Below are 144,179 nucleotides of genomic sequence, written 5' to 3' on the forward strand. Positions count from 1 at the left end.
GCGGTCTAAAGTCCCGCGAAGATTAGGCAAATTAGCCCACTGACGTATGAAAAAGCAACATTGTCGTCCGTCCATCTGTCCTATGATTTCTTCTGTAACCCCATACTACCACCGAAGTAGCCTACATTATTTTCTAATAACCGGGACAGCCCGGAGGGGTTTATTCCACTTATATACAACGGGTTACCAACAACGACTATATGTGGTTACTTTTGTATTTATTGATTTTTATCGATTTAATCACCTGGAATTGAAATATTCTTCTGCAGCCGTTTGGGCATATTTTACCGTTGTCAAGCAAAAATGTCGTTGGTAAAAATGCAAAATGACAAGAAGAGAACGAAAACTCAGACTTGCGTGAACATTTAAATTAGTAGTAGTACAGCCACCGTTTACTTTCCTTCGAAGTTACTGCTAGCCGAGCAGCGAAGTGTGCCCTCCAGATGCGAACCATGCACCATAAATTAGTCCATAGTCTTCATAGGGACGATTACTAGAATTAACCTGTTATTTTACCCTGACGAAAAGTGCGGAAGGTGATTTCCAGTTTGCTTTTACTGTATCACCAATGTTAATTACGCAGAACTACCGCATACCTCACATAACTGTATCAAACGTTTTGAGTCAATCACAACGGGCTAACAAAGAAAATCCGGAAGAAAATATTCAGCAACCGAATTAATCCGTTTGAATGTTTTGGTAGCCTACGTAATATGCTGTCCCAGCACGAATGCTTAGCATTTTATAAAATGAATACTAAAGCAAGAAAAGAACAGAAGAGCACACGTTATAATTCCAAGACGTTGGCGGGCTATAACCAAAACTAGGCTACTGCGCCGCATAACATACAAGTTTGATTTGAAGTTATTATGAAAATAAATTGGTTTGCGGCTGCATATTTTCAAACATGGCGGTTGAAAATAAATACAAATAAATGCTGCGAGTACTCGACCAATCAGAAATGTTCAGCGCTGCAAGCTCCACCCAAAAGGTTCCTGTACTTTCGGAAAGTACTACCCCCAGAGCAGGAACTTTTTGGGGGGTAAAATAAAGCCCCAGGAACTAAATTTAGACCCTAGTTCCTGCGGTGGAAACGCACTGAGTTCCTCAAAAGGTTCCTAGTTCCGGGGTAAAGTTCCTGCGGTGGAAACGCGGCTTAACTAAGCGCCGCTTGTGATTTTTTCCCAGGAATGTCGCCACAGACACCCAGTTTTTTAATCATAAATTATTATTATTATAATAATATAAATTAATATAATAATAGGCTCAATCACCATTGTGTTACCTAATTCGGCGATAGATAGTGACTTAACAGACATTTATTTTAATGAAAATATTCAAGATTATTACTTCAAGGTTGTAAGCCGGGGATGTACCAGTACCAGAGTGTACCGGAGTGTCCAGCGAAAATATTGCCTATCAGTCAGAATTCTGAGAGTTTGAACTTGCACCAACTGCCATAAATGAGCATGTAAAATCAACCAGTAAGAGCCGTTTTTATGTCACTGTTCCCGAATTCCATAAATGTAAACAATGGAATGTTCAGTGAAATCGGACTGTTTTCGGTGCCATCAGGGTCCGGCTGTTTTCATTGGTGGAATGTTTGGAAAATGTGCGTTTAAAAGCTACAAAAACGGACCATTTAGCCGTTCACCACATTAAATTTCCAATTATTGTCTACAATACGTTACTTTAAGATTAAACTGATATTTTAATCACAATATTCATGTTGATTTCCGGAAAAAAAAATTTTTCGGTTGCCCTCCCTAATGTTTCACATTTAAAATGTACATACGAGTAGACTCCAGCCATTTTTTGCATGATAACATTTTAGTACTTTTGTGTCTTTGCATATAGCCTAGTTGAGAATTATCCATTAATACTAGTTTTTACACCAAGTGAGTGTGGCAGTGAAAAGGAGACAGTTATCGGATACTCTAGGCTAATCTGATTGAGCATTGAGAAAGGTACTAGAAGAAGTAAACAATTAAAATTTGCCAAATGATTAATTTATTTTCTCTTTTCAAAAGGGACGCTGCCAACTGAAGCAAAGAGGATCTAATCACTTGATCTAATTTTTTATAATAAAAAAACATAACCAGTCAAGTATTACAGTTCTCTTTTTTAAACAACATGTTCAATTAGAACAGTTTAAGCCCTTGTGGATATTCTTCTGCTTTAGTGCGCAATTGTATTTAAGGGGTTACTGTAAAATAAGGTAGCCCGAGCAGTCCATATAACCAATAAATACCCACTGGTAGCCCATATACAGATTTCTTGCGGCCCACAAGGGCCCTAGCCCTAGCTGTAACTCATCTTGGCCCCATTATTAACCCAAGCTGGTAGATACATGTAGGGCCCAGATGGGAAAAACCTGGTTTGCCCACAGGGGCCCTGTATGGAGCCCATTAATGCCCCATCATTAACCCATTTGGGCCAGCACATGTAGGGCCCAAATGGAAACTGCGGACAAAACTGGATATGCCCCAATTAGGTAATCCAGGTAGGCCCCCTGTCAGCCCACCTGTAACCCATGTGAGCCCCACATGGACATGTTGGCTGGGATAACGTTATGCTATGTCAATGTATTTAATATGCTGTATCAATATTTGTTTGTTCTTGTGAAAGCATGTCTCTTTTCAAAACGTCCAGAAAGTCTCTCAGTGCATAACTGGCCCTACCTAGTCTGTGAGTTCAACTTCAACCTCAGTTCTTTCAACGACTTTCTCTTTGCCTCTCCCCTGCCTTCGCCTGACTCCTTGGTACTCATTTTGATAGTTTAACTCGTTTTTTTACATGAATGAAAAAAATAACCGCTGGTAATTTGTAGGTTGCAAGCTAGCTTACATTTTACATCAGAAAGAACGAGCGGGAATGCACGTCATGCATGAAGCATAATGATTGGCTGGAAAGACGCAACCTGTGTTTTTAAGTGACTTTTTTAAAATGTCTCTAAATACAGATCTAGGATCAGATTTGTGAAAACTAGAGGAAGTGGCTATTAAAGATGACAATGTGAGTCTAAATACAAATAAATATAATTTTGTTACCGTTCATATCATATTCATAAAACGTCATATTTTGCTGTCGTTCCCTATTAGTCAAAGCTCTTGAGAGGGATGACGGTATTTGTATTGACTTATTTCATCAGGGAGAACATGAGCAGGGTCTCTTTTTAAGACCGTGGCAATGTTCACATGTCTTAATCAGGTTGTCTTACCGTGAAGCCACACTATACGCGGCCGACCGCGCGGCGGCGCCGCCTCCATTCATTTTGAATGAGAGGTGGCGGCCAGACCCCGCAAGGCATGTTGGGATTGCCGGCGGCGTCGTGGTAAACAATCTGATTTGATCTAATGATCTGTCAAGTAAATTGTCCCTATTTTTTTCTAATTTTAGTTCCACATTCTATCGTTCCACAATGGAGGACCTAATTGCCGTATCGGGTTTCCCAACTTAATAAAATCTCCTACAGAGACATTGATAAGAGGAACGCAGCATGGAGAAAAGTCTCTGAAATTGTCGGTGGCTCTGCTGTGTAGTTATCGCCGTTACTATTAGTTATCACTGTCCAGTCTGAATAAAAATCATTTTTGCAGTAACCTAGCTCTTAAAAATGTTATCAAGCTGCCTAGCTAGGCTATCTAGCTAGTGAGTAACAACCAACAATGACAAAAAAAAAAAAAATTCTTCCTATTGTATTAGTTGCTATTGTTTGTTTCTACCAGCCACCTAACTAGATATAACTTCGAAGGCATTAGCTGGCTAATTAGCCAGACAATGTTTTTGTTGTACTTTGTTGTACGTCGCTCTGGATAAGAGCGTCTGCCAAATGCCTGTAATGTAATGTTGTTGGTTGTTACTCACTAGCTAGATATTAAACAGCCAGGTTACTGCAAAAATGATTTTTATTCACACAGGACAATGAATATGAAACGCATTAAACCCGGTCAACATTTAACGAACACAACTGTCTGTCAAAAATAGGTGACGCCCACAAACAGTCGATTGTGAGGACGCGGCGGCCTCTTGGTATTCGAATCTCTTGTTTAATGCAAACAATTTGGAATGTTCGTAAAAAGCCGTTCAAATTGAACTGTTCAAAGAAAGAATGTTCGCCACGAACATTCGCCTCTGTTCGCTGAACTTGAACGCACCTTTGGACAGGCTCTTTAAAGCAAATTAAAACATCAGGTACCCTATACTTTTCAAAATAATTTAGCATATTATTAAACCAAATAAAAAATGTGGTACCTCATATCTTTATAGAAGAGAGAGTATATCCGCACACTGTTTTTTTCTGCTCCCAAAGTGATTTATTGGTACAACGTTTCGACCTCAAAGGTCTTCGTCAGGTACATCGACCAGCACATGAGACTGGGTGGAGATATATACATATAGACCAGGATGTGGGCAGGTCCATAATAGGGCTATAGTCAAAAGAGAATGTCAGCTGAACAATTAAAAAGTGATGTTGACATTCTAATTAGAAATCATAATATTCATAATACTGCAATAGGAACACCATCTGCAACCATAATACATAAGTACATATTACAGAGATGAAAATTCATTCATCCTATATAAATTTTATCAAAAAGTATGTAATTGATAGGTGTGTGTAGAGTAGATTGCACATCAAATATTGTCACTTTACAGAGCCCTATGCAGCAGTGCTCACCTTACTGAACTCACATGTGCAGAAATGTAATTTAAAAAATAACCAGGAAACATGCAGGTAAATATGGTACATAGTACAGATCACAAGAATACACTATGGTAGAAAAAGAATTATAAAAAAGGTTTGATATCAAATTCTTCATTTAAACCAAAAGGAGCCATTGTGTTGAGAGCATAAATGTGGTATGTCTCACGTTGCAGAAGCAAACGTTCATGGCTGCCACCTCTAGGGGGCTTTTCCACTTTTTCAAATGCCAACATATCTAAGGGCACTGATGTTATTACCGGCTTTTTAAAAATGCGCTACCACAGGGTTTCGCTCATCCCCACACCTAATGTTACTGCGCTGATGCGTAGGGGTCTACAAGATCTCCCCACGTACCCCAGACAACATGGGCATTTAATCAGGTAGACAATAAAGGGGGTATTGTAGGTGATAACACCCCATATTTTGAGCTGCTTGCCGCTGTGGGGATGTGTGTATGTTTTGCACATATTGGTACAACCATACTGAGCACAGCTACCACATTTGTAATTTCCATCAGGGATGTCATTTAAGAAAGTGTGTCTGCTCTCAGGTATGTGCGACCTCACCAATTGATCCCTTAGGTTTGAAGGGCGCTTAAAAACTAAGGCAGGGGGTTCTTTAAAGATAGTTTTTAATTTGGGGTCAGACTTGACTATATTCCAGTGTTTGCGAATTATCCTTTTAAACTCAAACCTAATGGGTGAGTACTTGGTGATGCAAAAGGGGGAGTTGGCCTTTTTAGTTTTGGATTTGGGTTGTAGGCATTCATCTTGTGTAGTGTTTCTGAAGCGATCAGCAGCCACATCAATCCATTCTTTTTCGTGTCCCCTGTCACGAAATCTATTGGTGAAGTCCGCAGCTTGTATGTTGTAAAGAGTGTCTGAGCTGCAAATCCTCCTAGCACGATGAAATTTACTAATAGGGAGGCTCTTGATGAGATGTGCGGGATGGAAACTATCTCCTCGGAGTAAAGTATTCCTATCAGTGGGTTTACGGAATCGATCGGTATGTTCAGTGTTGCCTTCTTTGATAACCAGAACATCTAAAAAACGAATGTGTGTATGGTTAGGTTCAAGAGTAAAACTTAAATGTTCACTAGCAGAGTTTAAATATTGGTGAAATTCTCCAAGGGTCTCTGCAATGCCTGTCCAAATAATGAAAAGGTCATCAATATAGCGTTTATATGTAAGGATATTAGAGAAATTTAACATGCAGATTTAAAACAAAATGATTCTCAAAGAAACCCATGTAGAGATTGGCATAATTATCTTTGTCTCAACCTCAGCAGAGAACCAAACTGACATAGCCTACTTAGGATGTAGTAATAGCCTAAATGGGACTTCACTTAACTTCATCCATAAGATCGAAGTGAACGATACAAATTTACATCAGTATGTTCCAATCGAAGGATCGAAACACCTTTTTGCGTCTGTCACTAGATGCAATGAATGCCTGACAGATAACTTTACTATCTAAAAGATCAAGTTTTTCTTTATGGACATGGCATACAGCTGCATTACTGAGTCGACTTTGTGCCATTGTGGATCGAAGCCACGTCTTAAGCCTTCTCAGTGCGCCGAAGCTTCTCTCAGGTTCAGCAGAGGAAACAGGGACGACTAATAGCAACATGACAAGAGCTTCAACGTAACAAAAAACAAACCTCAAATTTCTACTGGCATTTGTCTTAGAATGTCAGCAGCCTCTGCACTGGAGTTGTATGTGTATTTTGAGAGAAACATAGGCAACTCAATTTTAAGGGCATCCCTGTTTAGTTCTGGATTAGTCTACTGTCTTGTCAATTTCACCAGTAAGGAGAACTCGCTCAAGCTTCTGAAGCACCTCAAGGCTTTCTTGGTCAAACCGATCCCTCAACTGCAAATCTACAGTGTCCAACATCTTAAAGTACTCTATTCTGTAGTACTCAATTGCTGATTCTGGCACATGCATAACTGCTCCACCACAGAAGCGCTTGGCCGGTTTTATGAGATGGGGCATCTGAATTGCCACGATATTCAGGGAGGTCGCCATCTCTGCTGCCTTTTCGAACACATTTTGGAAGGCATCATCATCTCTTTTATGCTGGAGTGTACTTCTTACATGTTCGACAGCTGCCTGCATTCCCACAATTGTTTGTGTCCTCTGTTGCAGAGACATATTGAAACATTCCAGTTCTCCCATTACCTCTGATGCAAGAAGCCCAAGCACAGTTTTACCCTTGTTAAACCTTTCCAAAAGACCATTTGCCTTTGCTGCTGTGTCTGTTGAACCTGAGGCCATCTCTTCTAGACTAGCCAGCACAGATTCATACTAAATCAATGGCTGAAATAAGGGCTTTGTGCCTTACTGTTCACCTTGTTGGGCATAAAGGCTTAAGCACTTTGTAATGCACACTTTCTTATTTTGCTATGCTCTCGAAAACTGTCTTCAATTTTCCTGATTGGTTGAACAGATTTCCCAGCTCATGGACCCACTGTAAGGAAACACGATTCAAAGGAGAAGATGTGCAGGCTGCCTGAGTAACTAGATTAATACAGTGTGCACCACAATGGAGGTACAGAGCTAAGGGCTGATGTTTCTTCAGAAGTGCCTGTGCCCCTAAATTCTTCTCTGCCATGTTGGCTGCCCCATCATATGTCTCCTCTCAAACCTGATATCGGCAAGTTTAATCTTGTGGGCACATCTAAGGCAAGTTTACAAATGATTTCTCCTGTAGTTGATGATGTACCATACATCCCAATGAAAGCCTCATGCGGCACCAAATCATGGTCTACAAAACTTAAACAGATGGATTCCTGCTCTTTTCAAGAGACGTCCTGTGTGCCATCAATTATTACGCTAAATTGAAGCACTGGTAGAGACCTTATAGTAGTAGCAGCAATTTTTCGCACCACTGTATTGCCAAGTAATTTCAGAATCTCATTCTGTGCTGGTGGACTGATGTAATCGTGGCTACGGTTTACCAACCAATTTGAAAGCAGGTCACCTTCTGCTTCATACTTCAGAAGATGGTACAGAGTCCCTTCATCTGCCTCGTGCCCTCTAAAAGCTAAACCCTGTCTACTAAGATATTGTACCGAATTTATAATCTTCAACAGGCAGTGCCTAGCATCCTGTTGCTGTTTTGCCAGTGCATTGGACAGCTGGGTGTTTATGGGCCTTGACTCATGTGCATAGGCTGTGACAGCCTGAATATGGGTCTTACTTCTTGAATGTAGTGCAAATCTTTCTAGGGCTTTTCTCCAGTTTCCAAAACCTTCTGTGACAAAAGCATTGTCTGCTTTCTTAGCTAGGGGTGACTTTATTTGGAATGCTCTGGCACAATACGTAGTTGCTGCCTGCCATGTCATAAGAATTTTTGCTCAGTTCATTCTGAACTTTGCTCAGAATGACCTTGTGTTATACTCTGCACTTGACAAATAAAAACACTTTGACTTTGACTTTGACAATAGCACTAAACACCTTTTGATTTTGGACAATAGTGGAGCCATGTGAAATCTTTAAACCACCTTTCTTGAAAATGTTGGACATTTGTTGGACAATTTTTGCACAGGTATCAATTTGCGATCTGGGTTATGAGGCTTTACTTGACTAAGTATATCTTCAGACCCAGTCCCTGCATCACTGAAGCTGTCCCTGACATCAGGCTCGATTTCAAACAACACATGACAAAATATAACCAAACGTAATAACCTCCTAGAAATACACAAATAACCTGGAGTGGAAACCTCAATGACATGAGGGAGGTCTTACAGTTACCTCTACCAACATAAAAAGAAAAATCTCACCTGTAGTCCTGTCTCACTCTCCTCTGGCTCCTCTCTAGGTCTAGCCTCCTCAGCTGCCTAACATGATTATATCAGAAAGGTGCATTAACCCCACTACAATGTAACTTTATTTTTGTGAGTAATGAACATAATAAACACTAAGATACTTAAAATGTAAAGCTTAGTAAGACACAAATAACCTGGAGTGGACACTGCAATGACATTATACCATGAAGAGGAAGGTCTTTCAGTTACCTCTACTAACATGTGCAAAAAGAGAGACAAGGGTGCATTTAATGAAATCTCACCTGTAGCCCTGTCTCTCTCACCTCTGGCTCCTCACTAGCCTGAGTCTCCTCAGCTGCCTGACATGACATCACAAGGGTGCATTTAAACACTAGACACTAACTTAGCTAAAATACATCTTGATTTGTGGGGGATGAACATAATAAACACCAAGCTAAGTGAACCTTTAAATTATTATTATTTTTAAAAACACACACACGTTGATGTATTGACATGTAATTAAAAATAAGGTTAGAAGCAGCTTAGTTACCTAAGTTAGCTAACCTTAACCTTCACTGACATTCAGGTTGTTGACTAACGTAATGTTAGCTAACCTATGAGTATGAGATAAAGACTTACATGTTGACTTGGTAGGGCAGGCCTGGCAAAGAAATGCCTAATATTTGTTTTCGCCCTCTTTGCTGACATTCCCTTCGGTGTGAGGAGTCAGATAAAGTGTTAATCAAGACGTAACGTTTGCTAAATTAGATACACGTTTAACATTAACCTTAACCGGTTAGCTAATCTCACAACTATTTTAGCATGATCGCTACTTTTTAGCGGGGAAACTAGCTAGCAGCTAACGTTAGCAGGTTAAAATCACAAGATTCATTTATTATGTATCAGCAGCGTTCATATAGCTAGGTTGTGTGGTACTCAAAAGTTTTCAGGTAAATTAACTGTAAGCAGCAGACAACTACAATAAAATGAGGAAGTTCGGGGAACCATCTGTTGTATAGCTTACGGTCCTAAGTTTCCACTGCATCTAGAGACTAGCACATACTTGACTGTAACGTTACAGCATCTCCGTCGTGTCAATTGTTTTTTTGAAGAGGGGAGGGGGTTGGGGTTATTTGCGCTAATGACGAAACAAGCCAATCACATGTCCTGGCTGTCCGCTTTCAAAGACGCTTCAAAAATGCAATACAAAATGCCCAGTGGTGTAGTGGTGCCTAGAGAAGTGGGTACTCTTAATTTATGCCCCCAATTTTTTTTTTAAGCGGCCTGTCCAGCAAAGGACAAACGCCCTGTGTTATAAACAGTGACATGTAAGACCACTCTTGCATATTTAGTTAACTCAAAAATGGGCCAGTAGTATTTGCACATTGTCACTTAACTTCTGCTGCTTGACTTCAGGGAGTAAGGATCATTATGAAATTAACATTAGCCACAGAAGAGGTGCATATTTTGCAATCAATACTGGCCCACAGACTATAGGGTGAGACAACTACATAATTATGCATTTTGAGTGAACTATTCCTTATTCCTTAGTCCATCCACACATGAAAATTGGACAACTGTTCTCTCACCTTACAAGTAGCCTATGGGCCAGTAGTTTCTTTTGTAAACAGTCTCTTGGAACAGCTGATTTGCAACAGATAGTGTAGGCCAGAGTGTGCCACCATTATAAAATTAACATTATTTGTCAAGGGGCAGTTTGCAAATATTACTGGTCCTACACAGGCCTAATGCATGAATGTAAGGTATATTCAAGATGAGGCAAACATTGTGTTTCAGTCAGAGATTAGTTATTTTTAACAAACATTCAAATATCATCATCATTCAAAGAATTCAACAATATATTCAAAACAACATGTTAAAAACAATAACAACATTTAGTTAATAACAATGAACAAAAATATATACATTTTACAACATATCATGAAAACCACAGTGATATACTCTCTCAACCCAATGCTGGGATTCTAAATAAGTGCTCATATTTCTGGCTCAAGGGACTTACCAGGTAGGTACTTAGGTAAGTAGTGCAATACTTATATGAACATCAAATAACAAATAACTGATTTTGAACAAAAGATTTATTGTCAGTGCAGGTTTTTAAAGCTGTCAACAGCCTGTCTACCCCTGTACTACAGTATATTCCAGACAGACTTACTTTCTGCAGGGGTTTTCACACTGCACTGTCTAGAACGCACAGAAGAGGCAGCACGGTGGCTCTTCAACCAGGTCCTTGTATACTCTCTAGGATCAAACTTGGAAGTAGGGGGGCTGTTGATGTTGATGTAGTAGCTTGCTGGAATTTACAACGCGCATGTCTCATTTTCATCATAATTAAAAAAATTAAAAAAAACCCATTCGCAAAACTAAAATGCTTTATGCCACACTGCAGACAACATATTGGTTAAGATCTGCATGCAAAAATATCCTTGTTCAAACTAGATTTACTGGTCTAGCCCAGAGACTTGCTTCTAAAGTGGCTTTAGAATTCTAAGTCCCCCACGACGCTGGCAGCTGTAATGTTTTTAGGACACCGAAATATATGAAAGTATGAATAAGTAATAGCCGATTAACTTATAATTCATTTCTCAGTGAGTTTTTCTTGTAATAAAATGTGTAATAATGCCTTCCGTGCGTATAGGTTTTTATAATGACCAACTGATTTCGGTGCAGCGTTAAGTGCATACACAAATGCTCGTAAACAAGGACAAATTAGCATAGTGATTTCTCAGAGCTAACACGGTAGATAACAGAGTGCTGTATCCTGTTTGTTAAGTGTAGGCTACTTGGTGAAAAAACTGATTTTTAACGGATAAACTGAATTTATGATTTATTCCCCCGAACACGGTGAAGACGCTGTGTGTTAGACTACTTGCCATTTGATAGTCCGATCGTCGGCACGCTTGATAATAAAGGAAAAATTACTAATGAAAACAGGCTGAGATCAATGATTAGTTTAAAGGAACCTTTTTTTGCCCCACCAATTTTCATCTCGCCAGTCGCCGCTGAATAAAACGTTATGTAGCCTATGTGGGAAATATTCAATAGTAGCTTAGCTGCTGACCAGCAACCTGCTGATTTTGCTCAAGCAATCAAAGCTGCCGATAATAACAGCCGGCGTTCGTGGGGGCATTCATCTCTCTTTGACATGTAATTTAATCTATGCAACATTTTAATGAAATTAGCTACCTACTGCGTCAGCTTCCAAACAATCAAGACAGGCAATGATATTTTTCTTTCTGTGCCTGTCTATATGAACGACTGTTCCTCCTGAGTTTTTTTTTCTTCGGATTTTTGATTGGTTGAGCGAGTAACTGGCTAGAGGGGACATATGGACTCGAGCATACGAAAAATGGACTGGATTGTCATAGTTAGCCAATTTGTAAAACTGCTGGTCAAAATTATTTATTAATTTACCAAAGGTGGGTGGATGCCGTCCACCCCCAATTTAACACCTGGTATACGCCGTATACCTGCGTATACCCTGCACTCTGCCCTGCACTGCACCACTGGCTAGGAGTGACGCGATGTCATCACTTCCTCCATTCCCTACACATTTCACTGTGCAGGGTGACAGGGATGCAACAATACACACCGGTAAGCAACTATTTCATATCCATCTGAATATACAGTGCTTATATCTAGATATCTACCATATGTTTAAGACATTAGATATGTGTAAGTAGCAACATTAGACATTCTTTCACGAAGCTAGTTGACATGACGTTAACTAGGTAACTGACGTTAGCTGGCTAACAGTAATGTTAGTTGACAACAGATCACACATCTGCTAATATAGCTAATATTCCTGTTAACAGTTACTGTAACAATACTGACACCTGTAAGTTAAAACGGCATGATAAAAACAGCATAACTAGCATTCAGCAGCTCACCAAATAGTTCCCTTTATAAAAATATTACCCTACTAACAAAATGTGGTTGTGTCGACGTCTCGATTTACACAGTATTACCGTAAAAACGTAAGACCAGCGCCCCGTCGCTGCGACGTCGCAAAACAACGTTGTGGATACGTAACAGTTAGGTCCTTACAACTTTACGTTTAACAATGTAATAGAATAAACTTACCCCGACGTTGTGATTACGTCGCCAGGCAGTCATCCGTCGTAACGTTATTTACGTTATTTACCTTTCCACAACATTGCGGATTGGTCACTTACTTACTAAACCCTGACCATACATTTAGATTTTGTGTAGCCTATTAAAAAAAGGTATATCATGGTGTTGTAATTTTGATCTCCATTCTATCCTACCAATGAAATGCCATTGCTTCTGTAAAATTTTTCAAAAATTCAAAATTTATTTTCAAAGATACTTTAAGTGCAGCAATAAGTAATGTACACATATCAAGCCCAAATAGAATAGAAAGGCTTTATTGTCATTGTATAGAATACCATTGAGATCAGGTTCAAGTTGCATTTCAAGGTAGGCAATATGTGCAAGCATAATTATGGTACAGAAGATGAGACAAACATACAAAACTAGATACAAAAACATAAAAAAGGGTGAAGGGTAGTTTCAGGACAGTAATAACCATAGACCAATGATTTCAACATTAATAGTGTTGAGTATTTTTGTCTTTTTCAAACGGTGAACTACATTTAAGTTAGGATCACCCACATATTAAAGTAGGATGTCTGCAGGCATTAGCAAAGTTAAATTTAAGGCTTTTTAGGCATTTTAAAGTAATAATCTCAAAGGTTTTCATTAAAATAAATGTCTGATAAGTCTGTCGTCGAATTAGGTAACACAATGGTGATTGAGCCTATTATTATATTAATTTATGATTAAAGAACTGGGTGTCTGTGGCGACATTCCCAGGAAAAAATCACAAGCGGTGCATAGTTAGTGACGCATTTTCCATCACCCATCAGTTGGTCCACCAGAGAGGGTAGGCGGAGCTAACGCAACAGGCTTGCTCTTCAACTCACTTGTGTGTGAGCGGCCTACTGTTTTTTCCGGTGTCTGCTACAATAACAGAGAAAGTTATGGAACCCTAAAAAGTTCTTGTGTAACATGAGAGGTCATATTTATTTCTTGATGTAGATTTCGTATTACATTTGATGACAATGTAACGTTACTAAATTACATAGCTATTTGCACAGCTAACGCTAGCTACCGGACCATGTCAAGAAAGGCAACATTAGTTTAGACAACGTTGCGCACAGTATCCATCTCTCATATCAGGTAACGTTGCGTTAGCTAGCTAGCTAATTAACACAATCTAATGTCAGCTAACAATTAGAAAAAACGCTAGCTAACGCTACCGACCGGTACCGACCTCGCCAACCGTCTCTCGAATGCAATGCTACCTTGTTCCAACGTTGCAATGTAGCTAACTAAAGGGGCAGGCAACGGCTCTGCTACTAACCAGTTCACACCGCTGCAGTTTTCTCTGCAACATTCTAAAACCGTTTCGTCTCGTTGCGAATCATTGATCTGAACTGGCCTTAACGTTACCGTTATTTTCATTGACATCAAGTTCATCAGTAATCATAATGATAGGAATAAAGCCGGAGTATACGTGGATCAGAGCCGGGTCTGATTTCTGTGTAAAGATGTCAAGCCGGAGAAAACTAAATAGAAGAATACGGCAGTATGGATTAGCATTGTTATTATTTTATTACGCTTCCTCATATGTTCCTTCAGCCTTGATGCACTTTTTTGATTAAATCTCCTTTGTTTTTTTTATTCTTCTTGTTCTGATTGCTAATTTAACACCCAGCTCAGCTTTATTCTCGAACAGTTTAGCTAGCGAAACCTGAAACACCAGGGGTAACATTTTGTAAGGCAGTTGTTTCAAAAATATTACACAACAGTCATTCACGAAAAAGACTGTTTATTGTGCACGAGATACATACTTCACAAGCCACAGCGAATCCCACAAATTCTTCTCTGCAGTGTAAAGATGTTCATACCGGGCAAAATGTGGATAAAGAACGTGTGTGGAAATTGATCATCACTAATCCTACCCCAGATCTGCTACAGCATTTTAACCCAGCTCGGCAGTGTAAAGACAGCTTAAGTTAGCCTAATGTTAGACAATGAATATGTATGTACATAACATTACTTTTATAACAACCATTTTTTATTCAGTAAATAATAAGTGTTATAGTTGGCGTGGCCCAGGTGCCAACTGACTGACGTCACACAGGCAACAATGGTTGGATCGGGTTGGATCTATGGGAAGTGACAGGGGCGACATAGCTCAGGAGGTAAGACCGATTGTCTGGCAGTCGGAGGGTTGCCGGTTCAAACCCCGCCCTGGGAGTGTCGAAGTGTCCTTGAGCAAGACACCTAACCCCTAACTGCTCTGGCGAACGAGAGGCATCAATTGTAAAGCGCTTTGGATAAAAGCGCTATATAAATGCAGTCCACAAGTGAGGTCCAAAAACGCACCTGCAATTACCGCTTCTCGCCATTGGCACCGCCATAGAGAACGAAACTGAAATCTTCGAGATTGTAACTTTAAATGCTTCTTGGAATAACATTTAAGACAGTTTGCCACACAAGTAAGCACAGGCAAGTTGTACTCTTAGCTACTTGACATTTTTACAATTATCTAAAATAACAACATTGGTTTGGGCATTTGTCCAAATGTTTATTTTGGTCCAAGAAAAGGACACATTGCAGGCTTTTAACATTCAAATACAAACGCATTGTAACCACAGATAAATACACCATGATATATTCAACTGTCATGATGTATTAGACAATTTTATGAACAAAAATAAATTTAAGACAATTTAAGACTTTTTAAGGGCTTGCAATCGCCATTAAAGACATGTCACATTAATTTTTTCATGTTACTTAATTTTCAAAAATGCTTTCCATGTTAGCTATTTAATAAGGTTATAAGAGCTCAATAGAGTCTTATTATGTACTATACAGTTCCAAATCACACTGCCCAAATTCACAGGCCTCCCGTGCATTGTTCAACTTGGAATACAGTCACTCTTGTCTCAGGCATGTCTTGAGTGGGGAAGGCTGGACCTCGGGTTCTTCACTGGGGCAACAGTCATAAGGCCATGTGTGGGAGCTGAAAGGATATGAAATTGGACCAAGTAAGAAAAATACATTGAGTAACACACGCAGCAGGCTAAAATCGTAATTGTGTTTTGACAATGACAAACAGTCAATGAGCCAAGAGCTGTTTCCATATAATATCCATAACTACCTTCATTCTGATCTTGTGCTCTAGTTTCCATTTGAGCTGTTGCGCCAAATGTAGAGAACTCCGCAAAAGAAAATCAATTTAAGTCAGTATTTGGTGAAAATACAGAGAAATACTCTTGATTAATATTGATTACACAATGCACTGGTGCGAAGCCAAAGGCAATTTATTTATTCATTAAAAAATTTTAAGGCCACGATTACACCAGGTATGGAGTAATAATGCTAGAGGATGTTGACGAAAAAAAGTTGAGTTTTTGTATTTCCAATGGAAATAATGTTTAGCTAAATGCTTTCAAAAGAGCGCAAAAATAGCTTTCAAAAGAGGCACCAACAATGCTAGCTTGAAAAGGCTTGCTAGCTCCAGTTTGTCAAACACCAAAAACCAAATGAAGACCACACTACTATCTTATATCATATTTATGATGCATATTTTAACCAGCATGTTGATATCTCATTATGACGTGGACACAGTGAATTACAGCTTTCAAAAGAGCGCCACATACGTTAGCTTGGCAACAATGCTAGCTAAAAGGACATGAACAAAGGTGCTTTACGCCTCAGACCGCCGTTTATACATGTCGAATTATTTCAATTGTTAACCAACTAAACAAGCCATCGCCGAGATCAGCTAGGTAATGTTAGCTGGTCTAACATTACATTTGCACTGGGCTATTATCGTTAAATACTCAAAGTAGCAAATATGTTATCTAACAGAACACTAACTGAAATTAGTCCCAAACAGACGCCAGGTCTGAACAGACGCCATTTCACCGGCTAACTTAAAGCATTAGCAACATTCAGCTAGAACTGCAAACATGCATGTTGAAAGTAGGACTCCAACATTACATTGCAAATACTACTAACTGAAAAGGTCTCCAATGCATTCAGTTCTTCTTGTTAGCTTTTACGGCGGTTGGCATCCAGTTTTGTTGCATTAATACATTCAGTTAAAAAATATAAAGGCATAATGAAACGCTTACCTGCTCTTGAACGCCGTCAAACCCAGCTTTTCCCACGGAGAATTTGAAATCACAGCGACCTTCTTCCAAGAGCACGTCACAGCAATATGCGCATGTGATTGGATATACCGTCTTCTTGTTTTACAGCAGGTGGTGTACAGCTTATCTCATAAAAAACACGTTTTCAACGTACAAAAATGCCATGTTACTCAAAAGTATTGATATCAAAATGATGCCAAGTTACGGTACTACAAACAATATAGGCTATCTTGCCTCACCGAAATTGTATAAGATGTATTTCAAAGCAATGCTACCCAGTATTTCCTCAATTCTTTCAAGTCACTTGGCCCTGTGTGTATAAGCATGCACTACATGGACAGCCCAAACATATGTGTAGATGGCTCTCTCACAGTCAATAGGCGTGTATATGTCCAATTTGTATTGGTATGTATGTATTTCGCCGCCCAGCCTTTCTGTTGCGTGAATGATAGTATGTTTCTTGGTATAAGTGTGTGTTCATAAATGTGAATGTAACATGCTGCAAGGGAAATGTCCCCATGGCAATAAAGAAGTTCTCTATGTATGTATGTACAATATGTATTTTACATGCAGTAATTATTGTACGTAGCAAATATACAATAACTTGTACATATACTCAAATTCAGTTCAGAAGAAAGTATAAACATGTTTTCTGGAGAAATATGCTTCCTGTAGTTACTCAGCAGCAGTTTTGTACATTAATTTCAATGTGTTCCATGAGGCAATTCGAACTATTTGACTCTTTGATCTGACACAAAGTTTGCATGACATTGTAAAATGGTAAGATTACAAAACACAGGGCCAAGTGACTTGAAAGAATTGAGGAAATATTGGGTAGCATTGCTTTGAAATACATCTTATGTAATTTCGGTGAGGCAAGATAGCCTACATTGTTTGTAGTACCGTAACTTGGCGTCATTTTGATATCAATACTTTTGAGTAACTTGGCATTTTTGTACGTTGAAAACGTGTTTTTTATGAGATATCATTTCTTTTTGCAAAGCGTTTTATTATGAGAGTGAGAAATGTGAAGTGACCCTGTAAGAAACGGTTGAGGATTATGGCTATCCTTGTGTGAATTTGTACAGTCTGATGAACGTGTACCATTTAGCAGTTTCGGTTTGCTATATATGTAAAACAGTGGCTGTGACAAAAGGTGCAGTGGCGTGAGTGTAAACGCAACAGAAACGCAGGTGAAATATGGCCAGTGTATGTACCAGAGACTGTAAAAAATATGGACAAAGCTACTGTGACGTCACCCATTGCCTCTCCGTGGGTCTCTAAAACACGTTTTGAAGCTCAATGGCGGGCGCGGCCATGTTCTCGATTTGGAGCCAAAACCATAGAGTTAAGCGGTCTTGTGATTTTTACGATGTGATTGACAGTCCGATGCGGAAAAGCCCATCAACCTGAACGAACGATTGCAGAACGAACTTGAGGCTAGCTGACTGTCTGCCGTTATGTTTTAAAATATATTATCAAATGTTTACGGAGTTTAATTTCCATCCGTGACTGTACTGTGTCATGTAATCACGTTATATGTATGACATTAATAATACAATTATGTTCAGTTATCTTCAATTTATGTTTCTCGGCAAAACGAATATGCTTAGCTAGCATATCAGCTTGCCAGTGAGCTAGGAAAGCTATCCGTGGTTAGCTCACGCATTAGCAATATGAACTACAGGGGAAGAACATCGACTGCACTGATGGTCAATCAATCAGAGATGTGTAGACTACTGGTGATTTGACTAGGCTAATTTTCATATAACTGTCTGGTAGACCTGCTGTTAACCAAGCAAGTTATCGTCGTAGGTTTTCGCCACAGTCAAGCTAATGAGCCATTAACTGCTACTACTCCATCGCCGTTTGTGGTGTTTACTTGCTGGGTGACGCTAGCTGACCGATCGTTCGCAAGTCACTTTTTACTGAATAAAAATTAACACTGACGGTGATTAACAAATCTACCAAGTATTTTAACTGATCTACAGGCGTGTAAATATGACAACGCACTTTGAAGAGCAAGTTTTCCACCTGTTGCATAAAGACAAAAATAATGTACATTGAATTTCTAATTATTATTATTTTCTTGCTAGCTTCTAGCTTTGTCACATTCGTGCAGCATAGCCCAGGTAGACATTTACGGAATGTACACGACTGACAAGCCGTCAAACACGTTTGACAGATGGAATATTTGCCGGTTAGGGTTAGCTAGCTAGTCAAATGGCTTGGTAGCCGAAGTTGCGAACTGTTTTAGCATAGGCTACTGGACTACCACATATAGCAAATAAGCGTTAGCTGATTACGCTTTCTGCCAACTAATTATTTGGTTAAGTGGGCTAAAGGAAATAGTAAAAATGACTCGGCTACCGCAAAACTTCAGAGGAGGATTATTTTATGGTCGTCTAGTGCAGCTGTTAATAGCACACGCTATAATGAAACCACTACAAAATGGGATGCCTGCATTTTCTGACTTCGCACAGGTGGACCGTGGTCGGAGCCACAATGTCAAGGCCAAGAGACGCCACCTCCCACCCCAGTGACCACAGATTGTAGCCCCTACTGTAGCTCAGTCCTCCGCAGTAATCCGGAAGTGACGCAAGCTGTACCTCATTGGTCCAGAAGAAATATTGGCACTGTGCCCAAATGACGCAATAAATCATGAAATCGACCCATGGACAGTCATAAGACGAATAAAATACACCTATTATGACTATTTGTTCTTGTGAGAAAAAATTATTGACTTTGTATTTTGATCGCATTTGTACCGTAGACATGGAAACCGGATATGAAAACACCTATACTGGAGCCATCCGTAGTGGCGCTAGTGAGCAACCAGGAACTACAACACCAGGAAATGAGCTTCAAAAACGAAGTCTGGTTTTGGCCGCTTGGTATGTACTCACGGATTTGACGGCCATCCAACGAGCCTTGATTGAGAAAAGAATCAGCAAGCCCGTAGAATTAGAGCTGCCTAGGTCGCAACTTGTGTACCCTGCTGTCCTGCTCCGTTGTCTGTTATTTCGTGGAGATGCACTTTTAGTGTTTGTAAGGTTTAGCCTATAAGGCATTTTGATAGGCTTATCTGCAGGTGGAAATCCTGTTCGCTGTTTTGCTAAGCTAGAACCGGAAAACTTGCTAGTGGAGAATAGGTGTGAGAGAAATTAGGATGAAATTATGAAATTGCGTAGTTGAAACAATATGTTTTTAGCAGAATGGGCATGTAGGTGAAGGTTCACATGATCACAGACTTGTGCGAAGTAAATGAAGTGACCATGAGCGAGCTTAGTTTCCTTATGGAACGGTATATATAATAGTCGGTGTAAAGCATCGACAGTTAAAGTGGAGGGTTAAGTAACGTGTGAAATCTATTGCACTGATGTGCTTTTCTCACGTTCAGTACTAGTAGTTATACTTATGAGTAAGTCATGATTTTAAATGTAATGTTTTAATGGGGAGTTGCAGAACGTACATACGTAGTAATTGTTTGTATGTGGCTAGATAGAGAACGGCGAGGTAACATGAATGTAGAAATGTGGCGTTTGCTGATAAGAAGGTTTTGTACGGTAGCCAAGTGAAGAAATATAGTTAGTAGAAATGGCACAGTGGTGAACTGGTGTAACTTTTTAATAAAATGAATACATTTGCCGTCATGAAATGCATATGGGTGGCCGTGAGTGAGTTTTGGTAAAGCAAATATAAAAGTGTAAGAAAACGTTAGTGTAAAAGAGGAAATTATCTGCCTGAGGGCGAGGCGGGATTCAATCCTTCAACTGGAGGTTTACCAGTCTGTGACTTTGTTAGTGCAGCACCATGACATAGCTATGCAATGCATGAAATATCATTAGCAAACCTGTCCGTGGTTTTAAAGAAGAACACAGGCCAGTAAGCGCAGAAGAGCTCCCGTTGAATCCATATGGCTTTGCAATATTGTAGCCGGTTAATAACTGAACGTGCAGACGGTACATCATAATGCAGTGTATACGTTCGGTGAACGGCGGGTAGAAACGTGTTCATAGCTGGGCTTGAACCTAGGACCCCATGTTCCCAAGACTGCAACCTTACCCACTAGGCCGCAGGCAGATTAGCTGTTTAAACTGGAAATGTTTCAGAGTAAAAAGGTATGGGTATTTTGCATGTGTATGCAAGTTTTTGATTGGGTCGTGAGGATGAGGATTTGGCTGATGTCGGTAAAATGTCCAATGGGGAGACATGTTGTTAGTGGGGTAGGCGGCAGGAAAAATAAGAATGAGAAGAAGAAGAAGAAGAAGAAGAAAGAGAAAACGCAAAATCCCCTTAGTTTGGGGCTTTATTGTGTGGACATGTGAAGTTGTTTATGAAATCTGTCTGTTGAAAAGGGGTCAGAATGTACAGAATTTAATGTTTTTAAGGGCTGAGTGTCTGTGGCTGTTGTGGTTATTTCTGTGGGGAACCCTGAAAAGTGCCAAACTCTTGGTGCTGTATAGGTATGGGACATGCCCCCGCCAAGGCGTAACTTGGCGGGATGGCATACCTGCCATCCCAATTGGTGAATTACCGCCACCTTCTGCTCCGGAGTGTGTATCAGACAATAGATTCACACTCAAAAATCCCTTCACCCTAAACTATATTTTATCCTCCATGCTTTACACCTAGTCCTACTATAAAATCCCTATCCATGTCAGCCACCCTAGAACCCTATACCTGCTTATCCATCATATATATAAAAAATAAAAAATAAATAATAATAATAATAATAATAATAATAAACCCTGCATTGGATATAACGTGTTAACGGTCCAAGCGAAACGCGCAGACAGATAGACATTTTACTGTAAACCAATACGTCATTTACAAACGTTCTGACAACCTACCAGTAACGTTTCAAATTAAGTAAGGATGAGGACTGTGATATAACGTAATTGTTACGTTATTAAATTACATCGTATTTACGTAATTCTACAACGTTACTGCAACGTTGCAGAACAGTCCCCATGAGGACTGGTTATTTTGCGAGCATAGAGCAATGTTGTCACAACGTCACCTGTTGGTAATGTTGCGACTTACCAAATTACGACCAAAGTACAACGTTGTCATTACGTAGTGTGTTTGTAGGGTAGTCTTTCAGAAGTTGTACCCACCTTTACCTTGTTGGAAACTGGTCAACTGTCAATTTTCAGTTCATATTTGGAATTGAACTCTCCTCGTACAAATTCCTGGAATTTCAGCACCCTTTTCAAAAAAAGGTACTTTGTGCTCTTACATACTTTTGTATAGAACCTTTTTAGGCAGATGGTTCTTTGGTAGAAGATAGAGAACCTTAAGGTTCTATATAGAACCCTAATGAACCCTTTTTAGAGTGTAGGCTATTCATCAGTTTTATGCGTTTCACAAATCAGAGTGATCTGGTGACTCATATGTTGACCAACCAGAGTCTAGTGTTGAATAAAACAACTCGGCTACAACTTCGTTATCGAATCGTGTCAAGAAAAATCACGTATTGATTCGTATATGTATGTTGGATTTCACTGTGTTGAAAATGTGACTGTAAACCCCTTAGTCTGATAGAAAAAGGCAGGAGTTTCTCCATTATAGTCTATCAAGAAATCGAGAGCTACAGTACACTGGACGCCATATTGGTTTCTGCAACTTCTGTCACCTCCTGCCTCTCCAGTGCGCTCTATGGCTCTAACCACTGAACATTGGTTCTAGGGTTACACACAGGGAACTGCAGTATTGGAACTTGACTGGACTGCGCACGAGCTGCTATAAAACTCGACAATTTCGTCTTCAAGCAAGGTAACAAACATTTCCCTGTCATAACGTAGTAACAAAAAGAGTACAAAGCTAGTTCATGAAATGTAACGAAACTCACTAATATTTTCCTTGAAACTAGTCACATTATCTAGCCATGTTGTAACGTATAGGCTTCTTGGTTTCCTATTTAGTCCTTAATCGTATGAGCCAAACCGTTAGAATGGCTAACATTAGCTAGCTACATAGCATGGACAAGGTAAACAATAACGTAGTCCTGATGACGTGTCGTGAAAACGATGGGTTTTTATCTCAACGTTCCAGTGTTGTTGAACCCGAGAAAAATAACGTTACGCCAAATTTCTGGGTTTTCATGTAGCTAAGTTACTTTTCGTTTTCATCTGTTCAACACATATTTGCCATGTTCCGTGAATGGCCATCGCAATATGGCGTCTTCGGCTGAAATGCTGTCTCTTCCGTAGACGTACGTTTGAAAACATGCAAGCTTTTAGTTTTACATTGGGAAAAGGGAAGTGTGTCGTTTATTTTAGAGACAACAGGATCATTGCAATAAAGATGTTTGCTAGACGAGGCAGTGCTGCCCCAAACATTTTCAAATGGGGTGCTTGGATGGAGTCAGTGAAAATGTTGGCGTAGCACACCTAAAAGTATATAACGTAGCCGTATTTCACGACGATGAAGTTGGCTCCCGATTCGCAACTCCAATGCTACTTAACTCGGTTGCGTTGTCATAATTTTTCCCCGACCGTAAGAACCATATGCATATATACTTAGAAGCCGCATTGACTGCTTCGGCTCGTTTCTGCGATACGTCAACGTCGCCGCCATATTGGACCAGGCAAGACCGTACTGAAAACAAATACAAGTAAAGGGGGGAGCTGCGGTTTTTCTGGATAAAAAGCACTGTAACGTTTACATTTCTCAACCGATTTCAATGAGTCGTTTTTATATTCAAGGGTTTATGATCTACGTGGAGTATAACATTTTTTTTAAATCTCCAGTTACTTAGAATCTCGATAGTTAGGCTATAATCGCTGCTAGACGCTCGAGAGAGGAGTGTGTATCAACGTTAGGTTTACATGAACTGAATTACTTACGTGGTGGAAAATAATTCATTGTCATAAGAAATTGCCACAGTTAATTTTAACCTGGCAAGCTGACTTGAAAGTAATAAATGCTAGATAATTTGAGTAGGGTTGTGAGCATCAAATAACCTTGATTGTAAGGCTAGCGTTGCTTGGTAGCTACCTACCAATGTTTTCTTGCAAGTCGTGTTTTGATTTTGAACGAATTAAACAAAACATAACCACAATAATTCTAACCTGGCAAGCTGGCTAGAAAGTAATGAATGCATTATTAATTTTAGCTGAAACGTTTTTCATTAGAACAAGCTTGATTTCTTGCTATTTGCTTGCTAGCTAACATGAGTAGGATTGCCAGCATCATTTATCATTTATAAAGGCTAGCTTTGCTTGTTAACTTGCTACCAGTGTTTTCTTGCAACATTAAATTTGTGTTTTGATTTATTATTTTAATATATAACATATTAAATGTCCAAATTGCCCCAAATCGTTTCAGGCTAACCATTTGCTTTCTAGCTATATTAAATTGTAAAATGATTGTGGTTATGTTCAGTTTAATTTGTTCAAAAACAAAACACGGCTTGCAAGAAAACATTGGTAGGTAGCTAACAAGCAAAGGTAGCCTTACAATGAAGGTTATTTGCTGCTTACAATCCTACTCAAGTTAGCTAGCAAGCAGTGAAAAAACAAGCATGTTCTAATGAAAAACGTTCCAGAATCAGCATCTAAATGTTATAATGCATTTATTACTTTCTAGCCAGCTTGCCAGGTTAAAATTAACTGTGGTAATTCCTTATGACAATGAATTATTTCCCACCACGTAAGTAATTCAGTTCATGTAAACCTAATGATACACACTCCTCTCTTGAGCGTCTAGCAGCGATTACAGCCTAACTGTCGAGATTCTAAGTAACTGGAGATAAAACTTTTTTTTGTACTCCACGTAGATCATAAACCTTGAATATAAAAACGACTCATTGAAATCGGTTGAGAAATGTAAACGTTACAGTGCTTTTTATCCAGAAAAACCGCAGCTCCCGCGTTTACTTGTATTTGTTTTCAGTCCGGTCTTGACTGGTCCAATATGGCGGCGACGTTGACGTACAATCCAAAGGCCAATGCGGCGTCTATATGCCTATATATGGTTACTTTTGTATTTATTGATTTTCATATATCCTCTCAAACACATTTATTGTGTTTTTATGCGAACATTCGCTTTCATGTCTTGACATCCGAAGCGACAGAATGCATTCACATTTATATGTATAACTGGCAACAACAGCAGAAAACATGAACACGTTGTAAACAATTTGCTGTTTGATTACTTTCTCGTCGTCAATTCCATATAGGCTAATGGCAAAATGACAAGAATAGAACGAAAACTCGGACTTGCGTGAAAATGTAAATTAGTAGTGGTACAGCCACCGTTTGCTTTCCTTCGAAGTTACTGCTAGCCGAGCAGCGAAGTGTGCCCTCCAGATGCGAACCATGCACCATAAATTAGTCCATAGTCTTCCTGGTCTTTTCGTGGAATTGAAAAATGGCAGTAAAATTGAGTAAAATTACGGCAGTCTGAAAAAGCTAAAGGGAAGATTACTAGAATTAACCTGTTATTTTACCCGGATAAAAAGTGCGGATGGTGATTTCCAGTTTGCTGTTACTGTATCACCAATGTTAATTATGCAGAACTACCGCATACCCTCACATAACTGTATCAAACGTTTTGAGTCAATTACAACGGGCTAACAAAGAAAATCCGGAAGAAAATATTCAGCAACCGAATTAATCCGTTTGAATGTTTTGGTAGCCTACGTAATATGCTGTCCCAGCACGAAATGCTTAGCATTGTTATAAAACGAATACTAAAGCAAGAAAAGAACAGAGAGCACACGTTATAAATTCCAAGACGTTCACAGGCTATAACCAAAACTAGGCTACTGCGCCGCATAACATAAAATTTGATTTGAAGTATTATGAAAATAAAATTGGTTTGCCGCCTGCAGTATTTTCAAACATGGCGGGTAATGGCGGAAAATAAATACAACACAGATGCTGCGATGTGCTCGACCAATCAGAAATGGTCAGCGGCTGCAAAGCTCCACCCAAACGGTTCCTATACTTTCGGAAAGTACTACCCCGTATATCTCATAAAAAAACGCGTTTTCAACGTACAAAAAAGTTACTCACACATACAAGACATACACTGTCTATAACTCATTCATTCAGACTGCCAAAATCCAGGCCTGGCATTAAAAGTATTGATATAAAAATGATGCCAAGTTACGGTACTACAAACAATATAGGCTATCTTGCCTCGCCGAAATTAAATAAGATGTATTCAAAAGCAATGGTACCCAATATTTCCTCAATTCTTTCAAGTCACTTGGCCCTGTGTGTATAAGCATGCATAAGTACATGGACAGGCCAAACGTGTGTGGATGAGCGTGTACCGTTTAGCAGTTTCGGTTTGCTATATATGTAAAACCGTCGCTGTGACAAAGGGTGCGGTAGCATAAGTGTAAACGCAACAGAAACGCAGGTGAAATATGGCCAGTGTATGTACTCACGGATCTGACGGCCATCCAACGAGCCTTGATTGACAAAAGAATCAGCAAGCCCGTAGAATTAGAGCTCCCTAGGTCGCCAGTTTGTACCTGCTCCGTTGTCTGTTATTTCGTGGAGATGCACTTTTAGTGTTTGTAAGGTTTATAAGGCATGTTGATAGGCTTATCTGCAGGTGGGAATCCTCTTCGCTGTTTTGCTAAACTAAAACCGGAAAACTTGACAGTGGAGAATAGAAGCAGACGCATATGTCCCAGCAGGCTTTGCATATGAGAAAATAACAACAGTGTGAGAGAAATTAGGATGAAATTATGAAATTGCGTAGTTGAAACAATATGTTTTTAGCAGAATGGGCATGTAGGTGAAGGTTCACATGATCACAGACTAGTGCGAAGTAAATGAAGTGACCATGAGCGAGCTTAGTTTCCTTACGGAACGGTATATGTAACAGTCTGTATGAAGCATTAGTCTTTAAAGTGGAGGGTTAAGTAACGTGTGAAATGTAGTGCACTGATGTGCTTTTCTCATGTTCAGTGGTAGTAGTTATAATTATGAGCGAGTCATGATTTTAAATGTAATGATTTAATGGGGAGTTGCAGAATGTACATACGTAATAATTGTTTGTATGTGGCTAGATAGAGAACAGGGCGAGGTAACATGAATGTAGAAACGTGGCGTTTGCTGATAAGAAGGTTTTGTACGGTAGCCAAGTGAAGAAATATAGTTAGTAGAAATGGCATAGTGGTGAACTGGTGTAACTTTTTAATATAAGGAATTCATTTGCCGTCATGAAATGCATATGGGTGGCCGTGAGTGAGTTTTGGTAAAGCAAATATAAGCGCAAGAAAACGTTAGTGTAGAAGAGGAAATTATCTGCCTGAGGGCGAGGCGGGATTCAATCCTTCAACCGGAGGTTTACGAATCTGTGACTTTGTTAGTGCAGCACCATGACGTAGCTATGCAATGCGTGAAATATCATTAGCAAACCTGTCCGTGGTTTTAAAGAAGAACACAGGCCAGTAAGCACAGAAGAGCTCCCGTTGAATCCATATGGCTTTGCAATATTGTAGCCGGTTAATAACTGAACGTGCAGATGGTACGTCATAATGCAGTGTATACGTTCGGTGAACGGCGGGTAGAAACGTGTTCATAGCTGGGCTTGCACCTAGGACCCCATGTTCCCAAGACTGTAACCTTGCCCACTAGGCCACAGGCAGACTAGCTGTTTAAACTGGAAATGTTTCAGAGTAAAAAGGTATGGGTATTTTGCGTGTGTATGCGAGTTTTTGATTGGGTCGTGTAGGTGAAGATTTGGCTGGTGTTGGTAAAATGTCCAATGAGGAGACATGTTGTTAGTGGGATAGGCGGCAGGAAAATAAGAATGAGAAGAAGAAGAAGAAGAAAGAGAAGAAGAAGGAGAAAACGCAAAATCCCCTTAGTTTGGGGCTTTATTGTGTGGACATGTGAAGTTGTTTATGAAATCTGTCTGTTGAAATGGGGTCAGAACGTACAGAATTTAATGTTTTTAAGGGCTGAGTGTCTGCGGCTGTTGTGGTTATTTCTGTGGGGAGCCCTGAAAAGTGCCAAACTCTCGGTGCTGTATAGGTATGGGGCATGCCCCCGCCAAGGCGTAACTTGGCGGGATGGCATACCTGCCATCCCAACCCAATATGGCTGCGTCCGAATCAAGGGGCAACAACTCGCCTCTATGAGTGAAGCCTTTTACCCCAGTGGCTACTGCGTGAACTGCAACGCCTGGTTGCAAAAAGAACTTGAAACCCCGCCCACCCAATGTTAAGGCAATGGGGAAAGCCTGAAAAGAGGCCGGTTTTCTCTGAGGAAATATAAAGTCAATAATTTTTTTTACACAAGAAATGATGGTTTAATTAGTTAATCCCATCCCTTGTAATGTCTCCCCTGGGTCTGATTTTTTTTAAATTCCCAAATCTGAGTTAATTTCAGTGCGTGCAATGTGGCTTGTCCTACTACTGTATGACTATATAAGGATTTCCCCGTCCTCACAGCCAGGCAGAGTGCTTCAACGGCAGGTGTGATGCTGTGTCATTTTATTCCGATTAGCTAGCTACATACGATGTCACCATTTAAAAGTTCAAGCTCCAAAAATGTTGTGTGCTGCGTTCAACTGTACTAACCGCTATTCTAAGGATTCTTCTCTCCAGTTCTTTCGGTTAATACATTTGAGACATTTTCAGATAAACAAGGTTCGATTTCTGACCATTTCGGGGTTTCAATTGATTGCAGATTCTCATAAAGTCTCGTCTTTTATAATTTGTATATGTTGTTTGTGAAATCAGATTTGTAAGCAGTTCTTTAAGAAGACAAGCTAGCGGGATTTACTTAGCTAGGGGAAGCAAGCTTACTGTCTTGCTATCGATCTATCTGTTAACTAGCAAGTTAGCTAGACAGATATATCATCTAGCTATCTAGAGTTTTGTTATCTGTCTATATAACTAGCTAGCTAATTAGCTAGTGATCTATTTTATCTATTTTTCTATGTAAATATCTTAACACTAAACGTATCTTGCACAATTAACTTTTTTGAAATGTTATGACAGTACGGTTCTGTGGTTGCAAGGCCATGCTTGTTGTCCAGATGTGGGCGTGTCTAATTACCATGTAAGGTAGTCGGGGTGGATTTTCCTGTAGTGGACTCCAGTCTTTCGCTCCACTGCGCTTGCATTGGTTGCAACGGGAAATGTGGCTGCGCCCTAGTTTGGGCTTCATGCGCCAGTGAGCACTAATCATAGCAGATCAGTGGGTGACATCATGAAGCACTTCGTCCATATTTTTATACGGTCTATGGTCCGAATAGTATTTTTTGTTTAGGAAGGTTCCTAACTGAGTGAAATGACCTGGAAGTATCCAAGTGGCAGCCATGATAAGAGCTGTTCAAATTCTCTAATGCTAAGGAAAGGTGCTTTAATGCTTCCTATCTTATCTCCTTTAGCATAGGGTACACTGGACCTTCCTTTACGAAAGGAAAGGAGATAATGCTGTCCCACAATTCCTTACGGCAGCAACATTTAAAGCAAAGCACCATTCGGCCGTTCACAAAAATAAACGAGCAACATGAGTTGTGTCGTGGTTCTTAAGCTATTATATGCATAGGCTTATAATCAGATCATAATCAGCATATTAACCATAACACAGAAGTCTGTCTTTCAAGACAAGGAGATATGAGACGTTTTTAGCCAGATTATGTTTTTAATTCAACATGTTTGAAACTTATGAATGATGATATGTACAGCAGTAAATTTGTAGGCCTAACATGTTATGCCTATTTTGCATTAAATTGTATGAAAAAAATTCATTAAATCATACTAATTGGGATTCATGTCAATAAATATGAGTGGACGGGAGGGTGAGCGTGAGCAACCATTCTCAATGTGACAACCGTTTCGTTTCACTTTTGTGACAGGTAGCTGGTGCCTTTTTTTTTTTAAATTACAACCTTGGTAATGATGTAATATTTTTCACCGGGTTGTCCACGTTTATATAGCCTGCATGAAACAACACGGTAAGAACGCACAGGGCAAAGTATCTAGGATGCGCTTTTAGTAGTCAATCTTCGGAACATTGTAGTTTTACCACGGCAGATGCACGTCAATAATATCCGCTGTCACATAATTAGGTAGCCTAGTGTAGCCTAAGTGCAGTTGGATTCTCTTGGCACCGCGGTTGTCTTTTCCTAAGTGCGTGCAATGTGGCTTGTCCTACTACTGTCTTTTCCTAAGTCCTTTAGAATTCTCCTTCACATCTTTCCTTAACCTCATGACGTTTTCCATCGAGGTCAAGGAAAAGTGGTTAGGAAAAGGACATAGGATGTAATTTTTTTGAATATTCGGACACAGCCTATGTCTATGGTGAAAACTGCCTAACTTGTTTAAATTTTGGACAGATGTGGCTTGTGGGTAAATCTATCGCAGTTTCCGTCGCAGCACACCCCGTATTTTGAGCTGCTTGCCACTGTGGGGATGTGTGTATGTTTTGCACTTATTGGTATAACCACACTGAGCACAGCTACCACATTTATAATTTCCATCAGGGATGTCATTTAAGAAGGTGTCTGCTCTCAGGTATGTGTGATTGATCCCTTAGGTTTGGAGGGCGCTTAAAAACTAAGGTAGGGTGTTCTTTAAAGATAGTTTTTAATTTGGGGTCAGACTCGACTATGTGCTAGTGCTTGAAAATTATCCTTTTAAACTCAAACCCCATGGGTAAGTACTTGGTGACGCAAAAGGGGGAGTTAGCCTTTTTAGTTTTGGCTTTGGGTTGTAGGCATTCATCCTGTGTAGTGGTGCTGAAGCGATCAGCAGCCACATCAATCCATTCTTTTTTGTGTCCCCTGTCACAAAATCTATTAGTCAAGTCCGCAGCTTGTATGTTGTGAAGAGTGTCTGAGCTGCAAATCCTCCTAGCAATGAAATGGACTAATACGGACTTTTGATGAGATGTGCGGGATGGAAACTATCTCCTCAGAGTAAAGTATTTCTATCAGTGAGTTTACGGAATAGATCGGTATGTAAGGTATTGCCTTCTTTTATAACCTAATCTAAAAAACTAATGTGTGTATGGTTATATTCAAGAGTAAAACTTAAATGTTCACTAGCAGAGTTCAAGTATTGGTGAAATTCTCCAAGGGTCTCTGCTATGCATGTCATGTTCATCAGGCAGCCACCACCACATACTTGACCTTTGTGTAGTGCATGTGCAAAAGGGCAGGTGTTGCTCAGTGCTCACACAGCGATAGCGTCATCATGGATAAACCTCCCAAATCTCAGCCTGAGGAAGAATCACCATAGCCATACATGACACTGACTAGTTCCACCGACAAAACCTACGTTTCTACTTGTGAGCTATGCAAGCCGAGAGTAAATACACTCTCTACTGCAAAGACGTCAAACACAAATGTAAGAACACATATAAAGGTGAGTGTATTAAAATTGACTTTGCTAGCCAATTTAGCAAAGTTTAGATAAGTTAGCCACATAAATCACTTGCCTGTATGTAACGTTACATACAGGCAAGTGATTTAATTCAGTGAACGTTAACGTTAGTCTAATTAAATAAAGCCTGTAGCATTAATTTGTCTGACAACAATTATGTTCTATCAAAAACGAACATGTCGCTAACCAGCTAAAGTCAGGTTTGCTGACAAAAAGCAAACATTAGCTAACGTTAGCTGACCTAGTCATACTATTCTCATGATGTGTTTGGCTGCCCATACAATATGGCGCAATGTAAGGGACCGGTCTTTCATGATAATCACCTACTGTTTGATTACAATCACCTGTGTTTGCTGACCAAGGTGTCTGCAGTCAATCCAATACTATGAATAGCTTAGCCAGAATCATTAAAATGAAAGTCTGGCTAGGCTAAGGTTGGCTTGCTGTTCTTTTGCCACCTAAGGTTAATATTGTAACAGCATACAATTTTATTTAAAAAATTTTTACAAAGTAGTTTGAACTACTTTTTCTAAGTAGCTTTAGTTAACCGAACTAGATTTCTCCCTAGGGTAGCTTTGCTGTAGTTCAACTTCTTTCAGTGTGAAGTAATTGGTAGCTTGCAAAGCTATGCTTTCAAAGTAGCTTCCCCAACACTGCTGACGAATGCATTGCCTGGGCATGCCTTCACAGCGGTCAGCATGAAAGAAAAAGAGGGCGGGGTTGGTCAAAGGGGGTTCAATTACAGTAGAGAAGCAATGGTAAAATAAAAATAAAAAATCATTCCTTTCCTTTTATGGCCGAAAATTGTTTGTAGTTTCAGTAGTTAACTACACAAAAAATGGCTATGCACTATGCAAATATGAATGTAGTTGAACTACCAGCCAGCTACTGCTAAATTTAGTTAAACTACTAGTTTAATTACATGTAGCCTAGTTCACTACTCCCCAACACTGACTAAATCAGTCTTGGGGGCCCACTGTGCATGTTTCAACCAGTTGCATTCCCAGAATTTTAACAGGCTGTTAATTTTCCTTAATTATGTGCTTTGCATGTTAGAGGGATTTTTTGGCCTCTAAAGACATATTATGTCAGAAATGGCTATGTATGTCATGAAGAATAAAATACCCATATTCACATTGTGCTATTTAGTAAACTGTGATGTAAAGAGGTCAAAACACTTATAAACTAATGAAATTAAAGTCTTAGGCAAATCCACAGGCTCCTAACTGGTGAAAGCATCTGGCTTTTTACAAAATGAAGAATTCAAAGACAAAGAAAATTATAATGAGCCGAATCTGCATTGTGCTAAGTCTAAGGGAAAAATTATAAAATAACTTAAATATGTGTTCAGCAACCTAATTAGAAGCCTATTAATTCCACTGTCTTTGTTTTGATTTGTTTAAAACAGTTTTCTCTTATGTAATTATTCTTCATGGCATGCATAGCAATTATGGACACTACATTTCCAAAAGTATGTGGACAGTGGACACCCATCCTAATTTGTGAGTTTGGCTAGTACACTCAACTGACAGTACGGTTCGTATCATGATACAGAGCTCACAGTACTGTACAATCTCGTCCCCAGAGCGCATGGCTTAGTTTCTCTTGTTGGTAGTGAATGCAAGGAGTGAGGAGTCTCTGGGGAGGAGAGTGGGTACGGTATGGAATAATGGATAATAAATGGATAATAATCAAACATCACTTAAGTGTTCTGTTTATTTTCAATGAAATAACAAGACTTTATTTTTAGGGGTCCAAGCAGCGAAGCTGGTGAAACCCTATTGTATCTGTTAGGATTATTATTATTATTATTATTAGGGGTCCAAGCAGCGAAGCTGGTGGAACCCTATTGTATCTGTTAGGATTATTATTAGGGGTCCAAGCAGCGAAGCTGGTGGAACCCTATAGTATCTGTTAGGATTATTAGGGGTCCAAGCAGCGAAGCTGGTGGAACCCTATTGTATCTGTTAGGATTATTATTAGGGGTCCCAGCAGCGAAGCTGGTGGAACCCTATTGTATCTGTTAGGATTATTATTAGGGGTCCAAGCAGCGAAGCTGGTTGGAACCCTATTGTATTTGTTAGGATTATTAGGGGTCCAAGCAGCGAAGCTGGTGGAACCCTATTGTATCTGTTAGGATTATTATTAGGGGTCCAAGCAGCGAAGCTGGTGGAACCCTATTGTTTTTGTTAGGATTATTATTAGGGGTCCAAGCAGCGAAGCTGGTGGAACCCTATTGTATCTGTTAGGATTATTATTAGGGGTCCAAGCAGCGAAGCTGGTGGAACCCTATTGTATCTGTTAGGATTATTATTAGGGGTCCAAGCAGCGAAGCTGGTGGAACCCTATTATATCTGTTAGGATTATTAGGGGTCCAAGCAGCGAAGCTGGTGGAACCCTATTGTATCTGTTAGGATTATTATTATGGGTCCAAGCAGCGAAGCTGGTGGAACCCTATTGTATTTGTTAGGATTATTAGGGGTCCAAGCAGCGAAGCTGGTGGAACCCTATTGTATCTGTTCCGATTATTATTATTATTATTATTAGGGGTCCAAGCAGCGAAGCTGGTGGAACCCTATTGTATTTGTTAGGATTATTATTAGGGGTCCAAGCAGCGAAGCTGGTGGAACCCTATTGTATCTGTTAGGATTATTATTATTATTCTTATTATTTTTCTCTGCTAAAAGTGTCTGAGGCTCAGCAACCATAAGTCCTGGAGCAACCAAATTTGGCAGGTGGGTTCCTATGGGCCCCCACTACTCAGGCACTAAAAATCACGTACGTCGGCCAGATGGTGGCGCTATAACAAATGGTTTTGCGTAAAATGCCATAACTCCCACACCATAAGTCAGATCAACACAAAACTTCATCGACCTATGCATCTGAACGTGCTCTACATCTTTGCCATTGGCCCCACCTATGTCCGCCATATGGTTTGCCCGCCATTTGGACTTCTTTATTAGTTGGGGTGCGGAAAAGCTGGAGCTCCAAATCTAAGCGTTACGACATCTAGTAAACTTCTTTACGGCAAGCGACATCCATGGCGACGCAAGTAATCCGACACCGTAGGGTCTAGTTTTTATCAGTGAGGGGAGGGTCTGAACGTCGGGGAATGAAAGACAGTGCCAGCCAGAGTGCATGCTAGGCTATTAAAGTGATGAATAATTACTTTTCTTTGGCATGGATCCATTTGAAGACAGTATCGGGTGAGTTTGTTTAGTCTTTAAATCTGTCATTATGCTGAGAAATTGCTAAACCATTTTATTGGTAGGTTTTCAGTTTCTGTGCACACGCGCGAAAACACGCTGGTATAATAAAACAATGATGGCAATACATGTAGGCTATAGTCCGCTTCGTTCCGTTGCTAACATAACATAACAAACTCTCTTGTGTCTACAGCTGCAGTTTCTCGCTGCAATTTCTAATATTGAATATAAACAAAAGACGCAATTTATGCTGTAGTCTGCCAATGAAATAATACGGTCCATTTGAAGACAATATCGGGTGAGTTCGTTTAGTCTTTAAATCCGTCATTATGCTGAGAGAAATCCTATTCTCAATTTAATCTCTAAATTGACTGTAAGCTTAGGGTTGTAACTAGGTAGTTGTTTCGTAGGTGACTTAGTCTTAACTCGTCTTAACTATTGCTTGTATTTTTGCATAGACTGCGTTGTTGCTGTTCTTGTTTGTGTTAGTGTTAATCAGTTTAACCTACAGGGTCCAAGTTAAACTATGCGGTTGTTCCCTGCACTTGGAACGGTAGGCTACTGCCCTCTAGGGTTTTTGACACACTTGTTCCTGGTTATGGTTAAACATTTTGTTGTACGTCGCTCTGGATAGGAGCATCTGCCAAATGCCTGTAATGTAATGTAATGCAATATTCCGTAGCAACAAGATAAACCCGACATTAGCCCTAAAATATGCCCATACAGCAGTGAAGACGCTGCTCACTGAATAACGACATAAACGAGACAATTGTTTTTTTAAATTATACCATGTCATTCTACAGTCAATATCTGGGACTAAACATTTAATAAATATACAATTTTACCATCGGTTTTACGCGTAGAGATGTCCCTTTTGCGAATGAGTGGTCATATATTGTCTTGGACAATCCGTTTGTGAAATATAGGCTACGCGCTTTTGTGACGCCTGGGCTATCTTCAAAATAGCTGTGCGTAATACCACACCTGTTTGCTTACGGCATTGTCGCCCTTTTTAGTGCAATTTGGCTTGAATTGACAATTAATTTATTCAGTAGGTGACAGTATAAGCTTTCTAACGATGTATAACATGTCTGATTTCGCTTTTGGAATAGCGTTTTATAGGTCAGCGTAACCTAAAAATTTCTTATATGCCAGTGTCTACATAAATAAAACGGTAGGCTGCTCTGCGCGTAGGTCGCGACTTGATATCTTGTCTTTTGTTTCGTTTTTTCTCAATGTCGTATTTTTTCTTTGAAATGTGTATTCATGTGTTATTATTCTATCTGTCTCTGAGGCGCTCTGAAATGTGCATTCTCTGCTAAGCTGAGCCATGGATTTGTATAGGTTTGTGTCTGATGTAGTGTTGCACAGTACGCCGACACTTCAGCACTTTTTCGGTACGGTTCGGTATTAGAATTTTCCGATGTTCGGTAGTTTTGCGTCAAATGTAAAAGCCAGGGACATGTGTGTCCTGCATTAGCAATTGAGAGGATGAAAAGTGTAATTTGTCAGATTCTTCGCTAGATGTTTGTAGCAACTAAGGTTGGCAAGTGAGGTGACCTGCGCTTGTGCATTTTTTCGTGGTTGATACAGCGCAAGCTTAGACTCAGTTCACTTCAGTAGCAATAGCTGTTCTAATTTGTAAATATTTTATTATAGGAAAATGCTGTATTGTTATTGAAATATGCTATTTTCAGATATATTTTAAAGTGAAAGACCTGTTTACAGATAATTTACTTTACAATTGTTTAATTTTTGAAATATATTTAATATAGGTTTCTATGGTTTAGTGTTGTAACACTATAGTCCTATGCTTATTGATATGTTGAACAGGCTTCAACTTAAAGGTTGTTAATGAACCAGGTTTTTAATAAACCGTGAATTCGAAAATGAGGTCATCCCTTGTGGACAGTATGTTTCTGATCTATTAAGGTCATTTCAGTATCGTTAGGTACAGAGTATTGAATCAGTATCGTTTCAGTATCAATTATCGTGATACTAAACCTGGTATTGGTATCAAAGTCAAAATTTTGGTATCGTGACAACACTAGTGTGACACCTTTTTTAGTTGCGGCATGGAACCGCTGCAACTGTACAAACACGCCGGGCCATATATGTGTTACGACATCCCATCTAAGTGTTACGACATAGTAAAGGCCTTTACGGGAAGCGGCCAGGACACATCCATGGCGACGCAACTAAGTCATTCGACAGCGTCTCTTAGCACAAAATTGGCCATAAGTCATCCGTTTTTTATATAATCATCATGATGTTCAGTAGATATGTTGGGTGAAGGTATATGATCATGAGGACACAGCCATTTTAAAATCGCTCAATAGGGGGCGCGATGGTGCCAATGCTTGGACCCCTCCCAACGCCGCTTGTGGCTTTAATTTCTATTTTTATTTGTTTGCTTATAAGTTAAATGTTCTTAAATATAGAAACTTTGATGAAATATAAGTTAAAATAAGACAAAATATCGGTCAAAACATCGGTAATGCGGTGGGCCTAGGACTCTCCAAAATCGGGATCGGCATCGGACCCAAAAATCTGGCATCGGTCGGGCTCTATACGTTAGTCACATGGCACTTCGGAGTTTCCTCTTGACAGACAGTGCCTGTTTTGGGCGGGGGGGTCCTACAGGTCTTTTTACAGTTTTTCACAATTACTAAGACACATTTCTTGAAACCTTCACCCATTTTCTCAAAACTTTAAACACAAAACCTTCAAACTACATTCACAAAACCCCTGACTCTTCTGGCAAAATCAAGCAATCGCCTCAAAACCATTTAATCTGTGCTCAAAATCAAACAATGCTTTCAGATCATACACACAGCCAGTCAATATATAAACACTACAGAACATTCATTAGACACTGCATCAAAAAATTGAGAACAGAGGGAAAAATGTTTATTGTATATAGTGAATGCATTTCGCAATTTAAAAAAGTATAGTAATCACAATTTAGTACAGAATATATTGTATACTGTACGTACTGCAAGTAATACAGTATTGAATGCCTGTATATTCAGCACTTGCATAAAAATACAGAAAGCCCAAAGAACAAAGAAAACTCTAAATTAAAAGCACATTACAGTACACTCAAAAATGTTATGCAACTGCAAAATCAAAGTCAATGGGAGATTCATTCTGCTGCAGCATCACGTCTTTGTGCTGGGTCCGGCCAGGGGACTTCGTCCACATCACATGCAATGTTGTCTCTTGCCAGGCAACGGGGGAAAAACCCTCTGGTGTGCCGGATCCAGCCTTGACAACACTCCACACCTATGTCACCACAGGCCAATTCCATTGCCTGTAAGAGATTTTCCCTGGTATATGGGTTTTGGTCATAGACCTTCCACCGCCACGCAGAGAAAAACTTTTCTATTGGGTTGAGGAAAGGGCTGTATGGTGGAAGGCAAACATTTATGAATCGCTGGTTGATGTTGAACCACTCGCGTATCCAGACACCAGGGTGAAAGCTGACATTGTCCCAAACCACGACAGGACATCACAGTTTCCCGGATTTCATCTGAAATTACTGTTCTTGGTCTTGCTCTTCCTCATCCTCATACTCTTCCTCCTCTGCCTCTCAGATTGTTTCCATCCCTTGTTGGTATCAACGCATCTGTGCCACCTGTTCACTCTGAACTGGTTTATATTCTGTACAATTTGGTTTGATCAGATCATTAGAAACAAGTGTGAACAATTTTGATTTGTTGTGTGTAAACAATGACAACTGTGTTGTAGTTGTTTAACTTTTGCCGCCTGTGTTTACCATTTTGCAACACAAGTGCATCACAGTGCAAAATGTTTTTTAGTGAGTGAGAATGTGTTTAAAGTTTTGCCAAAAGCGTAACGCAATAGCGTTAGCCAGCCCGCATAGTACCTACCTCGAGGGGTTTGACCAACGATGGGAAAACGGTAGGTACGGCTCCAGGCTTCAGACGGTCGCCTTGGTAGTCGGTGCCTTCAGAGTAGTCGCTGCATACCCTTAGTCCTCATTTGCGAACTTCTTCGGCTGCTATGTTGGGGTATCTGATTACATACAGCCATGTCTGGCACAAAGTTGCATCGCGTGGAAAACTATGAAAATGTGCTTTCAAGGTAAGTTTAACGGGGGGCATTATAACAACCGGGTACAATGCGCCTCATTATTACACAGATATTGCATCAAACTAAAGCTAGCAGATGTTAGTTTGCTCTATTTCAACGCTAAGTTAACGTAATGTTTTGCTTCGCTTTTTCTCGATTTTGCCGTGAAGTGAAATCAAAGAAAAATCCAGAAACCGTACTACTATAAAAATAGGTCTTTGTTTCTAACGCTAGACATTTTAAATGAACTAAGTAATCAAAAAATGAAGGGCGACATTTATTAGAAGGACAATATCAGTCATGAGAAGCAGAAGTATTATAAAGTGTAATTCCCCTTGAAAACAAAATAATGTGCTAATGTATGAACCGCGGTTTTCCTGTTTTCATTTTCGTCAGCTGTTTTCGGTACGATTTTTCAGTACACAGGATTTTTCCACACCCCTAGGACCAAACTGTTGATTTATAGTGAAATTTATGATTATGTTGTGATTTACAGCAATGCACAATTTAGATATTTTGGATAGATTTAGAGACACTAAGGGACACCATGGTACACTGCTTACTTTTTGCTTCATAGATCTTTAGTAGTTCCACATGTCACCCTGAGATTTTGCATACTTATGGTCAAGGCATGTATAATCCAGGACATGTATAGTTTATTTAACCTTTATTTACCCAGGGTCGGTTCGCTGAGCATGGATGCTCTTTTGCAGCAACGCCCTGCTTCACACTCATACACATTCACACCTAGGAGTTGCCCAGTACAACCACAATCCTCTGTTGGCCACTGAGCAGCTCCACTGGAGGGAGAGAACATTTTTTTTGCCAATTAAATCAGGGGATGATTAGGTGGCAAGTTTTTGTGAGAGCCAGATCTGGGAGTTTAGCCAGGACACCGGGGAACCCCCTACTCTTTGCGAATAGTGTCATGGGATCTTTAATGACCACAGTGATTCAGGACCTCGGTTCAACGTCTCAACCATATTTATTTATTTGGCTATATTCTGAGGTTGTCTCTAGCAATAAACAATGGCAACAACAACAAAAAAGTTTGCAATTATAATCCACGTCCCTTATTTCTTTGTATACATGCAACTGCAGTACCGTTCCTGGAAATAGGTTTGATAAATTACAGTGATCCCAGCTAACATGAAATCTTATGAGATAAACATTTAGGCTACATCTATGCTACCTAACCAAGCTATTACTGTCAACTCAGTTAAACAAGGGCATGGCAATAGCTTATACACCCCAGATGTCTGCATTTCGTGCAGATGTCTGCATCACGTGCATTTCAAGCCGATCCTTTTATTGGAAAAATACCTTGTTACAAAAGTTGTATTGATTTTATATTTGACATTTTTTGTAGGACTACTCTACATTTTAGTTATGCTTGTGTGTGCTGTTTAGTTCATGGTTTCTATTGTATAAAATACGTAGGCTATATTATATGTAAATTCAGTGCATCTGACAGTTCCAGAAGCGCTTAGTGTCCTCCCTACAATTACTAAAAATAAAAATAAAAAAACATTTTCGTTCGTATCCCATTTGCTGTGCATTACTTATAAGTGAATTTATAAAAGCAACTATAAAAGTAAACATGAGCAATGTTTTATTTCGAAAGGACACAGTTTCACATCCCTTTCCACTGTTCAAAACGAACGCCATTTTCTTCGGTAAAATCCGATAGACACCCACTGTATTCGCCCCCTAAACATTTGCATGTTTTCTGTAGCTCGTTCAACTAGCTGGCAATAAGGATGAGCTAGTTTACCTAGATGGCCGTAAGGAGCAACTAGTTCAGCAAGCCCTAGCCAGCTGCCATAGTGTCATGCAGCCAGCTTAACTAGGTGACCTTTGCCAGGCAGCTAGTTAGACTAGCTAGATGTAATTTCTTATTGTAACTAGCTCAACTGGCCTAGTTGGCTATTTGTGCAGCTAGTTGGGTCTCCTGGCCAACTAGCTTGGCACAAGTCCCTTTTTGCACGGTTAGTTGCCCTTTTAGCTTAGGCCTTAGGCCTAGCTAGTTGGCCAGGTGACCCAACTAGCTGCACAAATAGCCTACTAGCTGTGCAAAAAGGCCATGTAGCTACAGTTGGATTTTAGCTGGGTGAACTAGGTGGCCTTTTTTGTGTGCAGATTTTATGTTAGCTGGGATCGCTGTAATTTATCAAACCTTTTTCTGAGAATTGTATTGCAGTTGCGCATGTCCAAAAATTGTATTGCAGTTGCAACGTTTCCGCTGGTAAGGTTTTGTCGTGGCGCGGCGCCACGGCAAAATCCTTGCCGCCACACCATAATAAAAAAATAATGAAATAAAATAAAAAATTATACATTAAAAAAATTATATATATATATATACACTTTATATAGACTATATATTAAATTCATAAATTAAAAATGTCAAACTTTATTAATATTTCTGCCTAATGCGCTTTCAAAACCATACTGTCGCGTGCGTCCGCATATTTATTTTCTAGGCCGCGCGCTCCGTGCTTGCTCCTTTCTGAGGTGGTTGGAAAACTTGCAGCGCGCGAAGGTCGCACTGTCTTTCAAAGCGTTACTTTTTTTTCTTCAGCAACCGAAAGACAACGAAACAGTAGGTAGCGACGCTTCAAATATGACCAAAATACCATAATGTTAACCAATGTTTGAACTGGACCAAAATGCGTACCGGTACCTACTCCTCAAAATATATACTGTTTAAAATAAATTAATGTTGGTAATCAAAAGAAGAGTCGGTACTCATATACAAGTCCCGACAGCTCCTGCCCATCTCAAGCACTGGCGTTAACTATCATTCGGTGGTGACAACTGGCAGATCCTTACTCTGTTCGGGCAAGTGGAATGCCTCATGCAGTTGTCTGATCGGACAAGTAAAAAATAAATGTGATATATTTATCACATTTATTTTTTAACGTTTGTAACGTTATCTGAAAATAAACAGTGTTTGTTTGTGCCGAAGCTGAACCTGTTCCAGTCGAGATATGTTACGTGCCTATCCTTTTTTTATCTAGATCTGCTGTTATAATGGTACAATACATCTGATTAAAATGGTGACCTGGAAAAACCCGTCCGATATCGCAGCCGCAAATTGTTGGCAAATCGCCAAAACAGCGCGCATTAAAGGAGTACCATGGTGATTTTCACACTTTCTCGGTTTTATGTGCTTTTTGCAGAAGAGGCATTGAAGAAACACAATGAGTAAAGTATTAAATATGTCCGTTCTGTATTTTTGGAGAAAATTTTTGCGTTTTAAATTTATCGTCCTATTTTCAACCGGTTGAGAAAGTTGTCAACTTGGTGCGTCACGGACACAGTAACCACTCCCCTTTCCACGCCCCGTAGACCCATGGATAACTCGAGACCCATAGTTTGCGCCGCTGGCTTACAGGCAAGACAATGCAAATATTTGACTAACGTTAGGTTCACTTAGAGTGCCTTTTAAGGACTATTAGATTATTTCTGGTTATATTCATTTAGCTAGCTAGCTAACCTTAGCTAGCTAGGTAGTTTGCTTTCATAAGGCAATGTTATCGATAACGTTAGCCAGCTAGTTTGCTTTTATGAGGACGTTATAGTTGTGCTTTTATCTTAACTTGGCTAGCTAGATAGCAAAAATTATAATTGGATATAAGTCAACGTCCTTACCTTAGCTATCTATCGATACTTGATATACTACTAAGCTAGCTAGCTTGTGAAAATTCAGTCTCCCAAAGAGAGAGCGTATCATGGGGGTAGCTATGGTAACGGGGCAAATTTTTGTATCATGCTTCTCAGTAGAATTAGAATGTAACAGAACAGAATCTTTAAAGCCATTTTTCTCACTTTTTCCTTTTTTTTTGCATGGACAATGCATGTAAACTCTGTCATTGAGTGTGAGAGAGACAGAGAGAGAGGGCTTTGAATGTGGACCCAGCTCAAATTATATTGTTAAATAAAAAGATAAAACATTCTAACTAAGTACTGTTTTGTCATGGTAATTGAGTTAATTTGAAAGAAGTGCAAAATATGTAGCCTAACTTTCCTTGAGTATCAATTTTGGTTATATAGTCCTCTATTCTTGAAGATAGAACTTCTAGATGGACAATGTGCTCTTTTAATTGTTCTCACCCCGCCATAACTCAAAATACAGGCCTATTTTGCTTCAATATTTACAAACAATACAACGGTTAACAAACCTTTTATGGTTTTAAAGTACATCTAAAACTACTTTTTAGCTCTTGCAAACTGCTATTCCTTGTATCAAGAGCTCGTCAGAGCTAAAAGATAGATTTAGATATTTTTAAAAAAACCTTTAAGAAGTCTCAAGAGGACCAAGAGATCAATTCCACAGGAAACACTGCAGTTGCGCATATCCAAGGGAAGTGGTAGCTATAATTGCAAACTGTTTTTTTATTGTTGATGCTGTGAAGAAAATGACACAAACTGCCTCTGTTCTTTACTGAGTCAATTTTTCTCCTCCATTTTAAAAACGCCAGTTATTTTAAGCACAAACAGGTAGGAAGGTCATTGAAGGAGAAGGATATAACATTTAAGGCATTGGAGTCATTTTAATTTTAAAGTCTCCAAAGCCCAATGGTGTTGCTCTGGCCAATCTAGTGTTAAGGGAAACGCTCATTGCTGTCTCTGCACTGTGTGTGTGTATAATTGAGAAACTTGGCGCTGACTTCTGAGCTAATCACATCAAAGTGTGAGGGGGGAAAGAAGATACAAATCCAAATAATACTAGCTGAATTCGGGAGGAGAAAAGATTTGGTTGCTGAATATTCGGCACCATCACTAGTACCAGGGCCGGCTCTAGACTTTTGAAGGCCCTAGGCAAAATTTTCTGTGGAGGACCCCTTTTGAGATAAATCCTACCTACTATCAAGCAATAAAGACTGAGTAAAAATGTCGTGTTTAAAGCATTGTATTTTTTATTAACTATTATAAGATACAGCACATAAATATGCCAATAAAAACATGTCCTCTTGGCTGAAGAACTGTGGACACAGAACAGAACATAGACGTCACTTCTCTTGGCCAATATTGGCCCTTTTTTGTCATTGCAATACAAATTCTATGCTCTATGAAAATGATATAGGCTGTGGATTAGAATTAGGGCTAAATATGGGGAGTTTTAGTGACCAATCTAAATGACAAAAATACAAACATTTTTATCAGTGCCTCCTGCTTTTCTTGAAAGCAAAGTCATCAATGATGGCTTCATATGATATCTGCTGGGAGAGCTCTCAGTTTATGCTGATTAGAGCAAGACCACTCAAACGTTCCTGTCCTATCGTGGAGCGCAGGTAGGTTTTCACGTTTAAGGTTTGAAAAACTTCTCTCCACAGATGCTACTGTGACAGGAAGTGTTCCAGCTATAACTCCTGTATCTGCTTCTCATGGAGTATTCTCAGTAGCTGCATGGCTGTGATCTCCAGTGGAACAGATGGTAGGTTTAGGATCTCCTCTGCCATTTCAGCTCCACAGTTATCAGACTCCCCAGCCTTACTCAGCAATGTCTGCACAGTGATTCTTCGAAGTGTCTCTTGAAATTGCTGTGACATTGTTGAAGTTCAGTAGAACACCAAAGTTGTCTTTGACATTTTGCATTGTGTCAAATCTCTCCTCAAGAGAGAGAAGTGCAGCGTCAACCACGACATTGAAAAATGTCACTTCCAGGCTTCGCAATGCATCAGTGAGAGGCTCATCTGCAGCCTCATGAGAATTGCCTCTTGGTGTTACAAAGCCTTTTCTGCACTAGAATGGCCTCAATATTCATTTCCTCACACAAATCCTTTGCTCTTGTCTGAGCAGCAGCAAATCCTGAGGCCCTGTACTGTGATGTTTTGGCTGTAGCAATTAGGTCTACAGCCACATCCAACTGCATTGAAGCTGACTGGAGAAGCTTGTTAATCTGGTTGACAGTGGTCAGAATGTCATTCCATACTACACAACAAATCAAAAAGCGATAGGACTCCACCTCTTCAGCAAGAGCCTGGACCTCAACTTTGGCAATAGGCTCAGACAAACTCTGCCGAGCCTCCAAAAGAACATCTGCCTGCATGCACGCTCTGTAGTCTGCTCTCCCACCTCGTGTCACTCCATGACTTGACTGTGAGGCCAACATGGCTCCTCAGAATTGCCCATCTTTGAGTTCCTCCAGAAAAGAAGTTGTACACTTTCTGTAGATGTCCAAAGAGTCCAACAGCATCCCTTGATGCTTTTGCAGCATCTGCCAAAACCAGGTTTAATGTATGTGCTCCACAGGAAACATAGACAGCTCTTGGATTTATTTCAAGTAGTCGTGTCTGCACACCTTGCCTTTTCCCCTTCATGTTTGCTCCATTTTCATATGATTGACCCCTAAAATCTTGGAAATCTATGTGGAGCTCTTGTAGTTTGTCTAGGATTACTGTTGTCTTCCCCACAACAATAAATTCTAGGAATTTTTATATCTGGCTCTGGATCGAGATCCACAATCCGTATGATGACTGACATCTGTCCCTGATGGCTAATGTCAGGGGTGCAGTCAAGTAGGACGGAGAAACACTTTGAGTTGTGGATTTTTACAACAATTTCTTCTATCACCTTAGCACTGATCAACTGGATGAGCTCTTTCAGTGTCCTTTCCCAGATAGTGTGTGTGTGTGGCCATCTTTGATTTTAGATAGGTGCTGCTGCATTACCGGATCAAACTTTGACTCTGGTCAATTTCTTACCCTGTTTTCAAATGCACATGCAGTTCTCTTCACTTCTTCATTGTACTTATATGTTCAGAACTGCTCTCATGGCTACGTAGAATGGCATGGATGTTCTTCCAGTCATTAACACCTCCCTTTTTCAGCTTCATTATTTGGTTGATAAAAAGTTTGCAGCTGAAGCCAAGTGACTTGAAAGAACTGAGGAAATATTGGGTAGCATTGCTTTGGAATACATCTTATTTAATTTCGGTGAGGCAAGATAGGCTATATTGTTTGTAGTACCGTAACTTGGCGTCATTTTGATATCAATACTTTTGAGTAACTTGGCATTTTTGTACGTTGAAAACGTGTTTTCTTATGAGAATTTATAAAATGTTAGCTACGTTTAGCTAGTTAGCTAGCTACAATCAATTTAGTTAGCTAATTGTTCATAACTATTGAAGGCTTGTTACTGGTCAGCTAGCTATTAGCTATCGCTTATCATGAGTTTGTTACCTGAAACAAAGTCAGTGCTACAGTGAGAGCACCTATTCGACCACCTTCGTTCAACAGACAGGAAAACGAAACTGATTTGCAACTATATATGAAATAGGTGAAATATCGGTAACAACCTGTACCTAGTTAAGTAGGAAAAAATGTCCTTGTTATCCTCCCGTGGTTATTTTTTCAACACTTTCACGATTTTTTTTCTGTGCCGGCAAATAATCAGAGGTGGTCTAGCGCTAGCTTTTGGTTGCTAAGGGGACGTGTATCCACAACCCTATATAAATGAATGGAACTTAACATAAATTTGCTAGCATACTGTATAAGTGTCCTGTCTTGCGTATTTGAGGTTAATATGAGAGGGTGGTCGCTATCAGCACGTCTAGGAATCCGTACATATTCACTGTTGTAACTCAAGTCGCAGGACGCAATATAGCCGTTGGGAAAGCAGTTTGAAAGTATGAAGCAACGTCTGCGCCATTGGCTTCAATGGATCACGTTGAGATGATTACGAGCGTGTTGCTTGTCTTAAAGTTGATATAGTAAATAAGGCTGCATTAGTATTACTAAATATTTATGTATGAAGTTGGTTTATTTATTTATACAGTTTATTATGTGTATTTTTACAGGACTCACATTTTAATAGGTAACAATGTCCAGTTATTTATCAAAAATACGAAGTAACAATGGGCAAGCACCAGCTATAATAATCACAGGGATTCAAGCAATTCATTTCACAATTCCCTAGTGGGGTTACAAAGTTAAATAATGTATTTTTACAAATTTTCGAAATGGCATTTGTTCCAGGTTGCACCCCACAGCACAACAACCTGAGCCCAACGTCAGTCTGCTCATCAGTTTAACTTTCACTCCGTTTGTAATCGGTGCCATATTGGCCAGTAAACACAAACCCAATAATAAACAAACACAGACCGGAAGTTAACTTAGGGTCAAGCGCATAACCTTGGCAACGCGTGTGCGTCTGATGAAAGCGTCTATAGGAGATGCCGGGGCTGACTAGTACGCACATTACTGGTTGTTTTCTTTCACTGTTATAACTTATTCCGCATCTCTGTTGCAATCATGCCAACTATGTGGTATAAATACAACATCGGACTCTGTGTATTTCGGTTTTAATTGTATCCGACTCAAGTTATGAATGCAGTTTAAATGGCAAATGGCTACTGACATGTCAGAGCTGTGTGAAATAAAATTTTATAGTGCTAGGTTAAATATTTTCTGAGGAAATGAGCAATATCTAAAAATTGTTACATTTATAGTGACTCCCCCTACTTCAAACATTCATGCGAAAACCCAAAGAAATCATTTAAAACATGTTTTATTTGCTCCAAGTGAAAATGTTTTCACTAAATTTCTTTTGGAGATCTCCATTCACCCTGTACCACTCAGGTTTCTTAAGTCTCGCAAATTGGAGCAATTTGTGGTGTAAATCAGACGGACAGAAAACTGGTAAGTCTTGGAGTTTTGTGACTTGCATCGCTTGTTTCCCCAATCACATCTGAGTGTTCCTCCCAAACCATATTCACAACTATGTTGGCCTATTTTGGGTTATTGTGCCCAGAGTTTCAATTGAGCTTTATGAATGGGCATAATCGAATGCATTTGGTTTCACCTAGCCTATATCAAAGAGGTCTTCGATCAATTTCTATTTCTATTGAGTTTAAATTGCCTTTGTGTACACTGAAAATATGTTTTCACTGGATAAACTGAAAATTTTTACTTCTATTTGTGGAATAGCATATCCTATGAGTCATAACATATCTGCGGTAGGCTAGGGATTACAGACTGACAGATTTACAGACTAGATTTTGTGTTGAGAAGAGTGATTCTACTATCTATAGGCCCCCTCTCATGGGCTTGCTATGTTATTGTATCTTAATTTATTTAATCCCGCAAATCCCACTGTTCAATCCAGCTTCTGTTACAAGCTTCATGATCAAATTACAAATGGCACGTTGTGTTTACTGTGAGTTGACATATTATGGCAATAATAGTTATTTTCATCAGAATGCTTGTAAATTAATGTAAAACACAAATTTTGATATATTGTGCATTCCAAAGATGCAGTATTCCATTGAAAACAATGCACACTGACAATTAATTAGACACCTAGGTAGAAAGGAAAGTTAGGAAGCAGACTTGGTCTCTTCAGGTAGTGCAGGGGTCGGCAACCTTTACTATCAAAAAAGCAATTTTTGGCCAAAAAAAAAAAAATCTGTCTGGAGCCGCAAAACATATTTGAGCCTTATAATGAAAGTAACACAGACTATTAAGTCTAAATTAGCCTATCAACATTACTAATAGGTCTAAATGAGCATTCATTAATAGGTTTTTGTCAGAATGCAGTGAGGCCCCAAGTGCAAATGAGAGGCTACTTTGCAGTCGGCTATTTGTGATTATTTGGTACTTTAACTGCATTTCCATTACAATAATGCCATGTTTTGTTGCATTTATGAAATTATATAAATACAATGAAGAAAACTCTTTACATTTTTTGTCCTTTTCATTGGGGGAAGCTATTATCAACAAAACACAAAACTGAACAATTGCGAAGTGGAGAAAAAATCCACTGGCATGTGTAGGCCTACTCTGAAATAGAGTAGCTATAAAGAGCTATGCAGGCCTACTTTGAGTCCTCCCTGTGTTTGTGCAAATGAATTAAATAAAAAGTAGCCTACTTTGATAATAAATAAAACGTATAGCCTAATAGCTTTAAAGATAGTAAAAGTAAAAAATAGGCCAGTTTCAATTTAATTTGGACTAAAGTCCAGTTCAGTGCGAGGTAGGCCTAATCCTCTTCTTTTTTCCTCGGCCACATACAGCAATCAACCCTCAGGCCTGAGCATAAAACACAACAATATCAGCTAAGGGTCTGTAGGATATGTAGTGTTTAGATTTTGGCCTTAGAGAGGGAATCGGTGAATAAGAATGTGGCCTGGCCTCCCCGTCACAAACATCAAAGCAAATGTGATGGGGGAAATATAAAATCCACTGATACCCTAATCTAGGCAGACAATCTATGGGTCTCACCCCCTCCAAAGAGTCAAACCAGATGACACAGGACACCATATCGGGGGTCGGAGACCCTACATGCCTAACATTTCCCTTTCCCATGTCCTCTTTAAGTTTGAATGCAATCTGTAGGTAGGCCAGTCCTTGCCATAAATTAGTCTGACCCCCCTTCCTTTCTCTTCTAAACCTTAACCTGGCATCACCCAATCAGGGCAAACATCCTCAAGCCATGCTGGGTAAGGTATTTAAGATGGCCACAGGAGAAAGTTGTTTGTGTTGCATTTGTTTTCGGAGCCAGAGGTGCGTTCAAGTTCAGCGAACAGAGGCGAATGTTCGAGGCGAACATGTTATCTTTGAACAACATTCAATTTGAACAGATTTTTACGAACAATCCGAATTGTTTGCATTAAACATAAACAGACATGGTGACGAGATTGTTTGTACTTCTGTGATCATCAATGATAAAAAAATGTTTTTTAAAAAGCTAGTTAGCAAACAATAACAATAATAACATTGCCTAGCGTTAGCATTAACATTATTGAAAAAATTGATCACACTGCGGCATCTTCAATTGAAATACCCAGCTGGGAACATTTCCCTCAGTCCATTTTTGTTTGCTGCAAACTAGCCTACCTTTTCAGACCGTTCGCTTATGTTTGCAAATGCTCGCAGCAAACACAAAGCTAACGGAAAAAAGTTTGAAATAGTTTTCAAACGTTCGCCTTGTTCGCTGAAATTGAACGCACCTCTGGAATAAGAAGAGTTTTCCTCTTTTTATTTTGGTGGTGGTTCCTTGGTTGTGTGTTTTCTAGCTGGTTTCCTTGTGGCGCTTATACTGGAAGTGGGTGATACTTTGGCAAGGTCTGGCCAATCCGTTTCTCTCTCTCTCTATTTTCTGGTATTTATAGATTAGTTGTTTAATGTTTTGCTGTATGTCTTCTGTTGTGTAATTTAGAAGTGGTGTGCCTGCATTCAATAAAGTATGTACCTCAGGACGCCTAGCACCTCCCCCTCTTCGCACCTGCACTTCCAGAACACGTCTCCTGTCTGTTCTGGCCCCACGATGGTGGAATGACCTCCCTGTGGAGGTCAGAACAGCTGAGACTGTGACCCATTTCAAACGACGACTGAAGACCCACCTCTTCAGGCTGCACCTCTCCCCATCCCTCCCTTCCCCCCTGTAAATGACTAAACTTAGGGTTGTAACTAGGCAGCTGTTTCATAGGTGACTTAGGCGCATCAAATGTCTTAACGACTACTTGTATTTTTATTTATTTTTATTTTTCCATAGATTGCGTTGCTGCCGTTCTCGTTGTTAGTGTTAATCAGTTTAACCATCAGGGTCCAAGTTGAACTATGCGGTTGTTCCCTGTACTTGGACCGGTACTTCTCTCTAGGGGTTTCGTCATACTTGTTCCTGGTTATGGTTATACACTTTGTTGTACGTCGCTCTGGATAAGAGCGTCTGCCAAATGCCTGTAATGTAATGTAATGTAATGTATGTTTTCAATTCATTAATATAATTGACTGCTTCCTATTGAATTCAATTATTTAATCTGAAAACCTGATATACAGCTTGTTTTGACTTGTTGGTTGATTCCATCAGTTTTCTGTAGACTGACCTATCAAAGAATTCAGCGATTTGATTTGATAATTCTAATTTTAAACACAATTATTAAATCTAATAAAATATATTTTACATGTAGGTTAAGTGAGGGGTTCTAGCATGCAATATCACTTGGTTCAGTATTCAGAGTGCTGAACATTTTAACAAGGACATTGACTGTTGGATACCGCTGGATTCAGAAAATAAACATTTTTAATTAATCCTTGCTTGTCCGACAGGTCATTCACTTCATTGACAAAATCACAACTTGCTAAAACAGATACTTTGTTGCAAAGTAATAGTCTATTAAAGGATACCTGTTTAATGCGATTTCTGTTTCTGAATGTCACTGCAGATCTTCTCGGTATCAGGGCTGTAAGATTTAACTTTGATCTTCACACAAGACTGCAGGCTCTCATCTGTGAGGCGGGAGCGATATTTGGATTTTATGTAGTTCATGCTTGAGAAAACCTGTTCGCACAAATATGTTGATCCAAAGATGGACAGGACTCCAAATGCATGTTTCAAACACAAGTTCGTCAGGTTTTGGGAGGTTTTCAATATCGCTCCATTTGTGGATTTGAGTGAGAATGGCCTTCTGACGGGCGACATCTTCGAGCTTGGCTGTCAGGCTTTTGAACTTGGACACCCATAAGTCTTTGTCAGCTATTTTGGCCAGTTCAATTTCAAGGTTGGGTTGTCTTACTCCTGGGAATGCAGACATGTTCAACAGGGATGGGTCAATGTCCAGGGGTGGATAGTGTAGTTTTTTCCTTTCAGAACTTGCTGAATCTTTCACCAAATCCAGTTTTCATTCTGATGATCGCACGTTGTAAATAATCCCAATTGATGTGATTGTGTCCGTCTTTGAACTCTCTCTGGGAGGGGAAGTGAGAGAGCGTGCCTCTCTGTACATCTCTGGTGAACACTGTCAACTTGCGCTCAAACGCTAAAACATCTTCCAGCATCTGCAGAGCTGTGCTTCCCTTTCCCTGGAGGCTTTTGTTCAGCCTGTTTAGGTGACTTGTCATGTCCACCATGAAGTGCAACTTTTCCACCCAATCGGTATCTTCCAGTTCTGGATAGGTCAGGCCTTTGCTTTGCAGGGATGTTTTCATGTTCTACACAAGCGCCAAACCGCTTCAGGACAGGACAGGACCTCCCCCCTGGACAGCCAGCGGACTTTGTTATGCAGCAGGAGATCCGAATATGTGCTGTTGACCTCATCTAGCAATGCACAGAACTGTCGGTGGTTTAAGCCTTTTGCCATTATTTTGTTCACTATCTGGATGACGAGGTTCATCACCTCCATACACTCGGGGGGGGGGAATGTTTGAGCGCACAGTGCTTCTTGGTGCAAGATGCAGTGAAACGTAAGCAGCTTTCGATCCAACGTCTTCTGTAATAAAGTCACAAACCCCTTCTGTGTTCCTCTCATACTAGGTGCCCCATCTGTAGCCACTGATACTATGTGGCTGGTGTTTATTTCTTTGGCTTTTAAACAGTTCACAACAGCCTCACAAATGTCCTCCCCCCATGTTTGACCTTTCAGTGGTATCAACTCAATGATTTCTTCCTGTGGCCCATCAGAGTCCACATACCTGCATAGCAGCGCTGTCTGCTCAATATCGTTCACATCGCTTGACTCATAGCAGGAAATTGAGTATGCTGGAGCTGAATTGATGTCCTTGATTTGCTGACTGGTGATGTTTGTTGCCATTTTTATGGCCCTGTCTTTGACGGTCTTTGCAGAGAGGGGCATATCTTTAATTTTCTGAATTATCTCAGTTTTGTTTTTGAAGTCTGAGAATAGCCTAGATGCTCTGATATTTTAATGAACGATTCTTTCATGTATTCACCGTCTGTGAACGGCTTTCCACGCCTTACTATCTTGAGCTGCCACAAAACTAGCAGCAGTAGTGGAGTTTGGAGATTTGATCCAATTTTTAGGGGTCCAAGCAGCGAAGCTGGTGGAACCCTATTGTATCTGTTAGGATTATTAGGGGTCCAAGCAGCGAAGCAAACCTGATCCTATGTGAATAACCACATAGTTACGCACAGGGGTTAAATTGGGGGTGGATGCGGGTGGACAGCGTCCACCTACCTTTGGTGAATAAATAAATAATTTTGACCAGAGTTTTACAAATAACTATGACAATCCAGTCCATTTTTCGTATGATCCACTCCATGTGTTCCCTCTAGCCACTTACTCGCTCAACCAATCAAAAATCTGAAGAAAAAAAAACTCAGGAGGAACAGGGTGGTGTAGCGCCTACAAAAGTTCAATCACCATTCTAAATTAACATGCATTAGCGTGACTCAATAAATAAAATGGAAATGTGTAAGAAAAAGCCAGCCAAGCTACAATATACTGTAACAGTGTCAACTTGATGACCATGAAAGACTGTATAGAGAGTAGCTTATAGCGTGGTTGTGTTATAGTTTAGCTTCATTTTTGAATATGATTAAGTAGTTGGCTAGTTAGCTATCTTTGATAGACAACTTGCTGCAAGACCATTTTGACTTAGAAGCAAACAGAATTTTAATATTGGGTAACCTGGTTCAGGCACTGAAAAGACGCATGCATTGCTAAGTGCAAGATATAGGGTATTTGCTGGAATCCTTAAGTAATGTTTCCATTGCAGTGGAATCGCATATTTTGAAAGGCATAATTTCATTGCAGTTGACGGAGGTAGTTGCCTAAATTCACCTTGGGAAATTTTCTTCAGTGCAGGGCATTCAACCTGGGACATTATCTCCCATTCACCCTGGGACATTGTCTCGCTTACAATTACTTATCAACAAAAAGCATAATTGTAATCAATACATGCATTTCAAAATATAGAATTGCTTTATTCTGTTGATATTATATGAAGAAATCTTAATGTGATTCTTCTTTTTTACATATTAAATAATTAAATGAAGCCAAGTACCAACACATAGTTGTACATGCTTACATGCTTTTATGAGAAAATAAAAAGAATCGAGTAGGCAGGTATCCAACATGTAATTGATCTGTAAACACCTCACAGCTAGACCAATGAGGGTTTGTAGCTGGAGGGGAAGGCACCACGTGTTTTCCCATGGCTGGTGTGAGTCAAAACCGGAGATGTTATTTATTTTTCCTCTGTTCGTAAGAACAGGGCACAATTATACTTAAGAATGCACTGGTTCCTTCGCCACGGGTCAGATATGAATGCGTTGCTTCATATCCCGCTTAAGACGGGCCTGAAACGGACCAGTAACGTTCTTGTTACTCTCCGTTCGCAAACGGGGCTGTGTTGTCATCAGAGATATATCTGATCTGTCGCCGGACTGTCAATATTCCAATGGGAGCATCAGACTACTCACAAATGAGCGGAACAACACATCAAATATATCCATGACCACAGCAAGTAAGCGTAACAGTTACTAGGGTTTATTCTCGTAATGATCTGACTCCAAATGAAATTATAATTTAAAATTTGGTTTTAACTAGGCTATACGTGGTGCTTGGAGTGGTTACACTCGACTCTATCTTGTGCCATCATTCCTCAATATACGGGATTAGCACTATTGCTAAATCTCAGTTCGGTGAAGCCTACAGAGGGTAGGAGGCTGACCACCATAATACATGCATTCCTTTTTGCATAGACAGTTATGAGCCCAGTACAGTGTGCATTTATCGGGCTCCTTAAGGCAAATTTGACAAGAACCGGCGTATAACGCCCATGGGTCCTCTTAAGCCAAAACACCAGAACCAATACAACACCAATCCCATTAGCGGGCAGATCGTGGTCGCCTATCTAACTTGAGGACCTCACTAAAGATGTTCGTTGTACTAGACCCCTGATCAGTAGGTCCTAGTCAGAATTGTCCCCCTGAGTATTTAATCGGAATTTCGGCTGAAAAGAATGTTAAATGGATTAGAGTCAGGAAGACCACGCAAGTTAAAAATAAGAAGAATTTATTAACAGGCAGGTAGGTCATTATCTTATAATTCAGTCAATTATAAAATACGGAAGGTTTAAAAACATAAATACAGAGTAAAAAGTTCTTACCCAGCCTGTTCAGCTACACACGGAACACAGAGTATGTGCAGTGTGGGAAGTCGATTACAATCTTCCCCAACAGGATTGTCTCCCTTCCTTTTAAGCCAAATCCCGCGTTTGATCTAGGCGGCATTGCCATAAATTAACCTGGACGAATGATAAAATCTGAAATTTAGGCCCCCACCGTTTGGAGGCTGTTGTCAAAACAATTAGTGGGGAGATTGGGAAAAGGAGATGATTTACCAGAGAGGACATTCCATTGTGATAGTTTTTTCCCTGAGTTTCTGAAACTATGTTTTATTAAATTTTATTTGGTATGAAACATAGCCTATTTCATTCAATTTCTTGATTTCCCTGAATACGTCCATACCAAACATGTCAAGGGGATGTAATATTATGGTGCAGTTGTCATGAAAATACCCTTTTGTTGAACCATTTTACATGCAATCCATGTTATTACTACAAAAAGCATAATACAGCAATATAATGAAAACGTGCATGGTTTGTAAGGTTTTACGGGGTTTGTGAATATGATAAACAGATGGTTTAGAGTACAGATCCAGAAAAGAAATAAAAAGTGTAATGACAGAGGGGCCCACATAAGGGTACTGTGGTACTGTCAAGAGCAGTTGCCCCACCATTTCGCCAGAGGCCTGATGATCTTTTCACCCTTAATGGCCCCAAAACACACACACCCACAACCATAGACAAAGACCCTAGTTCCCCTTATCTTACTCTTGTCCAGATGGCAACATTCCAGAGAGCCAACGGCCTGCTCACACAATCATAGACAACTAGTCCAGTTCCCCTTATTTCAGTCTTGTCCAGAGGGTAACATTTCAGAGAGCCAATGGCCTGCTCATCCAGAGGAAGTCCGAGTAACCTGTTGTTTTATCACAAGGCTCTCGGGTCCTTTGAAGTACAGGATGAGTCCCAGCGTGCAGGCTCGTTCAAATGCCAGCCTTTTCTGGGTCCCAGTTTGACTCCCTTCTACAGATCAATCCATTACTCATACCCATGCCTAATTTAATACATCTTTTTATTTATTAAAAATTCACAAATAGTGCTTAAATACAATTTACCATGTACAGTTGAGGCCAAAAGTTTACATACACCTAGGCTAAAGATATTCAAACTCTGTTTTTCACAACTCCGCACATTTCATGTTACCATACATTTCTTATGGCAAATCAATTAGGACATCTACTTTGTTCACATCAGAGGTCATTTAAAAATAATCAATTAGAGACAGATTTGTTTCAGCTTTAATTCACTATGTCAGAATTCCAGTGGGTAAAAGGTTTACATACACCAAGTTGACTGTCTCTTTAAACAGTCTGGAAGATTTCAGAAATTGATGTTATGACTTTTAGAAGCTTCTGATGTCATAATTAGGAGTTAATTGGCACCTGTGGCTGTATTTAAGGGTCTACCTTTAGAGCCACTGCCTTTTTGACCTTGATACCATGGAAAAATCCAAGACCTCAGAAAAAAAATTGTGGACCTCCACAAGTCCAATTCCTCCTTTGGAGCAATATCCTAACAACTGAAGGTAGCCTACTACAAGCATCTGTACAAACAATTGTATGCAAGTATAAAAATCTTGGGACCACATAGACTCTGCATCATTCAGGACAGAAGCACAACTTAACACCCAGGGCTGAATGAACTTTGGTCCGAAAAGTTCCACTGAACCCCAAGACAACAACAAAGGAACTGGTGAAGGAGTTGGAGGCATCACGTACCAAAAGCCGCTTTTCCACTGTAGGGCCGAACCGTTACCAGGGCCAATTCGTGCCGTTCCGTGCTGCTCAGTACTCGTGGGAACGGTTACCGTTTCTGTTTCCACCGTCGGGCTGCTAAAACCAGGACTAGGAAGTATCTAGTGAGGACAGCAAGTGGATCAGCGACGGCGTCCCATTGTGAATGTGATATGCGCCAGTTGTTGTCGTCGCTCCCCATACTGTTTTGTTTTTGTTATGTTATGTTTCGTTGGCTGATGAAACGAACGAGGATTCTGTGTATTTTGGTCTGTTTTTGGTTTTTCTTTTTAGCGTATCCGCCACTGACTGCATTCAAAAAACTACTAACTACTAACTAACGCTTACATTAGTGTACAGTGTGAAATATCCACATTATATAATACCACTAACCTATTTAAAGACACTCAATCCAAAAATGTGTATAACCGAAATATTTTGAGCAGTAATACTTACATAGCAATCATTAAATTTTATCTGTGTTCAGACAGACAGTAAATCAACGAGTTCAACCCGCTTCTGTTTTGCTCCAGAAAACGATGCCAGATAGATCAGGAATTATACGGCTTAGCTATGCCCAGAAGTCCTCAATAATAATAGTATTTTCCAAGAAATTATGAAAAATTGTTAATGTTTCGTTAGGTGCAGCGTCTTAATGCGTAAGTGAATGCGATGACCTCTCACCTACTGAATAAATGAATTGTCAATCAAGCCAGACTGTACTAAAAACGGCAACAACGCTGTTAACCAGCAAAAACAAAACCTGCAGCAAAAAAACAAAACAACAACTGTACGTGTGGTATTATGCACAGCTATTTTGAATGTACCCAGGCATCACAAATGCGCGAAATATATTTCATAAACGGATTGTCCAAGACAATATATGACCACTCGGTCTCAAAAGGGACATCTCTACGCGTAAAACCAATGGTAAGTTTATGTAGCCTATTTATTCAGTATTCAGTCCCAGATAGTATAGACTGTAGAATGACATGTTATCATTTTTTAAAACTTTGTCCCGTTTATTTCGTTATTCAGTGAGCAGCGTTTTCACTGCTGTATATCGTATGGTTATTGTCGGGTTTATCTTGTTGCTATGACGGAATACGATTTTTGATTGACTTTTTTAATTTATATTAGCTTCTCCACTGACCTAGCTTACGGAAGAGGATGTGAAGAGACCGTATGCAGACTCACAAAACTGAAGTAATGTGAAACCAATCAGTGAATACGTCATTAAGCCTGCCCACCCGAACAGTTCTGCTGCACTGAGCATGGTTGTCTAACCGTGCCGAAAATATCGTGCTGGGCACGGTTTGTAATCGTTCCGTGCCAAACCGTTTCCTGATGGGAACACCATTGGAACCGTTCCTCTCCGTGCTCAGAACTGTTCGGCCCTGCAGTGGAAAAGGGGCTATAGTATCTACATCCACCATTAAGATAGTCCCCCCAGGATTTTGTGGAAAAAAAATCCTAAAATCTGCGACAGACTTTGTAAAATCTGAGATCTGAAAATGGAATTTTCTGCAGTATTCTGCGGACTGAAAAAAATGGCCTAATGTGACCATTATTTGACAAAATAATGGTCATATAATAATAAAGTTCCAGTTGTCATTTTTATTTTTACAATGTTGCAGCGGCCAACATCGCTATTAAGTTAACTGAATGCATTCTAGCTTCTGATTAGCTTGTCTATGTTGTGATTGACAAGCTAGGCAGCCTATGAGAATGAGAACCCTTCCCTGTAGCAAGCTACACAGGTAACGTTATTCCGTTAATGTTTTGGTAATGTCAGCATCATTCAGTTGAATGAGCTGCGCTGTCTTATAATGTTACAATGTATTGTGTTCACTTTACTGAAATGTTAATAACCCCCCCAACAAATACACATCCGTGTTACTTATGAGTGCTACTGCAGCATCTTTGTGCCAGCTTTGCGAGCTGTATCTCTTGCCCTTTCCTTAAGCGGCTAACATTAGCTAGCCAAAGTTAGCCACGATAGTAACGTTACGTTAGTTCATTGATTCCACCGTAGTGCTGCTTACCTTTTCTCTTTCTTCAGCTGCCACGGTTTTACTACCGATTGTCGTGATGGTTCTTTGGCGTTTCAATGCGATGTCCACAGGAGATTCATTTTTTCTCTTCAGATGCTGGCTGGATCTCAGATGGTCATTGATTGTAGACTTACATCTATGATCAAGTACTTTCTTGCATACTGTACAAAACAGCTTTCCTCCATCCTCGTGTAACATAGGATAGGATCTTGCCCTTTCAGCAGCAGATATGTTTCCCAGTTTTTATGTATTGGCAATTGGATGGATAAATCGCTCCATAATGACAAAATGCTAGCTGTCAACAGTCAACAGTCTGCCTGTCAAAACTGTCAACATCTTGTCAGTCAACTGAGCTAGCTGCTGCAAACCCATACAGCAGACAGTGGCATCTAGCGGTGGTGATTGGTACTATATTTTCTGCATGATTCTGCAGCTTGTTTACTATTCCACGGATGGCCCAGAATTCCACAGAAATTTCCGCGATCGCGGAATCTTGGGGGGACTATTAAGAGAATCCTACATTGCCAGGGCCTGAAAGGCTGTTGTGCAAGGAAGAAGCCCCTACTCCAAGACTGGCATAAAAAGCCAGAATGAAGTTTGCAGGTGATCACCAGGATGAACTAAAATTGAACTGTTTGTCCATAATGATCAGCGCTATGTATGGAGGAAAAAGAGTGAGACTTTTAATCTGAAGAACACCATCCCAACTGTGAAGCATGAGAGGGGTAGCATGGGGGTGTTTTGTTGGAAAAAAACTGGTGCACTTCAGAAAATAGATGGCATCATGAGAAAGGAGGATTATCTAGAAATACTGAAGCAACACCTCAAGACATTAGCTAGAAAGTTTAAACTTAGTTGCAACTGGACAATGATCCTAAGCATATCTCCAAAGTTGTAACAAAATGGTTTAAAGACAACAAAGTGAAAGTATTGGAGTGACCATCACAAAGCCCTGACCTGAATCCCATAGAAAATTTGTGGACTGAACTGAAAAAGCGTGTCCGAGCAGGTAGGCCCACAAACTTGACTGAGTTACACCAGTTCTGTCGGGAGGATTGGGCAAAAATTCTGGCAAAATATTGTGAGAGGCTTGTGGGAGGCTACCCCAAGCCTTTGATTCAAGTAAAGTAATTAAAATGCAATGGAATCAAATACTAACAAAGTGTATGTAAACTTTTGACCCACTGAAAATTTGATGTAGTACCTAAAAGCTGAAATAAATCTCTTGGCTATTATTTTGAAATGACCTCTTATGGAAATGAAGTGGATACCCTAATTGAAATGTGTGGTAACATGAAATGTATGGAGTTGTGAAATATTGAGTTTGAATGTCTTTAGTCTATGCATGTAAACTTTTGGGCTCAACTATCTTAATTTGTATGTGTGCAACATAAAAGTCGAGAAGTTTATGCTAAAGGCATTATAGGTCTTTCATAAGAGTTCTATGAGGAGTTTGATCTGTAAGAGTGGTCATAATAAGAATTAAATATTCTGTAGAGGGGCAGGGAAAGTGAAGATGTCAAATGTGTTATCCTCAAGGTGTCAATATTTCTTCCCTCTCTCTCAGGACCATTATACGCTCTGCCTTTGCAGGTGAGAACATTCTATGATGGATTACACAAAGGTGGAGCAGAGATCACTGAGAAGGGAAGAGGAGAGGGTTGAGAGCATAACTGGATATGGGTTGACCAGGGAGGAGAGAGACATCCTTTCCAACATAAAGGAGGAGAAGGAAGAGGAAAATGAAGATTGTTTAAGTAGGATTGAAAGTGAGGTAATAAAAAGTGAAGATGGTGTGAAAGATGAAGAGGTAATACAACTCAGTGTGAAAGAAGAAAAAGAAAGTGATGAAGAGAGTGAGATTGATGAAACCACTCAAACAGAAATAAGGATGAAGAACAACCTCTTCAGTACCTCTGGGGAATCCTCCACTGAACCCTTTGTCAGAACCCACTGGAATCAAAATGAAGGTATATATTTTCCACAATTTTATTTCAAAATTTTAAAGATGGTTAAAGTTGTCATTTATTTAGCTCTATGCAAATGTTTTCTAAACAAAAACTTGTCTTCAAAAGGAAGTTGTAATTTAAAAGGCAAAGAACATTTACTGACTTTATTAAAACCCTTCACGCAAGTCCCCTTGTGTCCAGGACACCGGCGTCGTGAGATTGCTCAACTCAGACATTCAGTGCTCCTGCAACCAAATTGAATGTTAACAACAAACTATGTTTTGGCTTTATTAGTAGATAATAGGGATGCAGTTTTTGTGCAGTTTTGTGCACCCATTTATAATACATTTATAATGATTAACTGATAAGCTTAAAATCTACGATATACTGTAGCCTATAAAAATGACTCAAAATTTGCCTACCAATTAATTAGTTGTCTTAAATATCTCTGATATATAGCCTACATGTCCCAACAGTAATTGGAACAAGTACGTTGCGCATTAAAGCCATAGCGGCAAAAAACCAAATTATACAAACATGGATTCACGGACTGAGAAATCTGCGCAGGACAGAAATACTGCTGACATTTTTATTACAGGATGGCTGAACTGCCACTGAGATGGAGCAAAAAGTATTGCATATAATGCATACCTTTTAATAAACAAATAAGCGTTTTTTTGTCTACTTATAATAAAAAGGACACATTGATCTCTTCAATAGTGCAATTCATATTCTATAGTGTAAGTGGTAGGCTCTTCATTTAGCAAAATAGTGGCAAGTTCACAACATTGTAAAGTAGGCCTCCTGATGGGCAGTTACAAAAAAGGTAAGGCCTAAAAGAGAATTAAGTGCAGTGAGACCCCCAACAAAAGACCGCTAACTACATAACATGACCAACATCGCCTATGCCATTATTGACCTTTACACCTAAGCATTTTTGTTAAGGAATATCAGCATGTCTGGGTGCTCTGGGATAATTCTGGTGCACTTCTGAAAGTGAGACTGGCAGCTGAGAAGAGGTGTGCGGACAGCAGACAAATGACATTCCACTAATGCTCTCAGTCGAGGGAACTGTGACTCTAACTTTCCAACAGTCAAATAGGTTTGTGTTTAACCTCTTAGCGCAAAGCCCCTAGTGGTTGGCACGCCGGCGTGCCGAGATTACTGAACTCAAACATTCAGTGCTACTGCAACCAAAGTATGAGTTTAATACAGAAACATGTTGTTTTAGTTTCATTAGTAGATGATACACAACAACTATGCCGAATACGGAGTTTCGGAGCGTCACCATTGTCGCTCTGGTCGTTCATTTAACACACACCTCCTTCCTGCAGTCTCATCTACAACTACACCCCCCACCCATGCCGTAATGGACAATATTGTCTATCTTGGCATTCATAAAAATATTCTTTCACCACTAAAAATTTGTATTCCGTCATAGTAACAAGATTAACCCGACAGTAGCCCTAAGATATGCCAATACAGCAGTGAAGACGCTGCTCACTGAATAATGAAATAAACGAGAAAAAGTTTTTATAAATGTCATTCTACAGTCAATATCTGGGACTAAATATTGAATAAATATACTACTTTACGGTTGGTTTTACGCATAGAAATGTCGCTTTTGAGACTCAGTGGTCCTATATGTGTGGCGGTCTGGAGAAACCCGTCGGATGTCGCTGGGAGTCATTGTTGGAAAAATGCCAATAAACTCGTAAAATGAGTTTTTTGGGTAAAATGAGATCACACGATATAGATTCTGTGAAGTCTTTACTTTGTCTTGGTAAATAAAGATATTGTGAAAACTTAACGGAAAATGTTTATTTTTAGGTATTTGTAAACGTGGTTTGCTAGCAAAAAAGCAATGTTGTTACTGTTAGCTTGGGACGGCGATCTGTTTCTGTAGGTAGAGATACGCCTGCCAATTCAGTCTTGTCTTGTGCCCAAACAAAGTACTACAACAACGTTAAAAAACACTAAACCAATAACATATTGTCTGCAAATTTAGCTGACTATAAAGAAATCTGTCATTTAATATTTATGAAGACGTGTGGGGTTTCACACGTCTTCAGAAATGATGCGAGATGAATGCGAGTTAGCCGACATGCCTAAATTTGGCCGTTCTCCACTCGTGATCTACAGGCTAATATTGCGATTGCTAATGGGTTGTGGATCACTCAGTTAAAATTAAACATAGGTTATGTAAACATTTAACATCAATATAGTTAGGTTAGTGTTTCGTTTTCACATAGCCTACTTTTGTCTCTTGATCAATCAGATTACACTAGCATGTTGGTGGTTCAAGTTATGGGCGCTTTCGACTTCTTATTCCCTTTCCATAAACTTGCCGTCAACTATTTTGATTTGTGTAAAAGCAAAGACCCATGTAATTGTTGGAATTGGCGTTAACTGGTTGGAAAGGTTAACTTTTCGAGTTACAAGACTGCAGTTGGCAGTCTTAACATAACACAACAGGCACGAAACACCAACAACAACTGCGTTCACGCGCAGATCAGCTGATAGCTGTCAAAACATCCTCGCATAGTTGACGGCTGCTGTCAGTGAGAGATGGCGTCTTTACAGGATAGCGATGTAGCCCGTTGTTTGAATGAATTGTCTTCTATTAACATGAGTAACGTTTCCAATAGCTTTGAAGCAAGACAGTTAATCAGTGATTATTTCACAAGTGGTCCTAATCTCAGAGACAGTGACAGTGAGGTATTTGGATCGAGTGATGAATCAAGTGACAGGAATTACGATAGAGATCCTGCTCCTCGAAAAACGGCTTGTCTTGTTTTCACGCCCAAAACTGGAGAGATGGACAGTGATGAAGACGATGACCTGTCAGGTGAGCCAATGAAACTATGTACCTATTCAGGGCTGTCATAAATTATGATTATTATTCACTATACTGACCATGAGTGAGAATAAACTAGCTAGCTTATTCGCATGAAACAGCTGTGTCAGCTTTCCGTATGAAAACATCAAACATGTCATATGGTAAGGTTAAGCCTAAATAAGTTTAAATGCAAATAAATAAATAAGGAGTTACCCTATAATACATTACAAACATTACATAAGGCTTATGAAAATAAATTGTTCTTTGAGGGGTGACTGTGTGAATGAATTATTATTATTATTATTATTATTATTATTATTATTAGTAGTAGTAGTAGTATTTTTTATTATCAATACCAAGGACACAAGGAGATCCACTTGGCTCAGTAGTAGACTTCGGTCTATGAAATGCATTAGTTTTCACATAGTAACATTGACTTTTTTTTCTTTCTTTTTTTTTTTTTTTAAAAAAAAACAGAGTCACATCCAACTCTCGAAAATCTGGCCGATAAAATCATTCCTCCTGGCCATGGTGATGCTGGGCCTTCTGTAGTAGATTGTCATTGCTGCTGCAAGCTCAATGAAGGAAAGCCTTGCCATACCAGATTCCCCAAAGAGGAGCTCCTTGATGTCCGTCTGCAGTACCTCAACCTGTCTCGTGAAGAGCTTGACATTGCCATTCTCTCCAAGCTTTCTTGTGGAATGCATCTCTCTGACACAACATCAAGGTCCAGGAAGAGAGAGCAGACACAGCGTTTAGCCCACCGTACTGATTATTACTATCATGGGCATAGGATCTGCCGTGATGTTTTCAAATATCTCCATGGGGTTGGGCAGGACAAATTGAATGCATTAATGAAGCATTACAAGGCTGCTGGGGTGGAAGCAAGGGTCCACAAGCTGAATAAGAGGCTTCCTGCAAATGCATTAAAATTGCAGGACACGAGCCATTGTGGATTTCATCCTCAACTATGCAGAGGCGAATGCGATCATTCTTCCAGGCCGCACACAAAGCATTGGAATGTAAAAAAAAAGATGTAAAACTGCTGCCAACCAACTGCAGCAAGAGGAAGGTCTATGAGCAGTACTGCACAGCAGTGGAGAATGCTGGCATGCGAATGGTAACCCTGAGAACCTTTCGGCGAATATGGCAGCAGTTAGTACCCTTTGTGTCGACCATGCGCCCTGCCACTGACCTGTGCTAGTACTGTTAGTCAGGTGTTGCTAAACTTAAACATGCTGCCAATCATCCAGAGGCTGAGAAAAGTGCAGCCATCCGTGATATTGAAGAGCACTTGGCTAAAGTCGCAATGGAGAGATCCCTCTACCAACAAATCTGTAAAACAACAAAGGAGGAGATGCCCTTTGGTGCAGAAATAGGACCCCATCCTGCCTGCAGCTTCCCTGGGAAGATGCATTACAGTTTTGATTTTGCGCAGCAGGTCCATTTCCCATCAGACCCCTTGCAGCCTGGTCCAGTGTACTTCAAGTGCCCCTGGGAATGTGGTCTCTTTGGGGTGGCATGTGAGGCTGTCCCAAAGCAGGTACATTTTTTACTTGAAGAGAGCTGCCAGTCAGGGAAAGGTGCCAACTGTGTAGTGTCACTCCTTCACTACTTCTTGGAGCACTATGGCATGGGTGAAGAAGATGTCCATTTACATGCAGATAACTGCAGTGGACAAAACAAAAACTCCACAATGATGTGGTACTTGATGTGGAGGGTGCTAACAGGGTGTCACAAGAACATCACCTTCTCCTTCCTGCTAACTGGACACACAAAATTTAGTTGTGACTGGTGCTTTGCTCTTGTGAAACGCTTGTTCAGAAGGACAAGGGTAGACTGTCTAAATGACATTGTCAAAGTGGTCGAGGAATCCTCCCATGTCAACATTGCTCAAGTCTGCGGCAAGGAAAATGGAGAGGTCATTGTGCCAACATATGACTGGACGAGCTTCCTCAGCACATACTTCAGGAAAGTTGGAGGAATAAAGAAAAACTTTCGTGAGGGGTCAGGCATAATTGAAATAAAATAGTTCTGTGACAGTGGTGCAACCCAGCAAGATCTTCTGAGAGTGCCCCTGCCAAGCAAAATGCCAGACCAGATCCTACCAAAAGGACTCGATGCGAAGCGGCAGTGGTACCTCTGTGAAGAAATAAGGCCATTTACTACTGATACCTATAAAGACACCACCTGTCCGTGTCCAACAGTCCCCAAGCCTAGGAGAATTGCAGTGTTCAATGGGGAGGAGTAGGTTTACAGTGCAGTGTGTGTGTAGGTGTACAGTGAAGGGCTGCAGCAAATGACTCAAGGAAAAACGTGTTGGTTGATGTTTTTTTCTTGTGCTTTTAAATGTACATTTTCATCACCCTGTTAAAATATATTTGTATAATACTATTCAGAAGATGATTGACATGTCAAATTGTAAAATTTAATTCAAAGAATACTTTTATGATAGTCACACATAATTAACCCTAATACAATGACAATAATTTGTAAAACACAATTTTGTTTGTTGATGCTTGTTACATGTACTTCTCCTGTTAAAATCTTTCTATATTTCTTTGAAATAATACTGGTGATGTTCAGTTATTGATATACACCAAGGTGTTTTTGTTTTTTTCTTTAATACTTCTCAACTGATTTTAGTGCTGCCTCCTCAAAATTTAGCATAAGCATGTTACATGGATTATTATTATTATTAGTAGTAGAAGTATTATAATAATAATAATAATATCATTTCAAAGAATACTTTTGTGTTGTCTCACATAATAAATACAATGACAATCATTTAACAAAAACAAAGCTGAGTGTTGGTGTTTTTTCTTTTGTAGCTAGAAATAGAATTCTGTGGAACTGAATGGAATCTTTGAGGCAGTTTTTCTCCATTTCTACTTCACGGCGCAAGAAGGCTTTAAAACATCATAACTTTGGCTCTGATTGAGATAATTCAACAATTCAAAAACATTTATATAGGGATAAGTCTCGTGTTTCTAGATTTGTGACCAGCTGAAAATGTCAAAATTTCACCATGTGAAAGGTTTTCCCAGACCGCCACTCATATTTTCTTGGACAATCCATTTGTGAAATATACGTGCATTTGTGATGCCTGGGTACCTTCCAAAATAGCTGTGCGTAATACCACACCTGTTGTTTACGGTGTCATCGCCCTTTTTAGTACAGTCTGGCTTGATTGACAATTCATTTATTCAGTAGGTGAGAGTATAAGCTTTCTAACGATGTATAACATGTCTAATTTTGCTTTTGTAATAGCGTTTTTTTAGGTCAGCGTAGTTTTTTCTTATCATCGCATTCACTTAAGCATTCACTCTGTGGTTGCAGTAAAAGACGTTGCACCTAACGAAACGTGGTCAATGATTTTTTGTAATTTCTTGGAAAATACTATTATTATTGAGGACTTCTGAGCATAGCTAAGCCATATATTTGCTGATAGACCTAGCTGATATCGATTTCTGGAGCAAAACAGAAGCGAGTAGAACAGTATCATTAGCCGCTTTTCCACTGTAGGGCTGAACCGTTACCAGGGCCACTCCGTGCCGTTCTGCGCTGCTCAGTACTCGTGGGAACGGTTACGGTTTCTGTTTCCACCGTCGGGCTGCTAAAACCAGGACTGGCAAGTATCTAGTGAGGACAGCAAGTGACGCGGTGGATCAGCGACGGCGTCCCATTGTGAATGTAATATGCGCCAGTTGTTGTCGTCGTTCCCCATACTTCTTTGTTTTTGTTATGTTATGTTTCGTTGGCTGACGAAACGGACGAGGATTCTGTGTATTTTGGTCTGTTTATGGTTTTTATTTCTAGCGTATCCTCCACTGACCATCACTGTTGCATGAATTCAAAAAACTACTAACGCTTACATTACAGTGTGAAATATCCAGATTATATAATACCACAAACCTATTTAAAGACTCTCAGTCCAAAAATAACTTGTATAACCGAAATATTTCGAGCAATAATACTTACATAGCAATGATGAAATTTTATCTGTTTTCAGACAGAGACAGTAAATCAACGAGTTCAATCTGCTTCTGTTTTGCTCGAGAAAACGATGTCAGATAGGTCTAACAGCAAATATACGGCTTAGCTATGCCCAGAAGTCCTCAATAATAATAGTATTTTCCAAGAAATTATGAAAAATTGTTAACAACGTTTCGTTAGGTGCAGCGTCTTAATGCGTAAGTGAATGCGATGATAAGAAAATTTTCGGTTACGTTGACCTATAAAACGCTATTCCAAAAGCAAAATTAGACATGTTATACATCGTTAGAAAGCTTATACTCTCACCTACTGAATAAATTAATTGTCAATCAAGCCAGGCTGTACTAAAAACGGCAACAATGCCAAAAACGATACGTGTGGTATTATGCACAGCTATTTTGAATGTACCCAGGCATCAAAAATGCGCAAAATATATTTCATAAACGGATTGTCCAAGACAATATATGACCACTCGGTCTCAAAAGGGACATCTCTACGCGTAGAACCAATGGTAAGGTTATGTGGCCTATTTATTCAATATTTATTCCCAGATATTGATTGTAGAATGACATGGTATCATTTTTCAAAACTTTGTCCCGTTTATTTTGTTATTCAGTGAGCAGTGTTTTCACTGCTGTATATCTTATGGCTATTGTTGGGTTTATCTTGTTGCTATGACGGAATATGATTTTTGATTGGCATTTTTATTTATATTAGTTTCTCCACTGACCTAGCTTACGGAAGAGGGCGTGAAGAGACCGTATGCAGACTCACAAAACTGACGTAATGTGAAACCAATCAGTGAATATGTCATTAAGCCTGCCCACCCGAACAGTTCTGCTGCACCGAAAATATCGTGCTGGGCACGGTTTGTAATCATTCCGCGCCAAACCGTTTCCAGGTGGAAACACCATTGGAACCGTTCCGCTCCATGCTCAGAACCGTTCGGCCCTGCAGTGGAAAATGGGCTATTGATTTACTGTCTCTGTCTCCATCTACTGAACATAGATAAGATTTCATCATTGCTATGTAAGTATTACTGCTCAAAATACTTTGGTTATATACGTTATTTTTGAAATTAAGTGTCTTTAAATAGGTTTGTGGTATTATATTATGTAGATATTTCACACTGTAAGTGTCAGAGGAGTGTAATAGTTTTTGTGAAACATGCAACAGTGATAACGTGAGAGTTGGAACATTGCCAAAACGTGGTGGACGGTTGAAAATTGTTTTCATGTCGTCCCATCCTCATACAAGAAAGCGTATGAGGGTACAAACTATAGAAATACATACACAAGTTATTATTATTATTATTATTATTATTAGTACTGTACCGCATTGTGTGACGATATATTTGCATTATTTTTTAATCTGATAGCAATATTTCATCTTAAACCTTCATAAGGGGCTCATTTATATGCTTCATAATGGACAAAAAGCATTTTATTCATTTTGGAGAGATTTTGGATATGTTTCTGGACCCCTAGATATTTTAGACCACTGTACTGATGGAAAGCTTGTACTTCCACTTGAAAATTATGCAACAGTGAGTTTCTTGAGTCAAAACAGTTGATTTGTAGTGAAATATGTGAATGGGTACACTGCTTAGTTTTTATCTATAGTAGTTCTACATATCTACCCTTAGATGTTATGAACTTGTGGTCAAGAAATTTTTGATCCAGCACATGTACAGTTTAACCTGCGGTATGTATGCAGCCTCTCAGTTTTTCTTTGCAAACTAAAAAAGTGCAAATTCATTTTTGATTTTTTGTCTAGACAATTGCATTTGTGGCACTTTCTTATTTCTTACACAATTATGAATATAAATTATTCTGCTCTAGTATTGTAAATTGTACAAACGTCTTGCTTCATTTAAGCCATTTTTAAACTCTCTGTGGTTCACACCTGGAGTTACAAAACTTTAAATAGGGTACCCCCTAAATGGGCAAGGATCGGCAAGATTTGGCATGTGCGCTAAGGGGTTAATGCCAGGGAATTGTCTTTCTAATCTAAAATCTAATCACCAGCATGAGGTTATTCATTGAAATGGTACATTTCATTTGAACTGTTTAATCAATAACATTTATCAATCAACATTGTTATTAATGATTAGGCCTAATGGTTAATCGATTGACTGTCAACATCCCTAGTGGATGATTCAAGGCATTCAAGGCCCGGTTAGATACTATCTAGCTTTTAGGTAAACTAAGCATTAAGTACAGTTTGGTGAGAGGAATAGGCGAGCAGTGTTGGGCTGAATGGCCTGTTCTCGTCTTATGTTATGTTATGTTATGTTTTATGTTATGTTATGTTATGTTATGCTGCTTTGCCAAATACAGAGTTTCTAAGTGGCACCGCTGTCACAGGACTCTTTAATGAACAGAACAATTTCTCTTGAAGATATCTTATTTACTGGAGCATTTTTAGTTTTGCTGTATTCCTGTGTTTACCACCAGTGTCCTACACCCTGAACCCCGCCCACTAACCTAGTTTTTTATATTTAATATCCATTTTTATACTGTTTTTTTTTTTTCTTTTTTATATCGCCTGGAGGGCATTTAGTTACAGTGGCAACATTTTGTCAGGCCACCAAGCTTCACTCAAGCCAGAAACTCAATAGACTTGGGCTCCCAGCTAAAAACATGTAAGACCAGCTGAGAAGTTTGCCTTACACGAGAGTCAGGGCCCATGCACACCAACATAAAAGGGAATACTTGGAAAAATTACTTTGTGCTTGAAGAAGCCATTTTCTGTGTGTACCTTGTGCTCATTCATTGTGCACCATTTATGTCTGTGTATCCCACGGACCCTGCTCAATATTTTGGCTCTATTCAAAAACATTTTTGTGCACAGGGAACAATAAAAAAAAAAACTTTTTATGTTGTGTCATCAAGCCAATGTGCAACAATTTATTTCCATGTGACAGTTATGCATTTGTTTTTCATGTTGATGAGACTTGTTTTGCATACAGGTTTTAAAATATTTCTTTTATTTGGAACAATATAATGCGCGAAGAAATATGCGCTAGCATAGGTTTATTTGTGCATTGTTATTGTTTTATTGAGTCAGCTCCTAAAAGAGGTTATGCACAAGGTGTGCACATCTGATTGCACTAAATGTAGGCTGTTCACAGTAAGTGTATGATTCTGATTGAAAATCACTGTTAAGCAATCCAGAGAATGCATTAATATTGTGATATGTTTTGTATTTTGCCAGAAATATAAAAAATATTGAGTTATTATTTTTAGTCATATCACCCAGCCCTAATAGGTTGTCCATTTCACAAGCACCCCTTCTCATCTCATCTGCAACTATACCCCCCAAGTATGAAACACTGGGCACTACTGTCTATCTTGGAGTTCATAAAAATATTCTTTCACCACCAAAATTTATTATTCCGTTATAACAAAATAAAGCCTAAAATAGCCTGAAGGTATGCCGATACAGTGGTGAAAACGATACTCGCCAAATAGCAAAGAGGAGGAATTTGTGTGTAATTATACCATGTTACATTACAGGCATTTAGCAGATGCTCTTATCCAGAGTGACTTACACAACTTTTAAATTGCATTTCTATTGCCATTTGTACAGCTGGATATATACTGAAGCAATGCAGGTTAAGTATCTTGTTATATGGTACAATGGGAGTGTCCTATCTAGGAATCGAACCTTTGACCAGTAGGTTACAAGACCAGTTCCTTACCCATTATACTACACTGCCGCTGTATCTACTATCAATATCAGTGACTGAAAATTAAATAAATATGCAATATATATATATATATATATATATATATATGTACACACAGTGCCTTCGGAAAGTATTCAGACCCCTTCACTTTTTACACATTTTGTTACATTACAGCCTTATTTTAAAATGGATTAAATTCATTTTTACTTTCATCAATCTACACTCAATACCCAATAATGACAAAGCGAAAACAGGTTTTTTGAAATCGTTGCAAATTTATAAAAAATAGAAAACTGAAATATAACATTTACATAAGTATTCAGACCCTTTACTCAATACTTTGTTGAGGCAACTTTGGCAGCGATTACAGCCTCGGGTTAAAACTAAGCAGCATAGCCTACATAAAGTGCATGTGGTCCAAAAGACTGAGACACTGCCAACACTGATTGTTTACATTGTTTATCCAGGACTAATACAATTATGATACTCTGTTTATACTGTGTTTAATATATAATCTTATTCAAATATACATATTTTTATATAAGAAACATGTGTAGCTATTTATAATGTAAGAACTCAAATTGCAGTAACATACAGGTAGAATGGCAAATTCATTCAAGTAATGGGCTAGATGGTTTTCATAGACCACATATTTGCATATTGAGCTTTAAGAACATGCAGTGAATGGAATTAACAGTGTGACCACAAATAGAGAAATGCTTAGCGTATGGTGGATGAACCAGATATCCACATAGCTTCCCATTTCATGAAAGTGTTTTGGAAATGTGTTTAAATTTTATTTGTAACCATTCTCAACAATGTATTCTTGAAAAAGAAGTGATACTGGAGTATAATATTTACATTATTCCTTCATAATTAATAAAACCAACCAGGACTTTTGGTCCCCACTGCATCTTTGCTTGATCTACTTGAGAAGTTTAAGTTGCCATATGCTCAATCTTTATATTGATCATAGTTGCCACATGGGGTAGCTTACATGGCTGTAATGATGAGGTGCGCAAGATTAGATGGGTTTTTTCCCCCAAACTTCGGATGATGTACATTGAATACGAAATAAAAGATGCCATTTTTTAGCATATCAAAGATTGTGGTGGTCTGATTATTTTTCAGTAAGTTGTATTGAGTGTTATCAGAGATCAGATTTAAATTTATTTGATTTCGGGGGATTTATGTTACCTTGATGCTCTAAATGTTGCCATGGCGCAGCAGCACATATGATTATTAACAAAAACCCTGAAGCCTGTATAATGATAGGCAAATAATAGCATATAATAACAAGCACTAATTTGACGGACTAGGTTAGTCAATCAACTGCTTGTAACATTTTAATTATTTACATTGTCATATTTTGATACAGAATATTTGCATTGGTCAAAACGGTCAGCTATTAGCCTTTTCTAATAATGCTCAGCATATTTGTATTAGGGGCTAGGTCAGGGCCGGCCCGGGCCTATACACCCTAAGTGGTTGTTTAGGGCCACAACCACTAGGGGGGCCACACGACCACGAGGGGGGGCCACACGATCCAATGTTTATCTAAGGTAAATAACGTTATTTTTGTATTTACGTTATTCATCCCCTATCGCGGAACTAGTGGTATTAATTGAAAATGGAATGGAAAATGGAATTTCATTCATTTCTGGAGTGGTTTTTGATTTTTGGACCCCTGGCTATCTTATACCCCTTTCACACAGAAGAAAAAAGGTTTTGAGACTGCTTCGATACCGCACTTGTCTGTGTGAACCTGTTACGACGGCTTTTAAAATACCGCATCGAAAACGCCTCTCCCGGTGTTTTCGAGGCGCCTCGACTACCGCATTTCTCCTGTGGGAACGGAAAGCAGCATCGACGACTGCTTTCTGAGAGGCGTTCGAATTACATTACAGATCTGCGTTCACGCGCACCTACCTTTCAACCATAAAAATGGCATACAGAGGAAATACCTGGACCCGCATTGTAAATGCATTGAGAACGCAAAAACTAATAACATAAAAAATGCAACCACTTGCACTTCAAAATGTAACATGTTTGTTTGTTTGTTTTATTGTTTTGCCGGAAATTACAAGAAGATTGCAACGAAAATAAATAACAAGTAACGTTATAGCTTTGGGCCTACATCAAGTGTGTTACTATGGTAACGGAAAATAAACAATTCATTCACGAGAGTTGAGTTCTACTGTGTGTGAAAGGTAAAGACTGCTCGAATACCACAAATTCTGTGGGAAAGGGAACCTGTTACCGCATCAGAGGTGGCTCAGATGTGCTGTGTGAAAGGGGCTTTAGACTCTATACTCATAAAAAGATAGTAATTCCCTCTTGACAATTATGCAAAAGTGAGTTTCATGAGTCAAAACAGTTGATTTGTAGTGAAATATATAATTATGCTATGATTTACAGCAATGCACTTTTGGGCAGAGAAAATTCCCTCCGTTGAATAACCAGGCACGACGAGGTGTATCATACAAGAAATCGGATTTATTTCTGGAGAAAGAATCCGGGACCTATATACAACAAGGTGGATAAGGCAGAACTGAAGAAAGCAGGGGCGGTCCCTGCTTTTTTAAGCAAAAAGTGTCTTAACAATAAGCATAGAGTAAGATTTAACAAAGGAAATGATTGGCTGTGTCCATTCATATAACAAGGTGAATGATTGGCTGTGTCTAGTATAACATGAAATACTACGTAAGCACCCGGTGGCTGCTTACGGTGCATGTCCACTGCAGTGTCAAACATCACGTGTCGATGCATCGCTTCACGTCGCCTGGCAGCTTGGGGGCGTGTCAAAAAAAATGTGGTGGGTGCTGGTGGGTGTTACGAAGTCCTGCTGAAAATGTGTTCCCGTTCATGCAACGTGTATAAATATAGGAGCATCACAATATACTTTGTCTAATAAACTTGCAAAGGAGTGGAATAACCAGAATAAAATTAACATTACTCTCCAAGTATAACTGACTTAATTTAAAACAAAATTTTGGGTTAGGGCTAGCGGAGTTAGTGCCAAGTTAACAAGCTAGCTATCTATCATATATCAAACCAGATAATTCGCCGCCGATTATAAATCCAGATAACATCACAATATATCACAAACCCGCCATGGACCGCAACAAGAAGCTAGTAATAGCTGCTCTCTACCTCGTATAACACCGGGAATGCAGCTACAGAAATTACCAGTTTTTCCTCCATCCTCAAAATGCGCTGAACTTTTTTTACCAAACAATATTTTGGCTAGCCGGCTGAAGAAACAGCAGCACAGCCTTCACCTGATTAGGTCAATAGAATGCACTTAACGGCTTCATTTGCATAAAGCTCTGCTCAACTTTTTAATCACGCTGCTACCCGTCGCTTAAGTGCAACGCTACCAGAATGCATTGCGGGGCAGATTGACAGTTGTCCCATAGGAAATGAATGGGAGGCATCAAATCGCACTGCTTTCGACGCTGCAGTCGACATGCACCGTTAGTCTAAACAGGCTTTTAAATCAGAAATAACTGTTTAGTGTTTGATCTGTCAGTTGCTTTCATAGTCCTGGGCAGCATGGTGCCATAGCCGGTCCCTCCTTATCAGGATGGCAGAGAGAGAAGGAGGTGAAAGGCCAAGCTACCCAATTCAGGGTGGCAGCGGGAGAATGAGGTGAAAGGCCAAGCCTCCCAGTTCAGGATGGCAGGGGGAGAAGGAAGTGAAAGGCCAAGCATCCCTGGTCAGGATGGCAGGGGGAGAATGAGGTGAAAGGCGAAGCCTCCCAGTTCAGGATGGCAGGGGGAGAATGGGGTGAAAGGCTGAACTCCCCAGTTTGGGTTTCTAGAAAGGCATAAAAAGACAGAGAGAACAAACACACACACATACATGCAAAGACACACTTATAGGCTATAGGCTTATAGGCTATATTTCAAACTTGTCCTTGGGACGTTCATGGCCTGGAGACAGAGGAGCCCTGCTGCAAGGCTTAGGAATTTAGAGTGGCACTTAAGGTGGTACTATCATTTTAGTTATGCTATCTATTTTGGATAGATTGTGTAAAAACATTGTAAGCAAAGGTGGAATAAAAGAAGTATTTCACAGTTGCTCAGGTCTTGAAGGAGTTGGTCCGGCGTGATTTTGGTGAGGAAGGCAACTCCTCTGAGGCAGAGAGCAACGACTCTGGCAGAAAGTGAGTTTGAAGAAGGCATGGACCTGCTTCTGGACATGTAAGTGTCTTTTAATAATGCAAATTATTATTATACAGGTATGGGGACGGGCTCCAACCCATGTGCCAACTGTTCAATTCACGCATGAAACCTCTGAACTGTTTCCACACTCAGAGCTTTATTTCACCATTTTAGTAATGACATTACTGTATTGTAATAATATGATGAAGTTAGTGCAAACTTTCCATCTACAGCTAATCCATAAATCATATTTAGCTACAGTTGCAAGCGTAAAGGCTTGTCTGTTCCGTTTGAGCTAATATCAGACAGACTTGAGTATGTAATATTTAGCTATTTATTTATGTTTTAATCATTAATAAATTATAAAATGTAAGTTATATAATTTTAATGTAATACGTGCCAAATAGCTGATGTTGTCATTTTTATCGATTCTACTTACTTTCCCCACCTGACACCTCTAGTAGGAGGAAGACTGCCCGCCCAAAACCAAAAAAGAGAGCCCGTGCATCAGCGCCCTCCAACCACTGAGCCTCAAGGGAGATGAAAATGTGTCACGGAGCCTGACAGAGAGCCTCCTCCAGTTTGCCCTGCCAGGACCCACGGACCCCAACTGGAGACCACCAAAACCTAGTCCTTTTAGAGCTCTTCCAACTGTTCGGCAGTGAGAGTCTGTTACAGATCGTCTGCAGCAACACAAACCAAAACGGAGAACAAAGGAAAGCCCATGGCAAGAAGACAATGGTTTCCTGTATCTGTATAAGAAATGTATAAGAGATGCTTTATCCTTCTTGTGTACATCTGCTGAGGGCAGGTAACATCAGCACTTACTGGAGCAGGAACCGACTGTTTTTTCTTTGTTTGTTTGTTTTTGAGATGCCATGACCTGTATGTGCAGTGTTTTTGTAATTTTTCTAACTTTTAAAGGGGAATTGCACTTTGTAACACTTCTGCTTCTCATGACTGACTGTTTCGCAGTTTTCCTTTACAAATGCAGGAAGTAGACCCAGACAGTTTAGTGTTGAACTCAAGGATGCATATCATTGCGCGACTTCTGCTGTGGGTGTACCTGTGGACAATAACATTAGGTTGGTCATAGAAATCATAGACATATAAACATATATATGTCTATGGTAGAAATAGTGTTGTATGACTACTAGCTCGCAAACCCGAAAATGTCTTAGGACGAAGGAGATTTTGTTTTTGATCATGGGATTGTTGTGCCCTATCGATTCGAGCCGGAATACACAGAAGAAGAGCTGGCTAATTTGCAGGCTGATCGTGCGAGAGTGAGTCAGGAGCAGGCCGAGATTGAGGAACCACAGGCTATTCCCAGGACAAACTGTAACTGATGGTAGACATCCTATGTATCACAGACAGACACGATAGCATTATCCAGCCCGAGCGGTTCGAGCAACGATGGGAAAACGGTGGCTACAGCTCCAGGCTTTAGACAGTCGCCTTGGTAGTCGGTGGCTTCAAAGTGGTCACTGCATACCCTTACGGTGAAGCCACACTATGCGTGGCGACGGCCGCCTGGCGCGGCGTCCCCACAATCGGCTGTTTATGGGCGTGTCACCTATTTTTGACAGACAGTTGTGTTCATTAAAATTGACTGGGTTTAATGTCATGCTTCATATTCATTGTCCTGTCTGAATAGAAATCATTTTTGCAGTAACCTAGATCTGAAAGGTGTTAGTCAGCTGCCTAGCTAGGTTGTCTAATGTCTAGCTAGTGAGTAACAACCAACAACAAAAACATTGTCTGGCTAATTAGCCAGCTGAAGCCTTCAAAGTTATATCTGGTTAGCTAGCTAGGTGGCTGGTAGAAACGAACAACTAGCAACTAATACATTAGGAAGAATTTTTTTTTTTTTGTTATTGTTGGTTGTTACTCACTAGCTAGACATTAGACAGCCTAGCTAGGCAGCTTATTAACATTTTTCAGTGCTAGGTTACTGCAAAAATGATTTTTATTCAGACTGGACAGTGATAACTAATAGTTACGGCGATAACTACAAAGCAGAGCCACCAACAATTTCAGAGACTTTTCTCCATGCTGCGTTCCTCTTATCAGTGTTTCTATAGGAGATTTTATTATGTTGGGAAACCCGATACGGCAATTATGAGTTAGGTCCTCCATTGTGGAACGACTACATCGGTTTTGCCGCGAAACGAAATTGAAGAAGAAAAAACCGGAAACCGTACTACTATGTGGACTTGCACTAAAAAAAAAAAAATAGATCTTTCCTTCTAACGTTAGACATTTAAAATGAAATAACTAATCAAAAAATGAAGGGCGACACATTCATTAGAAGGACAATATCAGTCATGAGAAGCAGAAGTGTTATAAAGTGCAATTCCCCTTTAATAGCATGTACATTGACCTTGAGTGCTCAGAAAGGCACCTCATAAATAAAACGTATTATTATTATTATTATTATTATTATTATTATTATTATTATTCACTGAATCTATCAAACCCAGGTGGAGGTTTGAGGGGATTACATGCTCACTGCACATGAGTGATCCAGTGGAGGATGACCACAATGACTGGGAGAGAGGATCTCAAGGGTATGATCGGCTCTTTCAGTTGAGACCCCTCCTGGATGAAATTGTCACAGGGTGCAAGCCATGGCCGTCAGCGAGCGCATGGTAGCCACAAAAAGCTGCATCAGGCTGAAGCAGTACTTGACAGATGCAGTATACCGGGTACCACATCTATGCTGACCATTTCTACACCAGCGCCACTCTTTTTCGCCACCTCCACCAGCTGCGCTATGGCGCCAGTGGGGAAATTCATCCAAACCGCCTGGGGTTTCCATTAGGGATGTGACGGTATGAAAATTTCATGGTATGATAATCGTACTACTCGATATCACGGTTTTCGGTATATCACGGTATCAGGTTTTAAGCTAAACAATTTTTTAAAAATCACACAAAGTTTACAACTCAATTTGTTTATTTATGGATCTGCAGATTTTTTAAACCATTTTAATTGAAAAATAAAACAAAAAATGCAACTCAATATAAATGGTAAATGGACTGCATTTATATAGTGCTTTTATCCAAAGCGCTTTACAATTGATGCCTCTCATTCGCCAGAGCAGTTAGGGGTTAGGTGTCTTGCTCAAGGACACTTCGACACGCCCAGGGCGGGGTTTGAACCGGCAACCCTCCGACTGCCAGACAATCGGTCTTACCTCCTGAGCTATGTCGCCCCCGAATAGTTCACTCCTTGTAATTGCATATTTAAAATAATAAAAATCATAAATAATAAGAATCCAAAGTGACCCCACATGGATGAACGAGTTCGCTTTTTGGGGGGATATAATTCTTCATTACAGTCGGTTTCAGAATCAGCCTCGGACATCGCAAGTGTTGTAAGAGACTGCAAACGGAGATGCCGTGTAGCTGTATAACAGCTGGCTAGCCAGCGTTGCCAGGTGGGAAATATATTGTACCAGAGGCTTAAAATTATTGAATTTTAAAGAAAATTATCGTACACAGCCAAAAAAGAGAAATCATAGGTGTAAATATGTAATTTCACAAAAATAGCGTATTTATTGTAAGCAACAACCTTGTTTGACTCGCCTACTGACATACTTCAGCCATTGAGTGCAATACCAACAGCCACAAAGGGGAGAAAAACATTTGCGCACCACATACGCTGCGTGGAAGCAGGCAACTTCCTGGACCCTACTCGCACTAAAAAGCCTGGTCTAAGGATAATGTCAAAGCCTAAAATTAAATCGCAATCGCTCAAACATGTAATCGTTATAAATGAGAGCTGTAATGTTACAATTCATCAGCATGGAAACAACAGTTGTATAAGTCATCAGTGTAGAATTATAACGTTATGCTGTGTCAATGTATTTAATATGCTGTATCAATATTTGTTTGTTCTTGTGAAAGCATGTCAATTTTCAAAACGTCCAAAAAGTCTCTCGGTGCATAACTGGCCCTACCTAGTCTGTGAGTTCTACTTCAACCTCAGTACTTCTGACGACTTTCTCTCTGCCTCTCCCCTGCTTTCGCCTGACTCTTTGGCACTCATTTAGCTAGTTTTTTAACTCGTTTTTTACATAAACGAAAAAAATAACATCGCTGGTAATTTGTCGGTTGCAAGCTAACTTACATTTTACATCAGAAAGAACGAGCAGGAGAACGGCAGCTCCCGTGGAGGCGCACACGTCATGCATCAAGCATAATAATTGGCTGAAAAGACGCGACCTGTTTTTAAATGTCTTTGCCTCTAAATACAGATCTAGGGTCAGATTTCATTATCTCAATTCAGGTCCAGTATATTATTTAATATGGGCTATTTTGATATTTTATTAGGGTAATGGTTGGAAAAAAATTCCCCACATGAAAATAGCTTTTGTCACGTAATTTACTATCACGGTATTATGGTACGTTTCAGTACTATTTCATATTTGAATTTTACGGTATACCATCACACCGGTATACCGTCACATCCCTAGTTTCCGTGCACAAAGGAGAATGCAAAGCAAACGAGGGGCGCCATTCATTGGTTGAGGGATAGGTGTTCTTTGGGGACCAGCGACGTGTGCAGAATTGTGATGGGACTTGAACGATGTGACTGATAACTATCCTAGCTCCGGTGGTGTACAACAGATTCATGTGGGGATTGGATTTTCCTGATGCCTTGCTGAAGTTCTACAGAATTGCCCTGATGACCCAGTAGTAGTATAAGAAGCTGTTTTAACATTTTGTTGACATTGCTGTGGTCAGCAGCTTCCTCCTGCTCAAGGAGATGGCCCTGGCAAAGGGTGGGAAGCCTCTGACCTAGAGACAGTACAGGGAGGAATTATATGTGCTGCTGGCTGACTGTGGAAGGGCAGCTGCACCAGAGGAGCCTACATCAAGAGGGAAGGAAGGTGTTGCACTTAGAGGTTTCTGCGACAGAGGAGGTAGAGTGTAACTCCATCACTATAGTGGATCCCTAGGTTTCTTACCTCAAAGCCACCCATGGCAGGAAATACTGTGTGCTTTATGCACAAAAGAAAGAATCATGATCTAGAAATGTGAATCTAATGTAGCGCTCTGTCTTACCACAGACAGGAATAGAGCATGGCACAAAAACAAAATCCAAGGAGGTAGGTAGAGGGGTGGCAGAGCTGGAGTCAGTTCTCATGTGGGTTAGAGAGCGTATCAGTGGAAAGGTGTTGGGTTGGGGTGGGTCTATTACTCTTCTGCCTCATTAATTTAGCTTTATATTGGCAATACTTGCTTTTCTGGTTAATCTTTTGGCCTAGAATAATTAATAATATTCCAGATTTTTCTCTAATTTTACATGGAAACATAGAAGTATTCTGGTTTTCCTTTATATTAATTTTGCATTTATACCTCACTGACAGTGATTCATTCTGCATTCTGTATTCATGTCATTGCTTCATCCTATTAGGCCAAAAAAGCAAAGATGTTTTGATGATGTATAAGATAAGTAAAACTTCCTTGGATTTATACTCAACACTTTTGGCTATATATCCCAGCATCCTGTTGGCCTTTTTTATTGCTACAGCACGGTGCCTAGAACCTGAAAGGCTTTGATCAACCATTACTTTTTTACATAATTTTTTTCCTCCTATAAAATAATCCTGCCTAATGTTTTTATTTCCAATATGCATAACTACATTTGTCTATTAAATTTCATATACCAGGTTTCTGCCCACTTCTGGATAAATCCTGGGTCTTCAGGATTACTGTAGCAAATTGCTAACTATTAGCTGGGCCTCCCTGTTTTGTACCATCTGCAAATTTAACTGATGTACTTTCTATGTCCCTGTCAAGTCCATTGATACAAATAAGAAAGCACAGTGGTCCCAGCACTGAACTTTGTGGGACTCCACTTCCCACAGTTCCCTGCTCAGATAATATGCCTCCTACTACTTCTCTTTTTGTTCTTCCCTGTAGCCAGTTCTGAATCAATTCTGAAATACTTCTTGTAATTCCTGTTGTCTTCATTTTGTTATCTCTCAATTAGTGCCTTATCAAATGTTTTTTGGAAATCAAAGTATGTAATACCATAAGCTTTGTTATTGTCTTCAAAGAATACCAGAAGATTTGTCAGGCATGACCTTCCTGTACGAAAACCATGCTGCAAGTTAAACTGACAGGCCTGTGATTTCCTGGATTTTCCAGTACAATCATTCTTATATATTCGTTTTATATTACGTTACTTCCAGTTCTCAGGTATTTCTCCAGTTTCTAAATACTGTCTAACAATACCTGCCAGTGGTTTAAATATGATCTCACCTATCTCTTTGAGTACCCTTGGCTATATGCTATCAGGGCCTGCTGCCTTATTTGTCTTTAGTTTATGTAATTTATTTGTACTTCCTCATCCTCTATCTCAATATCTGCTAAGACATTCGGAGTACTGAATATGCCTTTCAGTCTTTTAGTAACCTTTTCTTTACCGAGACTCTCTCAACAAAATAACTATTTAATGCATCAGCAATATCTTGATTCTTATAAAGCAATGCTCCTTCATTTCCATGAACCTGAGATCCTCCTTCACTTTCCTTTTCCTACTACGATATTGAAAGAAATGTTTAGGATTATTTTTTGCATCTTGGGCAAAATGCCTTTCCAAAAGCCTCTTGAATTCCTATAGTTTTTTATTTATTTAACCTTAGCACGCATATTACAATATTCAGCCTTATTACTCTCAGTCCTTTTTTATAGGCTACATTTCATACAGTTTAATTGTTTTCCCTCAAACTCTCCAATATGGTTTTGTTCATTCACTGGGGCAACTTGAACTTATTTTTTCATACCTTTGGAATAAATTTACATTGTGTCTCAAGAATAACCCTTTTGAACCTGCTCCACTTTTCATTTACAGTCTAGCAGTCAAGAAGTTGGACCCAGTCAATATTACTTAAATTTGCTAGCATCTTGTTTAGAAACCTTTATTTATACATGGAAATAACATTGAGTCACTGGGTCTCTTTTTCAATGGAGCCCTGATGACAAAAAAAAAACAGCCTAACAGATAAAAGCTAAAGGTTCTAAGAGATAAAATGAATATATGAAAATTAATTTTAAAAAATGTAAAATAAACCAATCAATAATAAAATAGAATAAAATGAATAAAAACAGTTCAATTCAGTTAGAACATTTACATTCAAAGGTAGCCAGTTTCTTAATCAGGGTCCTGAATTGGCCCATGGTAATCAAAGAGTTCAGCTTTAATGCGCACTGCAACTCATTCCAGGCGTAGAGGATCACTATATCTAAATGCAGTTTTACCCAGTTCAGAGTAGACCCACAGCACCTGGAGGATCAACCAGTCCTGAGAACGAGTCTGATAGGCTCCAACTCTCCATTCAATAAGAGATAAAATATAAGGAGGTAGCTTTTGGAGAAGTGCTTTATATAAAAACAGGAACCAATGTTGGTCTCTTCTCTGAGATGGGGAGGGCCAGCCTACCTTCTGATACAGTACACAATGGTGAGTATGGTACCTATCTCCAGTGATGTAACGTCGGGCTAAATGATAGATGGAGTCTAAAGACTTTAAGGTGGAAGCATCAGTGTGTTTATATAATATATCACTGTAATCAAGTACTGGAAGGAATGTTGCCTCAACAGTCCTCCTACTGTAAAATGAGAGACAAGATCTATTTCTGTAAAGGAAACCAAGTATCGCTCGTAGTTCTATTTATTAATTTATCAATATGAGTCTTAAAAGTCAGGTTTACATCAATCCAGATACCCAGATATTTATAGTGTGAGACTCTCAATATGGGCACCATTGAGTGTACACATCTGCTCAGTAAAATCTGTTCTCTTAGATCTGGTAAATAACATGCATTTAGTTTTGTCTAAATTTAAGACAAGTTTGAGATCTAAGAGGGCCTTCTGCAAAGCATTGAAGCTGAGCTTCAGATTTTCAACAGCTTGGGATACAGTAGAAGCAGAACTATAAAGTACAGTGTCATTTGCATAAAGATGTAGATTGCAACTCTTTACATTAAAAAACACATTATTCATATAAATTGTAAATAATACAGGACCTAAAATATAACCTTGAAGGACACCTTTAGTTATATTAAGAAACTTGGATGAAACATGATCATACATTGAGATCTGTCAGATAGGTAGTTTCCAAACCAATTATAGGCAGTTCAATCCAATCCAATGTGGACTGATCAGCGGTATCGAATGCTTTAGACAGATCCACAAAAAGCAGCACAGTGTTGTCTATTATCTGGAGAGGCCACTATGCCATTGATCGCAAGAGTTGTAGCAGAAATTGTACTATGATTATCACTGAATTCTGATTGGTGATTGCTCAGAATGGGATACTTTAGCCAAGCAGGACAGTTTAGAAATAGGGCGATAATTAATGTCGCTAGGATCACCACCCTTATGGAGTGGTAGCACATGCACAGCTTTCCATACTTCAGGGATAACACCGGAGAGAATATTGAGATTAAAAATATGAGTTAGGTGCACTGCAATCAGAGGAGCAGAAAGCCTAATAAAATATGGGTCAAGTTGTTCCTCTCCAGTCAACTTCTTTGCATCAATAGCCAGGAGATCACTAAGCACCTCACACAAAGTGAATGGAGAAAAAGAAACACGGGCAACTCTGTTCCTGGTAACAGCAATATTAGGAGCAGTATTTGGAGAATCATGGGTTCGTTCGGATATAGGCTCAGACAAATCTGAAATGTCAACATTAATTCTGGATTCTCTCTCAAAAAGATGGCCCACTGCAACAAAATGCTGGTTAAAGGCATCAGCTACTTCATTCTGATCCGTAACTAAACTAGAGTTTAGCCTGATTTGATTAAGTAGTGAGTTATAGCCTTTGCGCTTAGTTGAGTTGACTATTTTTCAGAACTTTTCAGGATTAGCATGAGAACCAGCAAGAGAATTTAAGTAATATTTTGATTTTACATTCCTTACAGAAGTAGAGCACTTATTTCCCCAAAGCTCGGATGTAGATGGGCAGGAAAGCCTTTATGATCTCTGCCCCCTCCGCATGGAATAGCCTACAGAAAGAGCTGAAGCTTAAGAATCTGGTTCCTCTCACTGAGTTCAAGGCAGTTGTTAAGACTATGGAAACAAAGTCACTCGGAAATTGTTGTTGCTTTGAATAAGCTGTTGTCTAGCTTTTGACTGTACTTACTTTGTGTTTCTGCTTTTGTATTGCTCTTTTGTTCCTCTATCATGCTCTTTCACACATTTTGCTTTGGATATATGTTTTTATGTTTATCATTTTATATTGTCTGTAACATTTTGTGCTGCTGCCTTCTTGGCCAGGTCTCCCTTAAAAAAGAGATTTTTGAATCTCAACGGGACTAACCTGGTTAAATAAAGGTTTATTATTATTATTATTTCCTAACTGTCTGAAGACCAGCCATTCCAAGGAGCTACCGGTGCATTTGGCTTGAGCCAAGCTTAATTTCTCAACTGAATCAAGTTAGTGAGCTCAGATATAAACCAGGGATTACAAGTCTTCTCATGGGTGCATGCTTGTTTGTCAGGGAGATAAACACAGTTGAAAAATGGTCACGCATAATCTCATAATCAGGGATACTAGAGATACATGACAAATTGGCATGGTACAGATCATGCAAGAACCCTTGTTCCTTAAAGTTTCAGAAGTCCCTCTTTGCGATAAAATGGGGGTTTGATTCAGGCATTCTAGTATCTCTGATGCACACTATTGGACAATGATCACTCATCTAGTGGAAAAACTCCACTGGACATGTATTTATGTGGAGCATTAGTTAAAATTACATCATTAACGTTAGATTTAGAAGGATCTTTCAAATTTATACGGGTAGGAACAGTAATTAATTGGCTTAAACCCAGATCAATACAGGTAGACTTCAAACAATCGGAGGATGGGGACAACCAATTAAGGTTAAGATAAAAGTAAAATAGACCACCTCAGAGGATAGGAAGGGAGCTAGCAGTTCTGCTATAGCATTCATGACATTAGCAGCTGCAGAAGTTAGGCAATAGACTGCTACCGCATATAGGCTAACATTAGGACTTAGTTCTATTTTAGTGACTAGCAGTTCAAACTGCTTTGGAACAGAAACACTTAGTGATTTAGTTGCATGTGGGTTATTTTTAATATAAGTTGCTACCCCACCACCTTTTTTAGGCCTGCCACATCTAAAAACATTATATTCCTTATAGAATCATCTTCAATAGAATTTTTTAGCAATGTTTCAGAGAAAACAAAAACATCAGGATTAGTATCGTTGACCCAAATGTCCACTAAATCCATTTTCGGAAGAATTCTGCAAATATTAAGGTGCATCAGCCCAAGCCCCTTACTTTTTTTTTTAAGTCTAAGGGTGCATGCAAGGAGGGGGGCCGGTTAACTGAACTAACTGGTCTAGGATTTTGGAGTAGAATAATTGAAATGAGACTGCTGTGTCTAGCACCACTTGATCTGTAATAACTTCTAAAGGTGTGATGAGGCCTAGAAACAGTAGATGAAATGACCTGGGGTCTTTGGGTACATGATTTGTCCAGGGAATTTGTTGAGCCAGGGGTATATGCTAAGGGGACAGAACCCTGGCATCAATAACAGTCATAGTTCAATCCTTGACTAATATTTCTGGACAGGATGTAGGAGCCATCAGGGCTGGGATGAAGACCATCTCCCTTTAATAGCCCAGGCTATCTGCAGAAAGGCAAGTTATTTATAAAGCAAAGCCCCTGAGAAGCACACCACTTTGAGAGCCATACATTTAAAGAAAGGAGTCTGCTGTACATCTCATCACCTGTACGCACAGGGAGGAGCCCAGAAAAGATCACCTCTTGGCACATTTTATGTGCTTGCTTGAAGGCAAGGCAATGTTCATTTTTGAAATCTCTTTGAAATTATGTACAAGTACATAATTTGTTCAAACATGTATACCTATTTTTTAGTAGGTTGATGATTTATGTGATTATAGCTTCAAGTTTGGTTTGATGTCGTTAGCCCTGGCACCAGGGATGGGTAGGACAAAGGTTGGTCTAGCGGTCTCAACACTTGCATCACGAATGATGGAGTCTCCAATAATGAGGACTATAGGAGAGGGAGTTTGGCCAAAGGAGGAAGAAGCAGGGGAGAAGGATTCCTGGTGAGGTGATAGTGGAGAAGGGGAACTGGGAACACTGAGTGGAGAGAATCTGTTTGTTGTATGAACAGGTATGGATTGACATTGTAGCATCTGAGGGGGGCAGCTGTGTTTGTGATGAACAGGAATGAAGTCCAAGTCAGGATGATTGTGGATGCTGGGAAGAAGTGAGTGAGATGCCATGAATCAGGGCATCACGATTGGACTGTGGGCATTGAGGGTCAAGGCTTAGAGGTGAGGGGGGGAAGATTATGTTGCAAAAATTTGGCTTCAGGTGAGAGTGCTGGGAGTTTTGGGGGCTACCAGAGTGAGGTTTGTTCTGCTGTCTGGGAGGAGGATTTTTTATTAGTAGAGGTTGCTGGATGAATTGGCTCATCTAGAGGTTGCTGGATAATTGGCTCATCTAAAAAACAAAATTCTGGCCGTAGAGGCCTTCTTAATTTGCCAGAATTCATCAAACTAACTGCAGAATAATTGCTAGTCCCAAGTGGCTTGATTACCAAAATATTCTGTCATGATCATTACATAGCACCAGATCCAGAATTGACTTCCCTCTTTTAGGCTGAAACTGTGCCTAAAAAGGTCATATATAACATCTAAAAAATCCTCCTCACCTTTTTCTTGTCCTGTCATCAATTCCCAATTAATAGCGGGGTAATTGAAGTCACCTTTAATAATAGTCTCACCCTCCTGACAAGCTTGTTTTATTTTTCCAAAGAGCATTGAATTCACACTACTGTCTGAAGCTGGCAGCTGGTAACACACACTTGCCATAAGGCCCTTTTCATGTCCGCCCTATGTGCTTAATCCAATGTGAGCTGGTCAGTTTCTGGAATTCCCTGCACATTAAAAATTTCTTTTACATAGAGCAATACCACCACTTATTTTACTGGATCTATTCTTCCTAATGAGTTGGTACCCCTCTATATTATATTCATCCCCATCCTCCTCCCCAAACCATGTCTCTGAAATCCCAATTATGTCATAGCCCCCACTATTCATAGTAGCCTCAATTTCCAAAAATGTATTTCTAGTATTTAAACAGACATTTCAAATGATTACTTCTTCACTTCTTCTCCCGTTTCCTCACCTTCCCAAGCCACCTTTTCTAAAATTTAGCTTTAAAAAAAATTTCATTGGTTTTCACACTATTATAGGTAGTGTTTTGTACTGATAAAGGCTGATAATGACAGATTGCATTTTACTACCACATTATTGTTATTACGATTTTTTTTGTTAGTTTAATTTAGTGTTATTATAATCCAATATACACGCAGCACTTCAGTAAAAAGGTTCTTTTGGAATGTGGTGATGAGGCTTGAGAGTAATTAGACACCAGAAGTATATCTTAATTGCTCAGTTTATTAAGCTCTTTTACACACTTAATTTAGCTGTCTTATTAACTAATCTTAACACGACAATAGTCGGGTCTATATTCTTCTAAGTAAAGGTTACAATACACACACACACGTTTAACCTAGGTATATATCTATATATTATTAATAAGGCATACAGACTTCTCAACTCACACTGATGCAGTTAATCCAGAGGAAATGTCCACAAGAAAAGTTGCTTGAGATGTTCAAGTAAGGAGTTGCTTCTGTTTGTTCAGAGATGCGTCCAGTCAGGGGGGCTACCCACTTAAATAGCTGTTTGAGTGGTTTTGTTTCAGGGGAAGTCAAGAAGTAGGTGTCACGTTCTCACCTCCTGGGACCTGTCTCTGAGTTGCCTTGATATGCGGCTGGCGATGACTTCCTTTCCTTGCGTCGGGGCTGGCTACCGTCTTGGACTCTCCTCGGCTTTCGCTTGCCTTTCGCTTGCTTCGGCTCCTGAGTCCTTTCCATCGCCAGGGTGGTGTTAGTCTGGATTGGCTGTCTCCAGTCTACACACGGTACTGAGTGGTCCGCAGCGCTAGTTTTTATACTCTCCTTGTTTACCATGTGTCTCCTTATCTCTCCTTATCTGTTCTAGTCTTTACATCACTTCATGCGTCAACTTGTGCACTAATTTGCGTCATATATGTCATCACACCTTTTAATACCCTGCCAATATGGGTCAAACATGTTTATAACAGCAACTCTCCTAACGCCACAACTTAAAATGCGTGGTTGGCTATGGACAACTAACAGCAGAAATGGGAGATGATAAAAATACAGCACTTTTAACTATCTAGTTAACTAACTAACTAATAAAGAACATGAAAAATAACTACCAGGCCCAGAATAAATCTGGTTATAATCAACTAACTTGGCTAGCTTTTACTAGATAGCAATAACTGAAGGATCTCATGTATTAGGTAATATTTTATATCTCAGGACAAAATGCAACCAAGATTTATCCAGAATCAGATTGTAATAAACTGTAGCCAATGCTAGAATGTAACAATAAAGGAAAACTATCTAACGACAATTATATTTTGTCCTAGGGTGGCGAAAAAAGCACACTAAAAAACCTTTGGTTACCAAGAAGGTGGCCGAATTAGCTAAGCGGCTAGTTTGTTAGCCACTTGCTTAACAGATGGGGGGGAGATCCTATCCCCCATCCCCTAATGGCAACAAAGATTTTCACTTTGGGAACAAAACCATCTTACCTTATAATTATATGGATTTTTAAAAACTTGAGAACTAATATCAAATACACACTTAAAAGCATAGTCCTGTGACCAACTTTTCCAAACAACACCAGACATCTTCCCCTCACTCTTTCTACCACAAACGTGAAGTGTGTGTCAGGCACAAGCAATCGAGCAAGACCAGCCACAGAAATTCAGCAAGAGCAGCAGCCGCAGGTCTTGCCTATCACAACAAACGACCCCACGGGTAGTTAAACTGTACCTTTCACATTTCCGATTGAGTTTAATAAACATCATCAATAGTTGATAGAAAATATTCAGTACAAAATATTGTCATTGTTATGCAAGCGGCCTCTTAGTAATCAATAAAAGACGAAATGTGTCACAACAGATTCCACTCTCCCCTATATTTATAGATCATTATGCAGTGTAATTGGATGCTATTTCCTTAAAAACATCTTAAATATCCATTAATGGATTATGCAAATATGCTATCTCTTTGTAATGTAACAAATGGGAAATGGTTCGGGAAATGGGGATTCTATGCAAATATGCGATAATCTGTTGTTACATTACATTACATTACATTCATTTGGCAGACGCTTTTATCCAAAGCGACGTACAAAAAAAGTGCATTTCATGGTCGTAGACAACTGCTGAACACGGGATCAGTAAGGTACAATTACTTATTTTGTACAGCTATTTCTAGCCGAGAACAATGAACACTATTCTGGTCTAACATCTGCAAAGCCAACTAGGCAGAAGAATAAGCTACAGTATTAGGACAAATACAAATTACCAAGAAGTGCAGGGATGGGGTAACATGTAACAAGTGACAGGGAAAGGGGTTTTTTTTTTTTATTTTTTTTTTTTATACAGCGTGGTGGTGGTTAGTCAAGGTATAGTCTGAAGAGATGAGTCTTCAGGCCACGGCGGAAGATGGATAGTGAGGGGGAGGTTCGGAGAGGGACGGGGAGTTCGTTCCACCACTGGGGAGCTAGGGTGGAGAAGCTCTGTGATCCCTTTGGGCAGGTGGGAGGGGTTACAAGGCGCCCTGCTGCCGCAGAGCGGAGTGATCGAGCAGGCACATAGAATTGAGTCATGTCCTGCAAGTAGATGGGGGCTGTCCTGTTGGCAGCAGTGTAGGCAAGGGTCAGGGCTTTGAACCGGATCCTGGCAGCGACCGGTAGCCAGTGAAGTGATCGCAGCAGAGGAGTGACGTGGGAGAATTTTGGGAGGTTGTAGATGAGTCGGGCAGCGGCATTCTGAATCATCTGTAGTGGCTGTATGGCACAAACTGGCAGGCTTGCAAGGAGAGAGTTGCAGTAATCAAGGCGAGAGGTCACCGTAGCCTGGACGAGCAGCTGGGTGGAGTGCGTCGTCAGGTATGGTCGAATCCTCCTGATGTTGTACAGGAGGAATCTGCAGGACCGTGATGTTGCCTTGATGTGCTCCTTGAGGTCCAGTTGGTCATCCAGGACCACCCCCAAGCTCTTGGCAGAGTGAGAGGCAGTCAAGAAGCAAGGAGGTCTTGCACGGGAAGAAGAGCAGCTCAGTTTTGTTGAGGTTGAGCTTCAGATGGTGGCTGGCCATCCAGGTGGAGATGTCAGCCAGGCAGGAAGAGATCTTATCCTCGACCTGTGTGGCCGAGGGGGGGAAAGAAAAGAAGAGTTGTGTGTCATCTGCATAACAATGATAGGAAAAGCCATGTGAATTAATGACTGAACCAAGAGATCTGGTGTATAAGGAGAACAGCAGAGGACCCAGTACAGATCCCTGCGGCACTCCCGTAACAAGTGGATGAGAAGCAGAGGCAGGCCCCTTCCAGGTGACCTGGTAGGTCTTATCTGCAAGATAGGAAGCGAACCAAGACAGGGCAGTCCCGGCAATTCCCATTTCAGCCAAGGTGGAGAGGAGTATTTTATGGTTGACCGTGTCAAAAGCTGCAGACAGGTCAAGAAGGATCAGGACAGAGGAGAGGCGTGAGGCTCTTGCAGTGGCAAGTGCCTCCGTCACAGCTAGGAGTGCAGTCTCTGTTGAGTGCCTGGATCGGAAGCCAGACTGGTGAGGGTCTAGCAGGTTGTTCTGATGGAGAAAAGAGGTTAATTGTTTAAGAACTGCTCGTTCAAGGGTTTTGGACAGAAAGGGTAGAAGGGATATGGGTCGATAATTCGTTACATCGGAGGGGTCCAAGGTGGGTTTTTTGAGAAGTGGGGTAACACGAGCCATCTTAAAATCAGATGGAACATGACCAGAGGAGAGAGAGGAATTAACAATGGAAGACAGATAGGGAAGGAGCTCGCTGGAAATGGATTGGAGAACTTTAGATGGGATGGGGTCAAGTGGACAGGTGGTTGCACGATGAGAGGTGATGAGTTGTAATACATCGGAGTCCTCCAGCATTTCAAAGGAGGTCAGTGTGGCTGTGGGTTTGTCCCGGGGGGTTGGGGGTCTCACTGGATGGGCGAAGGAGTTCCGGATTGTAGCCACCTTTCCTTCAAAGGCGGCCAGAAAGTCATCTGCGGAGAGGGAAGAGGGAGGTGGGGGTGGAGGAGGAATGAGGAGGGAAGAGAAGGTGGAGAATAGTTTGCGTGGATTAGAGACACATGCACTGATCTTGGATTGGAAAAAAGAGGCTTTCGCAGACGTGAGGGCAGATGTGAAAGTCGCCAGCAGGGTATGGTATGCGGTCAGGTCATCAGAGGATCGGGATTTCCTCCACTTCCTCTCTGCAGCCCGCAGTGATGTTCTGCTGGAGCGTAGTGACTCAGTCAGCCATGGGCAGGGGGGTGAGGAGCATGCTGGTTTGGAGACAAGAGGACAAAGTGAGTCGAGGGACTGGGAGAGGCAGGAGTTGAGGGTGGAGGTGGCAAGATCAACTGGCAGGTTAGAGAAAGACGCAGGAAGGGGAAGTGTAGACAGAGCGGTGGAGATGAGGGAGGATTGTGACAGAGTAGAGAGATTTCTCCTGAAATTTTATTGTGTTGTGCAATTAAGTGAATTCTACTGTATTAACCTACACTGTTTTTCTACATCTGTGCAGATAGAACTGTGAAATAAAATTCTGAAAAGCCTTTAAAGTTGTGGAGGGTGACAAAAAGGATGGTGCAAGTATTTGAGTGAATGTATAAAAATATTTTAAATACAGTAAGCTGGCATTTGTCTGAATTCATTAAGTTAAAAGTTTAAGTAATATTGTAACACTGTTTTGAGTGGCAGAAGTGAAAAACATTTCAAGATATATTGCGATTCCTAATACCACTATTCTTGTAAAATGACCCCCTTACAATGTGTAAATCCTTCAGTATATGCTATATTTTCCCCCAAATATGGTACTTAAAATATGTAATCCTTCAATAAATATTCAAACTGTTCCAATTTTTTATTTTTGTCACACTTTTAATTATAGCTTATATCTCAATGCATTGTGATGGTCTCTTGAAGACCAGAACTTTAAATTCTAAATGTAGGCATATATAGGAAGACGACACGTCGAGTTGATGGTGGAAGTGAAGCCAGACCGACCGCAGTCACTGTCACACAGTCACCAGTCAAGCACTATTTTGAGCCAAAAATAACCCTGGAGACTACAGTGGTTTAGCGTTTCCCTCGTCTCATTGGCTGATACAGAAGGTATTGGTTCACCCATATAAACTCTCAGACATATTATTAAAAAGTGGCCAAAAGACGTTTGCCTCCTTGATTTACTGTTTTCTGCTTATATGACAGAAGATCCAGAAAATTATAAAAATTACTGACAAGTTCTTTATTCATTCCTGAATGTTTTATAATTATTCTCTTAATTATTCTATAATGTTTTATATTATACTCTTAATTGATAGTTAACCAATCATATTTTCACAGTGGAGTGATAAAGGCATTCATACATTTGGTTATATTTTTTATTTTTGGGCAACATGGGCTTTGTGAGTTCCACGACATGCAATATTCATTATTCTTTTATCGGCAACTATGTTCATCAGTTAAAGCTCAAGGACAAATTGTACATAGGGGGAGGTCTGGGAAATGGCGGGCTGTTTGCAAACTGCCTGCTAACAGTTATTGCTGGTAGCTTGCTTGCACTACGCCGTCCAAATTCATAACACCGTGTCTTTGTTCGTCTCTTGTTCGAAACGTGTTGTCCCATTTTGTTTTGATTATACAGCCGCCTTTACTGCTGCCAAGAGAATGGTGGTCTGCTGCTGGAAACCACTGCATGCATTGTCAATAACCTCTTTTCCACCAGGTTCTAGGAACAAAAAACGAAAACAGTTCCTCAAATGCGTTCGTGTTTTCTTTCCCACTGCACAACAGCTGTGAGGATTTTGTAAGTCATAGGAATTGGCCAAGAATTGCAGCTATTGCATCATAATGCATAGTGTTGCTTATTAGGCAATCCGGTCAGAAAAGATTGAGCTACGCTTATTGTAGTACACATGAACCCCTATATGAAATAGCCTATTTCAGGTATGTAGAGAATTGATATGTTAAATTTGCATAGCATGTATCATGGGTTATAACTGAACTGCATCAGCAATTAACTTCTGGTGATGATGAAATATTCTTGAACTATGGAGTTAATGGATCTTGGGTAGAGATTGATTTTTATATGAAGAATTGAGTTATTGATTTTTGGGCCTGAGGATTATGGGGGACCAAAAATGCCAAAATTTATTGCAATAATCAACACAGAAGCGCAATGCACAAGCACAATGAGGCTGCACAAATGGCACTCTCTGATTCTTCTATTACTCCCATTTCTGAACATTATCTGCAATTCCGCCGGCACAGTCTTTTTGTGTTCAGGAAATCTATAGGCCCGAGAATGCACTGTCACCCCTAGAGATGTTTCAATGTGGGATTCAGCTGTAAATTATGCTAATACAGTATGGAATATTTTTTCCATTGAGTTCAACAGGAAAATTAATCAGGAGAAACAATGCTTGTTGTATCTACTGCATATCTGGCAGCAGCATGGTGGTTTGAGGCTCATTTGATACCTTGGACCCTTGATGACTTAAAGCCATTTAGCCAACAAATGTGTTTCATGTACTGTATCAGCATAATTTACAGCTGAGTCTAGTCCCACTTCCCCCCAATTCCCATAGAGATCCATTCAAATGCAAAGAGTTTTGTATCGCTTGTAGGACAACCTGAAAATAAGATATCCAGACTCTGATGATATGGATAGGTCACAGACATCAGGAAGTCATGGCATGCAAATTATATGCAACCAAATACAAAACACAACTCTTTTATTTGACATTATGTTAATTTGTCTACTGTATAAGTGAATTTCCCTGTTTCTAGCTTTTCCCCAAACAGTTCACTGCAGCAAAAGTAAATGAGCAAATGGGGGGTACACCTAACAGTCTTAAAGGTTCGCACAAAGTGAGGTAATTCAATGCAATTCAATTTTATAGGATACAAACATTCTTTATTCTATTTATTAATCACATTTAGATGTTTAGATATTTTCCATAGCCTAGGCTGTATCAGTGAAAACCTATTGCAAGACTGTGCATTATTCTGTGGTTCCCATCGAATGTCTTTCGTTTTCGATCTAAACAACTGTATCTGTCATTGTCATGTCATCACGTAGGCTAAAGATAGGATGACCTATTTTTCGTTGATTTTAAATATATTTATGAAGATCAGGTCTGAGTTGAAAAAATTCAATCAATTGGTTAATTAATAGTCTATTGGCAACAGGCTGTTTTTTCTTTTCAGTTTCTTTTATTTCCAATATACCAAAGACACACTGAAGACCCTTGTCTTTCTATTTCACATTTTCTGCAAAGAAATATAGGTAACTGTTTTGTTTGAAAAAGAAACCCTGAGAGGGGGTTATGACTAAGTCATGTGCTGATGTGACTGTGATTGAACCAGTGCCACCAATGGAAAAGTTAACCTGCAGCCCTGACTGTATATTGTGTGTATGTATTCATGCTTGTTTACATGTCTTATTGTTCTAAAGATTAATATGTTGTGCCACCTATTGTCTCCTCAGGGCAATGTGATGAGGAGTCATCTCAGGTCTTTGCCTGCTTGCAGTGCCCATTTGTTCACATGGAAGAAGCGTCCCTGAACTGGCACATTGAGAAGGTTCACCCAGAGGAGTACAGCAGGATTCTGAGCTCTGGAAGAACTAGAGCAGAGAACATGCTGCCTCCCAGGAGTAGCACCTATCAGCAACCCACAGCCCCCAAGACAACCCCCACCCCAAAACCTTCCCACACAGGCACTACAGGGGCTCATACATGCTTCATGTGTGGGAAGAGTTTCAAGTATGCATCCAATCTGATAACACACCAGCGAATTCACACAGGGGAGTGTCCATACCCCTGCTCCCAATGTGGAAAGAGTTTCACTTCTGCATCAGATCTGAAAAAACATGAAAGAATTCATACAGGTGAGCGCCCATACCCCTGCTCCCGGTGTGGGAAAAGTTTCACATCTGCATCAGATTTGAAAAAACATGAGCGAATTCATACAGGGGAGCGCCCATATACTTGCTCCCACTGTGGAAAGAGTTTCACATCAGCATCAGATCTGAAAACGCATCAGCGAATTCACACGGGTGAACGCCCATACCCATGCTCCCAGTGTGGAAATAGTTTCATTTCTGCATCAGTTTTGAAAAAACATCAGCGTGCACATTCAGGGGAACGTCCATACCACTGCTCCTATTGTGGGAAGACATTTGTAACTGCGTCGCACCTGACAATACACCAACGAATTCATACAGGGGAGCGCCCATTCCCCTGCTCTCAGTGTGGGAAGAGTTTCAGATGTGCATCAAACTTGAGAAAGCACCAGCGAACTCATACAGGGGAGCACTCCTTGAACTGCCCAGTGTGTGGGAAGAGTTTCATTTATCAATCAGATCTGACAAAACACCTGCCAACACATACAGGGGAGCGTCAATACCACTGCTCCCAGTGTGGCAAGAGTTTTGTATATCAGTCAGACTTGACAGTGCACAAGCGACTGCATACAGGGGAGTCCCCATACCAGTGCTCCCAATGTGGAAAGCGTTTCAGATGTGCATCAAACCTGACAACACATCAGCGAACACATACAGGGGAGCGCCCATACCAGTGTTCCCAGTGTGGGAAGTGCTTTGGTCAAATAGGTAATTTAAGAAAACATCAACAAACTCATATAGAGGAGCGCCCATACCACTGCTCAAAATGTGGGAAAGATTTTGTTTCTGCGTCAAAACTAACAGCGCATGAACGATTTCATACAGGGGAGCGTCCACACCAATGTTCCCAATGTGGGAAAGGGTTCATGTATCAATCAGAGCTGACAAAACACCAGCGGATACATACTGGGGAGCGTCCATTCCATTGCTCCCTATGCGGGAAGAGTTTTGGTCAGTCAAACACTCTGAGAGTACACATGCGAATTCACAAAGAGTAGGGACCATTCAAGTTGCAAAATATTATGATTGGGTGTTCCATTTTAAAAAACTTTTTTATTGCTTTGTTTTGATATTCTTATGGATCTGGATTCCTGGCCACATTTGGTGCTGGATTCAGTCCTCCTTACTTTTCCCTCATGGTTTTCTTCAGGGCTGGAATTTCAGATTAGGATTTCAGGAAATTGTACATACTGTTTTGAACAATCCTGCTCATCATTTAAAGTGAGAAAATCCTGCTGTTTATTCAGGCTGCAAAATACTGCAGTTTTGTTTCAGAATTGGTCTCCATTAAAAATGAAAAACTTCAGTTCTCTGGTGTATTTGGATCTTCTGTGTCAGTCTTCAGTTGAAAAGAAATGAGCTTCTCCAAATGCAGTTCACATGTGAAGTTTGAAATGATGGCTAAGTTTACATGATGCCATGCTGTCAACACCAACAGTAGCACAGTCCCATAAGGATAAACAGCTGATTGAGCTAGAAGAAATATTGCAAATATTGAAAATATTTTTAACTGCCTCTAAAATTCAAACTGCACACTCAAAAATCATAAGGACTTACATTTTGGTGTGAATGTGAGTTACTTTATTGATTTCTATGTTCAAATTATCACCAATGAAAAGTAAACTGTTTAGATGAAAATAAATAAATATAAATATAAATAAAAAAAGTTTATCTTAAATAATTTAAAGTTTATTTGCAATGTGTAATTAAGAAGGATCACAGGCAGTGAATAGACCTGTTGTACAGCATCCATTTTATACTTTGCACCAGTGCTCACTCTGTGAGATGGAGTCGTGGCAAGTTGGGGGGTAAAGTAGGCACACACAACTGGGCTGATTTATTAAGGGGACACAAGTGTGTCTGCCTCCTTAACCTGTAGATGTGGCCCCAGATTGCCCTGATTCTCTCTCCTGAAGCGAGTCCTGCCACACACCTATAACACATGTATGCTGTTTCTGTCTCTCTCTCTGGCTGGTTTATATTTGTAAATAGATGTGGGTTCTTTGTGTGTATGTTTGCGTGTATATGATTTGTAGCTGTCAGACCATGCAGAGTGTGTGTAACACTAATACATTTTTTATTACAAGGTCTCCCTTATAAACCTGTAGGGGGAATACCTCTACTAATTATAGAATAGTGAGGATAGATAATCAAAATGTGTCTGTTTTTAATAAAAATATATTCTCAGTTTCATAATCAGTCTCAAAAAATAGAATTTATTAAACACATCTAACCTAAAATCTTAAAAGGCTAAATAAGTGAGCAGATGGAAAGGGGACTAGAGTGCTGCATGTGTAGTCATGTGTTCACCAAAGTCTCCTTTGATGGAACGAATTATGAATCGCTTTTTATCATGTGAAGCTAACATGGCTACAGGCAGCTACTGAGGTTAGCTACATCTAGTTAATCCCAGTCCACATGGCCATCCTAAATATACTGTACAAGACCATATCTCTAAAGAGTATATTAGTACCGGGGATTTCACATCCACAGATCTTGGTTCAAAGAAAGGTGGAGTGCAAGCTAATGTTAGTAACAGAGTATATATGTTAGCTAGCTATGTGGGGCTACTTGGCTGTAGCTAACTAAAAAGCCATGTGATATAATCTAAACGCAACATTACATAAAATTGATAACATACTTTTTTGGAAACAAAAACAAGCTCCCTAATGCCAAGCACACACTACATGACTGTCAAAGTCGTCAGATCGCTGTACTGTTCACACCACAACTTTCTGTCTTGTAATTGGGAATCTTGAAGTCGTTCTGGTTGGCACACTACATGACTGATCGGTGACAGGGGGTCACACATTACAAGATCTTTCGCCAGGAGGAATTCCCGGCTGCGTCCAAATAGTCTTTTTTGCTTAGGAAGGTTCCTAACTGAGTGAAATGACCCGGAAGTATCTAAGTGGCAGCCATGATAAGAGCTGTTCGAATTCTCTAAATGCTAAGGAAAGGTGCTTCAATGCTTCCTTTCTTATCTCCTTTAGCATAGGGTATATTGGACCATCCTTTATGAAAGAAAAGGAGATAATGCCATCCCACAATTCCTTACGGCAGCAACATTTAAAGCGAAGCACCATTCGGCCGTTCACGAAAACAAACGGTCAACATGACTGAGTTGTGTCGTGGTTCTTAAGCTATTATATGCATAGGCTTATAATCAGATCATAATCAGCATATTTACCATAACACGGAAGTCTGTCTTTCAAGAAAAAGGGATATAAGATGTTTTTAGCCAGATTATGTTTTTAATTCAACATGTTTGAAACTTAAAAACGATGATATGTACAGTAGTAAATTTGTAGGCCTAACCTATGCCTATCTTGCATTAAATTTAATGAATTATTTTCATACAATCATACTAATTGGGATTCATGTCGATAAATATGAGTGGACAGGAGGGTGAGCATGACCAACCATTCTCAATGTGACAACCATTTCGTTTCACTTTTTTGACTGGTAGCCTATATTCCTTTTTTATTTCAATTCCAACCTTGGTACTGAAGTAATATTTTTCACCAGGTTTTCTACATTTATATAGCCTGCATGAAACAACACGGTAAGAACGCACGGGGCAAAGTATCTAAGATGCGCTTTTAGTAGTCCATCTTCGGAACATTGTAGTTTCACCACGGAAGACGCACGCCAATAACATCCACCGTTGCATAATTACGTAGCCTAGTGTAAGTGCAGTCGAATTCTCTTAGCACCGCGGTTGTCTTTTCCTAAGTCCTTTTGAATTCTCCTTCACATCTTTCCTTAACCTCATGACGTTTTTCATTGAGGTCAAGGAAAAGTGGTTAGGAAAAGACATAGGACGTTTTTTTTTTTTTTTAACTATTCGGACGCAGCCAGGATTTTTTTCTTCCAAAAATGGATATCCACAAGAAAAGAGCGATCCAAGTTGTTTGTGCGCTGATTTGCAGCGAAAAAACCAGGAAGAGAAAGGAAAGAATATGGGTGAGAGAATGGATTGGGATATGCGGGCAGCAAGGATTGTCTGTTCTGCAGAGAGAGTTGGAGGTAAATAAAACCATGTATAAAATAAAACCATAAATTAATTAACTAAAATAAATAATAAATAAATAAAGCCATAATGTAGCCATGCTTGTTGATGTTGTCGTGTTGCAAGTGTTACTCCTCCCCCAGGTTTCCCCTCACCCCAGGTCTTGCGCTCTCATTGGCTATAGCTCGTAGCCACCCTCCTTGCCAGTTACGACACTTCACACAACAGGATTTGGACTCCCCGACAGGTCCGGATCCAGATATTTAGCCTGCTTGATACCTTTCAGTCGTCTGCGATGCATCGGCGAGTCTCTCTGATTGCGTCTTTGAACAGTTCACACATAGCGATCGAGCGCCGATTTGCGAGCGCCGAGCGAACGCCGATTTGCCTCTGATCTGGGACCTTTGTTGGCGATCTCCAAAAACTGTCGGCGAGCGGAAAATCAGGGCTTCAATAGTGTAGTGTGAACTCGGCATAAGCTAATGGCTGGATGTTTGTCAGTCTTACTGCTGCAGTGCAGATGAGTCTGCATGGTGGGTCCCATGGCTTTTTTGGTCCAAGGAAACTGGCTTGGCCACTGTCTCTGGATTTCTGTTGTGCTGTCTGTAGAAGCTGGTATTTCCTTGTTGCTGGTATCTTAAAGGGAGTCTGGAATTTGGAAGTTGTGCTGGTTTGCTGTTGCAGGAAGGTACATAGGCTAGATGCAATTACTTGTTGCTATGTTGAAGAATGCTAACAACATGTAAAGTTAGTAAATAAACTGATCTTGTGGTGGATCAGTTCCTTTAGCTTACTTGCAGGATAATTAACAAGTTTACTTGGAGATAGTACCATGGGTTGTGGCTATAACCCAAGAGAGAGTGTGTCTGTCATGTTCTTTTGCCGGTAAGTATTTGTTGCTGTTCTCTCATGTGATCTCCAGACGCCTGGAGGACGTGCACCTCGGCCTAGTGAACCCCACTGGGATTAGACCTAGAAGAGTCCGTAGAAACCGAGCTTTGTGCACGTCTCTTCTAGACAGCGTGTCAAGCAGCTAAGAGGAGAGCAGCAAAGGGGTATCCAGAGATGCCTACCAAAGCCAGAGTTTCTTTGGACACAGGTGGACACATCTGCACTCCAGCAGGAAGACTGACAATCATCCACACATTTTTAGCTGAGGAAAACTTGTTTGTTTCTTAAATGCACTGAAGTATGGTATTGATCATTTAGATTGTATCACATCGCTTGTACTTAGCCACAGCCACCTAGCTCTACATAGCTAACGTAGATACTTTCTTACTAACATTAGCTTACAATTCCATTTCCATTTTACTTTAACCAAGATCTGTGCTTCCGATTTTCCCTGCACTGATATCTAACTGAACTTATTGGATATATGGTCTCGTGTGTTTAGAATGGCAAGGTGCACTGGGAGTAGGTAGACTTGGCTACCTAACTCCAGTGGCCCTCTGTAGCCATGTCAGCATCACATGCTAAAATCATACTTTGCTCCATCAGAGGACCTTTTGTTCTCCCCTGCACCATGTATGCTGTTGATCACACACATGACTAGACACACACATGCAACACTCTAGTCCCCCTTTCCATATCCTCCCTTATTTAGCCTTTCAGGATTTTAATTTAGATGTGTTTGTTTGACAACAAGGTTTAGAATAGAATTTATTAGTCTGATTGTTATTTGTATAAATGTTTAGAGCCTGCCATCTCAAAGGACTTACACATATTACATTATTGATTATTAATTTAGCTAATATTTAATGTTGAAATTTGTAATCATGATTTAACAATCGATTATGGGGCTGATTATACTTTTGCACCATTTGATCATTGAATGTGGTAATATATATTTATTTCCCCTTACATTTTGGTGCCCCGTGTGAGGATTGCTACAATGGACATGATTTAATTATTTTTCCTCACTATTTGATCATTTGTAGAGGTATTTCCTACTACAAAGCAAAGGTTTAGATTCTGTAAGGTTATCTATGTTTTAAGTATATTGCCATTGGGAAAGATTAATCCAATGTATTTTAATAGTTTGATATGTTGTACCATGTGCTTCCTTTTCACAAATTCTCCCTTTGCTTTATGACTGGAAATAAATATTGCTCTGCTCACCCATTCCAACTCTTGTCTGGACAGTGGCTTTTATGCCCATTGCCTTCTCCCCTACATAAAGGCAGTGGGTCAGCCTGATTACACAACTGAACCTGTCTGTATCTACTGTATATGGGTCAATGACAGACAAGGTAAAAATTGGGAAATTATTTTTTTACCCGCTTTGCATTCTTTTTTGTGTGAATCTGTACAAAATCTTTACAATGTGTGTGTTTTAAAATGCATACTCTGCGGGAATTTACCTTGAAAATATTACTAAATAACCATGCTCAAATCAAATCTATGATGCACTGGTAATCTCTGTCATACTTCACAGATATTTGTCAGATCTGTGTTCCTCTGCCTGTACTTTTTTTTTAAAAATAATCCATTGTTCTCCATAGAGCTAGTATTAGCAGTCAGTGGATCAAGATTTAAAGAAAAGGTCACAACATTGTTGTGTGGTGGGCTGTACAAATAGCAAAGCCAAGAATCCCAATTTTGAGTTTTATGTCCTCCTGTGCAAAAAGACCAAGCCAATGAGGAGAAACAAGTGGATTTGTTTCAGACATGAGGGGAATGTCAGAAGGCATTTGGATCCTGAATCTAGCCACATCTATATTTGCAGTAAATTAGCCATTTTGTTATCCTAAGTACTTATAAACTTTAATTAACAGTAAGAGGCTTATTCTGAAATGGCAATTTGTATGTTTAATTAGTTTTTTTAGAATGTGATGTGAGATGTAACTGCTTAGCTAGCAACATTACATATCACATCACATCCTAAAAAATAAACATTAGCTAGTTTACTAACATGATAATTTTGCTGCTTTTAGCTAAGAGGCTCTTCACTTACATCATTATGGTAGCTGCTTGATTTTTATTGCAGGGTGACATTCATGAAGGGCTTACAGAATAATGGCAAAAAAATGAAAGTAAAAACATTTTTGGGTGCAGTTCCCCTTTAACGGCATCACAGAGCATTTTTTCCAGGGTGTCTTCACACAGAACACAAGTCCCCTTTCCAATTATTATCAGGCTTTAGAAGACTGATTGTGGCTACAGGTACTGTATTGTTTGATAAAAGTTTTGTTTTGCTCTCCTGTGAAGCAAAGACATAAAAATATGCTAAACTAGTCTACATCTTGGCCTAAGACTGCAAAAGCCTTTGGCCTCTAGTTTGCTCTGCACTCAAGGGGCTGGAGGATGACAACAATAAAATATGAAGCCTCTAGAAAATAAATATGCTAAATGAAGTTCACCACATACATTTGACAGTGGTTTCAAACCAAAAGAAAAAGAGAGGGTGACAAACACAAATGTGTGATGCAGGAGAAAATATGAGTCTTGCACTATACTCATCTTGTAAGCAGCACCTGCATATGCAACTAGCTTTGGGTTTACAAAGGGTAAATGTGTGATGCAAAAGAGCCTACAAATCATCAACAGCCAATCATATATGTTCAATTCAATTTTATTTGTATAGCGATTTTTACAGAGAACTGTCACAGACACTTTACAGAGTAGCAAGGCAAGAAACAGAGCAAACACTAGGCCTGAACCCCCAAATAGCAAATACTTAAGGTGAAAACCTTCAAGCAGCGATGAGAAAAAACTCCTCAATGGGAAGAAATTTTGAGATGAACCCAGCTATAGAGGGGGAGCCCATCTTCCACTGGCTAGCCTGGTGTGAAGTAACAGACAGAAAATGAGTAAGCAGGTTTACGGTTCTTTCCAGGACTGGAATCATTGGACTCCGTTAACTAAAAGGATTTTTTCACCAGTTCGTTCACTACACTCGTTCAGACTCGAGAATGAGAGTCATGCAGTGACTGGTTCAGGCTCTGTGATTGACTGCTTTATTGCAATTTTGATTTTGAACACCATTATGCAGTAACAAAGACACAAATTCTACCCAAGAGTTCAGGGCTGGCACTGATTCCAAACGCTCCAACTTACTCCCTCTACCCAAACCACTAAGAAAACTAGAAGAGTGCACTCAGTAGAGTGCAGATCTCTGCCAGGCGTGTTAGCTTTGCTGATGCAACAATAGAGGCTACACAATCAATGCAACCAGACAAATACAATATTACACGTTCTTACCATGTGCCCAAAAACGCTGATTCAGTAAAGTAACCCTAAAGGTGGTGACATTTTAGCTAATTTCATTCATATCAGCCACAATGTGTTAGACAGAGCTAATGTTGATGTTATAGTCTAGCACTTTCATTTCAAATCTGGACAGGAATAATTCCAAAAGGCCAACGATGTGAAATGTCAATTTCAACGTGAAAATGCCAACAAAATAATTGCCACAGATTCAAACATTAACGTACCCCGTTAGTTGGCGGATTGTTTTTGTTGCCATTTTCACGTTGAAATTGACATTTTACATTGCTGGTGTTTCATTCCAAATGGAAGCTGTTGTTGATCACTTGCGGCCCCTACCAGCCGGTTAGGGGGGGTGGAGTTAGCACTCAATGTATTTCAATGGACAATCATGGAAATTCATTCAAAAAAAATACTTGTCGTTGCAAAATATTCGACAATTCAGGCCCTTGGTCAGCATGCAGAACAAGTATTAGGCTGATCGGCGCAGTAGTGTGACCCAGTGAAAGAGCGACGTTTTCACCCTGTGGTAGGGATTTTCAAAGGAAGTGGGAATTCGATAGGGAGGAAGTAGTCCCTTTATAAAGGTCTGTTTGATCTGCTCAATATGCACTTGGGAGAACAGCATTGCATTTTATGCCAGGGAAGCGGCGCCGTCAAATTCAAGCACGCTCTTTGAATCGTAAGTGAAACGTTTGTATTGCTATGTTGTCTGTTGTCCGATTTCTCCCGATGCACTGAGAGTAATAAGGATTAGTTTAATATGTGTAATAATTGGCAACAAAGTTTGTTTTGATGCGAACTGAAATAAATATTTTTATTATCTACTATAGTGGATTGAACGACCCGCTGTGAGGTGGGATAAGCGGCGATTTTTTGGCCTACGTTGCTGATGGGTTTTATTTGAATACTGTGTATGGAATAGAATGTGGGGGTTTTTGTTTTAATGTTGGCGGGGATAGTGCGTCGGTTGTATAGTAATTGTGCTTTGTTTGTTTCTTTTAGAATTGGTGTTTGTCACTGTTTCACTAGATGGTAATTCAGCCGTAGCTGATTTACAAGATTTGTTTGTACCGCTAGCGGTAGCCTGTGACCGCCTTGCTCATGCATCTGTACCTAATTACTGGACTGATTAAAACCTGTGAAAATATAAGTGGTGGTACTGAGATCATTTTACACAGCTTGCTGGGCTCCATAAATGAGTTCAATCTGAACCCATGCAAGAAAAGATTACAGTAATATACGAGATTAGGTGCAGACAGAGACACACACGCACAAACACACACACACGACCAAACACATAATCCCCTCCAGGCTCACGCCTGGCAGAGATAAATATCCACATTATATAATACCACTAACCTATTTAAAGACACTCAATTTCAAAATTTAACTGAAATATTTTGAGCAGTAATACTTACATAGCAATGATGAAACTGTATCTGTGTTCAGTAGATAGAGACAGCGACAGTAAATCAATGGCCCTGTTCAGACCTGTACTTTGTATCCAGATATATCCAGATTCAGTCGAGACGGATGTCAGTTCACACCTGGCATCAGAATGCATCTCCACATGCATCTCCAGTGACCACTTGTGATTGGATCTCACTTCCCCGCTCAATATGCAAATAAACGTGTACATCATTTCCGTTTGCAAAGACCAAATGTGTTGTTGTTTTTAACCGGCCGGAGGTTAAAAAAAAACGGTATATATATGTTTTTAACCAGTGTATTTTTATACAGTCTATGGCAGCAATGCACTACCTGTGCCTAGTCTGCCGGAAATTAGAAGAAGAAGTAGTTTCCAAAGACCTTGGCGTGCGGGCAAAATCAAAACAAAAACAGACTGGGTCTATGCCTTGGCATGTTCCAGGCAAACCAAATTGCTCCAGATGTTTGACGCAGTCGTAATATGTCCCTGTGCTTTTCGAAATTTTAGAACGTTGTGGACAAAGCCAGCTTACGCGATTTGAGAACCAACCAAAATGGTACAGTTATATCCGCTTCTGTCAGATAAGTCTATCAGCAAACATATGGCTTAGCTATGCCCAGAAGTCCTCAATAACAACAGTATTTTTCAAGAAATTATGAAAAATCGTTGACAACATGCAGCGTCTTTTACTGCTACCACAGAGTGAATGCGATGATAAGAATATTTTCGGTTACGCTGACCTATAAAACGCTAAAAGCAAAAGCAAAATTAGACATGTTATACATCATTAGAAAGCTTATACTCTACTATACCTACTGAATAAATGAATTGTCAATCAAGCCAGACTGTACTAAAAAGGGCGACAATGCCGTAAACAACACGTGTGATATTACGCACAGCTATTTTGAAAGGTACCCAGGCATCACAAATGCCTGTATTCACAAACGGATTGTCCAAGACAATATATGACCGCTCAGTCTCAAAGGGGATGTATAACGTCTGATTTTTCTTTTGGAATAGCGTTTTATAGGTCAGAGTAACCAAAAATTTTCTTATCATCGCATTCACTTACACATTCACTCTGTGTTAGCAGAAAAAGACGCTGCACGTAATGAAATGTTGTCAACAATTTCTCATAATTTCTTGGAAAATACAATTATTATTGAGGACTTCTGGGCATAGCTAAGCCAAATATTTGCTGATAGACCTCTCATCGTTTTCTGGAGCAAAACATAAGTGGATAGAGCATGATTTACTGTCTCTGTCTTTATCTACTGAACACAGATAAAATGTCATCATTGCAATGTAAGTATTACTGCTCAAATATTTCGGTTATGTACGTTATTTTGGAAATGGAGTGTCTTTAAATAGGTTTGTGGTATTATACAATGTGGATATTTCACACTGTAACGTTAGCGTTAATTAGTAGTGTAATAGTTTTTGTGATGCATGCAAAATATTTGAGAATTCAGGTCCTTGGCCTGCTATCAGCATGAACAACAAGTATTAGGCTGATCGGCCCAGTAGTATGCGAGATTAGCTGCAGACAGATAGACAAACACGCGCACACGTGACCAAACACACAATTCCCTCCAGGCTCTCGCCTGGCGGAGATAATAATAAACTAAATAAACAATTGGATACACACAAAGGAAATGCAAAAATTAAAACATAAGTAAATAAATCTTTGTGATGGTTAACACAAGCCAACATTACACAAATATTTTACAAACAAGTTGTAGACGGGAGTCAAACTGAGACCCAGAAAAGGCTGGCATTTGAACGAGCCTGGGGGCTGGGACTCATCCTGTAAGAACCCGAGAGCCTTGTGATAAAACAATAGGTTACTCGGACTTACTCTGGATGAGCAGGCCGTTGGCTCTCTGGAATGTTACCCTCTGGACAAGACTGAGATAAGGGGAACTGGACTAGTTGTCTATGGTTGTGTGAGCAGGCCGTTGGCTCTCTGGAATGTTGCCATCTGGACAAGACTGAGATAAGGGGAACTGGACTAGTTGTCTATGGTTGTGTGAGCAGGCCGTTGGCTCTCTGGAATGTTGCCATCTGGACAAGACTAAGATAAGGGGAACTAGTCTTTGTCTATGGTTGTGGGTGTGTGTGTGTTGGGGCCATTAAGGGTGAAAAGGTCATCAGGCCTCTGGCAAAATGGTGGGTCAACTGCTCTTGACAGTACCACAGTGCCCTTATGTGGGCCCCTCTGTCATCACACTTTTTATTTCTCTTCTGGATCTGGACTCTAAACCATCTGTTTATCATATTCACAAACCCCGTAAAACCTTACAAACCATGCACATGTTTTCATTATATTGCTGTATTAGGCCTTATGTAGTAATAACATTGATTGCATGTAAAATGGTTCAACAAAAGGGTATTTTCATGACAACTGCACTATAATATTACATCCCCTTGACATGTTTGGTATGGACGTATTCAGGGAAATTCAAGAAAAAATTATGAATGAAATATGTTTCATACCAAATAGAATTTGATAAAACATAGTTTCAGAAACTCAGGAAAAAACTATCCCAATGGAATGTCCTCTCTGGTAATAATCTCCTTTTCCCAATTTCCCCACTAATTGTTTTGACAACAGCCCCCAAACCCTAAATTTTATCATTAGTCCAGGTTAATTTATGGCAGTGCTGCCTAGATCAAACGTGGGATTTGGCTTAAAAGGAAGGAAGACAAAGAAATCTGGGAAGATCGTAATCGACTTCCCACACTGCACATACTCTGTGTTCTGTGCGTAGCTGAACAGGGAAGATCGTAATCGACTTCCCACACTGCACATACTCTGTGTTCTGTGCGTAGCTGAACAGCGAAGATCGTAATCGACTTCCCACACTGCACATACTCTGTGTTCTGTGCGTAGCTGAACAGGCTGGGTAAGAACTTTTTACTCTGGATTTATGTTTTAAAACCTTCCGTATTTTTAAATTGACTGTGAATTTTAAGCTAATGACCTACCTGCCTGTTAATAAATTCTTCTTATTTTTAACTTGTGTGGTCTTCATGACTCTAATCCATTTAACATTCTTTTCAGCCGAAATTCCGATTAAATACTCAGGGGGACAATTCTGACTAGGACCTACTGATCAGGGGTCTAGTACAGCGAAAGTCTTTAGTGAGGTCCTCAAGTTAGATAGGCGACCACGATCTGCCCGCTAACGGGATTGGTGTTGTATTGGTTCTGGAGTTTTGGCTTAAGAGGACCCATGGGCGTTATACGCCGGTTCTTGTCAAATTCACCTTAAGGAGCCCGATAAATGCATACTGTCCTGGGCTCATAACTATCTATGCAAAAAGGAAAGCATGTATTATGGTGGTCAGCCTCCTACCCTCTGTAGGCTTCACCGAACTGAGATTTAGCAATAGTGCTAAACCCGGGAGCATATATTGAGGAATGATGGCACAAGATAGAGTCGAGTGTAACCACTCCAAGATCCATGTATAGTTAAAACCAAATTTTAAATTATAATTTCATTTGGAGTCAGATCAGTACGAGAGTAAATCATAGTAACTGTTACGCTTACTTGCTGTGGTCATGGATATATCTGATGTGTTGTTCCGCTCATTTGTGAATATTCTGATGCTCCCATTGGAATATTGACAGGTATATCTCTGATGACAGCATAGCCCCGTTTGCGAACGGAGAGTAACAAGAATGTTACTGGTCCGTTTCAGGCCAGTTTTAAGCGGGATATGAAGCAACGCCTTCATATCTGACCCGTGGCAACGGAACCAGTGCATTCTTAAGTATAATTGTGCCCTGTTCTTACAAACAGAGAAAAATAAGTAACATCTCCGGTTTTGAATCACACCAGCCAAGGGAAAAACACGCGGTGCCTTCCCCTCCAGCTACAAACCCTCATTGGTCTAGCTGTGAGATGTTTACAAAGTGATATCACCAAAAAAGATAAGACCAAATTAGGGCCAATTGCCAAAATAGGGATGAACATTACGTCATTGCCCTCATTCAGGACCCCTGATAAGCACCTCTCATCCCCCCCACCCCCCACTTGAACAGATAGTGCTCCACCCTTTTCATCATTCTGAATAACAGACTTTCAAGTGCTGTTAATTTTCCAAGCTGACTGAACTGTCATTTACCGGGGGATCAGATGGAGTCCTCTGATTACATATGATGAGCATACAGGTATACCCTAACATGCGAGCTGTCTGCACCCATTCTGCATCAGAGGGTGGAAGATCATCAAGAGGAGAAGGGTCAACCAAAATTTAAAGGCCAGAGGAGAAAGGGATAGCAAGTCCCCATAGTACTTTTCTGTAGTTTCCGAGATGAAAATACTCTTGTTTCAGCTGCTGTTGCGGCGGCAATCTTATGTGCTGTGATTATTCCTACTGCAGTGCTGACAAGGTTGTGAATCAAGTGAGGTCACATACACGGCTGCTACTCGGACATACCCACCTGTTCTTTTCACGACTGATTTAGGTTGTTCATTTAAATCTAAAGCCACGCATTTACATTTCTCCAACTCTCGCTGTTGACCGTTTAGTCCTATCTCTCAATCTTCAAGCATTCTCATTAACTTTCTGCTGTAGCTTTCTGCATCTCATATGCCACACATCCCTCTTTGTATCACTTAGCTTCACCTCATTAGAATCCTTTATTTCAACCTACTAACTGCTTAACATTCCACTCATGATGGTCATACCACAAGCTTAGAATACCCACGGCTCTTGCTTTTCACTCGCTCTTTTTGCTAACGCTCTTGTGCCATTTTGCTTGCTCAGTCAATACTCCTTCCTTTGCAATGGAACGGTCCTTATCATTTATGCACTTGCTTACGCTATCTGCGGCATACTCCCTCGTTCACCTCTTTTAACATTACTGCATCCATAGGTTAATTTTGTCTTCTTCCTTCACGCCACTTTTCATTTACCGTACTCAACCGATCCGGAGAGCCACCTGTTACCATTAATACTCAGGTATTATAATTACGTTCATAATCTAATCTATGGGGGGGCGACATAGCTCAGGAGGTAAGAGCGGTTGTTTGGCAGTCGGAGGGTTGCCGGTTCAATCCCCTGCCCTGGGCGTGTCGAAGTGTCCCTGAGCAAGACACCTAGCTCCCTAATTGCTCTGGTGAATGTGAGGCATCAATTGTAAAGCGCTTTGGATAAAAGCGCTATATAAATGCAGTCCATTTACCATTCATAAAATCTGAAACACAGTGCTGTTTTGGGCCCACAAGACAAAAAAAACGATGATTAATTCACAGTGCACAGGCGCAAGCTATCAACAAACATTGATGTCTTGTATTTTATTTCTCGGTATCTCGTAGCATTCGTCAGATCCCGTCTTTTAAGTTTCCTCTAGCAGTACATGATCAAGTAATCTCTAAGCAATACCGCCTTTCAACTCTCAGTTGATCAGGTAATTACACGAATGTACTCAACTGCAGAAATACTATCTTAATTTCCAAATACAAGTAGGTGTCTCATAAAAACATGAGGGTACTCATCACTTCTCTTGAGATCCTGTTCATGATGCCAGTTTGTCGAAGAATTATTAAGTTCTACACAGAGACTTCAATCGAGGTTGAGAAACTTTAATACATTATATCATGGAGAGAAATACAACCTCTGTGGTACTGTGCAGTTCTCTGAAAATCGTCAGTTTATTCAGCAAGTTAATTACCTCCTAGACAGACAGAGAAACATACAGTTTTTGCAAATAGTTCTTTCTCTAAGGCAAGTAATTGAACATGGTAGGTCACACATTTTGCAGCATGCCCGGACTATATGTCAGGCAGCCTGGAAACCACGATAAGGCACTAAGCATCAAGATATTCACTCGAAATAGATCATCTTTGTAAGTTTCCACAAGAGAGAAGACGGTCTGTTAAATTCTTCCACAATGCTTGTAGAAGAAGCAGTGGCTTGCTTTCCCCCTGCCTGTCAGTCTCCCCCCCCCTTCCTCCCACCTCCCTCTCCTTCCTCTCCCCTTGCAACCTCTGGCAGCAGCAGGTCTGGAAGATTGTTGAAAATAAATACATTAGCTATCTAGTTTACTAATGCAGGGTTCCTACACATTTTCCATTTCAAAATTCCATACTTTTCCTAATTCAAATTTCCAGACTTCTCGGTAGATTTTTCAGACCATATTTGACATCTGAGTACAAATAGCTAAATGTTTATTATGTAAATAAATGGTTTTAAAATCCAACTGTTAATATGTATGTTACATTTTGACTATGTATGCTATTATGTGGCCAAATAATTGCCAAAAGATTGTAGGTACTGTAGCTCATACAAATCAATTAATACCAAACCCCGACAATTTCAATGCACAGCATTTTATTCAAGCTGCAATGCTAAAACTAGTGTTGTAGTCGAGACCAACTCATCTGAGACCGAGACCAAGACCAAGACCGAGGGGGGACGAGACCAAGACAGAGGGAGGGCGAGGAACCCTGGATCTGTATGTAAGAGCATGCTGTTAATAAACAGAAACATTAGTTTATAGTAGATATATTAAACATATATATTTATTTGAAATTTAAATTTTCAACAAAATTTTGAAACAAGTTTAAATTTAAATTTGTTTACTGTTGGCCTGCAGTAAAAAAAAAAATTAACAATAGAACAGAATATAATAATTATTTAACAAAAATATTTTAGCACAATGTCTGTAATGGTGCTTGCCTAAGTGAAAAGTTGAGATTTAGTTTAACTATTTTTCCATTGTGAAGTAGCTCATATTTAAACTAGTTTTAGAGTAGTTTCCTCAACACTGTTGAAAGGTGAGTCTCTAATTAACCAAAATACAGATTTTACTAGATTATATTTTTTCAGTTGGCCTTGTACTCCAAGAACCTGAAATACAGGGAGGAAGAATCTATTTGATTGTTGGTAATATGAACATCAATCACATCAAAAGAACAATCTTAATCATAATGTATACTAAACTTTATTGGCAGGAAGGCCACTTTGAAAATTTTATTTTATGTCGGGGGCCAGAGTATAGTGACGGGTCTGTATGCGTGCTTGTTTTTGTGCTGCATATTTGTAGACCCAAATTGTGACTTTATGGTGATTCTGTGGTTCAGTATATAAATTACGATATTTAAATTGCAGCTTACCAATTTTTTTCCTCGTCAAAATGTCGCGACTTTGGAGCACAATTTCACTTTCCCAGTAACTGATAGGCTACCTGATGCACATTAGAGGATTTTCAAATCTTAACCGTTTTTAAAAACGTGGGAGACCACAGATAAAATGACACATTTAACCGATTTTTAATATTTTAATCGTAAGAACGCACACACCAGACGATTCGGTCAAGATGCAGGACCACACAAAAAACATGAAAACGATTTTAGAGTGGCAATTCCAGGGACTTTATTTCCGCAAGCTGATTCCCCGTCTCCATGGAGACCACACTGCGGACAATGTTACAATAATTAGGCTACATATATACATAATACAATAATATTGATACTTTTGTTGCTATGTGCAGTTACCTAACCGCATCAAGTATAAAACTATTTCGTCCGCAGAGAACTTCTTCGGTTTCGGCAAGCCGAAAAAAATTCGTTTGGTGATGCTTCCCAGTCAGCTCGCTCTCATTGGCTATTGCGGGTTTCTGCTCAATATCCCATTGCTGTTCCTTTCACACTATGGGATTTCAAGTCGTAAATATCAAACATGTTTGATATTTACAATTAGAGATCAGGGAGACTCCGATCCAGTCAGTAACATTAAGATTATGTCTGTAAACCCCTCACACTACAGGATCATTTGGGCAGATAATCGGTTCAGACTAGCCTTGGATCGGGAACGCCCCCGTGATTGTCGGGAAGAGCGAATCGGGCACAAAATCGGCCAAATTATCCTCTAGTGTGGGGCCAGCATAAGTAATTTATGAAATGGCTGGTATGTCCAGATTCCTCTAGGTCTCTAGTTTCATATGATATATGTGGGAAATATCAAACTATCGTACCGGAGGCTTAAAATTATCGGATTTTAAAGAAAATTATCGTACACAGCCAAAAAAAGAGAAATCACAGGTGTAAATGTTACGACCCCAATAGACAAGGGGAATATGAGAAGGGATATTTAACATAAAAGGATTATTGTAATGTAATCTGGGGTGGATGAACCGATGGGAGGACAGAAAACAACACACAACAATTGGTACGTGAAATAAATTTAATGACAAAGTGCAAGTGAAAATGTTTACAAGAAGGTAGAATTTACAATGAGTATTTACACTATTTACAAAGATGCACTGCTGGTTGCATTCACACTCACATTCAAAGGAACCGGATGAGTGATGCCAAAAGAAAGAACAAAGTAAACTCAAACCAAGCTAACTCAATAGGAGTAAACTGCCTAACTATCTAATAAAAGTAAAGTTCAAACAAAAAACCCTACTTTTGACTAACTACCCATAACTAAACATACAGGAGGTGGCATCCACTCCTAACCTAGGGTGTTTAGACAATCCAATACCTACGTGTAGCAAAATGTGTAGGGCCCCTTACCTAGTCCAGTTCCACATACCACACAAACACACAAAGTTAGCAGCTTGAGACAACTACAGTACAATAATGCTATACAAGACAATCACAGCAGGCCAACAGCAAAACAGAGAGTAAAAGAGTGAACCAGGAAGTGACATGGGTTTTTAAAAAGGAAGAGGGCTTCTGATTGGCTGCTTGCTTCAGATTGGTCAGCTAATGGGTAACAGGAATCTGGGCAGCCAATGGGTAACAGAAAATCTGGAATAGAGTGGCAAAGTGGAGAGGGAGGGAGAGAGAGAGAGAGATGTGGCATGTGAGTGCCACCCCTCCTGTTTAAACACACACACTCACGGGAGACAGTTGGTTCCTTAAGTAGCACTGCCGTGCTCTTTTATTCACAAATGCGTTTTACAGCAATCTGTATACACGAACGACGGTTCCGCAGCCGTCTTGTTGTCAGCAGCCTCGCTCCAGCTTCCGGTCTTCCTTTAAAAACCCCAGGCTCACTGTTGAAAGCAATCAGAGGCAATCAGCGCAATTAAACAATTAACAATTATCGGCGCTGATTACCTCCAGCTGACAGTCGTGACGAAGGATCCGCGAGCCGCTCCTCTCACACTCTCTCTCTGCAGCCGACGCTCAAACCACGCCCACCCCACCACATACCCCCACCGCCCGACTTAGGCCGGGGAGCCATCCGGCCGATGACCAACCCCCCCCCTCCCCCCCCCTCCTGGGGGCGAGAGAGGAAGTCCGCCACGACCATCCGTACACCCGGTCTATGGATCACCTTGAAGTTAAAAGGCTGCAAAGCCAGATACCACCGAGTGATCCGGGCGTTGGTATCCTTCATGCGGTGAAGCCATTGGAGGGGGGCATGGTCCGAACAGAGGGTGAATGGGCGACCCAGAAGGTAATACCGGAGGGCTCCGACCGCCCACCGAATGGCGAGGCACTCTTTTTCCACCGTGCTGTACTTCGCCTCCCGTTGTGACAGTTTTCGGCTAATGTACAGCACGGGGCGGTCGACTCCCTCCACCTGCTGGGTCAAAACAGCCCCCAGCCCTCTGTCCGACGCGTCGGTCTGCAACACAAAAGGGAGAGAGAAGTTAGGTGTGAACAAGAGCGGCTCCCCACAGAGAGCTTCTTTTACCCTCTCAAACACCCGCTGGCACGGTTCCGTCCACTGGACCGGATCTGAGGCACCTTTTCGGGTTAAGTCAGTTAGGGGGCTGGTTAGCTCCGAAAATGCCGGGATGAACCTCCTGTAATAGCCGGCCAGCCCCAAGAACCTCCTTACCTCTTTTTTTGACTTGGGTCGGGGACAGGCTGCAATCGCTGCGGTTTTGTCCACTAGAGGCCGCACCTGTCCACTTCCCAAGTGGTACCCCAAATACCGTACCTCCGCTCGGCCAATAGCACACTTCTTTGGGTTAGCCGTGAGCCCTGCCTGCCTTAAGGATTCGAGCACTGCCCCCACATGCTGCAAATGCTGCTCCCAACTGCTGCTATGGATGATTACATCATCCAGATAGGCAGCAGCATAACCAGCATGCGGACGCAATACCCGATCCATTAGGCGCTGGAAGGTGGCAGGGGCTCCGAATAACCCAAACGGAAGTGTCCTGAATTGGTACAAACCATCCGGAGCGGAGAAAGCCGTTTTTTCCTTATTAGTCTGAGTGTCACGACACACTCGGTATAATCTATCCCGAATTATTACAAAATACGGGTGAGTGAGTGTTGCATCAGGGCGCACCTGTTGACCATCAATGGACATCACGCGGTCAAAGGCAAAGCGTAGGGTGTCATCACGAGACTGCTCGAGTGGGAAATCCTCCATGGGGCGAAACACCGGCACCTGCAGAGTCTCCCCCTGAGGCTCCACTGGTGCCGGCTCCCCCTCTGCTGCGTCGGACGACCCCGCGTCACCGCTGACAGCAGCACACACATCACACAGCCCTAGCTGTCGTGAACGCACCCCCCCTACCTTACCAGCTGCCTGGCGGAACCCCGGCCAATCAGTGCCTAAAATCAGAGGGTGCGAGAGGCGGGAGCTAACCGCAGCCTTTATTTTATGCTTTTTCCCTTGACACCGAATTTCCACTGAGACTATAGGGTACTCGTGTAAATCCCCATGCACACACCTTATAGATACCCTTGATGCTTCTAACAACGCCTCGGGTCGAACCAGGCTTTGTCGAATCATGGTCTGCATAGCCCCTGAGTCCAACAGCGCCTGGTGTTCACTCCCTTGAATCCTTACCGGAATACAGTACGCTCCGTCTGGATCGGGAGCGGAGGTGGGCGGGCCGACAACACGGACCACCTGCCCCACCTCCATGAGCGGGCACTCGCGGCGCAGGTGACCCGGTTGTCCGCACCGCCAACACCCCGGTCCGGGCGTCTGAGGAGCTCTCTGTGGGTCGTATCCCGCCGCCACTGAGCCTGGGGCTGGGGAAACAGAAAAAAAAAGGGTTGTTGCGGGAAAATGCGGGGGTTTGGGCACGGGGAAGGGAGGAAGAAAGGGGGGAAGGAAGGGAACGAGGAAGGGCTCTCCTGCGCGGAGCCGTGTCTGCCCGTCCTTGCTGCTGCTGCTGCTGCTGCTGTGACTGGCCGTGGGGGTAGAGCGCCAGGTGGTCCTCCGCCAGGGTGACGGCGGCCGCCAACCCGGTCGGCCGATGGCACCTCACCCAATTCGCCGTCTCCGCCGGGAGGCCATCGATAAAACGTTCGAGGGCCACCAGCTCCACCACCTCGTCTGCTGACCGGAGTTCTGGGCGCAGCCACCGACGCGCCATGTCCAGCAGTCTCTGCGCGTATGCGAATGGTCGGTCCTCTCTGGCCAGGGCCGTCTCCCTGAACCGTCTCCGGTGTTCTTCCGGGCTGTATCCGAGACGGTCCAGGACCGCCTTCTTTAGGTTGCCGTAGACCGTCCGCGCTGTGGGGGGTAAGCTGTGTGCCGCCCGTTGTGCTTCCCCAGTCAAGAGGGGCAGGAGGCGGACGACCCACTCCTCCTCCGGCCATTTACTTGCCCTCGCGGCCACCTCAAATCCCTCAAGGAACGCCTCCGCGTCGTCCTCCGGGGTCATTTTAGGTAGATGGAGAGCCACGGGGGGTCCGGTCTGTCTCTCTCGGGAGCTGGTTTCTCCGGCAGCCGCCAGCTGCAGTAGAGCCTGGGTCTGGAGGGAAGTTTGCGCCCGCAGAGCCTCCAGCTGTTCGGCGTGCATCGCCGCCTGCCTCTCCTGCATCGCCGCCATCCCCTCCAGCATCCTCGCCAGCGCTACCACCGGTTGTGGCGTTTCCTCCTGCTCCTGGCTGTGTTCCATGTTGTCTCGTGTGTGTTTAATACTTCTGCTCCCCGTACGGGCCACCACTGTGGCATGTGAGTGCCACCCCTCCTGTTTAAACACACACACTCACGGGAGACAGTTGGTTCCTTAAGTAGCACTGCCGTGCTCTTTTATTCACAAATGCGTTTTACAGCAATCTGTATACACGAACGACGGTTCCGCAGCCGTCTTGTTGTCAGCAGCCTCGCTCCAGCTTCCGGTCTTCCTTTAAAAACCCCAGGCTCACTGTTGAAAGCAATCAGAGGCAATCAGCGCAATTAAACAATTAACAATTATCGGCGCTGATTACCTCCAGCTGACAGTCGTGACGAAGGATCCGCGAGCCGCTCCTCTCACACTCTCTCTCTGCAGCCGACGCTCAAACCACGCCCACCCCACCACAAGAGACAAAAGACACAAACACATGCTGGATCGTAACAGTAAATATGTGATGTCACAAAAATAGCGTATTTATTGTGAGCAGTAACCTTGTTTGACACGCCTGCTCACATAGGCTACTTCAGCCAATGTGCAATACCAACAGCCACAAACGGGAGAAAAACATTTCCGCACCACATACGCTGCGTAGTGGAAGCAGGCAACTTCCTGGACCCTACTCAAATGAATGAGACTCACACTAAACAGCCTGGTCTAAGGATAATGTCAAATAGCCTACAATTAAATCGCAATCGCTCAGACATGTAGGCTAATCATTATAATCGAGAGCTGTAACTTTACAATTCATCAGCATGGAAACAACAGTTGTACAAGTCAGTGTAGAATTATAACGTTACGCTATGTCAATGTATTTAATATGCTGTATCAATATTTGTTCATTCTTGTGAAAGCATGTCTCTTTTCAAAACGTCCAAAAAGACTCTCAGTGCAATAACTGGCCCTACCTAGTCTGTGAGCTCAACTTCAACCTTAGTTCTTCCGACGATTATCTCTTTGCCTCTCCCCTGCCTTCGCCTGACTCCTTGGTACTCATTTTGATAGTTTAACTCATTTTTTACATGAATGAATAAAATAGCATCGCTGGTAATTTGTAGGTAGCAAGCTAGCATACATTTAACATCAGAAAGAACGAGTGGGAGAACGGCAGCCGTGCAGCTGCTCGCTCCCGTGGGGGCACTGGGGGCACGCACGTCATGCATCAAGCATAATGATTGGCTGGAAAGACGCAACCTGTGTTTTTAAATGACTTTGCCTACAAATACAGATCTAGGGCTGCGTCCGAATAGTCTTTTATGTTTAGGAAGGTTCCTAACTGAGTGAAATGACCCGGAAGTATCTACGTGGCAGCCATGATAAGAGCTGTTTGAATTCTCTAAATGCTAAGGAAAGGTGCTTCAATGCTTCCTATCTTATCTCCTTTAGCATAGGGCACACTGGACCATCCTTTACGAAAGGAAATGAGATAATGCCGTACCACAATTCCTTACGGCAGCAACATTTAAAGTGAAGCACCATTCGGCCGTTCACGAAAATAAACGATCAACATGACTGAGCTGTGTGGTGGTTCTAAAGCCGTTATGTGCATAGGCTTATAATCAGACCATAATCAGCATATTTACCATAACACAGAAGTCTGTCTTTCAAGACAAAGGGATACGAGACGTTTTTAGCCACATTATGTTTTTAATTCCCCATGTTTGAAACTTATGAATGATGATGTGTACAGTAGTAAATTTGTAGGCCTAACATGTTATGCCTATCTTGCATTAAATTTAATGAATTATTTTCATACAATCATAGCCTACTAATTGGGATTCATGTCGATAAATATGAGCGGACAGGAGGGTGAGCGTGAGCAACCATTCTCAATGTGACAACCATTTTGTTTCACTTTTGTGACTGGTAGCCTATATTCATTTCTTATTTCAATTCCAACCTTGGTAATGAAGTAATATTTAACAACACGGTAAGAACGCATGGGGCGAGGTATCTAAGATGCGCTTTTAGTAGTTCATCTTCGGAACATTGTAGTTTCACCACGGCAGACTCGCGTCAATAACATCCGCCGTCGCATAATTACATAGCCTAGTGTAAGTGCAGTCGGATTCTCTTAGCACCGCGGTTGTCTTTTCCTAAGTCCTTTTGAATTCTCCTTCACATTTTTCCTTAACCTCATGACGTTTTCCATTGAGGTCAAGGAAAAGTGGTTAGGAAAAGACATAGGACGTAATTATTTTGACTATTCGGACGCAGCCCATGATCAGATTTGTGAAAACTAGGCAAAACGGACCCTGAATCAGCAGCCAGGGGATTTAGTAAATTCATACACTTTTTTGTGAAATGGCGAAATAATCGTACATTTGGGCACTTTTTTGGCATTATTGATCGTACATCGTACAGAGGATACAAATATGATAATTTTCGTACACCTGGCAACGCTGCTCTAGCGTTAAAACTGAGCTTGTTAGACCCTCCGGAAGACGGCGATACGCTCGTCTTCAGAGGGTTCAAATCAAATATGGTTTTGGAAATGTTAAGTGATATTGATAAATGACCTCGTGGGCCACTGAAGAATTGCCGAGTTGTCTTGCATTCTGTTGCGAGAAAGATTCTATCAAGGCTGGCAGCGTCGGCATAGCAACGTACGCTGTAACGAAACGTTAACTACGTCACAATGGATATAACAGCTGTTTTAGAATGTCATTGCGTCACCCGGACCATTTTTGCAGCCCAGTCTCGCCAATTTTTTGTCCGGGCTGCAAAAAAGGTCCGGGCGGAATAAACACCCCGAAGTGAAGCACAACATTACCTACTGATCGTAGATAAGATCGCTGTGAGGTTGCTTTCCATAGAGGATTTCAGCTGCATACTACCGTATTACTGGAAATGCTATAGAGGTGGCTAGCTATAATAAGTGCTGTAACGAGCCGTTTCTTTTATGACAATGGAGAGATGCGAACAACAATACAAGTTCCAGGCAATCAGTTTAGTAAATATACAAAATAATTTATTATTATAAGATGGCAACTTGGCACACACACACACACACACACTGCAGGTCAAGGTGGCTTATTAAATTATTCCTCCTCTTTGCCTCAACTATGGGCCTCGTTGAGCAGCTAAGGGTGGGGACTGGCGGTTAGCCTTGGCCAAAGGGTTAAGCTGTACCCTGAGCAATAAAATGCTAAAATAAGGATATTGCTAATACAGTTATTAAGCTAAAACATCATAATACTAGATTAAAAACAGAAGAGAGCAATCTGAGCGACTCAAGGCAGGTAACGCAGAACACTTCTGTGCATTCCGAGGAATTCGGTCTCTGTGCAAGTCTATGATCTTTGCAACCCCTTTACACAAACGGCAGAGGTGAAATATCAGTGAAATATCAGAGATGGGACCACTATTTACCTGCTGTATAGGTCTACGCTTTCTATTGCAATCCTCCTTAAATGATTTCTAGATAACAGTGGCTATACCAAAGGTGCGATTGAGGTAACGGTAGTCGGAATGCTGTTTTCTATTTTTTACCATGAGCAATAGAACTACTGTAAGAAATTGTGGTGATGCTTAACATTGAATTATGCCCACTACTGGCTATGCAATGCCACCCCCCAGGCACAAACTCACCGGTCCTATTTCTCCATTTGAAGCGCCCATCACCTTCCACGTGCCTAGATTTAGGATTAGATGTAGAAGTATTGTCACGTTAAGAAAATTCACTCGTGTTGAAGAAAAAGTAGCCCTCCAAAGATTATTTAAGAACAAAAATGTTTCTGGTCAGAGAACTAAAGTGAGTGCAAATTCCTTATGTGTTAAATAGAGTTTTATTTGGACTACTTTACCTGCTAAATAAATTTTGTGGTATGTCCCATTGAAAAACAATAGTTGAGTATAGCCATGTTCAAAGGGACTGCATGAAACATTTTTTTTTTTTTTAACTGCAAGAGTCAATGTGTTTTAGTGTTACAGAACCAAAAGGTGTATATACACTCAGACCAGGGTTATCAAGATCACCCAACAAAGTAATATACCATATCCATATTGTAATCCTAAATGTAATGATATATGTATACCCACCTCTAGTATTTTCATGTAATATTAAGGCAATCATATGTTTTTAAGTGAACTACAACCGTGGTCAGACGGTGTATTAATCTGAAGATAGTAATCTGTGATGTCAGGATTGCAGATTTACAACACCAATTCCAAAAAAGTTGGGGTAGTATGAAAAATGCTAAGAAAACAAAAAGGAGTGATAATGTAAATTGTATTCACCCTGTACTATATTGAAAACACAACAACAAAATATTATTTTATGTTTTACGTGGTGAATTTCAAAGTAAATTTACAAATTTCTGCTTTCTGTTTTTATTTGCATTTAATTTACCGTCCCAAGTTTTTTGGAATTGGGGTTGTAAATATTTTTGTGAACTCAGTGTGTAATGATTCCATCTTTACATTGAAGCCTTATTACATTATGTCTGGCTCACAGAGATCTGTTTAAATTAAATTTTGTTTGGTCCAGCTACATATTCCAAGAGAGAAACAAGGCAAAAATGTCTCTCATTAATAAAATCTGCACAATATCTGTTGACAATAAAGTCTCAATTAGAAATAGATTAAAGTCTGTAGTAGTACAGTAGTTTAGCTAGTAATTTACACAGCAGTACAATACAGGATATAGCATGGTCATGTCTTTAATTTTGTGTATAACAAATGTAATAGAAATGCAGAGCAGTGAAGCAATGGTATCCCACGCAGCTGTTGGATCAGCACTCCTTTTCCTTCACCCACCAACAACCAAGAGAAATAATAGAGGGAAACAAAACTAAAGAATTTTTAAAATGACCATTCACTTTGGGTAATAAATGTGACAATGGCCTGTTTTAGTGGAAAGCCCTCTCACCACGGCAAGGTACAGGCCCAAGAGAGGGATTTTTTTTTTTCTTTTTGCAAACAGAAATCTCACCAGTTTCATTTCGGCCCTTAGACCCATCCTTCCTAGTCTTACAAGTTTGCAGCTCTGGAACCCTCACATATACAAACCAAAAGTGTTGGGTTGTAACGGATTACATGTACTGTAATTAGAGCTTATTAATTAAATATATTTTAAACATAATATTTGTAACAATATTTTCCAGTTGCACAAATAATCTGTACAACCAACACCAATAACTAAAACAGCAACAACATTAGTAACGAAACAATGCCAAATCACTTTGTACTTACCGCTATTCTTGTAAATTTACTTTGGAATTGGGCATTTAGTTTGTTGGTGAACGCTAAGAAGAAGGTACAAAGGGCCAGTAAGGAACTGGGAGTTTAACCAAATGGGTCAATTTCTAATTCATTCCAATAAATTCCGATCAACTCCAATTGAAAACTACACAAGTTCTTTACACATTTATCATAAGATTACATATGTAGCATATTTTCTTAATAAATAATTATACTTATTTACATTTAATACAACTTTAATTTTGAAAATGAAAACAGAACTCAACACAATGAAAATTAACATGCACAAAAGATAACGGTGCATGACGGAAATATATACACATCTAAGTTTTTTCAGTTGAGGCAGGACTCATGAAAGGGCCTACCGCATCTCCTGCAGAAGACCAGAGGATCCTTTCCAGTTCAGACAGTCCTTCTGCAGAGGCAGTGTATGTCCACCTCAATTGCGTGGACTGCCTTGGCTGTGGGGCACCTTACAGTACTGGGGAAGGGTGTCAGAATCCCAGCCTGAAAAGAGGCGAAGAGATGAGTCTGCATAGCTGCCTGATGGTACTGGAGCACGCAGGGATCCTCACCTCTGCAGAGAGTGAGACTGTTCGCAATAGCAAACAGTCCACAATCTGAGCCACCTGCCTGCTGTTGGACATCAGACCACTGTAGCCGGACACTCTTCCCTGGAAAGGCAAGAAGGCATGTAACCTGTGCAATAAAATCCTGTCTTCTGCCGCCCTAGAGAATCAAAAACATTAACTGTACCTACCTTACAGCCGATGTTACTTACCGTAACCCAGTGATTTGCAGAGACATTAAGAATCTGCACAAGCCTCTGAGTTGGTGTAGGTACACTGGACAGCAGGGCGAGGGAGGTGGTTGCATGGAGCCCTCCTATATATGGATGCTGCACCTTCATCAGAGCCTGGGCGTGGTCAATGACCTTGTCATCCAACCATGTGTGCTGGCCGTGAACCATGGCCCCGAAGTCTTCCACCCGTCTTCTAAATGGCCTGACTCTAAAGAGGATGCACAACTGTCCTGGAGTACAGTGCATGTCACCTGGTAGATGGATAGATAGATATGCAATCAATAGATTGATCAATAATAATTCAATCAATTGCAACTTCAACCCAAATCACAAGCATATACCACTAATAAGGGCAAAGATATGATGACTGTCTTCCATTCATCTGGGATTGATGAAAATAGGCAAGTCTGTAGCTAAAAAAAGAAGCGGTGAAAAAAGAAGAGACAGTTATGTGAGCAATTTGACATTGTACCTGAAGTGGGTCCTCCTCTGACTCAAAGTTGTGCAATTCGGGGTCATCTGAATGCACTGACTCGGTTGGAGGGGACACAGTTTTACTGGTTGGTTGGCCAGCTGGTGATCCTACATGAAGAATTTAAAATAATTTAATAAACCTGCAATACTGTGGCTTTTTAACTTTTGACAGATTAAATAACATGCAGTTGACATACTCATACGTACGGGCTTCCCTGAAGCATAGGGTGTTCTTGTTTTCAGCGGCTTCCCATCCATGGCCTCCAGCTGCACCAGGTTGTTGTCCCCAACCTTGGTAACCCTATGAAAACACATAACAACAAAGATATTTTGTGGGTAAAATTGAATTATGACAAGGATATTCGATTGCGGTTAAAGGAAAACTCCAGGCTAAGACAATTGCATCATCAGTAAACATGTTGCAGTGACGTACAGTTCATTCCTGGGTCAATTATTGTGTGTTAAATATTTTTTACTTTATCGCTATTCACAATTTTTATGTTTTACATTAACAATATTCCAATTCTAAAAATATCAAAGTGTTTCAGCTCGGAGTTTTCCTTTAATGTTGGGGAACAGTAAATATTCACCTATATTTGGTTGGCCAATCAGGATCCATCGTGCCCCCAGGCCTTCCACACTTCCTGCTGTCCTTCTTCAGGACCTCCATGCCTGGAGAGATCTTGAAGCGCGTGGTCCCCTTCTTTGTACTCCTTCGGTAGGCCTCCTTCTGTCTCTCCTGGGCCTTCTTGACATTGGCTCTCACCTTGATCGACTGATTGGTTAATTTCAGAATGTTCTGTAACATATATCTATTTTGATATGTGTCATTAACATGTGCCTACATCATAATCGCCTTGTCAAAAGCCTCTCCATCTTTCTCAGCCCTTGCCTGAATGTTCTTCCCCAGATCACCCTCATCTGGAGCAGCAACTTCCACCTCAGGAACGTTTCCCGTAATCTGTAAATTACGTTGAAAAAATGGAAATACAAATAAAACAACTAAAGCAAGTTTATAACAATCGAACCCATGAAATAAATAGTTATGGAGTTGCTGTTTTGATGTTCAGTCCCTACTGTACAGTTGTCTGTTCACACCAACCACCACTTGCTCCCTGAAGGATTGAAAATTAGAATTATATACTCAAAGTCTAACATGATAAAACATACAATCTGATTTTTACATACTTCTGACAACAGTTGTGGCTCCCGTCCATACATCAGGCAATAAGGAGAGTACCTAGTGGAGGCATGGAAACAAGAGTTATGGGCAAACACAATCTCTTTAAGTTTGTCCTCCCACCTCTCTTGGTGCCCATCAAGGGTCTTGTCAATGGCCCTCTTCAGGGTCTGGTTGGTCCGCTAGTCCAGTCCATTAGTCTGGGGATGGTATGCCGACGTGCTGCGATGCTTCACCCCAAACTTCTCAAATAAGGTCTGGTTAACCTAAATCAAAAAACACAAGTGTCAACAGACATCTTGCTTGCCAGAGTCATTTAATCAATTATTACCATAAACTGAATAGAGAATTAATTTGTGCTAACCATAACATAACCAAAATATATATTCAATGCAAATGACCTTATTCCAGAACTTGAGACCTTAGTCCATCAAGACGACCTCAGGTGCGCCATGGGTGTAGACGATGTCCATCAAGGCCTGTGTGGTGTCAAAATGACAATTACATTTTTTTTTAACTAATCATATGAAGTCAGAGATGAGCATGTACCAACATGTATATTGCACCTGCAATGTTGCGACTGCCATCTTTTCTTTGATGGGTATAGCTTCCACCCACTTTGTGAAGAAATCCGTTGCTGTCAGGCAGTAACGGTTCCCCTTGCCTGTGGCCTTGAATGGTCCAATGAGGTCCACACCTAGGGTCAAATTTGTCAATAATAATTCAGTTCAGTACAGTTCAGTAATTACAGTACAGTTTGATCATGTTCAGTTGTTTAACAATCTCTTCTCTCATTGATTGACAATGTTTGGTGAAAACATGTCCATATGAAGATCTTTATTGGATAGACAGTTTGTTATAATTGTTTTTTAAAATGTGACAATTAGTCACTAAATTCTAGAATTAGTCACTTAACTGTGCCATTTGAGTGTCTGCAGGGACCACTGGAGGATAACAATTCAAAATTTAAATACGTGAAGGTCATGTGAAGCAAAAACCTCGTATTCTATGAAAACAATGATGCTATCAAGAAAAAATAGTTCCTTCTCATTTTATACCATACAATTAGCACCAATTTTGGTCATTTTTGTCATTACATTATTTAATAAAACTGCATGAAACCATAAGTCAATCAAATTAATCTCCCTAGCACTGCCTTGCTTATTAAATGGTGTGGTCGCGCAGTGTATACATAACGTCTAAGACCCTCTGAAAGAGTTTTGAATGCCAGCTAGCTTTATGATAGGTTCGCTGTCACTTGTCACCTAGCCAATATTAAAATTCTTGGTTTTAGGTCAGAATGGTCTCACGGCATGCTTGTTATCCTGGCTAGCTAGCTAGCTAGCCAACTAATGAATTGTATTCAAAACAACGGTTACTATAAACGTGTAATAAACCTTGTCTCATATGCGAGAATGTAGAGAGCCCACACACAGAATCTACTGTGCACACAAACAAAGGAGGAGGAAACCCAAGGGTAACAGAAAATCATGAGCTTTATTGTTACAAATTCAGCAGCAACCAGCCTTGCACACAGGTATATCGGACACAGACTGAGTCTTATACTCCCCTCCAGAGCCACCCACATGGGCCAAAAACAGGTGTATGGGCACTCGCCAATCTAGACCACCCCACACAGAAATTACACCCCCTTAGGGCACTGCAACTTAACACTGCACTGCAACTCACACCAGAATTATAACCCTTCCGGGCACAACACATGATATTGCACCGCAAGCGAAATCACTTCCCACAGCAAAGTTACACATGCTATCAGGGCACACATGTGGTGGCACTTGAGGATCTGGCTAGCTCACTCAGCTGCTTTCCCTACCCCGGTAGCTACTACGGCTCTCAGCTGCTCTTTTAACATAAACCTCACGCGACCTACACAAAGACAAACACTCCAAATGAATACGTCTTTAAAATCACTTAACTTTCCCGGGGTTCGAGACCATCCCCCGGGGTCTGGGCTTCGGCGCTGGTCCCCTCGCAGCAGGAGAGCCTCGTCAACAGGCTGGAGAGCGGACAAAATCACTCCTATATTCCCACGACCATTACCTCAGCCCTGCCTCACACAGGAACCTCGCCCTACAACCCGCTATCTATCTTTGCCGTCGGCAGCCCTAAACGGCATGCGAACGGCAACCACCCTCCGTCAATGAGTGCAGAAATACGACTAGCTCGGCTGGGCTTCCGCCCCGTAACATTCACCAAGCTACGCACTCCAGAACTCCAAACACCCGCTCACTCTGCTCCTTTCACTCCTCTGTTCCTCTAAAACACTCTCCCCCACAGGTGCAGTCACTTACTTCCATCATGTCAGGTGCAATCACTCACTCCACCCTCCCTGGCACACAGCGTCACTCACTACAAACGCAATTGTTCACAAACATATGGATGAAAATGCGTAACACCTATTCTACTGTCCAAATAAGGGACAATTCCAATTTGTAAAGCTAGCAACAGTAACTAGAAATGTGATTCAGCGTTGCCGTCAATTGTGAAACTGGACATTGAAAACGGGAGGGGATGTAACAACAACTCAAATGCGAAAGTTGCTGTTTAAACTGCTTTAGAATGCTGGATTTTGTAGCACATTGATTTTAGAACTGAGAAATAATGCCCACCCTTGGACCAATCAGAATCGAGTATTCAGCCAAGCCGTTGTATAATGAAATTGGATCTCCTTGTTGCTGGCCTCGGCACTAAATTGCGCATGGCCTGTCAATCTCTTTTTTTTTTTTTTTTTGCACTCAGACACTAGTGGCTCCATTTATAAACAAACAATATTATGTTAATCACGTTGTCATATTGTTTACTACTAATGCAATACAAGTTTGATTTAGAGGCGTCGGCACAGGTTGCTGATGTAGGCTACTTTTTAATTTGCCAGTAGGCTACGTCTCATAATGACAAATGCCGGTTCAGTCGGTTCGCATAAAATCAAAACGGTTTAAGCTGGAAACCGACCAAACCCTAGACTGTAGTAGTTCTTTGGTCATCCCTACATTAGCTACCCCACCCACATGGTGCAGGTGGTTTACTATTACCCGCTGGGCAATCAAGGTTCTCTCCTTCATGTTTGCGACAGTTATGTTCTTATTAACAGAGAACCCTCTTTCCACTCTTCCTCTTGGCCATGGGACAGCAGGAGAAACTTTTGGACGATTTCCTACAGATCTTTGAATGGATGCTTTTTGGCCAGCTGTCCATGGAAGAAGGTGTCTGGAGTGGGCACCAGTGAGCCACTGTGAGGCATCCTCACTCGTTTTGCAGGTCACAGCGAAGTCCCTAAACTGGTTGAGGATTGTATCACACTTGTTCTCTCTGATCTGTCCAGCACTGGAAATGATCTGCAGGTACAGCCTCAGTTGTTTCTCACAAAGGTCTGGCTTCTCTTTTATCTTCTGTGGATCCAGCCATGCCAAGTTTCTCACCAGTGTGTACCTCAGGGGGCATTTCTCCAGCAGCTTTGTCACAGCTGTGACAAGGAACTCCTTGTTCTCTTTTCTAACCGTGAGGACAGAAACCTTCTTCCTCACCCTCAACTCTGAAAGTAGTTTGTCTGCAACATGTTGATAAGGGAGGCATCTTTGTGATTTGCACGATTTTTGAAGTCTTCTGAGAAGAGCTTCACTGGAATCTTCACCCTCTTAAGTGTATCACCTGTGACATATCTCTGGAGAAGGTACTTCAGTGTGGTGAAAAGATTGTCTGCCACGAAAGGTAGCATGGGCTTATCAGTGCTTTTGCCCTTGCATATGGCTTACAATTGTCGTCTCCCCCATGTTGGAGATGTCGAACGATTTTACATAAAGTTTGCATCTATCTTTCTTTTCCCATTTGGAATCCTTAGCCAACCAGGCTTTATATTTGGGATTGTCAAGCCAGCCCTCGGAAAACTTGCATTTACCCATTGTGGCCGTTCAATCCACACACCTACGCAGAAAGTTGGACGACATTCCACTGTCAAACATCTCTGCCCAAAGAGGAAGTAAACTAACTGGTGCTACCTATACTCATATTATTTTCCCTTAACATATTGAATAAATAATATTATATTATTGTTCGCCACATATTTTTTTAGTCTCTTTTATAAATAAGAACTGAAAATGAGTTGAAAAAAGTTAAATAATTTAATTTTCACGGCACGGCCTTGTTTATTCAATGTGTCCATGGAAACGATAATGAATGCAGCCATAAAGGTATGGTTTCCTTACGCAGAAAAGATAGTCAGTTTACTTTCCTGATAACTACATCACTGCATATCTCATAAATGTTCAGACAAGCTTAATATTTGGTTATTTGTGATGCTGTGTATGCAATTCAAAGATATTGCCGCATTTTCTTTCAAACTAATTTGGTCGCGGATGTCCGGATTTGGTACAGTTATAAGGCACTTGGGGCAGAGCTGTTTTGCAGGCTGTGACGTACAGGCGTAGAGGCAGCTCTGCGTGGGAGTGTGCGTTATCGCACGCCATACTTCTTGCCTTGCTTTCGACGACATCAAGCTCCCTCTGGCCCACGCTCTCTCACACAGTGGTAGACATTTGGCTGCCTGCTCCAAACGCCGTGAAAAACACTGCTTGTATGATCAATTTATTTTTAGAAATTCCAAATTTAATATTTTAGAAAACAAAATAAGGGCAATAGTCTGGAAACACAAATATTTTCTTTTCTTTTTTCCATACTAATCCAGACATGGAAATTACTAAAATCAAATTCCATACTTTTCCATATTGTGTAGGAACCCTGCTAATGGATTTACTGAGGTCCAATATTTGAAGTTTACGTCAAATACTCCACCCCAACAACATATCATTATAAATTCTCAATACTCTAAAATATTTTTAATCATTATTCAGTATGCCTACTCCTTATTTATAAGTACTGAATAATTAAAAAATACATTTTGAGAATGTATTGTATTTTAATGCCCACCCATATAAAATGGGATCAAGTCCTTCATTGAACATACTCTCTAAACTGAAAGCCGTTTTCACTGTCCTCCTCAGAAATATTCACTCAGATGAGTGATTTCTTCCAAGACTTCCAAATGTCTTCTGTTTAGACTTAAATGATGACTCGTTTAGACGAGTGCGTTTTTGGGACTAAATGACTAGGGGTTTTGTTCACTGGATTCTTGCGGTGACAACTATACTGACTTTATTGTGTCATGGATTTCCAAAATACAAAGAAAGTGAGGACCCCCCAAGCTTGTTTTCCCACCCCACATGTTCAAAACAAGAAACTATTGTCACTAAAACATTGGCATTGTAAAATAATTTATAGGTTATTTATAATAACCCTGGCCTTTGTCCTAAAAGGGTCCTAGAGTTTTTGGAGTGCAACAGTTCAGTTTTGACATAAGAGTTCACTCCAGATTAATTGTTATCCTTCTGAACTCCTTGATCTAAAACAAAGATGATAAAAACTGAACATGTGACATTGTGACATGTGACACTAAATTGCAACAATCATGGCTAAATAGTAATTGCATCGTGCAAGTGCCCCTCATTAGAACATTAATCTGACCTTCATGTTGCAATATAAAATACAGCAATATGCAGTATGTCCTTCAGTGACTATGGCTTACATTAATGACCTAAATATCATTGCCACGGCGTAGCATGGATGAAGAACTGGGGCATACCTGAGATTCACAAAATTGAGCAGGCATTTCTCAATGAGTCTTGGACCGCAGGGCAGTGGGTAACAACTTCTAGTCCTTGTTTTTGTTTCCTACCTCAAGAATGAGCCCCACATCATAAAAAAACTAGCTATTTCAAACTTAGGTGGCCATGCCAGAGAATAGCAAGACTCGACACTTTCATCAGAGGAAGACAGCAGGTCTTTGTCTCGAGATCCAGGTGAATGGAAAGAGTTATTACCTTCAGCAGATTCTTCTAGTAGAGGAGATAACAGATAGATAACCTATCCATCGTAAGTAGAGTTCCACTTTGCCGTGTGTTGCTTATTTTGCTTATTCCTGAGTCTCATCACCGTGGGAACAAGCAATCTTTTAGGCCTCTCAGTTGACATTTTTGTAAGAGTGAACATATTGAAATGCTTCTACACAGCACTGATGAGAGATATTTTCCAGAATAGTAAGTGTTTTAGCCATCATTCTCTTATTATACATTTTTTTGCTGTGATTAAAGAGGGCATCCCATAACAGCACCTGCCCTCCTAAGAGTTTGTTTAGCCTGTTTTCATCCTCTTTTGATTTGTTCCCATAACAGTTGTCCATTCATAGTGTTACTGTCTCATTGTTTCCCCCTCAATGTTTAGTTCTTGTTCTTGTATTTCTGTTTTTGGTTGCTGCACGTGTATGTCTTGTTACCAATATTTGTCTCACCTGTTAGTCATAGTATTTATACCCCTTGCGTTTCTTGCCCTGTCTTTTTGTCTTTGTCTTGCCTTATCTTTGTTTGCCTGAGAATGTTCCGTTTGCAATGTCTACTCTCTAGTTTTCATATCTTGTATTTTTTTCCATGGTTATTGTTTTATTTTTGTTGAGTCAAGCAGTAAGGACTCTTGGACTTTTTTTTATCCCTGCCTCCCATATTTTGCTTTGCACTGGCTGTTCCCTGTGATACCAACAAACCAGAGCATAGTTCCAGACTCTTGCCAACACACTGTTATAAAATACAAGCAGCATCTTATTACAACTGTTGAAAGATCTTAATTTCTTTAAGAACTACAGTTTGATTTGTAGTTTCATGTAAACACACATTGAGTTCTCTCTCCAGTTAAGTGTGCTGTCCAAGGTCATGCCTAACTGTTTATAGTTGTCAACGGTACCAATTACCTTATACCGGATGACATTAGAATTAAGAAGCTGTCTTTTCCTTCTTAAATGGAACAATAGTTCTGTGGTCTTCTGTATATTAAGACAGAGCTGTGACCAAGTTACTCTTATGCAAGTCATAAGTCTCAAGTCTTAACCATCTTAACAACATTGTTATTGCATATTTGTCATGCATTTATTTTCATTAAATAAATGAAATAATACTTTAAGAAATGTATTTTATGTTTACTCAGGTTCCCTTTGTCTAATATATCATTTTGTCTAAAGATCTGAAACCATTCATTGTGAAAAATATGCAATAATAGAGGAAATAAGTATGGGGCAAATACTTTTATGGCATTATCAATCAATCAATCAATCAATCAATCAATCAATCAATTTTTATATGTATAGCGCTTTTAACAAAGGAGCTTTGTCACAAAGCAGCTTTACAGAGAACCGGCCCCCAAAGAGCCCTAGGCTTACTAGGGCAACACTGGCAAGGAAAAACTCCCTGACTGATAGCAGGAAGAAATCTTGAGCAGAACCGGACTTAGAGGGGGAACCCATCTGCCGTGGGCAGGCACCAGTTTGTTATGGAAAATCAACAGTGGCAGGAGGCGGGGGTGCCCAGCTGGTCTAGGGCTAGAGCTCCGGGCCGAAGGGGGGGGGGGGGGGTGGGGTGCTCAGCAAACTTGGGCTAGAGCTCCGGGCAGGTGCCCAGAGCCAAGGAAAACGAGAGAAAAAAAAAAAACATTGTTAGGGTATTCGAATGGTAAATTAGCAAGCAGAGCAGAAGAGACAGAGGTGCCTGCCTGAGATAAGGAAAACCCCGGCAGAATAAGGCTATGGCAGCATAGCTAAGGAAAACAGAGGCAGGGGCCAATGCAGCTATGAGGGCAGGCTTAAGACAGTCATCACCAGACCATGACCGGTTCAGCTTAACACAGCACTACCACCCACTCCTGCCTCTCAAATATAGGAGAGACTAAAAAGATATGTTTTGAGCCTAGCTTTAAAAAAAGGTGATAGTGTCTGCGCCCCGAACATGAGCAGGCAACTTGTTCCACAGGAGGGGAGCACGATAGGAGAAGGCTCTACCACCTATGGTACTTTTAGCTATTCTAGGAATAACAAGGAGGCCTGCACCCAGCGAACGGAGCGTGAGGGAATATTAAAAAAGTAAATCATTTAAGTACAAAGGGGCAAGCCAATGTAAGGCTTTAAAGGTAAGAAGTAGTATCTTATAGTCTATTCGGAATTTAACTGGCAACCAATGAAGTAATGCTAACACTGGGCTGATGTGCTCGAGTCTCCTTGTTCTAGTGAGAATACGAGCTGCTGCATTTTGAATTAGCTGGAGCCCTTTCAGAGAGGAATTTGCACATCCAGACAAAAGAGCATTGCAGTAATCTAATCTTGAAGTAACAAAAGCATGAACTAGCTTTTCTGCATCATGTAAGGACAGTATTTTCCGAATTTTTGAGATATTTCTCAAGTGATAAAAAGCCACCCTAGAGATGTTTTTAATATGTATATCAAATGCAAGATCTGGATCAAAGGTAACACCAAGATCTTTGATTACAGCACTTGAGGTAATGGAGATTCCATCAATGTTAAGCATATAGTCAGATAGTTTGCATCTCAGGGACTTGGGCCCCACTACCATTATCTCGGTCTTATCGGAGTTTAGCAAAATAAAATTTTGGGTCATCCATTCCTTTATGTCTATAAGACAGGTTTTGATCTTCAGTGTTGTGCGTGAACGCACTAAAAGAGCATTGGATGTGCTCATATTTCTGGTGAACGGTGAACTGAACATATCCTTTTGCAACTAATGAACGTGAGCGTCGTTAACTGTCACGAGAGTTAACTATGCTCTCGCGAGAGTTAACGATGCTCACACACTGCTTACCATAGACATATATACATTTGTTCATAAAAGTCTTTCAAATATTCATATGAATTGGCTTCAGCAGTACTTGTAGCTGCGTTGCTAAAATTTGAGCCGGTTTCACTAGCCATGCTGGCATGCCGGTTGCCGTAAATCCTCGATGGGTGCCATAAGCAGCATAGACATATAACATTTCTCATAGAAAACATAGTTTGTCCACCTTTCACTTCACAGCAGTGGTGATAAAACTAACAAGAAGTAAATGCTAGTGTGTTGTTAGCCTTTACTGAGGATTATATGATATAGTTAGCATAAGCCAATAGCACTAACCCATATAATTTTTAACGGTACTTGATCAGTCGAACGATAAAAATTAAAGCATTCGATTACGGTCAACGGCACAGAAAATTTCTGCTGCACTTCCAATAAACGGCAAAAGTCCCACTATAGGATTGATCATAACACATCTTTCAGCTAGTGACTGTAATGAAGCCAGTGGTGGAGCCTGTACCGGAGCCTGTACCAGCTCGCTTGGAAGCATATGAATCTATTTTATGTTTTTGAACTTCTGCATAATTTGGTTCATGCAGGCTAAATTAAATTTCCATTGCTACAGTAGGCCTATACCTTTACTGCACCTCTTTTTTTCCACTTTCTGCATAATATGACATATTGTTTAAGTGGTCATATACTCACATTGTTTTTTCTTGGCTTTTAAAAGTAATCTTGATTCTATAGTAGTATACAGTAATTCATTTCGTTTGGGAAGTGGGCAGTGGCAATGATTGGGGGCTCGGGGTGGTTGGGTAGGAGAATAGAAAAAGAATAGAATAGAATTTGAAAAAAGGAAGAAATTAACGTGAACTAGTTCATTTTTGGGACTGTGAACTTAGTTCAAAATTCAAAATTGTGAACTATGAACGTGAACTAGTTCATTTTAATCTGTGTGAACTGAACTTTGAGCTTGCTCTTGTGAAGTGTGAACTTGCACAACACTTGATCTTTGACAGTTGGACAACTTCATCAGGTTTAACTGATAGATACAACTGGGTGTCATCTGCATAGCAGTGGAAATGAATGCCATGTTTGCAAACAACTTGTCCCAGGGGGAGCATATAAAGAGAGAAGAGCAAAGGCCCAAGCACAGATACTTGTGGTACTCCATATCTAACCCTGGATTGATAAGAGGAATCATTATTAAAATGCACAAATTGATATCGGTCTGATAGGTATGAGCTGAACCAAGAGAGTGCCTGCCAGATTTTCAAGTCTATCCAGAAGGATGAGGTGATCAACAGTGTCAAATGCAGCACTTAAGTCTAAAAGCACAAGTACAGAGATGCAGCCATTGTCAGAAGCGAGGAGTAGGTCATTGAGTACTTTGACCAGGGCTGTTTCAGTGCTGTGAGAGGATCTAAAACCAGATTTAAAAACTTCCAATATATGTTTGGAGTGCAAAAATGAACCAAGTTGTTTTGAAATGGCCTTTTCTAATATTTTAGAAAGGAACGGGAGGTTTGAGGTCTGTAGTTAGACAGATCATTCACATCCAAGTCTGGCTTCTTAAGAATGTCATGGTTTTGGCTGATACCACCATTTCTTTTCCTACCTGCGCCTTTTCTTCAGTTATTACGACCATTGGTTTTTTCATGCGCCTTTTCTTCAGTTATTACAGCCATTGAGTTGATTAAATTATACACGTGCAAATTTCTTTTTACAGTTTGCACCTGTTGGCGTTCTATTTAAACCCTGAGCAAGCCGATAAGCTTTGCTTCAGTGTCACTTATGTTGCACGAGAGCCGGTATTCTGTCAAGCGAGGTAAAGGTAAAGGTATAGGATTGAGTTGCGATATTGGATTGTTGTGGCTATAAAATTAGCACAACAGTCTTTAGCTTTTTTAGATTGTTGGCAACAAGTTAGTGCCACAATCTAAGCTCAGTATTCTTTCTTTAGGGTTTTACTTTTTCAGCCTCGGTTCGAGGTCTGTTTTCTTTGAGTTGCCCCGTTTTCTGCTCCGGCAGTTTTGTTTTATTTTCATACTCCTTAAGCTTTAGTTTTTCTTTTTACCCAGTACGTGGGTTGTGTAGAGCTTTTCTTTGGGATACTCTCCCTAAGGAGTATTGTTTTCCTTTCCCTTGTCTCTTGAGACTTTGTGGCTATTTTACCTCTGGTTAATAGCTTAAAGAACCCCCTGTTCAGTCGCGGTTGGTCTCCCAAAACTCCCACTCCCTCACAGTACACTGAAGCCACGAAATGGATGTACCAGCGACTCCAACGGGCTTAGAAAAGGCTGTTGCAGCTCAACAGGCTGCCCTAACCGCCCATGATAGGGGCATTCAGATATTACATTCCCAACAAGCAACCTCTTATGAACGGCAGGGGGAAATGCTTGAACGCCTGCACCATCAGGAAGAAAGTTTGCGCAGCCAGGAGAATGCACTGCGTGAGCTTGCTGACAGTGTTCGCCAACTGGCTTGCGCATTAAACCCCACAGTTCCACAAGCACCTTCCTTTCCCCCGACCCCAGAGCCGATGGTATCAGTCATTGTCCGCGAACCTAAACTGCAGCTTCCCCTGCGGTATGATGGAGAATCAGGGAAATGCAGGGGTTTTTTAGCGCAATGTACGATATTTTTTAGAGCTCAACCATCACGTTTCACTACGGAGGATTCACGGGTGTCTTATTTTATCCCTGTTAACAGGGACAGCCCTTGCATGGGCTGAGCCGCTCATCCGTTCACAAGCCCCTGTAATGAACATGTCTGGAAGTTTAATGGCAGAAATGGCGTCGGTCTTTGATCATGATATTACCGGAGAGGAAGCAGCTACAAGGCTAACGTGCATTCGTCAGGGAGAGAACAGTGTAGCAGCCTTTTCTGTCACATTTCGTTCATTGGCTGGTGAAACAGGTTGGTCAGAGGCTCCGCTCATGACGTTATTTAAGAATGCGCTCTCAGAGCCAGTGAGAGACGCTTTAGCAACTCTTGAGCCCCCGGCCACATTGGATGCTTTGGTAAGGACGGCTATCAGGATTGATAACCGAGTGCGGGAACGTGAGCGAGAGAGAAGTGAGAGGAGGAACCGTTCCCTCCCATATGTTGCCTCTCTTCCGGTTAAGCCTGCAGTTTTGGTTCCCCCATTAGGCTCTCTGAGCTATGATGAACCGATGCAGATAGATAGCTCCAGCCTACGCAATGTGCAGGAACAAAGGCAGCGCAGCGAATGGTGTCGGTATTGCAGACAGAAGGGACACATTAAGAATGAGTGCCCTAAGCTGGGGGGAAACGGGAGGCCTCACTAGGTGAAAGAAAGGTCCCAGTGAGGCGTAACCCATCAGCCTTTCGAACCGTTTTATCCGTTGAGCTATCCTGGAATAACCAATTAGTGAAAACTGACACCTTTTTAGATCCAGGAGCAGTTGACTGTTTTGTGGATTCTAATTGGGCTAGTGAACTTGGATTGCCTGTGGTTCTCCTTTCACGGCCTCGCCACATTACAGCTCTTGACGGTCGCCCACTGGGCACCGGATTGGTTAAAAAGATTGCTGACCCTCTCTGCATGCGTGTCCCTTTTGGTGGTCATTCGGAGCGAGTCCGGCTCTTCCTGGTTGATTCACCAGCCTATCCACTTGTTTTAGGTCATTCGTGGCTGATGAAACATAAGCCGCACATTAACTGGGGCAATAAGAAAAACACAGTGATTCAGTGGGGTTCCAAGTGTGTCAAACATTGCCAACAGAGGTCATCACCAACTCCTAATTTTCGTGGTTGGCAAAGAGAGACTAATTCGGCTTGGGACGATGAGGAAGACGGGTTTCCGTCCAACCCAATTACGCCATCCCCACCTTCTGAAGACAGAGAGGAGAGTTTGGATTGGGATTCGCGGTTCGACTGGGATCCTCCGGTTGATGACTTATCCCTAGGGGAGTTAACGGAACCAGAGACTATCTCTGACTCCATGCCCCACTCTCCCGCTAGTTCAGAAAATACCAGTATGGTGGGTGCGCTTGAATTTCCATTACCACCTAACGTACCAGCCGATTACGCAAATCTCGCTGAGGTGTTTAGCAAACAAAGGGCTACCACCTTGTCACCTCACAGACCGTACGATTGTGCCATTAATCTACATCCTGGCACGGTACCGCCTCGCGGTTCCTTATATTCCTTATCAGCGCCGGAAAGTACAGCTATGAAGGAATACATCCAAGAGGCATTAGCTAACGGTTTTATCCGACCATCCACTTCGCCGGCGGGGGCAGGGTTTTTCTTTGTGAAGAAAAAAGACGGTGGACTGAGACCATGTATTGATTATAGAGGATTGAACAATATCACTATTAAAAACCGCTATCCATTGCCCCTCATGAACTCAGCTTTCGAACGCCTCCAGGATGCGTCAGTTTTCACTAAACTCGACCTCCGTAACGCTTATAATTTAGTGCGTATACGTGAGGGAGACGAATGGAAAACGGCTTTCAATACGCACAACGGCCACTTCGAATATCGGGTCATGCCATTTGGTCTCACTAACGCCCCCTCTGTTTTTCAGGCATTTGTGAATGACGTGCTACGAGAGATGCTGGAGAAATTTGTGTTTGTTTATTTAGACGACATTTTAATATTTTCTGCCAATCTTTCGGAGCACGTCAGACATGTTAGACAGGTTTTAAAATGTCTCTTGGACTCCCAGCTATTTGTAAAGGCAGAGAAATGTAAGTTTCATGCCAAATCCATTTCTTTCCTGGGGTTCATTGTGACAGAGGGGAAGGTACAAATGGATCCAGAGAAAGTTTCCGCGGTCATGAATTGACCTACCCCAGAATCGGTCAAACAAGTTCAGCGGTTTTTGGGGTTCGCTAATTTTTACAGGCGTTTTATACGCAATTTTAGTTCAGTGGTGGCGCCAATTACCGCACTGACAAAGAAAAATACCCCTTCACGCTTTGAGTGGACGCCCAAAGCCGAGGCTGCTTTTACGGAGTTGAAGAGGAGGTTCAGTTCGGAGCCCATCCTGATAACCCCTAACCCTTCACTCCCGTTTGTGGTAGAGGTGGACGCCTCGGAGCTTGGGGTAGGGGCCATTTTATCACAACGTTCTCCCCAGGATCAAAAAATGCACCCCTGTGCTTATTTTTCTCGTTCACTTTCTCCGGCTGAGAGAAATGATGACGTCGGGGACCGGGAACTTTTGGCGGTTAAGCTGGCTCTAGAGGAGTGGCGGCACTGGTTAGAGGGAGCTGAACACCCTTTCACAGTGTGGACCGACCACAAAAATCTAGAGTACATTCAGAACGCAAAGCGGCGCAATTCGCGGCAAGCTCGCTGGTCGCTTTTCTTCTCCCGTTTTAACTTTCTGCTAACATATCGCCCAGGTTCAAAAAACATCAAGCCTGACGCACTCTCCCGGATTTTCGATCACTCTGACAGTGACCACTTCTCTGAGCCCATTGTTCCTACCACCCAGATTTTGGCCCCAGTTATGTGGGACATTGAGTCTGTGGTGCGGAGGGCTCAACGACTGGAGCCGGATCCAGGTGGGGGACCCCTTAACTGTCTTTTGTGCCATCCAAGGTACGTGCCCAGGTGCTGCAGTGGGGACATTTCTCCCATCTTACTGGGCATCCTGGCATCCACAGGTTTAAGGATTTCCTGGCCAGGCGGTTTTGGTGGCCTGGGATGGAAAGGGATGTTCGGGAGTTTATTTCAGCTTGTTCGGTCTGTGCCCGCAACAAGGGTTCTCAGCTCCAACCCTCTGGGCTTTTACGCCCTTTGCCCGTCCCGAGTCGTCCATGGAGCCACGTTGCCTTGGATTTTATCACCGGTCTGCCGGCTTCTGATGGCAACACAGTTATCCTGGTTGTGGTGGACAGGTTTTCTAAGGCAGCCCATTTCATTGCGCTGCCTAAATTGCCATCCGCACCAGAGACTGCACGGCTGGTAGTCGACCACGTCTTCAGACTGCATGGTCTGCCTCAAGACGTGGTGTCTGATCGGGGGCCTCAATTTGCCTCTCGGTTTTGGCGGTCGTTTTGTTCTCTTTTGGGTGCGTCCGTCAGTCTCTCGTCGGGGTTCTACCCGGAGACTAATGGACAGACGGAACGTACCAACCAGACGCTAGAGAACACTCTTCGTTGTCTGGCTTCCTCCAACCCGACATCGTGGAGCCGTCATCTCGCGTGGGCGGAGTATGCCCATAATACGCTGCTTAACGCGTCCACGGGGCTCTCACCATTTGAGGCCCAGTTTGGATTCCAACCTCCTCTGTTCCCGGAACTGGAGAAGAACAACGAGGTGCCGTCTGCTGGGTTCTTTGTTCGGCGATGTCGGGCTACGTGGAGGAGAGTCCGTGCGTCCCTCCTGCGCTCCTCGGCCAAACAGAAGGGACTTGCCGACAGGCATCGCCGTCCGGCACCCTCCTATCGGGTGGGTCAACGGGTTTGGTTATCTACCCGTGACCTTCCTTTTACGAGTTGAATCTCGTAAACTCACCCCTCGGTTTGAGGGCCCTTTTAAGATCGTGCGTAAAATCAACCCGGTCACGGTTCGCTTGCAGCTCCCTCGTTCCATGAAAATCCACCCGACGTTTCATGTCTCTCGCCTTAAACCGGTTCTCGTGAGCGCGTTGGCTCCGGCGGACCACCCGCCGCCCCCACCTCAGCTCATTGATGGGGAGCCGGTATATACAGTACGCCGCATTCTGGCTGAGAGACGAGTGGGCCGAGGGGATCAGTTCCTTATTGACTGGGAGGGCTATGGCCCCGAGGAACGCTGTTGGGTCCCCTCTAGAGACATTTTGGACCCTGAGCTTATTCATGACTTCCGCAGGCGTGGTTCGGAGGGCCCGTCTGGGGCCGGCCCTTAGAGGGGGGGTCCTGTCATGGTTTTGGCTGATACCACTATTTCTTTTCCTACCTGCGCCTTTTCTTCAGTTATTACGGCCAGTGGTTTTTCATGCACCTTTTCTTCAGTTATTACGGCCATTGAGTTGATTAAATTATACACGTGCAAATTTCTTTTTACAATTTGCACCTGTTGGCGTTCTATTTAAACCCTGAGCAAGCCGATAAGCTTTGCTTCAGTGTCACTTATGTTGCACGAGAGCCGGTATTCTGTCAAGCAAGGTAAAGGTATAGGATTGAGTTGCGATATTGGATTGTTGTGGCTATAAAATTAGCACAACAGTCTTTAGCTTTTTTAGATTGTGGCACTAACTTGTTGCCAACAATCTAAGTTCAGTATTCTTTCTTTAGGGTTTTACTTTTTCAGCCTCGGTTCGAGGTCTGTTTTCTTTGAGTTGCCCCGTTTTCTGCTCCGGCAGTTTTGTTTTATTTTCATACTCCTTAAGCTTTAGTTTTTTTTTTACCCAGTACGTGGGTTGTGTAGAGCTTTTCTTTGGGATACTCTCCCTAAGGGGTATTGTTTTCCTTTCCCTTGTCTCTTGAGACTTTGTGGCTATTTTACCTCTGGTTAATAGCTTAAAGAACCCCCTGTTCAGTCGCGGTTGGTCTCCCAAAACTCCCACTCCCTCACAAAGAAGGGGTCTGATGAAGTTTAAGAGTCTGTGGTATGTGTCCAGATGCTAAAGACGCATTGACAATATCTAACACTGGTGTTCCAATCACTGGTAGTAGCTCCTTGAAAAGCTTCGTAGGGATAGGGTCTAGAAGACAAGTAGAAGATTTTGAGGAATATGAGATCTATTGGAGCAAAAGAGTTCAGATAGGCAACCCGTCTTTCTGAAGATTCTTTTGAAGATTCTGCATCCATGCGTTGAGCGGATGGAAGGGCAGGCCCTATATGAGGGGTGGTAGGAGAACTTTGAAACTTGTCCCTGATTTTTATAATTTTGTCATCAAAGAAATTCATAAAGTCATTGCTACTAAATGATATTGAGACACATGGATCAACTTGATTCTTGGTCAGTCTGGCAACAGTGTTAAACAGGTGCCTAGGATTGTTTCTATTTTCATCTATTAAAGTAGAGAAGTATGAGGAACGTGCTGTGGAGAGGGCATGTTTATAAGTTAGTAGACTGCCTTTCCAGTCCTGGAGGAATACCTGCAATTTAGCAGAACACCATTTGCGCTCAAGTTGGCGTGAAGCTTGTTTGAGAGCACGAGGATGGTCACTGTACCAGGGTGCTAATATCTTATAGCGGACTTTCCTCTTCTTAAGAGGTGCGAAAGTATCTAGGGTTCTGGAAAGTATGTAATTTATGTTGTCTGTCAGCTGATCAACTGAGCTAATGCTTGCATTTTTGTATGTGTTTGGGCGGGAGCCAAGAAAATCCCCACAGTGCACAAATGAGCCTGGGAGCTCATTAATAAAAAGCATTTGCAGTCCTGGAGGAAAGCTTATGGCTAAGGTAGAATGAAGGATCTGGTGACACATGACAGACTTGTGAAAGGTGGAAAGTAATTGAATAATAGTCTGATAGCACAGGGTTTTTAGGCATAACTGCTATATTTGCTATTTCTGTATCATAAATTAAGACCAGATCAAGAGTATGGTTATGAGAATGTGTGGACTGATGCATAAGTTGATCGAAGCCAATAGATTCAATGATAGACAGAACGCTGATCTGAGAGGATCGCCTTCACTATCCATGTGAATACTGAAGTCCCCTACAGTTACTACTTTATCTGAATTAACAACCAGGCTGGAAAGGAAACCAGCAAACTAAGTAAAAAGCCCTGGTGTCCTGTATACAATTGCAAGGATAAAACTGACGGCTTTTTTGTCCGGATGTGCAAAACTGAGAACAAGCACTTAAAAAAAGTTACATTTGAAGCCGGATTTCAAAGTAGCAAAAAGATTAGAATTATATACAGCAGCACCACCACCGCCACGACCCGAGTATAGCTGTAGCCAGGAGGGGTGGATTCATTTAAGGCAATATGTTCATCAGTTTTAAGCCAAGTTTCAGTTACACATAATATTTCAATTCGGTGATCAGTAATTAATTCATTTGCAAGAGTTGCCTTAGGGGCTAGTGATCTGATATTAATAATTAATTAATCCAGTTTTTAGCCGAGTTTGGTCAATTGCATTATTAGTAGAATAACAAGGTCTGATTTTTTTGCAGATTAGCCATACAAACACCCCTAATGGGCTTCTTAGCAAGGCTTAATTTTGGTCGAGGTTACAGACACTATCTCAATAGCATGTAACCTTGTCATCAGTTTTTGGGAACAAGCAGAAATCTGTGTAAGAAAGTAGGTCTGCTGCCTGGCCTTGGTTCTGGTGTGTCAGGAAATGGAATTTCTAAGACTATACGATAAATTACTAGAGATAAGAGCGGCACCCTCCCACTAGGGGTGAATACCATCTCTTTTAAAAAGACCAGGCCTCCCCCATGAAGTATTCCAGTGGTCTACAAAGCCAACACCATTTGCAGGGCACCAAACAGACAACCAGCGATGTCAATCTGCTGTAGATTTTGTCACCATGCCGAGAGGGAATGGGGCCAGAGCAAATAACTGACCCAGACATCTGTTTCGCCATTTCACACACTGATTTAAAATTATCTTTGGTGATCTCCGATTGCTTTAACTGGATATTGTTAGCGCCGACATGAATAACAATTTTAGAAAACTTAAGTTTAGCCTTTGCCAGCACTTTTAAATTTGCCTCGATGTCGGTCGCTCTAGCCCCGGGCATGCATTGTACTACGGTCGCTGGAGTCGCTAAACTCACGTTTCTTAAAATAGAGTTGCCAATTACCAGAGTTTTTTCAACAGGTTTCACAGCTGGTGTGTTGCTGAGGGGGGAGAACCTGTTTGAAACATGAATAGGAACGTTGGAGCACTGGTGGCTTAAATTTTCGACCACGTTCCCGAACTGTAATCCACCCGCCTTGCTGCAAAGGCTCAGCCGGGGTGCTAACTGCTGGTGCATCCGGAACCGAGAAGGATTCTATAAACTTCTCACTATCTCGAATTTCATGTAAGGTACGGATGCGAGTTTCCAATTCAGCAATCTTCTCCGTCAGCCAAGCATTTAACCTACACTTATCATAGGTAAAGCTATCGTTAACGGCGGAGATAGAGTAACTAAACATATCGCACACAGAGCAGGAGACAGCCCAAGAGGGAGAGAGAGGTTGAGAAAGAGGGGATACCGGAGGGCAGAAAACAGCCATTAGACCTCGTAAATTACTTAGGTTTTATCTGGCTGATAAACAAATAATAAACACGTTGCTCACGGATATCAATCCTCTTCACCTTTCAACTTACTTGTAATATATAGGGGTTTTGTTTGAACAAAAAGCCCAAAATAATATCAAATATACACTTGAAAGTAAAATACAATCCTGTAACAAACTTTTTCAAAACACTCCTCACTCTTTCCACCACAAACATTATATGTGCCTACGGTACTTGATTTTTTCACAGCTTTGACTAACCTCATGCTAGAATGATCCAGCTTTATCCTAATAATCGGTGCAGATATTGACTGCATTCATTAAAGGGGAATTCCACTTTATAACACTTCTACTTCTCATGACTGATATTTTCCTACATTTAAAACGAAATAACTAATCGAAAAATGAAGGGCGACATTCATTTTTCGATTAGTTATTTCGTTTTAAATGTGCAACGTTAGAAACAAAAACCTTTTTTAGCGCAAATCCACATAGTAGTACAGTTTCCGGTTTTTTCTTCTTCTTCGATTTCGTTTCGCGGCAAAATCGAGAAGCACAGTAAAATATTCTGTTAATTTAGCGTTGAAATCGAACAAACTAACGTCTGCTAGCTTTTGTTTGATGCGATATCGGTGTAATAATGAGGTGCTTGTACCCGGTTGTTATAATGCCCCCGTTAAACTTCCCTTGAAAGCACATTTTCATAGTTTTCCACGCGATGCAACTTTGTGCCAGACTTGGCTGGATGTAATCTGACACCCCTGTATGCACTGACTACTTTGAAGGCACCGACTACCAAGGCGACTGTCTGAAGCCTGGAGCTGTACCAGAGACCGCAAAAAATATGGACAAAGCTACTGTGACGTCACCCATTCATTCTCCGTGGGTCTCTAAAACCAGAGACTGTAAAAAATTTGGACACATGATTTCATCGTGTGCTGTATGTTATCCAGAAAATAAACCTTAAAAGACTCTTAATTCACTTCATGAAAATGAAAATTTTGCAGTGTTTATCCCAAAATCGGGATTATAGTAGCTTTGTCACATGCGTGAAGCATGGCCCAGGTAGACATTTACAGAATGTACACGACTGACAAGCCGTTTGACAGATTGAATATTTGCCGGTTAGGGTTAGCTAGCTAGTCAAATGGCTTGGTAGCCGAAGTTGCGAACTGTTTTAGCATAGGCTACTGGACTACCAAATATGGAAAGCTGGTTACGCTTTCTGCCAACTAATTATTTGGTTAAACAGGCTAAAGGAAATAGTAAAAATGACTCGGCTACCAAAAAACTTCAGAGGAGGATTATTTTATGGTCGTCTAGTGCAGCTGTAAATAGCACACGCCATAATGAAATCACTACAAAATGGGATGCCTGCATTTTCTGACTTCGCACAGGTGGACCGTGGTCGGAGCCGCAATGTCAAGGCCAAGAGGCGCCA

At 40.8% G+C, this 144,179-nt stretch overlaps 2 protein-coding genes and 2 long non-coding RNA genes across 15 annotated transcripts; 3 read left to right on the plus strand and 1 right to left on the minus strand.

Annotated features, from left to right (window-relative positions):
• The first annotated feature begins 12,011 nt into the window (after window positions 1–12,011).
• Window positions 12,012–100,905, plus strand: LOC118225640 (zinc finger protein 271-like). 12 transcript variants are annotated; one of them, XM_035414381.1, is made up of 4 exons: window positions 12,054–12,093; window positions 22,380–22,466; window positions 59,604–59,980; window positions 94,350–96,077. In XM_035414381.1, exons 3-4 carry the CDS (start codon window positions 59,617–59,619, stop codon window positions 95,762–95,764), a joined length of 1,779 nt encoding a protein of 592 aa, XP_035270272.1. In that variant the 5' UTR covers window positions 12,054–12,093; window positions 22,380–22,466; window positions 59,604–59,616; the 3' UTR covers window positions 95,765–96,077. The 12 variants fall into 12 exon arrangements, 9 of the variants coding, with proteins under 9 accessions (XP_035270271.1, XP_035270275.1, XP_035270272.1 ...); XM_035414379.1 differs by having other exon boundaries at window positions 12,057–12,093; window positions 59,578–59,980; XM_035414386.1 differs by lacking the exon at window positions 12,054–12,093 and adding an exon at window positions 99,701–100,905 and having other exon boundaries at window positions 22,148–22,466; window positions 59,578–59,980; window positions 94,350–94,751.
• Window positions 14,939–16,835, minus strand: LOC118225647. Its single transcript, XR_004764868.1, has 3 exons — window positions 16,671–16,835; window positions 15,692–15,749; window positions 14,939–15,553 (listed from the first exon to the last, which is right to left on the minus strand). It is a non-coding gene; the product is annotated as an uncharacterized LOC118225647 (long non-coding RNA).
• A 2,388-nt stretch (window positions 100,906–103,293) lies between the features above and the next one.
• On the plus strand, window positions 103,294–104,137 carry LOC118225649. Its single transcript, XR_004764870.1, has 2 exons — window positions 103,294–103,666; window positions 103,818–104,137. It is a non-coding gene; the product is annotated as an uncharacterized LOC118225649 (long non-coding RNA).
• A 34,641-nt stretch (window positions 104,138–138,778) lies between these two features.
• On the plus strand, window positions 138,779–139,456 carry LOC118225644. Its single transcript, XM_035414390.1, has one exon. It carries the CDS (start codon window positions 138,782–138,784, stop codon window positions 139,454–139,456), a length of 675 nt encoding a protein of 224 aa, XP_035270281.1. The 5' UTR covers window positions 138,779–138,781.
• The last annotated feature ends 4,723 nt before the right edge of the window (window positions 139,457–144,179 follow it).

This window comes from Anguilla anguilla, chromosome 4 (genome assembly GCF_013347855.1).
Source record: "Anguilla anguilla isolate fAngAng1 chromosome 4, fAngAng1.pri, whole genome shotgun sequence".
Classification (NCBI taxonomy): Eukaryota; Metazoa; Chordata; class Actinopteri; order Anguilliformes; family Anguillidae; genus Anguilla; species Anguilla anguilla.

Excerpts from the sequence above, each read along its gene's own strand:
- LOC118225640 (XM_035414380.1), top strand. The coding sequence starts at position 59,617 with ATGATGGATTACACAAAGGTGGAGCAGAGATCACTGAGAAGGGAAGAG. Across the intron at positions 59,981-94,349 it reads CCACTGGAATCAAAATGAAG|GGCAATGTGATGAGGAGTCA; the intron begins GTATATATTTTC and ends TTGTCTCCTCAG.
- LOC118225644 (XM_035414390.1), top strand. The coding sequence starts at position 138,782 with ATGCCCATAATACGCTGCTTAACGCGTCCACGGGGCTCTCACCATTTG.